We start from the raw sequence: 144,179 nt of genomic DNA, 5'->3' as shown, positions 1-144,179 counted from the left end.
TAGAAGGCGGATGGATAGGGAGGGTGAGAGGGCTTGGAATACGGAATGCTTTCTATTTGTACTTTAGATGACCTGAAATCGGTCCAGAGGTACCGAACTGCACTGTCGGCGTGCTAGGCACAGAAATGAAGGGCCCTAGGATGGGTGAGACGATGGCTAGTTTGTTTGTTTGTTTCCTAATGTGACTTTATGGAGATATTTTAAAGCGGCAAGAGGAGACTCTTGACCACTCAGAGGAACAGCACTTACTGTAATAGTGTCTAGCAAAGGATGCGCCTGCAGCCGGTGGTCCCCCTTCGGAGCTGGCACCCTTGGGAAAAGTGAGATGCGTGCCTCTGTCCCCACCCTATTCTCTCTACAGGGTGCAGAAATGTGGCCAGAGGTACCCAGGCTCGCCCCTCATCTGCCTCCCCATGACTCCGCCGCCCCCTTCTGAGCAGGTCCGGGAGAGGCTGTCCCCGAGGGCGAAGGGACAGCACGGGCTCCGGCTCTCCACCGCCTCTCTCTTTTGTTCCCCCAGACAGTGCCGGTGCTCCGGAGAGTAGCGCGAGAGGCGCCCGCTCCGCAGGCTCTGGCCGCACGCGCCGGCAGAGGGATGGGGCCCCCTTTCCCTCTGGCCCAGGCTGCCGCCCCGCCCCAGTACACTCCGGGGCCCCAGGCCCCAGGTCCCTCAGCCGGAGGCAGACGAGGTCAAGGCCATCAGTACACGTGTGGGGCTCCTGGCCTCCTTCCTCCCTGCCTGTCCTGGCCCCTCCGCCTTCCCCGCATCCTCGGCTGCAAGGGGCATCCCGAGGAGCCAGGTAGCCAGGGCGGGGGGCGATGGGAGTCGGGCGCCTCTCCCGGGGCTCCGGGGACAGGTGTCAGGGTGAGGGTGCTGGTCTTTGTGGGTTTTTTATTCTCCTAGAGAACAGAACCAAGCCCCGGGGCCGAAGGATGCGCTCACTCACCATGGCGGTGCCGACCGAGAAAGCGGCCGTCAGACAGGCCATGCCCCGGGGGCGGCGGCGGCGGGGACGAGGCTGCGGGTGGCGGGGACGGGCGGCGGGCAAGAGGCTGTGCTCGCCCTAGGCTCGGCGGCTGCGCCGGTCGCGGACTCTGGCTCCGGCTCGGGCCGCAGCTGGGGCCCCGGCCCCGCCCACGACCCGCCCGCGCCGGCCCCGCCCGCGACCCGCGATTGGCCGGCGCGCAGGGGCGGGGCGGAGCCGGCAGGTGCGCGTGCTCTTGTTTTGCTCCTGTGCGGCGCGGCTGGCCCAGTTCTAGGCAGTCCCGCTCCTCTCGGTGCCCACGCCGCAGGCCTGGCAGGTGCCGAGGGTCCGCCCTGGCCCCGGAGGCGCCGAGTTCGGAAACTCGCTGGGCCTGGGCCAGCGACCCCGGGCCCCCTGCGGTCAGGCAGCTCGGGTACCCCTCCAGGACTGCCACCTCAAAGCCTGCAGTGCTGGGCCAGAGGGGGCCAGGGGAGGCGTCTGGCGGGGGAGGGTGGAGGGGCACTTTTTTCCTTGTTGGGTATCTCTCTGCCACGTAGGAGCGTGAGAGCTAAAGGAGAGATGGCCGCTCCAACGCCCCCTTCCCCGCCACTGCAGCTCCATATCTGGGGTGGTATCCCCATACTGAGGCAGCACACTCACTCATTAATGCAGCATTGCTGTGTGCCAGACGCAGAGCCAAGTGCCGGGTAACAAAGGGGTGACTAGGTGAAGATGGCCAGGACTCTGCCCTCCCCTGGCTCCCACCCCCCGACCCCAACCAAAAAGAAAAGCCTTTTTTTTTTTTTTTCAGATACGGTGTTCCCAGCACGTGGCCCAGCACCTGGCCCAGAGCTGTGTTCATGTAACTTCATAAGGAGTGACACTTCAGACACCCTGTCTTTTGGCCCCAGATGGGAGCATCAGATGGCCTGGCCTCTGCTAAAGCCCTTATTATATATAAGTGGGACCATTTCCCAGTAACCATGGTGATAAGACATTCCTTACTCCCAGTCTCAGAGGCTAATGCTTTTATTCAGTGGTTTGCATGTGGGGACCACAGGTAGGAATGCATCTCTTCTCCCATCCAGCACACCTGGATCGCCCCTCCCCACTACCCCTCAGATGAACTAAGCCCCTGTCCTTCTCCTCACCTAGAAAGAGAGCATGGCTTTTCATGCCAGGCAGGAGGGCTTCACACCACAGCCTGATGGCCATAGGCAAATTCTCCCCTCAAATCAAAGGAGGACTAGGTGGTATAATGTATGATTTCAAGGGAGAGAGGGCCCTGCTTTTGTCTGCATAGTTCACTTGAAGAGTCCACACATTACCTCTATTCTATCGTTAGGAAATCTGACTGCTGCATTTCCAGGTGCCACCCTCTACATGCTGGGCCCACGGGGCTGTGTGGTGCCTTAAGCGTGCTGAACAGGGAGGCCAACAAACTCTGAATGTTCTAGAAAGAGGATTCAAACCCACAAACCTCCCTGGGAGAGTTTAGGCCAAAAGGCGGAGACAGAGGTGCCTCATCTCTGGAACCCAGGATTGGTGGCCGGCACTGAAGCCCACCACTTGCTCCAGGGGCAGATGGGACATAAAGCAGGGGAGAAAGACACAGAACGCGGCTGGAGAGAGATTCTCTATGAGAACCCGGCTGGTCACTGCCCAGCTGTGTGGCTGGGACAAGTGACAGCATGGTCCTGTTGCACTGGCATCTATTCTCTGCCCAATATCCATTCCCCATGCTGCTAGGAATGTGTTCAGAATTTCCTTCTGGAACTCCCCTTGCCCCCAGTTCTACACCATGCGATCTGGTCAGTGGTTGGTCAGGAACCAGAAGTGTAAGGCGATGCTCGCCGGGCTCCTGGGAATGGCCAGGGGGACAATACGTAGAGCCTAGGAGGAAGCCAGAGAGGGCAGACAGTGATAAAGTGGGTCCTTATTCCCATGGCTTGAGCTGCTGGCTTTCCACTTACAGGCATGGAAAGGGTCCCACTTATACATCTATACATTGGGGTAATAATCATCTCAGCCACATGGGAGATAGCGCCTGTCAAGTGCTCTCCACGGTGCGTGGCACATAGCTAGCACTCCAGTTCTAACCCTTACTAATGTATCCCCCTTGAGCCAAATCTGAGAATAAGCAAATGGTAAAGTAGGTCGGATCTGTGACATTGCTATTGGGACTTTGGGTTGTAAGTGACCAAAACTCCGCTCCAAATGGCTAAAGGGAAGGCTCAGGGTGCACTGCTTTCAGGCCTGCCAGGACCAAGCACCCATTCTGGGTTTTCAGCCCTTGATCTCTAGCTCTCTGCATGGCTCTGCCTTCCATCTGCTGGCTTTCTGCTCCGCGAGGCTGTCACCATGGCCCTCCTGGCAGCTCCAAGCCTGCATCCCATCAGTGTTACCAAACCAAATCCGGGTCCACTCGCCTCCACACAGCAAAGCCAATCTACTGACACTGGGTTGTGGTGAAGGAAAGTGCAGCATTAATTGCAGGGCATCAAGTGAGGGACAGGGAGACGAGCCTCAGAGCCGCTCCCACCTGGTCTTTGGGTTGGGGGATGTGTTTAAGGGGAAGAACAAAGAAGCTGGGGTGAATCTTTGTCTTGTGACATTTCTGAATCATGGCTTTGGGAGTCAGGGTGTCCCAGGTGGTCCCCGGCTCAGGGGTCTGTGAGCTCACCTTGCCCTGGCGAAATGACCCGAGTTTGTACGTTAATGATGAATCTATAACAGCAATTTCAGTACGTTAACGATGGACAACAGCAACCTTAAGCATCGGACTCTGGTGGTTAGTGTTGTTATAGCCCAGGCTTGAGGCCAGAGGGGACAGAAAGGGCATGAAGTTTTGGATGAGAGATGAATCGTAAACTTGGTAAAGGAACTTGGTTTTAGGGGACTGGGTTTCATCAGCTGGCAACCAGCCGTGATGCCCAGTGAGGGGGAACCAAACACTGACTGGCCTGGCTTGAATCCCAGGGAACCAAACAGCCCAAAGGGAATGTCGGCCCTAATGGAAACATGCAGAAAGATTGGGACATGGGTGCTTCCTCAAGGCCATTTTGGGGAACTCAGAGCCCAGTGTGGGTGCCAGGCAGGCAAACATAAGAGGAGCTCATCACAGGACTGCCCAGTCCAGACCCCAACCCCAGCAGGAATTTCGACAGGATATCACAGGCAGGTGGACCAGGCTGGGCTTGAGAATGTCCAGTGGGAAAACACTTTCTGCCTCAAAGGGCAGCCCGTACCAGTTTGAAGTAGTTGTCATTGCTGGGAGCGGTCCCTGTGCCTAATGGGACTCCCTGTCGCCCCGAGGGCTCCGTGTTCCACCGTGCCAGGGAGCCCCGCCCCCACACAACAGGACTTGAGCTCTTCAGTCATGGCGCCATATTTCTCTCCAGGCCTTAGCTTCCCTGGACAAATCATGCCTCGTCCCTCCGACATTGTTCTGTAGAAGATGCCGCTTCTTCCTGCTCACCTTTCTCTCTGTGAGTTCCGTTTTCTCAGTGTCCCCTGTGAAACTTGGGGTCCACACCCGAACACCTACTCCAGGTAACTCCTCCGCTCTCTAACGAGCCTTTGCTCCCTCAAATTGTTGGTAAGGACCTGCTACCATGCTGCAGAGCCAACTGCCTGATGTCCTGGGAGCAAGCAGGTCAGTGGACGCAATCAGCAGCCGACTCAATTCATTTTCCTTGTAATTGTGTAGTTTCAGTTGCCTGGTTTGCACTTTATCCCCCAAATCCCATGTTAAGGAGTGTCCAATTTATCTATGCCAGACGTACAGCCCCCGAGGCTGGGTAATGGAGGGGACGCCCTGAGGTCTTCGTCTCTGGTGCAAGGATTCCGCTCTTGGTGCCTGGGGAGGGGGGGGCGGGTACAGGTAAATCAGATGTCCAGGTGGCCTTGCGGCAGGCCTGGGCATTGACCCAGGTGTACTTCTGCAGGGAGCTGGCCACAGGGGGTGAGCATGGCTCGGCATCTTGAATGGCCCCAGTACTGGAGGTCCAGAACAAAAGGTCTCTGATGCCTCCAGAGGAACCTTTGGGCACATCCCATGGCTTCCCAGCCTCACCACTCTCAGCTGGCAAGGAAGAAATCTAATGAACACCGTCTTCTTCACATCTGGGTGATCTGGCTTTCGATAATTTGACCTTGAGCCTTCTCTGACTACAGGGTGGCCAGCTCTGAATTAACCTAAGTGATTAACCTACGTGGACCCTGCTCAGCCGACTTTCTTCTGTTCGACTGCAGAGCTCCACCAACCTGAGCTTTGTTTTCCTCCCAAGACCTACAATTTCAGCCATGCCTTTCAGCAGACAGAAATACCTGTTTCACTGGAATGCGGCCTCAACGCTGGGAACCCAGGGTGGATGAGATGGGGGAAACGAGGCCTCAGGTGTGGTCAGAGAGTAACGGGAGAGATTGGAAAGCTGACATTCTTATCTAAATTGGGTATGTTTTTAACTTGTTCCATGAGCTCAACTATTTTGTAAATAGTTAGAGGAACTCTCACTATGTAGTTTAAGGGAGACGCTGCCAGAGGCAAACTGGTGCCACAGGGGCCTCTTGGTCTACCGCAGTCCAGCCCTTTTGGAGTCAGTCTTTCAGGTGTCCCACCCTAGAGACTTGATATCTGCAGTTGCATCCCCCCAAGCTGCCTCATCCCCAATGCTATGCCCCCTTGTAATCTGGGCATCACATATCACATAATTAATCTACTATTGATTGTGCTTACTGCCCACCATACCCCTTGAGAATGTAAGCTCCATGCCGGAAGGAACGTCCATCCACTGATGGATCTCCAGCCCCAAGAACGGTGCCTGGTAAGGGATTTTGTCCCGGCTCATCAGCTATTTGGTCGATACCTCCCACCCCCATCCCTCTGGGTCCCCCGGCCCGGCTGTTTCCAGTGTGCATGAAGCCCCCAGTGTGGAAAGTGCCTGCCCTGCCATGTTCCACCAGGGGAACTTCTCTGGTACCCCACCATTTCCCAGAGGAAAATAAAACCCCACAGAAGCCTGGCCCCCCTGCCCCGTCCCCAGCTCCTCTCACCACGTCGACCCCTGCACTGCGGCAATATGTGGGTGTATGGGATTTCTTTCCCCAAAGCCTCACCAAACTTGATTCTGGAGGCGTGGTGTAGGGGAGTGTTTGTTTGCTTGCTTGCTTTTTACAACCGAAAGCTCTGACTCTGAAAGTAAATGTTTTCAGTCAAATGAAAGCAAAATCTGGTGCCGCCACAGCCAGTAATAAAGAGGGGCTAGTCCCTTCCCCAGGCTGGCAGTGGTGGGAGACAGGGTGGGGACTCCTGGGAGGGGGGGGTGAGGAGGAACCCTGCCCTATTATATCCCCAGGCTCACGACAACACAACAGGTACCGGAGGCGTCGCTGGGGGACACTTGCCTTTGTCTGGGCTGGAGACCTGCCTTCGGGTCATGGCCCCTGCCTTCTCGGCTTCTCTGACACTTCCACTTGTGTTAGCAGAGAATTAGTGACCATCAGGCCTTTTCTAGCTCTGTTCACAAAGAAGCCATTGCCTCCACTTTTAAAAAGGAAGAGAGAGAGAGAGAATGAGAAAGACAGAGAGAGGAGGTGGGAGGGAGGGAGGGAGGAACACAGGAAAGAAGGAAGAGGGGGGAGGGAAAGAAAAAAGACCCTTAAGTAGTAAGAACAGGTGTCTTAGCCCTTGACGGCGAAAGGGTAGAAAGGGGAGCACGTGGGCAGACAGACACAGAGACAGTCCGTCAGGGAGGGTGACAGCCTGAGGTCCAGTCACACACTAAATGGGGACTCTGTAAATTGGCGTATTTTAAAGCAACGTTATTCCCCTCTCTGTGGTTTGCTTGATCCCTAGTTTGCTGGCCCTCCTGACTCCTCCAGCTTCCATCACGTGTGGGCGCCAGCCCAGCTCCAGAGGGGGACCCCTCCCTCCCCAGCCTGCCCGGAGGTGGGAGCGGAGGAGGGGCCATCTGCTGAGAGTGCAGCGCAGAGTGGAAGGAGAGAGAGGGAAGAGCCCAGAGGGTAGGAAGGAAGGTTGAGATGAAGCAGGGAGAGGACAAGGCAAGTAAGTATTTCATAAGCTAGGTTAGCAAGAGGCAAGTTCACCGTTGCAAACAGATTATGTCTGCTTCCTTCTGTTAACCAGGAACACAGAGTGGTCGGAAAGATGCAGGAGACAAATGAAGAGGGAATAGCATCTGGCAATGAGATGACCTTCAAAGCTGAAGGTTAGGAGAGAAGTCTCAGAGGCGGACACTGGAAAATTACCAGAGGCCTCCTTCCCCCACAAAAGGTCCCAGCTGGGACATAGCTGGAACTCCCAGGCCACTGGGCACCCACTTGTCCTCTGGGAAGCTGCCCTCCCAGACTCCATGTGCTCCATCCTACAAAGCAACCCCTACCCGGATCCATTCGATGATGCCATCTAATGGTTTGAAAAATGCTGTAACATGCATTACCCTCTGTGATGCTCAGAACACCCCTGCGGGGTCGCAGGGCAGATGTCATCACTGAAACACGTGTGAATTTGATTCCCAAGCCACAGATGCAGGACAGGCCATGCCCCCGGGGACACAAAGAGACTCTCCACGCCTCCAAAGACCACAGCTCAAGTTCAGTGTGCTCAGCATCCTGGCCACGGGCAGAAGCCCTCTTGCCTCCACAAGACAACTGAGCTCTCCTGGCGTCTGCCCACCCACCTCTCCCCTCTCCAGGCCTGGAAAATGCTTCCTCTACCTCCTGCCTCTCCCCTCCAGAGCCCCAGCTCCATCCCATCCCCTCTCCTCCAGGAAGACCTGGCGGTCACTTTGCTGAGCCCTGGCTTTGGAAAGCAAAAGTCTGGTTACGGAGATTATCTTCTGCATGCTTAGAAACTTCTGGGCAGAGCCCTGCAACTCAAAAGTCCCCAGAGTGAGAGAGAATCAATTTAATAATAATAATAAAAAAAAGTCTTAGCTACTTTTTAAGGGAAAATAGCTTGAGCAGGGAAATCAGTGTCAGAGATTATTTTAGCAAATTATTTCCTGCCACAGAAAATAAGGAGATGGAGTATGAGGTTTGAAACCTGCCCAGGACCATGATGTCCAGGCAAGGACCCAGCTCTCCCGACTCCCGCTGAGCCCCTTTTTTACAGCTGCCAAATGTTTGTTGAGAATAACCCAAACCTACTTCAAATAGGGAGAGAGCTACAAGAAGTCCAAGTTCAATCTTTTAAAAGTCACAGGCAAGCTAGTAGGGAGATGGAGTAGACATGCTTTTCTCTCTTCTTCCCCCCAACACAACTAAAAACTCTGGACATTATGCCAAACAAACACAAGGAGACTCTGAAAGGTGGAGAGGAGAAGGCAGGGTGGTCAGGACCCTGGGACATAAGGAAGCACACTATGGTGAGGTCCCGGGTTTTCTTTTTGCCACATAGATAGTCTTCAGACTTTCCGCTGAAGAAAGCAATAACCTGGAAGTGCCAATGGACATGAACAACAAAAGCCCCCACAAAAGACTATCCTCTCTCACCACGGGAATAGAAAAGGAGCAGCCTAGCACTATAGAAAATTTGTAGACAATTACTGCTCTATTCCAGCCAAATACCACGCAATCAACTCCCCGCACCACCCACACCAGCAAAGATGAAAGGGGAGTCAAGATGTCCACCCTCCTCAAGCTGTAATGAGGCACCAAAACCTGCCCCATCTCCAGTTAAAATGGTGTGGGAGCAGGCCAAACAGGGAGTCTGGACCATACCCCTACTGGCAGGAATGAGGAGCCCCTCCCCTTTTCACGGGGGTGGTGGCTGAGGAGCCCCAGCAGAATCAGGACTCTCGCCACCATTCAGTGGTAACAAGAACACAATACCCCAAGCCATGATGCCAGTAGATAGCATGTGGGGAGCAGTAATGAGGTTCACCTCTCCCAGCCAGGGAGTTGTGGGTGGTGACCAGGTGGAGAGCCAGGACTCCAGCCCTTCCCAGCAGTAACGAGGAGTCCCTCCCTTGGATATCAAAAAAGGCTGAACAAACAGAAGGCTAAAACAGAAGGCTTAAATAAGATCTAGCATCTTGTAACATAATACCAAAAATATCTAGGTTTCCATCAAAAATCATTCATCAACTAAAACCCAAGGGAATCACAATTTAGATAGCAGAGATTTATAATTGGAGCATGACTCTTTGAATTTTTGCTCATTTTAATTCTAAAATTAACTGCTATATCAATATCAAAAAAACCCAATCCAAAAATGGACAGAAGACCTAAACAGACATTTCTCCAAAGAAGATATACAGATTGCCAACAAACACATGAAAGGATGCTCAATATCACTAATCATTAGGGAAATGTAAATCAAAACTACAATGAGGTATCACCTCACACCAGTCAGAATGGCCATCATAAAAAAATCTACAAACCATAAATGCTGGAGGGGGTGTGGAGAAGAGGGAACCCTCTTGCACTGTTGGTGGGACTGTAAATTGATACAGCCACTATGGAGAACAGTATGGAGGTTCCTTAAAAAACTAAAAATAGAACTACCATAAGACCCAGAAATCCCACTACTGGACATACACCCTGAGAAAACCATAATTCAAAAAGAGTCATATACCACAATGTTCATTGCAGCTCTATTTACAATAGCCAGAACATGGAAGCAACCTAAGTGTCCATTGACAGATGAATGGATAAAGAAGATGTGAGACATGTATACAATGGAATATTACTCAGCCATAAAAAGAAATGAAATTGACTTATTTGTAGTGAGGTGGATGGACCTAGAGTCTGTCACACCAAGTGAAGTAAGTCAGAAAGAGAAAAATAAATACCATATGCTAACACATATATATGGAATCTAAAAAAAAAAAGGTTCTGAAGAACATAGGGGCAGGACAGGAATAAAGACAGATGTAGAAAATGGACTTGAGGACACAGGGAGGGGGAAGGGTAAGCTGGGACGAAGTGAGAGAGTGGCATGGACATATATACACTACCAAATGTAAAATAGATAGCTAGTGGGAAGCAGCCACATAGCACAGGGAGATCAGCTTGGTGCTTTGTGACCTCCTAGAGGGGTGGGATTTGGAGGGTGGGAGGGAGACGCAAGAGGGAGGAGATATGGGGATATATGTATATGTGTAGCTGATTCACTTTGTTATAAAGCAGAAACTAACACACCATTGTAAAGCAGTTATACTCCAATAAAGATGTTAAAAAGAAATTAACTGCTATAAAGAGCCCTGTTGGAATAAAGATCTTTTCAGAAACATTAAAAAAAAGAGAGAGAGAGAGAGAGAATCACAATTTAAATGAAAAAAAAAAGCCAATCAATAGATGCCAACACCAAGATGAAAAAATGTCACAATTACCCAACAAATAAAAAAATAGAAAGTCTCAACAGAGAAATAGAAAATGTAAAGAAGAATAAAATGGAAATTTTAGAACTGAAAAATACAATAACCAAAATGAAAAACTCAGTGGATGGGCTCAACAGCAGAATGGAGGGGGGAAAGGAAAGAATCGATGAATTGGAAAGCAGAACAATATAAATTACCCAGTCTGAACAACATAGGGAAAATAGGCTGTACAAAAATTGAGCAGAGTCTGAGGGACCTGTGGGACCATAACAGAAGATCTAACAGAAGATCTGACAGTCCCAGAAGGGGGTTGGGAGGCTGAAAATGTACTCAAAGAAATAATGGCAAAAAACTTCCTAAATTTGGCAGAAGACAGAAACCTACAGATTCAAGAAGTTGGGTGAACTCCAAACATGATAACCCAAAGCAATCTACAAGACACACTATAGTCAAACTTCTGAGAACTAAAGACAAAGAAGAAGTCTTGAAGGCAGTGAGAGAGACATGGTATCTTACCTGGAGAGGAAAAGCCACTCCAATGACAGCAGATTTCTCATTAAAAATAATAGAGGTCAGAAGGAATTAGCGCAACACTTTTCACTTGTTGAAAGAAAAAAACCTGCCAACTCAGATTCCTATATCCAGGAAAAATATCCAGGAATGAAGGGGAAATCAAGACATTCTCAGAAGAAGGAAAACTAAGAGAATTTGTCACCAGTAGACATACCATAAAAGAAAAGTTAAAGGAAGTTCTTTAAACATAAATAAAATGGTAAAATAAGGAAACTTTGCACATCAAGGAGGAAGAGAGAACACTATAAATGAAAATGAGTAAGTAAGGTGGATTTTCCTTCTGCTATTGAATTTTCCAAATTTTGTTTGCTGGTTAAAGCAAAAATTGTAATACTCTCCGATGTGCTTCTAAATGTGTGTAAATAGTTAGGACAATTATATTATAAACAAAGGAGAGTAAATACATATAAAGGGAGGTAAGATTTCTACACAGCACTCAAACTTATAAAACTATAACCCCAGTAGACTGATAAGTCATGTATATGTAATAAAATACCAAGAAACCAGTAAAAGAGCTATACAGAGGTACACTCAAAAACACTATAGATAAATCAAAATGGAATTTTTAAAAATGTTCAAGTCCCAAGAAGGAGTTATATAGATAACAATAAACATGAGAGCAGAAAAAAGAAAGCAGGGCACTGAAAAAGAGAGAACACAGGGAAAACAAAAATTTAAATGCATACCTAAGTGTACCGTGTTAGTATTTACATTAAATGTAAATAGACTACACCAATCAAAAAAACAGAATGATTGGCAGAGTGGGTTAAAAACATGTCCCAACTACATACTATCTATAAGAAATTTGCTTCAAATATAGTGTTATAAGCAGCTTGAAAGTAAAAAGATGGAAATGGTGTATCGTGCAAATATTAATCAAAAGAAATCAAGGATGGCTATATTAATACCAGATAAAGTAGACTTCAGGCAAAGAAAATTCCAGACATAGAAAGGGACATTATATAATTATAAAATGACCAATCCACCGTGAAAATATAGCAATTCTAAATATGCATGAACCAAACAACTATAAAATATGTGAAGCAAAAACTGATAGAACTGAAAAGAGAAATAGATAAACCGACAATTACAGTTGGACATTTCAACACCCCTCTCTCAATAATTGCTAGAACAACTAGACAGAAAATCAGCAAGTATATAGAAGTACTTAACAACACCACTGGACAAGAGGATCCAATAACATTTATAGAACACTCCACCCAACAACAGGAGAATACACATTCTTTTCAAATGTTCCTAGAACATATGGCAAGACAGACTCTATCCTGGGCCATAAGACAAACCTCAACAAACATAAAAGAACTGAAATTATACAGAGTGTGTTTTCTGATCCAAATGAAACTTTTTCAAATCAATAATCTAAAAGTTTCAAATCAATAATCTAAACTCCCACCTCAGGAATGTAGAAAACAAAAGAGCTAAATAAGCCAAAAGAAAATAATCAAGATAAGAGCAGAAATCAATCAAATTAAAAATAGAAGAACATTAAAGAAAGTCAATGAAACACAAAGCTGGTTCTTAGAAATGATCAATATAATTGACAAAACTCTATCAAGATTGACAAAAAAAAAAAGAGAGAGAGAGAGGACACAAATTACCAATATTAAAGATGGAACAGGGGATATCATTACATATCCCACAGGCATCCAAAGGGTAATCAGAGAAGAGTATGAATAACTCTACACACATAGTTTTGACAACTTAGATGAAATGAACCAATTCCTCAAAAAACTACAATTCACTGAACATAAAATAGGTTATTTGAATAGCCCTATAACTATTAAGGAAATTAAATTAATAATTTTAAAACACCAAATAAAGAACTCTCCAGGCCCAGATGGCTTAGGAAGAAATATTTCCCAATTCATTTAATTTGGCTAGTATTACTCTGGCACCAGACAATGATAGTAAAAAAAAGAAAACTACAGACCAATATCCCTTATAAATATAGATGCAAAAATCCTTAACAAAATATTAGAAAGTAGAATTCAACAATATATTTTAAAACTTAAGTATATGCTCAAGTGGGGTTTATTCTAGGCATACCAGGCTGCTTCAATTTTTGAAAGTCACTTAATGTAGTACATTGTATTAACTGAGTAAAGAAGAAAAATCACATGATCTTGCCACTTGGCAGAATTCAACACCCATTTATTATTTTTTTAAAAATTCTATCAGGAAAAGAGGAATAGAGGGCTACTTCCTTAACTTGACAAAGAACATCTATAAGAAACCTACAGCTAACATTCTAATGAATGGTGAAAGACTGAATGCTTTCCCCTTAAGATAAAGAATAATGCAATCACCACTCTTATTCAACATAGCACTGGAATTTCTAGCCACTGTGCTAAGGAAAAATGAAGTAAAAGGCATACAGATTGGAAAGGAGAATATAAAACTGTCTCCATCTGCAAATGACATCCTTGTCTTCGTAGGAAATTCCAAGGAATCAACAAAAACACTCCTAGAACAATAAGTGAGACCAGCAAGGTTGCAGGATATAAGATAAATGTACAAAAATAAATTTTATTTCTATATCCTAGCAATGAACATATGGACACTGATATTAACAATAGTGTGTCATTTACAATTGTTCAAACAAAAGTAAATACTTAGGAATAAACTTAATGAAAACATGTAGAGGGCTTGTGTACTAAAAACTACAAAATGGTAATGGAAGAAATCAAAGAAAATCTTTGAAAATGGAGAGACAGATCATGTTCATGGGTTGGAAGACTTAACATAGTAAAGATGTAAATTATTCTCAGATTGATATATAGGTTTGGTACAATTCCTATCAAAATCCCAACATTTTTTTTGTAGACATAAACAAGAGCAGTCTAAAATTTTTGGAAAAGACTTTTCCTTAGAGTTAGAATAGTTAAAACATTTTTTATGGAAGAAGAATAAGGTAGGGGAAATTGTTCTACCTGATTTCAAGACTAATTATAGCTACCGGAATCAAGACTGTTTGGTATTGGCAAAGGGAGAGACACAAAGATCAATGGAGCAGAATAGGAACTCTGGAACTGTACCCACACAAACATGCCCAGCTGATTTTGACATAGGTTCAAAGCACTTCAGTGGGGGAAGGACAGCTTTTTCAATAAATAGTGCTGAAGCAACTGGACATCCATAGGCAGAAAGAAAAAGAAACTGGGTCTAAGTCTCATGCCTTATGTAAATATTAACTCAAGGGCTTCCCTGGTGGCGCAGTGGTTGAGAGTCCGCCTGCCGATGCAGAAGACGCGGGTTCGTGCCCCGGTCTGGGAAGATCCCACATGCCGCGGAGCGGCTGGGCCCGTGAGCCATGGCCGCTGAGCCTGCGCGTCCGGAGCCTGTGCTCCGCAGTGGGAGAGGCCACAACAGTGAGAGGCCCGCGTACCGCAAAAAAAAAAAAAAAAAACAACTCAAAATGGATCACATATTTAAATGTAAAACAATAAACCCTTTCAGAAAAAAGTAGGAGAAAATCTGGGATCTAGGGCCAGGCAAGGAGGTTTTAAATATCAAAAACATGATCCATGGAATAAAACATTAGTAAATTGAACTACATCAATATGAAAAACCTTGATTTGGACAAAGACCCTGTTAGAAAGATGAAAAAACAAGCTACAGACTGGGAGAAAAAAGGTCTAAACCTCATATCCAACAAAGAACTAGTATCTAGAATGTATAAAGCACTCTCAAAACTCAACAGTGAAAAAACCCAAACAATCCAATTAGAAAATGGGCAAAAGACATGAATAGATTTTTCACCCCAAAAGATATCCATAAAGCAAATAAGCACATGAACAGAAGCTCAGCATCATTAACCATTAAAGAAATGCAAGTTAAAATCACAATTAGAGGGCACTACATACCTGTAGGAATGGCTAAGATAAAAAATGTTGCACCACCACCAAATTGGAGTATGTAGATAAGCTGGACCACTAGTACCTTATGATAGTGGGAACATAAAATATACAGCCACTCTGGAAAGCAGTGTGGTAGTTTCTTCAAAAACTGAGCATGCAACTACCATTCGACCCAGCCATTGCACTACTGGACATTTATCCCAGAGACACAAAAACGTACACTCACACAAAAATCTGTACACAGATGTTTACAGCAGTTTTATGTGTAATAACCAAAACCTGCCAACAACCCAGATGTCCTTCAACAGGTGAAAGTTAAACCAAGTGTGGTCCATCCACACCATGGAACATTACTTAGCCATAAAAAGGAATCAACTATTGATACATGCAACAACCTGGATGCATCAGCAGAGAATTCTCATGGAAAAGCCAATCCCAAGAGGGTACATATTGTGTGGTTCCACTGATATAAGATTCTTGAAATGACAAAATTATACAAGTGGGGAAGCAGTTAGTGACTGTCAGAGGTTAAGGAGGGGATGGAGTGGAAGGACAGATGATGTGACTATAAGGGGGCCATAAGCGGCATCTCTGTGTGTATGGAATGTTCTGTATCTGGGCTGTATCAAGGTCAGCATCCCAGTTGTAATAAAACTGTGCTACAGTATTACAAGTGTTACCACGGGGGGAAACAAGGTAAAGGCTACATGGGATCTCTCTGTGTTCTTTCTTACAACTACAACTGCCTCAAAGTACAAACGTTAATTTTTTCAAGTCACAGGGCAGTCCTGAGTGAGGCCACTCTGGCAGCTGGGGGAGTTACATGTAGTATCAGGAGCAAGAAAGTGTGCGGAGGAGCTTTGGAGGTGGACAGGGGGAGGACCCGGACTGAGAGGGCTTCAGCTCACCTGGAACCAGACAACTGGGCTGCAGGGCAAGGGCCTGTTTGTGACCATTCTTTGTCACCTGTCAACTTGAGAAGGTGAAGACCAGGGATGATGCTATTCCCCCTCACTAGAGCTCTGAGCGTGTGTGTGTGTGCACGCGCACCCACGCCCAGGCATCTGCAGGCAGACAGACGTGGGTGGGATGGCAGCCCCATCACTGGCCGTCTGTGGTGCTGAGCTGGTCCCTAACCTCTCAAAGCCTTCATCTTCATTGGTAAAATGGGAATAAAAAGAGTACCACTGTGGTGGTTGACTAAGATAGGGTAGGTAAGGTGCCTGGGAGCCGAGAAGAGAGGGTGTTTCGTATGCGTCTAACATTTTCCGCATCTTGAGACCCTGACCCTCCATCTCCCCCACCACTCCCTCCTCCACTGCTTTCACTGCTCACCATCTGGCCAAGTGGCTTTATTCTTCTTTGCCTCCTAGGATGAACTGCTGTGTGGGATATCCTGCAAAGAAAAAATATGTGGATAACTGTACAAAGGAACATTGTCACCAACCTCAGAATGATGCATTTCAGTATTAAATATGAAGACATCAATATGGTGGCTAAAGGTAAAAACTTCCAGTTGTAAGATAAATAAGTCCTGGGGATCTAATGTACAGCATGGTGACTAGAGTTAATAATACTGTATTGTATATTTGAAAATTGATAAGAGAATAAATCTTAAAAGGTCTCATCACAAGAAAAAACATCTGTAACTATGTGAGGTGACGGATGTTAACTAAACTTATTGTGGTAATCATGTGGCAATCTATACCTATATCAAATCATTATCTTGTTCACCTTAAACTAATATAATATTATATATCGATGATTTCTCAATACAACTGGAAAAAAATATTTTTGCTGACTCTTAACTCATCTGAATTTACACATTTGTCCTGTCCCCCACTAGTCTCTGGATCCAGAAGATGGAGTCACTCTGACTGGTTCCCACTGGTCCCCAACATCTAGCAGGTACCTGCCTCCTAGGAGGCTCTCCACTATTTGTTGACTGGCTGACTTAAGTCACAGACACTTTACATCAAAGTTCAAATTCCACATTCCTGTTGGCTGCGTGTACTAGGAGACATGACATATTTTCCCTGATACACATCAAGTTAGTTACATTTACTCCATGAATTTATATTAAAATTTTTTTCGTAAAATGCCTTTTGTCAGTGACTTACCCACAGCTTAGATATAAACACTTCCCAAGGAGCCCTTCTGCTGCAAAACAGATCCCTCTGAGGTGAAGTATATTTATTTTGCAACTAATAAAGGGAAGAAGCCCCTGCCTTATGTAGGGCAGGTTTCAGCTGTCACCACTGTAGACATGTGAAAAACCCCAAACCCCAAACCATGATTCAGTTTCTGTTTCATACTACAAGGAGAATTATTATAAAATAGGCATGATGCAATATATGTGTAATAACATTGCCCAGTGTAACTGTTACTGTAGAAAACAGGAAGCGAGTGAGGTTACTAAAGGGCAGTTTTGCTCCCTCCCAGGTTACTGGCATAAAAAAGCACCCACTACCTGTCTGTCTACAGATTGACCAAGTGTAAAATCTAGGTATTTCCCACTTTTAGTCAGATGATAGATTTTGCATTTGTGAACATGGTGGAATTTTTTATAACACACATTGAACACAATTACAGCAAAAACTGTAATTCATCAAGGTCTACAGGATAATAATAAAAGTAAACGGAATAAAGACACCTGGAGTAGCAATTCTCATACCAGACAAAATAGACTTTAAAATAGAGACTATTACAAGAGACAAAGAAGGACACTACATAATGATCAAGGGATCGATCCAAGAAGAAGATATAACAATTGTAAATATTTATGCACCCAACATAGGAGCACCTCAATACATAAGGCAAATGCTAACAGCCATAAAAGGGGAAATTGACAGTAACACGATCATAGTGGGGGACTTTAACACCCCACTTTCACCAATGGACAGATCATCCAAAATGAAAATAAATAAGGAAACACCAGCTTTAAGTGACACATTAAACAAGATGGACTTAATTGATATTTATAGGACATTCCATCCAAAAACAACAGAAAACATTTTCTTCTCAAGTGCTCATGGAACATTCTCCAAGATAGATCATATCTGGGGTCACAAATCAAGCCTTGGTAAATTTAAGAAAATTGAAATCATATCAAATATCTTTTCCGACCACAATGCTATGAGACTACATATCAATTACAGGAAAAGATCTGTAAAAAATACAAACTGTCCATCGACAGATGAATGGATAAAGAAGATGTGGCACATGAATACAATGGAATATTACTCAGCCATAAAAAGAAATGAAATTGAGTTATTTGTAGTGAGGTGGATGGACCTAGAGTCTGTCATACAGAGTGAAGTAAATCAGAAAGAAAAAAACAAATACCATATGCTAACACGTATATATGGAATCTAAAAAAAAAATGGTTCTGATGAATCTAGGGGCAGGACAGGAATAAAGACACAGATGTAGAGAACAGACTTGAGGACACGGGGAGGGCGAAGGGTAAGCTGGGATGAAGTGAGAGAGTGGCATGGACATATATACACTACCAAATGTAAAATAGATAGCTAGTGGGAAGCAGCCGCATAGCACAGGGAGATCAGCTCGGTGGTTTGTGACCACCTAGAGGGGTGGGATAGGGAGGGTGGGAGGGAGATGCAAGAGGGAGGAGATATGGGGATATATGTATATATATAGTTGATTCACTTTGTTATAAAGCAGAAACTAACACACCATTGCAATTATACTCCAGTAAAGATGTTAAAAAAATGTAAACGGAGTATTTCCTAGTAGAAGGTCTAGAATAAGTTATATAGTATCATATCATGATAGTTCTAGCCAATGATTATCACTGCAAAGTGGAGAAAAAGTGAGCTGGGGAAGTATCTGAGACCTATGAGCTTGAAAAGAGCTTAGCCGTCACCTGGTAACAAGGACTGCCAGCCTTGGAGGCCGTACTAGGTGCCTAGCACCGTGTTTTGAAATTTAGAGCCATTAATTCACTTAATCCTCATCACGGCTTCATGAGCCAGACACTATTATTATTCACAATGGGGAAATAAGGCACAGAGAGCTTACGTAACTTGCCTGGGGTCACACAGCAAAAAAGTACCAATCTCAGATGCAAAATAGTCAGGTCTGGTTCCAGAAATTGCAAATTTTTTTTTCCTATAAGGGTTTTTTCTTTTCTTTTTTTAAACAAAGCACACAAATTTCAATGTAAACCTTGGTGAATTTTACATATCTATTCACTTGTATTCACATATCTATACACCTGTATACTCACCAACCACAAAACAGAACATTTCCAACCTACGAAAATGTTTCGTGTGCCCTTTCCCAATCAATTCCTGTCCTTGGAGGTAAACAGTATTCTGGCTTCGATCACCATAGATTAGCTTTGTTTATTCTTTTTTTTTTTTTTTTTTTTTTTTTTTTTTTTTTTTTTTTTTTTTTTTTTTTTTTTTTTGTGGTATGCGGGCCTCTCACTGTTGTGGCCTCTCCCGTTGCGGAGCACAGGCTCCGGATGCGCAGGCTCAGCAGCCATGGCTCACGGGCCCAGCCGCTCCGCGGCATATGGGATCCTCCCAGACCGGGGCACGAACCCGTATCCCCTGCATCGGCAGGCGGACTCTCAACCACTGCGCCACCAGGGAGGCCCAGCTTTGTTTATTCTTGATCTTCGTATAATTGGAATATAGTATGTACCACTAGGTGTACTCCTTCTTTCACTCAACATTATGTTTTGAAACTCACCTATGTTGTACGTACACATGGTTCATTCCTTCATGCCACGGTTTACTTTTCCATATTCCTATTGATGGACACTTGTGTTGTTTCCAGTTTGGGGCTATTATAAATAAAGATGCTATCAACATTTTTGTAAATGTATCTTGGTGGACATAAATATTCATTTCTCCGGAGAATATACGTAGCAGTGAAATGGATAGGTTAGGGGACAAGAACACGGTTAACTTGCGTAGATATTACCAACCAGTTTTCCAAATTTATACCAGTTTCTATTCCCACCAGCAATGTGAGAGCTCCAGCTGGTCCACATCCTTGCCATCACTTTGCATTTTCAGTTTTTTTTTTAAAATGTGGCTATTCTCATGGGTGTTTTTTCCTCTCTGTGATTCATTTTGTATATTTTCTCTTGATCTGTCTTCAAACATACTAACCTTGTGTCCAGCTGTATTCAGTCTGCTGTGAAAGCCATCTGAAATACCTTCATTTCAGACATTTATTTGCACTCCCAAAAAGTCCATTTGATGATTTTTGTAGATTCTAATTCTCCAATGAAATGCTCGCTCTTTGCATCCAACCTTGTCTATGTTTTACTCTATTTTTTAACATATTTGTCAGAGTTATTTTGAAGTCCTTGACTGCTACCTCTCTTCTCTGCTCACTCTCTGAAGTTTGGCCTGTAAACATACCAGCCGTTTCCACAGACAAGAAATGAAACACATCTCCTGACTTCTGTGCTCTGGCTGTTGCGTTCGTCACCTTTCACCTACCAGTTTGGATGTCTGGGTTGGTTTGCCTTAGAGTCTATGACCACACCCCAGGAACCAGGCCAGGAAGTGCACATTGCAGTAACAACACCAATGCAATAACCCAAATCGTGTTGAGTCACCCGACATCAGGAGGCATTTTTCCCTCCCCGAAACTATTGGGGAAGCTGTCTTGGGCAACACAGGGTCTAGAGATTAAAACCATTTTCACCATTTTCCTTGAAGTGGCCCATCCACATTGAGGATTGTCAATGCACCCAGTTACAACCCACTATTTGAATAAAATGTTCTTTATTTTTCAAAAAGTCCTAAAAATGACGCTCATGGCAATTTAGTTAAAACAGCGTGCTGTGCACGTTACAAACCCTGTTCTCTTAAAAACAAAGTTACCTCATGGTTCCCATAACTGGTTCACTGGGGTTTGGTCTGCTTCTGTTGATGGAGGATTTTGAGGGATTCTGTAAAGGTTTGTGATTAGTTAGAGACAAGCACCCACGTGGGCACTGAGATTTGTGTGATAAATATCTCACGTGGAAAACTTGAGGGTGTTTTGGTTTTTATGTCTCAGTTGCTGCACAGTTTAGAGTTTGACACAATGCAGATACTTTATTATTTCAGTTGTACCAAGTTTTCAACTCTTAACCACACAAGAGATTAGAAGCGCTATTCGGGCTGTCAGCCAGCAGTGCTTGGTAGGGAGTAAAGGGGGAAACCATGCCAGGCAAGGATTCAAACCTGGAACCGAGGCCATGAGCGCTGTGCTGAGGGCCCCGTGGACCCGGGCACTGCCTGACGTTTGCTCTGTGACATCCACTGTCCCTGGGGCCTTTCTGGCCCCATCTTACTCAGTCAACCTCATCCCCACCGTGCTGGACCCTCCTGGCCAGGCGCCAGCATCCCATCATCCTCACGTTGCCCTTCATGTCTCCAGCCTGAGCATCCTTCATCTGTCCCTCACCCGATATGGGCTCCAGATGTGCTTGGGTTCCGAGGCCTCTTGTAAGAAGCTGTGCCCACATCGTGCTCGATGAGAGTATAGTGTCGTCGTGAATTCTGCCCCGGAGGTGAGCGTGCAGACTCCTTTCCCTGTTGTGTCATTGGTACGTAAACCTCCAGCCTCTCCACTACTCATACCCAGAATGACCAGGCCTCCTGTCCCTTGCCCTGGTGACCACTCACAATGTAGTGAGTCGTGCCCCAAACAGGCTGCCCAGAAGAATCTCCTGGAGGAGGGGCTGTTAAAAAACAGTAATGCCTCCAGGTCACCCCAGTCTCATGAATCAGGACCTCTGGCTGGGATTCAGGAAAGGGAACTCTGATGGCCACACCTCAGAGCCCATCCTGAGCCATGGGAGCAGCCCAGGCAGACGGAGGGCTGGAGGCCCCCTGACACCCCATCTTTCTCACAGCCCTTCGCCGGTTCCCCACTCACACCCCTGCTAGCTTTGCACCCCTGCTGGGGGTGACTGTCCTCCTCCCCTAACCTGGCCTGTTGGTCTAAGTCTGTCCAGCTGCCTGTCCCACGTGGCCATGTGGTCTGAGGTCACTCACTCCAGGGCAGGACCGTGGTGTACGGGCTCAGGCCCATGAGGACATGAGGATGAGGGTAAGAAATGAGAAGTAAAGCCTGAGCCCCAGTCAACTGCCTTCTTTGCAATTCCAAAAAAAATGTCCGCAGTATGTTCTCTATCTGCCAAAGGTTAAATGGCTTAGAACACCTGGCACCAGAACGAGAAGACAAAGAAAGTTGGGGGCCGGGCTTTTTACTCCCAGCCTGGAAGGAGGGATCCTAAGATGCTCCCGGGGGTGAGCTGCAGGTTCTTATAGCCATTTCTATCCATGGAATCACTCTGAATGTGGAAACCGGAAAACCACATAAGAATATCTCACACAGTTGGGATTGAAAAATAGATAAATGATAGATAGCTAGATATATACAAACATACATACATACATACATACACACATGCATGCACAGGTTGAGGGCTGTGAGTTGATATAAATCACAAGCATGTTGCTCAAACCTCAAATCCGCTTACCAGGACAGCCTGGGTCCTGCCCACTTGGCCAGGACAATCCCAGTGGCCATGGGGAAGGCTGTCTGTGACCCCGGAGCCAAGAGGAAAGACAAAAGCAAAGCTAGCAAGTACCTCCCCCGGGCCAGAGGACTTTGAGGGCAGGAATGTCGGGTGGCTGGGGTCTGCACAGGTACTTTTCACCTAATGTGCTGCAAAGTCCCACCCGGTCACCATCAAATGTAGGTGGGGTTTGCCACAGTCAGGTCTCTGGGCGATGACAATGGGGTCTGGGTATGGAAAGCTGGGCCGGGTGGAGCAGGGTGTGCAAGGTGACCTAGAGCATGGGACAACGTGTGGACAGGGCCACAGAAGCATCACGCAATGTCTGCAACCCATGAGAACCAGCCTTGACCACTGAATAGATGAGAAAATTCTATCAAGCGGTAAGCAGTCTTCTCCCAACAGAGCTGAAAGGGCAGCCGAGGGGTAACAATGTGGTTCAATGTCAGCCTCCCTGTGCCCCAGGCGTGCTCTTTACGTCACCCTGGACCCAGAACGAAAATGTGCCCTCGTTATCAGGACATCAACTTCCAAAGGCTTTTTGCCTTTTGGAATCATAGAAATCCCCACTTAAAGGTTTTGAATCTTAGACTCTCTTTAAAAAGTCCTGCTGAAGCCCTGGAGAAAGGATTTCTAAGCCCAGCTCCCTCCTTCAGGTCCTCAGCGCTGAGCGCCAGTCCACAGGGGACGTGCTGCATCCGGAGTGTTGGCAGCCCCAGGCAGGGCGTGCCAGGGCTTTCTCCGGCTTATTGTTGAGTGTTGCAAATGCATTTTCCCATAGATGAAGGGGTTAGGTTCCCAGGCCCGTCCACAAAAGCCCGTGTTTGTTTCATTTGTATATAAATCGCATTACTGCAATTCTTCACGGTACTGAAATGTGGAACTCTCAGTATAGAGAGCTCTACAACACTGCGTTCGTCAGAAAGTGTCCCCAATTCAGCCTCAGCCTCCAGGAGGCGTGGTTCAGTGATGCAGGTCCTGGGGCACCCACCTGGTCCAGGTGGGGGTCAGTGCATGGGCACTGTGGCCAGCATTACCCAGAAGGTGGTCCAAGGCTATGGTGTCAACCCCAGGGCCAGGGAGGAGAACTGGGGAAGGAAAAGATGGGAAGAACTGAGCCCCAGACTGAGGCAGCCTTTCCTACGTTAAGGATATCAGCTGGTCCAGCAATTTCTGCAGGGGGAGCCTTACATGTCCTGCTGAATTTTCTGATACCCTGCACAAGCAAGGGCGGATGAAGTGAACCCAGCCAGACCTCCCCATCAGGACAAAGGGTTTAACCTGGAGAAGGGCAGTTAGGGCTCATCCCACAGGCTGAGTTGGATCAATCAGTAAAGTTATCATTACCTTAATCCGTGTCATACCGTGTCCAGGCTCAGCAAGCCTGGTGCCCTGATCCATTAGTGATGTCTGCCAAGGCAAGGGGCAGCGACAGTCTGCCGTGAGGGCTACCCCCACCCTGGGAAAGTCAGTACCTGCCATATTTCTAGAATTCCCCCTGGAAAGATTTGCTCTTACATACAAGCGGACACTTGGATCTTTTTCAGAAGTCCATAATAGAAGCATTACTTGTCAAAGATTATACAATTGGGCACAGAAGTCTAAAAATGTTCTACACCAAATGATATCTATGCAATGTAAAGAAAGTGGTCACGTTCTGGGGGAAAGGTGTTGCTTTTGGGTACACAGAATTAAGTGTAACCTGGATAACTGATATCAGTGCTGTTGAAAATTGTATGTTTCTTTTTTCAGTATCCAGAAAAACTTAGTTATGTAGTGCATTTGTGGCCACTGTGTATTGTACCCGAATTTTTACTGTAATTTTATTTTACATACTTTATGCACCTTCAAATGTGTATATTAATATATTGGGGGAAGTAAAATACTATTTTATTGATTGTTCTGCAACATAATATAAATGATGCTTTATCTCTAAAATGCTAAAATTCTATTATTGTGGCTTTAAAATGTTTTTCACCTGCAATTACCCCTCATACAGTAGGTTTCCGTGTAGGCTCAGGACCTTCTCTCGATGTAGTGTTTACACTATGTAGGTGATTGCAGGCCTCAAGGGGAGCATGGCATCAATCCTGGGATAGCAGAGGCTCCTTGGGAGATTTCAATGTTCATGATGCTCCACTGAGAGAGTTTGCTCCAGCGCAGCCCAGGGACTGTTGACCTATGGGCAATCATATGGTCCATGCCCAGGCCCTCCAGCAGAGTTGCGCATGCTGGGCCCAGAGCTTCTGGTGGGAAGTGCTGGCTAGTTCCCTGACCCTTGCAGAAGTCAGCTCTCCACTGAAATCCCCTGCAAATCTTTCATGCTTTTTAAATTAAAAAGATACCTTTTTATTAATGTGAGTGCAACCCATATGAAGTAATCGCACTCAGGACACCTTTCTGAATGAATGAATGAAAGACAGATAGATAGATGATAGATATAGATATGGATGGATGATAAAGGCAGAGATGATAGATAGATAGAGAGATAGACAGATACTTAGTTGCACAGAGGTAAATATGATAGCTGGAAGGTAAGACAAATTTTTAAATGAGTAAACACACAGCTCAGTCCCTTTTGCCAATCTTTATTTGACTTCTGCTCTGAGGTCTGAATTCTGGGCTGAAGACAAAGCTTTTCCTGGTCCCAGATTTGTTCTGCATATTCTGGAGCCAACTGATTAAGGACTGGCTGCCTTGCTCCTCCTCGCTGCCCAGTTGTTAGGGCCTCAGCTGAGAGTGTTGACCACAGTAAATACCTCGGTTTCTCTTTTTGGCCTTGTTGCTAAGGGTCCTGCAGTGCCTCTCTACCTGGTGGAGAAGGATGCAGGCAGTCAGGCCCCCGAGCCCTCCAGCAGCCCGGTGGTGTCACACTGCAGACGACTGGGCAGGTTGCCCTCCTGGAGTATTGTCACCAATGCACTGGTCCCCATTACAGCTGCTGCGTGTAAAACAGACTTGGCGGTACTCACCCCGAAGGCGGGGGAGGAGTGTGCCCTGGTCGCCAGCCTGACACTGGCCTGCAGAGTAAAGTAAAATATAAACATAGAAACATGCACTTCTGATCAGCTGGCTTGTTTGTAATCCCTAATCTGCTTGGTACACTAGATTTTAATATTTCACACTTTCTCTCAAGTAGAAGATGTTTGCAGTTTCCATTATTATGAAAATAATAATTTCTTTTTACCAAGTGTCTTACACATGCCTGGCCCTTCTTGGGCTAGTTCCATGTTTCCTGCACTTCACTCTTTAGGACAACCTAGAGGTGGGGTATTATTTAGGGTGAGCAGCTGTCAGGTTTTTCCATGACTGGGGGAGGACGGCAGAGGAATTCCTGGGACGTGGGACTGTCAGTGCTAAAACCAGCATGAATTGATCACCCTATATTAGCCCCATTTTATGGATGGGGCAACTGAGGCTCAGAGGAGTCCATGGCTTGTCCAGGGCACACAGCGTGTGGGGCAGCTGGATCCTCATCCTGTTGGTCCCAAGGCCACGGCCTGTGCTCCTGGCCACCCACCACTGGCATGTTCTTATTTATACAGAGCCATCAAAACATCTTTCCTAACGATTTAGACTCAGAGTGGGCTAAGAATGTCTGTTTCCAAGCCTTAAATTAATCCTGAAGACACAGGAGCAGAAAGTGGGATGGACTTGCACGGAGCGAAGCTGCACATGCAGCCTCCCGCCCCGAGGACACCCCCACACCTTGCTCTGACCCCCGCGCCCCACACCATGTCTCCCATCCCGGGGAATGGCCCTTGTCCTGCTCAAGCCCCAGCCCCTGCTTCTGAACCCTGGCACTGTCCCCACTCCAGGGGGCCTGCCCTGCTCAGCCCACCGGAGGACGTTAGGACAGAATTTTTCAGAAGGGGAAAGGCAGAGGAAGACCTGCTTTTAAAACTAAGACAAAGTATACGTACTTATTATAACAAAATAGAGATAGATGAACACTTATCCCCTCTTTACCTGCATCACACACACGAGACACCAGTGTAAAAAGGTTGGTGTATATCTGCTATGGGCTGAATTGTGTCCCCTCGACATTCATACGTTGAAGCCCTAACCCCCGTGTGATGGTTTTGGAGGTGAGGGCTTTGGGAGGGAATTAGGTCATGGGGGTGGGGTGCTCCTAGTGACATTAGTGCCCTTGTACTAAAATACTCCAGAGAGCTTTCTCCTTTCTCTCTGCTTCTCTCCCTCTCCCTTGGGCGGACACAGTGAGAAGATGCCATCTGCAAACCAGAAGAGGGCTCTCATCAGAACCTGACCATGCCAGCACCCTGGTCCTGGGCTTCCAGCCTCTAGAACTGTGAGAAATAAATTTCTATTCTTTATAAGCCACTCAGTCTATGGTATTTTGTTACAGCAGCCTGAGCAGACCAAGACAATATCCTTCCATAACTTTCTCTTTAGTCATAAAATAAGCAATTGTCTGTGTGCACCTGTGTATATGATTTATGTAAAGTATTTGTTTGCTTTTAAATAGATATGGAACTATACTAGACACATTACTTTTTTCCTCACATGAAAGTATTCCATGGCAATATATATAGATATCTCCTCAAAGCTTATGTTAGAAAAAAAAGGAGAGGCTAAAATAATAATAAAATGTTTCCAACATAAGAGATTAGAAAAAGAACAAGCAAGTAAACCCAAGGAACACAGAAGGAAGGAACTAATAAATGCAGAACAGACATTAATAAATCAGAAGACAAATTGCATCAGATGCCTTAGGCACAGCTCAGGTCAGCCTGGATTCTGTCTGATGCCAGCTGTGGCCTCAGCTTCCGGTTGACGGCCCTCACCTCATCGCTTCCCAGACCTACACCTCTTGTGTCTTCTCTGATGCCATCAGGATTCCGCCCAGCACTCGTCTTGGAAGTACAGGAGGCTACCACCCCATGGAGTAATTTCCCCCGTGGGAAGCAGGAGTCCCAGGCCTTCATTTCTTGGGCAGAAAATGATGGGACTGAAAACAAGTAACAGGTTCCCTCCTCCGCTCCATCCCTAAGGGGAGGTGGCTGGGTTGAGGGTATGGGTGTGTCCAGGGGGTCAGCCGGAGGGGTGGCTTAGGTGATTTGCCCACCCCTTTGGTGGTGTTGAGTGCAGGGGCCATGCCCAGTACCCTGTTTTTGCTCCTGGCTCTTCAGAAGTGGCAGTTGGGGTTTTTTGGTCTTTTTGTATCTTTTGGGGTTCTTTGGTCTTTTTGTATCTTTTATCCAGAATTTGCCCCCAACTGCACATTACGCAGTTATTTTTAGTCCCATAATGTTTCTTTGTATTTTGTTGCTGGAGGAGACATTTGTCCAGGTACGAGCATTACAACAAAGAGTCCCGGGTCCCAGCCTGTCTCAAAAAGTCTGGGAGAATTCTACACCCATCTCAATAGGTCCCAGATGGACCAAGCTCCAGTTGCCCACAGCAGTGGCCAGCAGAAAATGTTCAAGTGCACATGGAACTAGGTTAATTAACAACAAGTGAAGTGTTTTTTCTTTTAAGTTTCAACATGTTTTTAAAATTGCCATCATCCAGAGCACATTCTCAGACCTCAATGCAATTAAATTATAAATCAACAATACAAACACTTCAAAAATGTTTAGAAAATTTCAGTGTTCTCCTAAATGACGCTTGAGTTAGGAAATTATAATAGAAATTGTAAGACGCTGGCTCTACCGGAATGGATGGCTAGCAAGAACACATGATTTCATCATGTTATCCAGTCCAAGCTCATACTGCTAACCAATAAATCTAGAGACGAGGCGTTGGGGCAGGAAGAATGACTTTATTTGGAAAGCCAGCAGACCGAGAAGATGGTGGACTCGTGTCCCAAAGAGCCACCTTACCAGAGTGGAGTTAGAATTCAGGCCTCTTTTATACTAAAATAGGAGGGAGTGTGGTTAATTGTTGCAGACTTCTTGGCTATGGAATCCTCTGTTCTTGCAGCTGTTCAAGTAGGTCTGGTTGTGATGTTTCTATAAACCTCCAAGGAGACAAATGTTATTCTCTGTTCTGCAACTTTTTATCTCTATGTGAATAGAAAAGTGTTATACTCTTAAAGGTCAGATCCTTTAGAGCGGGCTACCCTGTACATTTCAGGCTCTAGGCAACATTCTTAACTTTAGCAAAAGCAATAGAATACAAAGGTTAAAGTGAAAGAAACAGATCCAGTATGGAGTCAGATTTGTTCTCGCCTACTACAATAACAGTCAAATAACCCTAGAAGCAACAACAAAAAATCAACAAACTTAAAAGTGAGTTCTTTGTAAAAACTAAGAAAACAGAGAAACCTATAGCCAGAATGCTACAGAAGAGGAGGCGAGGGAGGGAGGGGGGAGGAGGGAGAGTAGGGGGAGGAGAACCAATTATGACTCATAAGAATTAAAAGTGGGATTTAATTGCAGTGCAAATTAACAACACATTTAAGAGATACTATGAATAACTTTATCCAATGAATCTGAAAACAGCAATGAAATGGATAATCTTTAGAAAAGCAAAAATCACCAAAATTGAATCAAGAAGAAAACAAAAGCCTGAATAAACCTATAAACCCTTACGTAGATTGAGGCAGTAGTTAAATTTTCCCACCTTCCCAGGTGTCCCAGACAGATTTTCAGGTGAATTTTATAAAATATTCAAGAACTAGATCATCTTCACCTTATACAAATTGTTTCAAACAATAGAAAAAGAGGGAGTGCTATACAGTTCATTTTAAGATGCTGATACAAGTTTGATAAAATCAGACTAGGAAAATACATATGTGCAACTCAACCACACAGAGTACGTGGACTAGATAAAGAAATCCTACAAACTAATAGCAAAAAAAAAAAAAATCCAAACAATCTTAACATTTAAAATGTGCAAAGTAGATGAACAAGAAATTCACAGAAGAAACTCAAGCATCAGATAAACATATGAAAAGATGCTCAAATTTGTCAGCTGACATGCAACTAGAAAGTAAAACAATGAAATACCATTTCACACTCGTCAGACTGGGAAATGTTTTAAGTCTTTAGATAACAAGTGTCCCTAAGCATGTGGAGAAACAGGATTTCCAGCACATTTTCACGGGGGTATAAAATGGTACAACCACTTTGCAGGGTGAATTGGCAACACTTAGTGAATTTGAAGACGCCTGTCCTCTACAACATGGCTCTTTTAAAGCTAAAGGTCCAGGTACATGGTCAGCTCAGGGCAGGTCCAGGCTCTGTCCATCAGAGCATCTGCCTCTCAAATCAGGGGGTTCATCCTGTGTGGTGATCAGCGTCTAAAGGCACTTGGACATTTTAATAAGGTAAGGTTTTTGTTCACTCTGACCATGTCTCATAACTTAAAAAGAAAAAAACAAACAAAAAAACCCACTTCCAAAGTGTTTAATCCAAATAGAAGATCTAACCGTCAAATGCCACAGTGTGTCAATATAAAGGATGTCAAAATTGCAACTGGAGAAAAAAAAAACAGTGGGTGTAGTTTTAGCTTTAATGCTGACAGGAAGCATCCAGTGCCATCATGTGAAAATGTTTCCAAGAACATTTTAACCCCTTAAAACAAATGGCCTGTTTTCTAAGAGGAAACCAAGGCTGTTTTGCTGGAAGAGATCCATGTTTCTAAGAAGCCGAATTGGATTTTGGGAGAAGGGCATCCCATAAGGGACCGCTTTTAGGAATTATCTTCCCAGATCCTGCACCCACAGACTGTGTTCTTGAGAGTCAAGCTTTTTAGCTGGAAGGAGCGTGGGGAGCCTCTGGCCCGGGCTCTTTATCTTACAGAGAAGGAACATCACTGAGGCATTTCTCCTGCTTCACTGTGAGTTCCTGGGGAATCTTTGGAGAGTCTCCCCAGCTACCTGGTCATCTTTCTCTACTTTGGGGGAGCATAGTGTCCCTGGGAGGAAAGGCACCAGTAATCCTGAGCTCCTCCAGAGACGCATGGATACCTCACTGTCCTTGGGTTTTGTACGTTCCGATGTTGGACCTTAAAGTCAGCGCCACATCGAGGTTCCAGAAAGAATCATGAAAGCAGTTCCATCGTTGCCCCTCTGTGTCTGTGCGGCTCTGGGGGCTGAGAGGGCGTGAGAGCAACCTGATGGATGGGGACTGTGGGCTCTGATCTGTCATGGTGACATGCAGAGTGGGGAAACAGAACACGGGAAAGAAAAGACACATTAGTAAATGCTGAAATAGGTCTTGAGTTCATTTAAAAGCACTTCTCAAGTACCGGCTCTGATGTAAGCTGTCTTCCAAGGCCGGCACTGTGAGGATACCGAACTGGGGGATACTTGGTCCCCAGCCTGGAGTTCTACAAGCTCACTGACAGTTACACTCTCCAAACAGGTGACAGATATGAAAACACATGCACAGGTGTCCACATGCATCCAAAACATAACAAACCTTTAACCCGCCTTTGCTCACGCATCGATGTTTTGTAGAGGCCCAAAGAAGAAAGTACTTGCTGTGAGGTGGAGTAGCAGGATGGCTTCCAGAAAGAAGTGGGAGTGTGTCAGGTGTGTATCGGAGTTACATTCGCAGGAGTTAGACAGCCATCGTGTGCAGGGAAGCAGGCTCTGGGCGGAATCACTAAACGACACAGGGTAGGGTCCCTGGCTTTGAAGATCTAGAGCAGCTCATCCCTGCTTTACAAAACCAACTTCAAAAGTGCCACTGAGCTGTGCGGCTGCTTCCCACTAGCTTTCTCTTTTACACATAGCACAGGGAGATCAGCTCGGTGCTTTGTGACCACCTAGAGGAATGGGATAGGGAGGGTGGGAGGGAGGGAGACGCAAGAGGGAAGAGATATGGGAACATATGTATATGTACAGCTGATTCACTTTGTTATAAAGCAGAAACTAACACACCACTGTAAAGCAACTATACTCCAATAAAGATGTTAAAAAATAAAAACAAAAACAAAAAACTGCCACTGAGGTCATTGCTTATAAAAACACATCGGATTAAAATATCTAAATGGCAGCTAAGAGAAGGCACAAGGAGCTAAGAAGCTCTGAGAAGTTGTGATGGGGAGGTGATCACGAGGTCTCTGCAGCACGCAGACGGCCCAGGATGAAGGCGTGAGCACGCAAGGGCTTGACAGCTTTGAGAAAAACATAGACTTTTTAAGAACATTGCCACTGATGAAATAACATTTATATTTTAATGCAGGACGAGAAAAATTAAACATACAATTCTCTCTCTGTGTTTGTTTGGGCCTCCCTCCCTCCCGCCCTCCCTCCCTAATGTGTAGGATTCCTCTGCATTACACATTGACAGACCTCCTCAAAGGTGGGAAGGTCTACTCAACTGTAAAGATCCACTTTTTTCCTTTCTTCTGACACCAGCAATGTAACTTCTTGAAAGAATAGAGTTCTTTCTTAACTCCATAGGGGGTCATGGTGACCTGCTTTTTTCTTAGTACAAGTTTACCTAGGCTATGTATCCTTGGTAAACTTGATGTAAAATATCAATATGTCATTTTGATGGACGATCCTTTGACTCGAAAATGTTTATGACTGTGCCTTGACTTCTAACAGACAGAATGGTCCTCAGAGATTATACGTATAATCCTCAGTCTGGCTCGAATAAAATTCCCTTTTTTTTTCTTCTTAACTTGTTGGTTAATTGAAATTTCACCAACACCGGGAAGAACAGGAATACCCCTCCCGGCAGGATGCAGGTGGTGTGTCAGGGAATTCAGGTAGCCAAGGGTAGCAGGGGGAAAAGTATAAGTTGCGAAGACATTCCAGAGCTAAAGCTGCCTCCTTGGAGGTGTTGCTCAATCTCCCTGAATTCTCGAAATCAAGGTTGAGAGTATGTGGCCAGAACAAGTGGGCTCTACCTGCAACCAGACTGAAAGGGAAACAGGATTAAAGCACCGGCAGCAAAGACAGCAGGCAACAAGGTTCCTACCGGAAACACAATGTATATTTACACACACGTGGATGGGTTCCCAGACTTCCTCCAGAAAGTGAACGGTGCTATTTGTGGGCCTGTTGAGGTAATTTCAGAGACAAACCAGGGGCTGAAAACCAGGCTCTAACTCTGGCAGACGTTGTGTGTCCAGCTCCCTTCCTGCCTCCCTTCAGGTTACCAGCCCCCGTCCTGAAAGCAATCCCTCTGTCTGACTTCTCGCAAGCGTGTGGTCCAGCTCTGAGCAATCAGAGCCCCTACCTCTCGGCCACGGTGATTGGTTGGAACATGCTCATGTGACTCAGCCCAGCCAATCAGAGTCCCTCCTGGGCCTCTGCCACTGGAGCCAGTGGGAAAGCTGTCTGTGTGTTCCCTGATGATGAGCCCGGGCTCTGCCAGCCTTCGCCCCAGCCTGGCCTTGAGAGAGGACATCATTAGAGCCCTCCCGGGCCCTACGTGCACCTGGACTTGCCACTTACGGGAGCCAGGAAGTGCCCTGTTTTGCTTAGGCTAGTGTGAGGTGGCTGCAGCTCAGAGAGAGCCCTGAGTAACACAGCCTTTTATGATAATGGCTTTTAAAATGGCATGTTAAGGAAATTACAGCTAATAATTGCCCAAAATAGAATCAGAACTGGCTGTTAATTCAGACCATCGAGAGAGGAATGTTCTACATTTTAGACGTACAAATAAACCTTTGGGTTATACATTATTTCCCCAAACACTCTCTCCTTCTCTCTCTCTCTTTCTCTCTCTCTCTCACATTTAAAGAGTGTTATGAGATGAAATCAATTTTCCCAGGTGCTAGGATGTCATTAAGTACTAGAGAGTAGTAATTTACTAAATGGTACCGTCTTGCTTTGGAAGAGTTGATGGAACTTCTAGAACAACACCTGGCTCACTTTCTCGGAGCAGGGGGAAAGCTCTGAGAACAAGGCAAGAACGGCCCAGGAGTCACCAGACCCCACATCCAGACCAGCTCTGCCACAGGGGGCTGTGCAGCCTTGGACAAGTCGCTGAGCCTCTCTGGGCCACAACTTCCCCATGGAGAAGTGAAGGCATTGGACTAGGTCAGTGCTTTTCAAACAGTCACTGCCCAAGGCTGGGGCCAGGTGGCAGGGCTGGAGGGCAGGGGGCAGAGCCGCAAGTCTCCTCCCTGCTCTGCAGCCAGGCGGCTGCTCTTCCACCAGAATCGCTGGGCAGTGGGCTCCTGGGCTAAAAGCAGTTTGGAATCCCTCACAGTACATTATTCTCAAAGGCCTTTCCAGGCTGTGATGCAGTGAGTGGGGAAACTGACGGCTTAACTGTCAGTGCACCGGAAGATAGAATCAATCCAGAGAGAGTTGGTGATCAGTGGGGGGGCGTTGGCCCCTGCCTGTCTTTGGTCTAAAACACGACCGCCTGATTCCACAGTGACGTCATCCCCCATCCATGAGTGCTTCGTACATATGTGCTAAATAAAATACGAAACAGGAAGCCTGTTTTCTCTGGGGTTTTTTGTTTTGTTTTAGGAAGCTTGTTGAACTTAATTTCACATTTGAAAGAGAATTCTTTAACTTTATAAAAAATTTAGGTATGCATTAAAAATCCCTCTTGGGGATAAGTTTTTTTCCTATAATAGAAGGTTAAAACTAGCTGGAAGGGGGAAATATTATTTCAGGGGTTTTATTTATTTATGTGGAAATTTTCTTAAGCACAGTGTTAACATTTGTATAATTCTCCCAACATTTTAAGAATTAGAAAATTACAGAAAGGTCAGCAAACAGGGTAAAATCCATAATGCTCTGATTGTTCTAAATTCAAAATGTGAGCAGAGAAATATTTCTACACCCTCATTTTTGGAAGAACTCCCTGTAAGCCAGCTTTGTCTGTTCCTGGGTCACCCAGCCGCTTCGGCAAGTGCTCAGGATACAACTTCAAATCTGCAGGCATGATTCCACATCCCAGACCACTATACAATCCGCACTGTTAAGCAGCCTCTGCTCTAGCTCAGCTACAGAGAACTCTCTGCATTGATGAAGCTGCTCTGGGCCTCAGTTTCCCCAATGAAGTTGGGAGCATTCAGGACCACAGAGCCTTGAGCAGCAGGCATGGCCTCCAGGCCACTTCCCAGTCAGACTAGAGCTCATCACAAAGTGACCCGCTCTCCCTTCCCATACCCACCCACAGGCACCTTTGCTCACAACACAAACACATCTGAGGCCTCCAGACACAATGACGTATCCAAGGGGGTCCTGGAAGGCAGCCAAAGCCTGATTCCACCCTGAGTCCTGACCTGAGACCTGTTAAGGTCATGTCTCTTTGTTTTTTGCCGTTTTTGTTTTTTTTAACCAAGCCCAAATGGTTTTATTGGTGAATTCTACAAAATATTTAAGGAAGAAAGAATGCTGACTCTCCATAATCTCTTCCAAACAATAAAAGTGGAGGGAAGACTTTCTTTGTTGTTTTATTTTTTTTCCTGTTATACGTATGCATGTATCTATTCTTTTTCAAATTCTTTTCCCATTTAGGTTATTACAGAATATTGAGCATCGTTCCCTGTGCTATACAGTAGGTCCTTGCTGGTTACCTATCTAAAATATAGCAGTGTGTGCATGTCAATCACAAACTCCTAGACTGGGAGTTTGGAGGTCATGTCTTTTTGAAGCGAGCTTCAGAAATCCATGTTTTCCTCTTCCTGCCTGTCAAATTTTGAATGGGAGGCTGATGGTGAGACTGAGGATAGCGGGGAGAAGGTATCTGTATAAGTAGTTAGAAGGTGGTGTGCACACCTGTCTGCCTGCTAAAGTGTGCTCCATCTCTGTTCAGTATCTGTATGTCAGCCATCTTGTCGTTCCTTCATCCAGCAAGTCAGTTGGGAAATTAGCTAGTGGTAGAACATTTGTTGAACTCCGGAGCCGCAGGCACTGTGCTAAGGTTACCAGATGAATAGATGCTGTTTCGGCCCTCAAGGACTTTATTGCCTAAGTTGGGAGAAGGACAAATAAATAATAACAGTGTAAAAACCCTGAAATCACAGCACAAACTGTACATTCTGGAAGCAAGAAAAGAAGCAATGCACTTGTGTTATTTTGACATTTTGCATGAATGATATTTTTATTTAAAATGCATTTTTTTCTTTAAATTGTGATTTTAAAAGATCTGCTTTAAAAAACGATGACCACTTACTGTGGGATTCCTAATATATATACAAGTTAAAGGTATGAAACCAGTATTATTGCAGAGGAAGGGGCGTGGAAAGGAAAGCACACAGTTGTAGGTCCTCACACTCTGGGCAAAGTGGTGTAATGTTATCTGAAGGTTAGACAGTGACAGATTAGAGATACAAGAGAGTGTATCTCACTAAAAACAGTAGTGTGAACAAACAGGGGAGCACAACTAAAAAGCCAGTAGTGGAGAGCAAATGGAATTCTAAATAGTACTCAGTTTAAAATGTTATGTATAATTTACTACAATTTTAAAAAAATACCCAATGCTCAGCTGATCAAATAAGGTAGGAAAAAAAAAAGAAAAAGGAAAAAGATGATAGATTTAAACCCAACCATATCCTAAATTATCTCAGATGTAAGTGGGCAAAACATTCCCACTTAAAAAGGCAGATATTGTCAAAGTGAATCAAAAAGCAGAACCTGAATATATGTTTCTACAAGAAACCTGTTTTAAATATAATGACATAGATAGATTAAATGTAAAGGAATAGAAAAAGATATACCGTGCATATGCTATACATGAGATTAGCTGAACTAGCCATATTCATAGAAACAAACTAGACTTCAGAACTAGGACTATCACCAGACATGAAGGGTAAATTTCAGAACGATAATGGAATAAGTTCATCATGAGGATATAACAATTCTAAATGTGTACATACCTCATGACAGAGCTTCAAAAATACATAAAGGAAAAGCTGACAGACCTAAAAGGAAACACAGACAAACCAACAATTATAGCTGGACATTTAAATGTTTCTCTGTCAATAATTGATAGAACAAGTAGAGAGAAAATTAGCAACAATATCACCTTTGCTCTAGAACACAGTAACAATGCACTTCCCTAATTTACAGTTTCAGACACTCCACCCAACAATTGCAATATGCATTCTTTTCAAGTACGCATGGAACATTCATCCAGAGAGACCATGTGCCAGGCCATAAGTCATAATAAATGTAGTGGTTCAAATTAGGTAATGTCCATTCTTTGACCATAAAAGAATTAAACTAGAAATCGATAACAGAAAACTATGTAGAAAGTCTCCTAATAAAAAAAGAAACTCTCCTAGATACTTGGAAATTAATAATGCATTCCTAAACAGCCCATGGGCCAAAGAAAACCTCACAGAGAAAATTAGAAAATATTTTAAGTAGAATGAAAATAAAATTATAGCATATCAAAATTTGTGGGATGCAGCCTAATTAGTGCCTAAAAGGAAATTTATAGTTTTCAAGGCTTTTATAAGAAAAGAATAAAGGCCTCAAATAATTGATCTAAGTTTGCAAGTCAAGACACTAGAAAGACAACAGTGAATTAAACCCAAATTAAGAAGAAAGGAAATAATAGGTGGAAATCAATGAAACACAAATAGAAAAAGAATAGAAAGTTCAGTGAGAGCAAAAGTAAGTTTTTTGAAGACATCAGTGTAATTGATAAATCTCTAGCCAGAAAAATCAGAAATAAAAAAGGAGAAAAGACATAAATCACCAATATGAGGAATTATAAAGCGAACATCAGTATAAATACTACAAACACTAAAACAATAATATAGGAATGTTATGAACAACTTATGCCAACACAACTGATAAGTTACTTTAACAGATTTCTTGAAAAATAAAAATTATCAAAGTAAATAAATAACCTGAATATTCTCATATCTATTAAAGAACTTGAATTTGTAGTGAAAAAACTTTCCTTAAAGAAAACTCTAATTCCAGATGGCTTCATTAGTGAAATCTACTAAACATTTTAGGAAGAAATAATATTAATTATGTATAAACTCTTTCAAAAATTACTAGCGGTCTTTTTTGAAGAAATTGGCAAGCTGATTATAAAATGTCATAAGGAAATGCAAAGCACCTAGAACAGCCAAAAATTTTTTTTAAATGAATGAAAGCAGAGGACTTAGACTACTTGATTGTAAACCTCACTAAAAAGCCACTGTGACCAGGACACTGTAGTTGTGTTGATATGAGGACAGGCGTAGACTCATGGAGCAGAATGCAGAGCCTATAATGTACCCTCACATATTCAGTCAATTAATTTTCAACAAAGATGCCAAGGAAATTCAATGGGGGATGGGATAGTCTTTCCAGCAAGTGATGATGGGATAACAAGATATCCATATGAGGGAAAAAAATGAACCTCAAACCTTACCTTGAATCATGTTTATCAGGTGTACTGTTGGCTATGTACACTATACCTCAGTAAAGTTAAGTGTTTAAAGAGCTGTTTATTTGTAACTGATGGTGTCAGGATTAAAAAATATCCACCCTATTGAATCCTTAGTCTTATGAACTAAACAAATAAATGTTGATACGCAAATATTTACCTGGCAAAAAAATCCATCTTATTTTTTTAGTTGATATAGGAAGATATATGAAGGTCTAAAATGCACATGAAAAAATGTCATTAGTCATTAGCATGAGTCATTGGGAAAATCCAAATAAATCACAAGAGATCACTGCACGCTCACCAGAACGGCTACAATTTAAAAGGATGGCAACACCAGTTGTCGGTAAAGACGTGGGACCACTGGAGCTCTCATACATTGGGAGGTGAAACAGTATAACCGCTTTGGGAAGATGCTCAACAGTGTCTTATAAAATTAAAAGTACATCCACCCCGTGAGCCAAACTCCCATTCTTAGATATTTACCCATAAGAAGCAAAGGCATCAAAAGGATTATATAAGAAACAGTGGGTTTGTCCTAATGCTGGAATCAGCTTGGGAGCCCATCATCAGGCCCATGCACAAATGGTGGTACCTTCATACAATGGAATAATGCTCTTCAGGACAAAGGTCTGCATCACTAGTACATACAACAGAGTAGCTCTCAGAATATGATGTAGGAGGAAAGAACCCTTACACACAAGAGCACACACCATGCAGTTCCGTTTACATGACGGTCTAGAACTGGCAAAACTATCTATAGTGGAAAAAATCAGAACTGGGTTGCCTCGGTTGGGGGGATGGGCCTGGGAAAGACCATGAGGAAACATTCTCTATTTTTTTAGATATAGGGATTTTTAAAAATTTTATTTTATTCAAGTATTTTATTCAAGTTGATTTACAATGTTGTGTTCATTTCTACTGTAGAGCAAAGTGATTCAGTTATACATCTATATACATTATTTTTCATATTCTTTTCCATGATGGTTTATCACAGGATATTGAACAGAGTTCCCTGTGCTATACAGTAGGACCTAGCTGTTTATCCATCCTATATGTAATAGTTTACATCTATTAACCCCAAACTCCCAATCCATCCCTTCCCCACCCCCCTCGCCATTGGCAACCACAAGACTGGAACTTTATTTTGATAGAGGTTTGGATTAGGCTTAAATTTGATACATTTTGCTGTTTATAAATTTTACCTTAAAAAACCCATAAACTAATAATGAACTCTAATTAATGATATACATGCTGAAGCACTTAACGAGTGAAATGTACTGATATCTACCACTTTAAAATGATCCCAAAACAGTCTGGATTAATAGATGGATAGAGGGATGGACAGATGTGTGATAAAGCAATTATAGAAAAATGTTAATTTTAGAATCTAGGGCAAGGGTCGGTAAACTTTTTCTGTAAAGGGCCAGATAGTAAATATTTTAGACTTTATGGGCCATACAGTATCTGATCCATCCACTCAACTCGTTCATTGGTGCAAGAAACCCACCATAGACTATAGGTAAATGAATGCATGAGCTTGTGTTTCCATACAATTTTATTGAGATGCTGAAATTTGAATTTCACATAATTTTCATGTGTCACAAGATAATTGATATTTTTCTTCTTTTGATTGCTTTTCAGGCTTTTTTTTTTTTTTTTTTTTTTTTTTGCAGTACGCGGGCCTCTCACTGCTGTGGCCTCTCCCGTTGCAGAGCACAGGCTCCGGACGCGCAGGCTCAGTGGCCATGGGTCACGGGCCCAACCGCTCTGCAGCACATGGGATCTTCCTAGACCGGGGCACGAACCTGCGTCCCCTGCATCGGCAGGCGGACTCTCAACCACTGCACCACCAGGGAAGCCCCGCTTTTCAGGCTTTTAAAAACATAAAGCTACTCTTAGCTTGCAGGTCCCACAGAAACAGGCAGTGGTGAGGTTGGGCCCCCAGATGGTAGGTGGCTGACCCCTGATCTAAGGGGTGGGTATATGAGCGTTCATTGTATAATTCTTTCAACTTTTCTGTATATTTGGAACTTTTGCATAGTAAAATGTTGGGGAAAATACAAAAAAAAAAAGTAAAAAATAAACCACAACATGTATTTTCTTAAGAGTATTAGCGCTGAGATCCTGTATATATGTCACCGTTATCCTCTGTAATTCTTACTCTGTACATGTTGAAACCTGTCCTATGTTTTCTTGTCTGGGACATGTTGGTTGTGAACTGCATTCTTTATTATTCTAGAGCCCTTCTTGGTCTTACCTAATGCTTTTCTACCTAAACTCAGCCTGGCCTGGTGTAACCTACTTGTCCCTTCACACCCATCCTCTGGGTTTAGGAGAGTCTCCTGGATAAGGCACAGAATTGGGTCCTTAATGGTTAAGTTTATTCCATTTATATTTAACGACCCGACATGCGTTGGCTCCTAGTTCTCTCATATGTGTGTAGGTTATGCTTTCTACATAGCCTACACACAGGGACACCCACGCAGAGATTCCTCATAGTGTGGGTTGCCAGGTGATTCCTCACTCAGCCCTGCTCACTCTGCTTCTCGGAACCACAGTGGGTTTGGGGCAGCTCCCCTGCCAGCGCGTGGACCTCCTCTCCCTGCCCCCACGAGAGGCCTTGCCTCTGCCACGTGTGCTTCCCCAGCCTCTTCGAAGACTTGCAGCTACTGGAGCCCCTCTTGTTTCTCCTGCACCATTGCTTTCAACATCCCTTCCACCTGTCATGGCCTGAGGCCTCATGTGCAGCCTCGTCTCCTTAGAGATGGAGTTTGTACTTTTGCCCTCTTTTCTCTGGTCCTTTGTGGCTCTCCCTGGACAGCAAGGCGGGGCGTCGGGGGGTTGCTGACTTGGGCCACCTTTTTTTTTTTTGGAAATTTATTTATTTATTTATTTTTGGCTGCTTTGGGTCTTCATTGCTGTGCGTGGTCTCTAGTTGCGGTGAGAGGGGCTACTCTTGGTTGCCGTGCGCAGCCTTCTCATTGCGGTGGCTTCTCTTGTCACAGAGCACGGGCTCTAGGCGCGCAGGCTTCAGTCGTTGCCGCACGTGGGCTCAGTAGTTGCAGCACACAGGCTCTAGAGCGTGGGCTCAGTAGCTGTGGCACACGGGCTTAGTTGCTCCGAGGCATGTGGGATCTTCCCAGACCAGGGCTCGAACCCGTGTCCCCTGCATTGGCAGGCGGATTCTTAACCACTGCCCCACCAGGGAAGTCCCTCGGGCCACCTTTTTTAAGCCGGAAGTCTGGCGGTGCATTTCGAAAGTGTATGAGCTCTAATCACCATTTACATTTTCACCGCATTTAAAAATTTTTTTTAGCTAAGAAGAAAGACAGTGTTTCCTTATTCTGAGAAAATCTAAAATCACTTTTTCGTATTGCTGCTTGGGTTATTAAAACAGGATGGTCTGTAGGTTAAATATGATAAGGTGAGTGAGTCATCCAATTTTTGATAATGAACAAAATACGAGTAAATATAATTTCTCAGCACGAATAAGTAAAACAAACATCATAGTCTCCGAGTTACGAGTGAGATAAAATAAACCATCGTAGTTTAAACAGCATTTCACAAGGAAGCTTCTTGCTCATAGTGACTCAGTTTTACGACAGCAAGACACAGAAAGTAGATTTAGTTTTAAGTACGACCTCACAGAGCTACAGTTCGTTTTGTTCACAATTTGTACATGTTTCCTGCTTGTCTACCCAACACCACATAGTGTCCATCCAGGACATTCTCGAAAACACATATGTCCACCACCTCTTCTCCCAAGGTTCTCATCAGCGTTGTGACCTGTGGCCTCTGGTTTCCCCTGTAATTCTGCCCACACTAAACCAAGGTCTGGGGAGTCAAACTAGTCAGTTTCTTTCCCCTTCCTCTGGTCACAGCTCCTCGACTTTGGAGGGATGCCCTTGACCACTGACCGCTGTGGGCAGGAATAAGGGGCCATCCGTCAAAGAGCTCTGGCCCCTGGCCAGGGTGGGACTTGGACACAAGCTGGCCAGTGGAACTCTCAAGCCTGGGACCCTGACCAGGGTGATGGAGGGGTGGGCACAATTCCTCCCAGGGGCAGTGGCCTGGACCCCTGGGGCCGCCTGGAAACTGCCCCTTCTAAACTTTATTCTTTGGCTGTTCCACCAGTTCTGTGAGTCCCTGTGTCCTGACCAGCCTGGCTGATCGCTAGGTCCGTCCTTGTTCCCAGAGGCGCACAACAAACACCAGGGCCGGGCATTAGGTGTCCTCCTGGGCGAGTCTGCAGATGGTGGCTGGGTTTCCTGCTGGGTTAAAGATGGCTTAGACACCAAGGGCAGGAGGGTGGGGCGGGAAGGGGGCTGGCGGAGAGTACTAGATGCCAGCTTTAGGGGAGATGGGTGGGTGCGTGTGAGATCTTTCTGAGTTACTTCTCATAACTGCGAGTACATCTCCAGTTACCTCAAACGAAACATTTTTTAAATGACAGAAGGTCATCGCCCTCCATCACGAACTGCCCACCATGCTGCCCAGCCCCGCTCTGAGCTGTGGTCTCACCTTTACTGCGCTGGGCAGCGGGCCGGGGGCTCGGGCTGCAAGCCCAGCTTCCAGCCACACTCCCCTGAAGCCTCTTCCTCCCTCCCCCCTCCCCGCCCCCTTCTCAGTTCACAAGCTGGCAGCGCCCCCTTGTTCTTGCCCCCACTACCCCGTCAGCACCCCTCCCCTCTACCCCCTTCCCACCGGCAAGCCTGCTCCTTGCCCCGCAGGCTAAAACAAAACCTTCCTTTAAACTAAGAACATGTTGTGGCTTCCCTGGTGGCGCAGTGGTTGAGAGCCCGCCTGCCGATGCAGGGGATGCGGGTTCGTGCCCTGGTCCGGGACGATCCCACATGCCGCGGAGCGGCTGGGCCCGTGAGCCATGGCCGCTGAGCCCGCGCGTCCGGAGCCTGTGCTCCGCAACGGGAGAGGCCACAGCAGTGAGAGGCCCGCGTACCACACACACACACAAAAAGTAAGAACATTTCTAGCAGCTGGTTTTTCCTTTGTCTTTCAAGGCCAGACTCCCTAAGAAGCAATCCCCCTGCCTCGACCCTCCATCTAACCCAGCCACCTGAACCCGCCCCCTCAGCTCAAGGCCGCTTGCACAGTCCCAGCTGCCTCTCTGTTCCACCTGCAGGGCAGCCTCCCCCCCTCCCCTCCCTGCTCTCTCTCTCTCTCCCCCCCTCCCCTCCCCTCTCTCCCCCCCTCCCCTCCCCTCTCTCTCCCCTCCCCTCCCCCCTCCCCTCCCCCTTCTCTCTCCCCCCCTCCCCTCCCCTCTCTCCCCCCCTCCCCTCCCCTCTCTCTCCCCTCCCCCCTCTCTCTCCCCTCCCCCTCTCTCTCCCCTCCCCCCTCTCTCCCCTCCCCTCCCCCCTCTCTCTCCCCCCCTCCCCTCCCCTCTCTCCCCCCCTCCCCTCCCCCTCTCTCTCCCCTCCCCCTCTCTCTCCCCTCCCCCTCTCTCTCCCCTCCCCTCCCCCCTCTCTCTCCCCCCCTCCCCTCCCCTCTCTCCCCCCCTCCCCTCCCCCTCTCTCTCCCCTCCCCCTCTCTCTCCCCTCCCCCTCTCTCTCCCCTCCCCTCCCCTCCCCCCTCCCCTCCCCCTCTCTCCCCTCCCCCTCTCTCTCCCTCCCCTCCCCTCCCCCCTCCCCTCCCCCCCTCTCTCCCCCCCTCCCCTCCCCCCTCTCTCCCCTCCCCTCCCCCCTCCCCTCCCCCCTCTCTCTCCCCTCCCCCCTCTCTCCCCTCCCCTCCCCCCTCTCTCTCCCCCCCTCCCCTCCCCTCTCTCCCCCCTCCCCTCCCCTCTCTCCCCTCCCCTCCCCCCTCCCCTCCCCCCTCTCTCCCCTCCCCTCCCCCTCTCTCTCCCCCCCTCCCCTCCCCTCTCTCCCCCCCTCCCCTCCCCTCTCTCTCCCCTCCCCTCCCCCCTCCCCTCCCCCTCTCTCTCCCCTCCCCCCTCTCTCCCCTCCCCTCCCCCCTCTCTCTCCCCTCCCCCTCTCTCTCCCCTCCCCTCCCCCTCTCTCTCCCCTCCCCCCTCTCTCCCCTCCCCTCCCCCTCTCTCTCCCCTCCCCCCTCTCTCTCCCCTCCCCTCCCCTCCCTCTCCTCTCTGAACTCCTCCCTACCCCTCCCTCCATCTCTTCTTCCTACCCTGTCCCCTCCCCACAGGGGTGTCCTGAGTCTTCATTTTTTCATATGAAAAACAAATGGGAATAATAGAGGCTTCCTCCAGAGACCGTTGGAGTGAGGAGATTTTAACCGCAAGTATTTTGAAAACTCAAAGGGGTTATGTTTGGTAGTGTTTATGCAAATAGGAGCAGCCTTGTGAGCAGGGTGGCAGTTCAACTGTCATGGCCACTGGGGGTGGTGTGTGTGCCTGTGTGTGTCTGTGTGTGTGAGAGGTACCCTGCTGAATAAACAAACAACCAAACAACCGGGGTAACCTCTGCCCAGGAGCTGGTGCTACCTCAAGCCCATCACGTCTCTGATTGGAAGCAATTCGAATTACATCTGCAGTCATGGAAAAATCTGGCGCCGTTCCCAGCCAGAGCTGCTCCAAGAATACTTCTTGCCCCTACTGACTACCCTGAATTTCTTTGGATTGTAAGAAAATGTAGCTCTTGTGGCCACAGGAATCTGGTCACATCCCGGAGACGCGTGAGGGCGTCTGGGAGAATCCTGCAGCCACGCAGAGCGCTGGTGCTGAGGCTGCTGTGCCCACGACTGGCAGGCCTGTCCCCCTGCTGTCTCCCCATCTGTGTTTCTCCCCATGTCTCCTTCCTCACTGCCCTGGGACAGCAGGTTTTCCTGGCCTAAGGAGAACTGCTTGCCCGCCGCTTCCCAAGTCCAGGAAGAAGCCGAGAGACCTGCGCCTCGTCAGTTACCTGAATGACCACCTGCCTCGCCGCTGGGCCGGCATTTCATGGGTCCGTCCTGATGGGAGGATGGACAGATGGCAGGGAGGCCCGCAGCTGGGACGTGGGTCCTCAGGGACCCAGTGATCCTGCTCCCCGCCCCCCGCCCTTTCCAGGTGGGTGTCGGGCAGGGACAGTAGAGGAGCCCCAGTGAACGCCAAGGACAGAGGAGGTTCCAGGCGTCCCTTGGGAGCTCTGCAGCCTCAAGCCAGGCCAGTAACTTGCAAACGGCACCGTGGTCAGGAAGTATTTGGCGGCGGTCTCAGAGGCTGGGTCTACGAGGCTGTCCTGGTGCTGACATTCACCAGAGACAGACCTCAGGCTCCCATCTGTAAAATGAGTGATCCTGAGGGTCGCCCACGCGGACTTGTGTACAAGGAAAGGGCCCGGCCCAGCACCTGGCATGGCAGGGTGCCAGCCAGTGCAGCCGAGTCACCGCCACCTGACTTGGCGTCTCTCCTGGGTTCCCATCTGGTCCCTCCTTCACCTCCACCCATCACCGCGCCCACCAGGAACTACACAACCTCGTGAAGCAGGTGAGGCCCTGCTGCTTTCATCAGAGCTTCCCACCAGCTGCCCCGGTTGAGGAGGGGAGGGGACGGGAGGGGAAGGGGCCCACCCGGACCGGACGGATGACCTCCCCGTCTGCGCTGGGGGCTCCCAGGAGCTGTCTCCCCATTAACTGCCTCCCTTTGCTCCTGAGCACACCTGGCCCAGGATCTCAGCTCCCAGGATCCCCTGGGGAGGCCACTAATCTGCCCTAAGCCCTGGGATCCCCAACCCCTGTGGATTCGCATAAAGAAGCCCTTTGTGGGGGGGGCACGGGGGGGCAGGCATGGAAGCAGAAGGTGGGGCTCCCTCCAGACACAAGGGGACGGACGGGGTGGGGCTCCGTTCTCTCATTCCCCCCATTGTGCCCAGGAGACCCCATCCCCTAGGGACCGGCTCCCTCCACAACTGTGTCTACATCAAGGCTTCCTCCTGTGTCCCGGGAGAAACTCAAAGGCCTTACCACGTCAAGAGCAACCCCAGCTCCTTCCATGGATGTCTGTGGAGCACCTACTACGTAGGGCTGGTGCTGGGCTCTGCACAGCCAGGGCCAGGGGCAGAGAGAGAGAAGCGAGCCCGGTTCTGGGTGGGGGGATGGAGGGGCGATAGGAGCCCACAGGCCGGGCACTCCACCCAGGCCAGGGCCAGGACAGCCTCCTGGGCAAGGTGGCTCCTGCGTGGTGCCTGACGGGCCAGCAGGATCAGCCGGGCAATGGGGCGGGTGGAGCGGGCAGGGGCCATGCCACACTGTGCAAACAGCATGTGTACAGCAGGGAGGATTCTGGAAGATGTAAGAGGTTCAGAGGGCAGGGGCACAGAGCACAGGGGCTGGCGGGTGGGGCTCGGGGAGGGAGGGGTAGGTGGTGGTGTGCTGATACGTCATGAACAACCAGCTGCCTGCAAAGAGAAGCATGAGCACACATACGTATATCAGTTTATTCTCCATTTTATTGAGATAAAGGAAGTATAGTATGCAGTTTACAGATAATAATAAAACAGACAGTACTTTTTATTGTGAAGTCCCCATGGCCAATTGATTCACACGGAATGCTTTGGTTGATCTTTGCCAAACTCTTGCATTTGTAGCCAACCTATGGTTGCATTTCAATCCTGATGGGACAATTTTTTGTGCTATTCACGAGGTAACAGTGACAAACACCACAGCCTCTTAGGTCAGTCTGCATTACTGATATTTTCTCCACCACTTTCTAAAGACTAAACCATCAACAAAAATATCTCAAGCTCTGATTTGTAGCATTTGCTGAATCCCGTGGTGTAAACGGCTGATTTCAAGCTGCTGCCACGCAAAGTTGGGAAGAATTGTGTAGTGGAGATGTCGGCTAGGATTTCCGCCCCTCAGATGCAATAGAGGCAAATAACTGAAAAAGCAGAGATGATAGTAGCATACAGTAATAGAATTAGGAAGTGATGGCTTTTGAGCATTTGTTACCTCTGTTTTAATATATTCCATTGCACGTTTATCTACATTAGTAATAACAACTGTTTAACACTCAGTTCTCAAAAGCCAGTATAAGCCAGCCCAGCACCCCCTGCATGTAGAGATGGGACCTTGGAGGGACGGCCAGTCCAAGCACGGAGTGGAAGGTGGCCGCGGAGGGCACAGATCTGAATGTGCCACCCTCCCTCTGAAGCCTCTCCAGGTCCTGATCCTGGAACCTGTAAATGTATTATCTTACATGGCAAAAGGGATTAAAGGTAGCAGATGGAAATGAAGTCGGTAATCAGCTGGCCTTAAAATAAGGAGATTATTCTGGATTATCGGGGTGGGCCCAGAGTCATCGCCAGCATCCTTAAACCTGGCAGAGGAAGGTAGCAGAGGGGCTCAGAGCGATGTGATGTGAGGAAAACGTGACCTGCGCATCTGCCCTCGCAGACAGAGTAAGAGCCACGCCAAGCCAAGAACCGACGGCGCCCCTCCAGCTGGAATAAGCAGGAGACGGGGTCCCCCCCTGAAGCCTGCAGGAGGGACCAGCCCTGCCGACACCTTGATTTGAGCCCAGTGAGACTCGTATCAGACTTTTAATGCCCACACATGTAAGATGATCGATTGGTGTAGTGTTAAACCGCTAAGTTTGTGCTGATGTGTTATAGCCACAGGAAACCAGCGCACAACCTTCCGTATTTCTAGCTCCTGTTCTGTGACCTCTGTGAACGGCCTGGTGGGGCAACAGGTGGGGGTCTGGGCTGACCCACCAGGGCCTTGGGTGGGACTTAGCCTCTGAAAGAGGACTAAGGACAGCAGTCTTGATCTGGTTGGGCTGTTATGAGGATTAAGGAAGTTCATGCCGGGTGAAGCTCCGAGGGCCTGTGGTCCTTGATTATCTTCACGGTGCGGCTGCAGAAACCGGAGGCAGGAAGGGGCCGGTCTTTATTAAGCCAGCCCCTCTGGGCAAACTGTTCCTCTTCGTCCAGAAACAGCAGCGGTTGAAAGCCAGTCCTCCGGCTGTTCATTGTTTCCCAACAGATGTGACTGCTGAATCTGCCTAATTCTGACGGCGGCTTGGCCCCAGGCCAGCAAGGCCAGTGAAGTGTGTTTGCCTTTAGTCCTTTAATGACTTGGGAGAAAGCCATCTTCAGGCAACACGTCCTTCAGACAGATCCGCAGAGCAGAAAATGCTCCTTTTCTCGGCCACAGCTGGGTGACGCAGGGGTGGGGTGGCGGGTATCAGGCCTTCCCCCCAGCCTCCGAGCCCACATCTTGGGTGCCCAGTGCTCATGTGGAGATGCCCACCTCCAGCCCTGTGTGTGGCCTCACCTGAGAGCAGGCTGGGGAGGCAGGGCAGGTCTAAGGCTGGGACGTGAATGAGCACGTCACATGGCCACCAGAGCACCTGCTGAGGGAACGAGGGGTAAAGATCAGAAACCAGGACGGCTGCCTCAGGTTTCCGAGGTTCCCGCTACACCACGCCTCAACAGACTCTAGTCCCGGCCAAGTCAGAGGCCCTCCGGGTTCAAAGGTACAGGCCAAGGGGGAAGCGGGGGAGAGGGAGGGATGGAGTGGGAGTTTGGGGTTGGTAGATGCAAACGCTTAGATACAGGATGGCTACACAACGAGGTCCTGCTGTAGAGCGCAGGGAACTCTATCCAGTCTCCTGGGATAAACCCTAATGGAAAAGAATATTGACAAAAGAATGGATATATGTGTATAACGGAGCCGCTTGGCTTTACCGCAGAGACTGGCACACCGTTGTAAGTCGACTGCGCTTCAATTAAAAAAAAAAAAAAAGATACAGGCCTCCGAGTCTGGAAAAATCCACAGAATGGACCTGCTGCTGCAGGGCCAACTTAGGGCAAAGTAGGGAGGTGGGGGAGAGAGTTCTGGGGCGCGAGGCTCCTCCTCCCGCCTGCTCGGGCGTCTCCATCTGCTGCCTCTCCCTCTCCAGGCTGAGGAGCATCGCGACGGATGGGGGAGGGGAGGCAAGACCCTCGACCCTGAGCGTGGGGGGCTGGGGCCTGGGCTGCCTCCGCCCCCGCAGCCCCCACAACCGCTTTCCTCAGGGGACGCTTGCGCCTCGGGAGAAGACGAGGCTCCGCTTGGCAAGGCATCGGGACGGTCCCTGTGCTGAGGTCAGATCCCGGCAGCCGAGGGATCCTGGCAGTCAGATCCTGGCAGCGCCGCCAGGGCTTCGGGACCGTCTGACACTTGGACAGGGTCTGAGGTGTGCTCAGGGACCCCAGGCCCAGTGTCCGTGTCACCCACAACCACAGGGAACCCCTTGGCCTCCCATTTCTTCAGCCCTGCCGAGGGCGACATGCTGGCTGCCAGGAAGAGGGGAGACCCATGCCACCCCTCGGCCATGAGGAAGGCGGCCGCGCTGCCCTGGACCCTAGTCACAGGGCAGCCCGGGGAGGGCCCTCCTGTCCAGTCCTCACGGGGCCCTGCGCGCACATGGGGGTCCAGGGAGAGAGAACGTCCAGAGGCTCGCAGGACCTCAGGTGAGACTCGGGCAGGCGGGGCCGGGGCCGGGACATCGGCGCCCACCGGCTTAGGGGACGGGCCCTCGGCTGGGCAGGGAGCACACCCCCCCCACCGCACCCCCGCCCGCAGGCCCACCCGCCCTCTCTGCCCCCAGCCCCGCCCCTGGCAGTTTTCTGCTTCTGACCTGAGTTCTGGCTTCTCTTGCTCAGTGAGAAGACCTCAGGGGCGGGCCTGGGTCTCCGCGGTTTTTCCCTCCCCAAACGTCTGTCTTCGCTTCTGCATAGTAGGGGCTCAGCCAGGACTCACTTGATCAGCGGTTCCACGACTGACCCTACAGTGCCCTATAAAGTCTGTCTGAGCCTCAGGGCCTTGGGGAGGGGATGGATTCCAGGCCTCGGCAGCATCTCCAGCTCCACCTCACCGGAGCCCCCTGGAGCGCTGAGGATCCGCCTGGGGCTCAGAAATCTGCAGATTCCAGCTGTGCTTGGAGCACCTTGCAGGGAAGCGCCGAAGCTTCTGAGAAACCAGGATACAGATGTGGCCTCCTCCCATTTACCGAACCAGAAACCCTGCGGATGGGGCCCCGGGAACCTGTAATACAATCCCCACCCGGGGAGGGGCTGGTTCCAGTGCCTGTGAAAGTTTGGGAAGACCCTTCTCAGATGGATTCGCTTGCAGAGCGCTCCCGCGTTATGGCGCGTCCCAGGTCCCAGCCCGTTTACAGGTGAATCCTGGCCAGACCCCTCCGAAAGGAGCCCCGCTCAGGTGCTGCCTGCATGCCGCCACCCCCAGACCCACCCCCAGGAAAGGCTCCCTCCACCGAGGGCTGCCCGCCCTCACCTCCAGCCCAGCCAGGCTCCCTGCCCTGCGCTCTGGTTCAAGTTCACGCTCTCCCCAGTGCCTGTGAGAGGGCTTCACGGCGGGAGGGGCTGCCAGTGCCCCCTTGGGCCCCAGGGACCACCAAGGGTCGCTGATGCTGAGCAGCCAGCAGGCTGGCCCTCCCTCAGCTTGGCCTCTGTGGCTGTGCCCTCCTGACGCCCAGCCTTTTGCTCATTTGAGGCCACAGAACTTTCTACACTGCATTGGAAGGAGAGGGCAAAGCCAGAGGAAGGAGGCTGTGGGCCTTGCTGTCTGCATTTGCTAAGTATTCTGAGATAGTTTTCACAAAACATTTCTTCTAAGGCTGCCAGCTCCAGGTGAGCTCACGCCAACAGTGCGTGCGTGCCCGGCCCTGAACCCTCGGACCGGCCGCTGGCTGCGCCCTGGTCCCTCTCTCCTCCCTCCCCGGCCTCTGTCGTGTTCCCTGTCCCCTGGCTTCTCTGCCCCACCGTTGTTTAAGGCTCTCCTGCATCTGTCTCTCATTACAGGGTGCAGAGGATACACCACTGCATCTTAATACAGACACGGCGTCCAGACTCAGTCCCCCTGCAGGGGCATCGTCTCTCTTACCTCAGCCGGCGTGAATGTGATGAGCTGAGGGCTAGTTAGAACTTTTACAGACGGTTGTAATTAGAGCTCCACAATTTGTGGAGATGCGTGTTGTCGATGATTTGGGGGTCATTTACCAACGAAAATTCTGCATGCTCATTATATTTTTCTCTCCCTCTTGGTTCCTTGGGATTTTGTTGTTCTTTCTCTCATTCTCTCTTTTTTCTTTTATCACAAAATCCACAGAGAGAATACTGGAGTGAGCTGGTCAACTTTGCAATACTTGGGCTTCCCGGCAACAACTTTGTGAAAAAGAAACGCAAACAAATCATCGGTTTGGGCCACAGGGAAGGAAGCCTGGCTGTGCTGCGTGCAGGACTCTGGCCCCAGGTAGGCAAAGCTGGTGCCCAGAGAGCCGGGTGTGGCCTCGGGGGACCAGCGTGGGGCTTCAAAGGCTGTGAAACGGGACAGACACCCTGCAGGAAGATGAGAAATACTGTGAAAGCTTCAATCCCATCGATTCCACCGGGAATCAAACCCCAGGATAAACCTATTAAATCCTGGGTCCGCCTGAGGGGGTTTCTACCCTGCGCTGAAACACCCAAGTCCCCATGGTTACCGACATGTTTATTTTGCTGAGCTGATGGCAATTTCTGCTACGCTGAAAAGCGTATTTGTAAACACTTTGTGAGATGTGTAAAATACGATGCAGCCCCAAATGACGCAGAGAACTTCCCCTGCACACTCTTGCTGCCTTCACTGGTAGGTGCTGGCTGTGACACATGGCCGGGGTCAGGGGCCTCTTGAGCTGAGGCCCCTGACCCCCTTAGCCCAGAGCTGCCTGGGTCCTGCGGTGATTTCCCTGCTCTGTAAGAAAATCAGAGCTGGAAGCAGGGAGGGGCCGGCCTCCCAGTAGCCTGGGCACCTCTTTAGGAGGACTCAGCCCTCAGAGGGACCCACGGGTGCCCTCAGACATCTACGCCCTTTGGCACTCCTGGTCCCTGTGCAGTAGAGGGTTAGCTCAGCGGAGGTGGGGTGTTAAACCCTGCAGCTTCCCCAAAAGGGCCCGTTTCTGCTGGGTCCTGGGAATGTCCAGCCTGCTAAGAGAATGTCTGTGCACCTGGGGCCTGGGACCCTGCCTGGTATTTGTGCTAACGGTGCGATTGATTTGGTGTGTGTGTGGGGGGGGGGGCTGAGCACAACAGTTTTTTTCTTTTTTTAAATAAATTTATTTATTTATTTATTTTTGGCTGCATTGGGTCTTTGTTGTTGTGCGCGGGCTTTCTCTGGTGGCGGCGAGCGGGGGCTACTCTTCGTTGCGGTGCGCGGGCTTCTCATTGCAGTGGCTTCTCTTGTTGCGGAGCATGGGCTCTAGGTGTGCGGGATTCAGTAGTTGTGGCTCGGGGGCTCAGTAGTTGTGGCACACAGTCTCAGTAGTTGTGGCTCATGGGCTCTAGAGCGCAGGCTCAGTAGTTTTGGCGCACGGGCTTAGTTGCTCCGCGGCATGTGGGATCTTCCCGGACCAGGGCTCGAACCCATGTCCCCTGCATCGGCAGGTGGATTCTTAACCACTGCGCCACCAGGGAAGCCCCTGAGCACATAAGTTTGACCTGGTGGCAGGAGGAAGCTGCAGTCTGAGTAGATCAGGTCGCCCACGTGGGTGCCTCACACCTACGCAACTGACCTCCAGTAAAACCCTGGATGCCAAGGCCCACGAGCCTCCCTGGTTGGCCATGCCCTACACAGGTTGTCACACGCCGTTGCCAGAGAATTAGCAGCGTCCGCAAGGCTCCACTGGGAGAGACAGGGCGAGCTCAGCCTGCTGCCTCCTGGCCTCCTCCCCTCCTCCCCGCACTCCTCTCCCTTGTAGATTCTCATCTGCATCCTTTCACTATAATAAACTGTAACCTCTGTGTCCTGTGAGTCTTTCTAGAGGGTCATCAGACTTACAGGTGGTCTTGGGGACCCCGGCACATCCTTCTCCCCAGAAATGTCCCCCACTGGAGCCTCCATCAGAGCAAGATGAAGATGATCCCTGCCCTTTATGGGACAAAGGGATCTTCTAATATTCTCATAACAGGAGGATGGGTGGATAGCTGTGAAGGGGAGGAAAATGACATCACCTCCGTTTGCTGCCACTAAGACTTAAGGTCCAGCAGGTCCGGCCCAGCCCTAGTCCCCAGCGTGATCCCAAGGGAGGGTGTTTGGCCTCTTGCCCCGGGTTCTAGGACAGTCAGGGTAGTGCGGCGCCCGTCCTTTTAACAACCTCGGTCTTGCTCTCAAGCTGGGTTCCTACACTGAAGCCGCCCATGGTGGTCGGCCGTGCGGAAGCCTGACATCACCACCACCCATGGGCCTCTCTCTGGGCTCAGTTTCTCCACCTGAAGAATGAGCGGCAGGGTTCCTGCCTCAAAAGGTAGATGAAACCGTACGACCTATGTGAAGCACATGGTTCAGTGCCTGGCATGTCGGTGTTAGCATTGGAAATGGTGTCAGGGGTACAGTCTCAGCCCTGAACCCCAATCAGCAAGGCTAGCAGCTGTCACACCCTCCCAGATTACTCAGCTTCCACCGGCTTCTGTGCCACCTGCGAGATGGGGACGGTAACAGCTCCTGCACAGCGCTGCTGTTGGGGGCCATGAACCCTGACACACACCTGAAACGAAGTGCGTCCCCAATAAAAGCCAGCTGTCGTTATCCGAGTTCTAGGGGGGCACTAGTCAAGTGACTTTGATCAGCCCCCTATTGTGTCTTAGCATCAAGTTCCTCACCTAGGAAACCAGGAACACGCCCACTACTTACTTGGTCTTTGTGGGGCTGGGTGAAGCTTAGCCCACGCCTGCCCGGCTCCAGGACCCTCGTCCCCACGGTGGGCCTGGGGGAGGGGTTGCCACCTGGGATGATGCTCCAGGGGTGGGGACTATGGGGCGGAGCCCCCGACAGCAATACCAGGTCTCTGTCTGAGCGGGCCATTGGAAGCCATCCCACTGGGATTTTGTCCAGGACAGTGAAGGTCAAGGTTATAGCTTGGCCAGGCCTGGGTTGGAGGCCCAGTCCACCATGCAGTCAAGCAGTGGAGACGTCCCATCATAAAAACATCTGTGTGGGGCTTCCCTGGTGGCGCAGTGGTTGGGAGTCCGCCTGCTGATGCAGGGGACACGGATTCGTGCCCCGGTCTGGGAGGATCCCGCGTGCCGCGGAGTGGCCGGGCCCGTGAGCCATGGCCGCTGGGCCTGCGCGTCCGGAGCCTGTGCAAAAAAAAAAAAAAAAAAAAATCCACGTGGCCTTGCTGAGCCAGCCGTTCTCACATTTGTCTGAATACAAACCCTCTTCTCTGCATGGTCCACACTTTGGGAAGTGGAGTAATGGCCGTGGCCGAGGACAGCCCTGGGCTGACGTCCAGTGCCTGCACTTACTGCTTAATCAGAGGCACTTAGAATGTCTCAGGGCCTCTGTTTTCTTCCTATGGTCTGACACTTGCCTCCCAAGACCTCAGGGCTTGCGGTGAGTGTTCTGGAAGCATCGTCACCACCAGACACACTCAGAGGTTGAGTACCAGGGCCCTGACTCTAGAGGGTAAGTGGTTTCTCGGCATCTCCCTCAGCTGCCACAGGCAGACTCAAAAGAGAACTCACTCAGGCCCACCCAGGCTCCCCCAGGGCCCCTGGGCTCAACCCCCTCACCACTGTCGGGGCCCCCGCCTTCCTCCTTGGGAGGGAGCCTAAGTGGGAACCGGGCCCTTCTTGTGGGAACTATCCAGTCAGAAGCCTTTGCTTGCCCACAAAGAACATTCTGGAAGAACGATTTGACAAGGCTGGGTTATTCTTCCTTGGCTCCCAGAAAACATCCTGGGAGATGGAGTCCATGGAACCCAAGGGAGAGAGGCAGACGTCCACACAAACTGATCTCAACCGTCTCCAGTCCTCTCCTCTTCACTGGTGCCAGGCCTGGGCTGTGTGAATCAGGAATGCGTGTGTTGATTTCCTGTGGCCTCGGATTGGCTGAAACCGACCAGCATGATGTCACTCCTCCACCTCTCATGGAAATGGCTCCGAGGCCCAGGCCTCAGCGGTCAGCACAGGACGTCCTTCTGGCCAGAGCGATTGGCTCAGGGTTGGGACAGGACACAGGATGTTTAAATCAAGAGATAATCCCAGCCCCTTTGGTCAATAGTTGAGGAGACACTGTCTTTCTTTTGCTGGACACAAATGAGAATTTTGTTCTGGTTACTGCTTACAGGTATTTGGGAACTAAGAAGGAACTTCTGGTTGAAGCTGGAGCTGTGGAAGAAGAGCAAAAGGAGGAGCAAAGCCTGGTCCTTGATTGCTGCAGGAGGGAACCGTGCCTCGAGTCCACCCTGCCCTGAACTTTTCACTTGCAAGAGGTCGTAAATTATCGTTATCATTAAAGCCCGTTTGAGGCGATGCTTCCATTACTTGTAGCCCCAAACTCCCTGATTAATGCTAGTACCATCCCCATTTCACAGGTGAGAAAACTGAGGCTCAGAGAGATCAGGTGACAGGCCCTGCAAGGCAGAGCAGGTGCCTTCAGCCTCAACAGCACCCTGACTCCCACAGTCCCTGCTACCTTGTGAGGTGCAAATTCTATTACCTGGGCTGAGGAGCCCCAAGCCAAGTCCTTGCTGTCCATTTCTTTCCACCAGAATCGCTTTGGTGTCCAGGATTTCGACAAGCAAGAACCCACAGTCCCTGATGATGGAATGACCTTTCCCTACCCACAAAGGTGCAATGTCCAGGCCAGAAGCACTTCCACTTGTGATACAAACGCTTTCCTCCTCACGCCCGCTGGATCCCCAGCTTTGCTGGCGGCCCGAGAACCTGCTTTCCCTACCACACCCCAGTCCTGGTCCAAGGAAGCTCACTCACTCACCCCCGGATCCACGGCACAGAGACACCGTTTCCTGCTGTGGCTGCCCTTTTCATCCCAGAGACAAAGACGGATGAGAGAGAAGGCGTCCCCTCACTCAGGAAGTCCAGGCAGGAAAGCAGAGTCCACGCGGGCTCGGCCCCTACAATTGCCCAGACCAGCACCTCTAGTGCCCCTGCTCTGAAGGCACCGGGTCTGTCCACCCTGAAAGACCAGTGATGAAATAAAAAATTCTACTTTTGAGGCAAGACAAGTAAACTTTAAATATAAACATTTTTCTCTGCTGTTTGGCCTGGTCCCTCCCTTCCCTCCAATGTGCATGGTGTGTTAACCAGACCTCCGCAGAGCAGAAATACCTGCTCAACCATAAAGACCAAATTTTCTTCTCCTGACACCAGCCACATAACTCCTTAGAAGACAGCATTCCTTTCTTAATCCTGTAAGGGGTCATGATGACTCACCACTCACCTTGTACATGCAGACATCTTCGGTGACCTTTATGTAAAATGCCAATATATCATTTCTCTTAAAGATAGCGATTAGAATAGATGGCTCAGATGACCTGGGGAGATACTGGGCTGCACTTCATGGAAGTTCTGAGCTTAAATACTTACTCATGACCTTATTAATGTTACTAGCTGTATTACTTGTATTCTGTCTATTTTATAAGACTATTGTTTCTGGCATCACCAAATGTGTGACTGAGCCTCAGATAAAATTAATGATGACCAGGTGACCTAAAATGATTGACCAAACATATAGTCCTATAAGATCAATGATTGTAATAGTGTAGCTCTAGATGTGGGAAGAAGTGACAAGAGGGACCATTTCCTGGACCATAACAGACCAGTAAGACAGGTGGTCCAGAGGCTTTCAGCCCCAGTTAACAGGGCCTAGTACAGGGAGAGCACGTTGAGGGGCCGATCAACGAAGTCCTGGCCTGACCTGGGAATGAGCGTTCCTAGTGCTGTGGGATAAATGGGTCCGGAAATGCCTCCCACACTTTGGTTGAAATTAAGACCCAAAGGGAGGGGATTGTAAAATAAAGAACATTGCCAGCCACTGCAGTCGCTGACCTACAAGGAATTCAGGGTGAAGATCAGGGTGAGGCCCTCTGGGCTCTGGGAAAACTAGCAGAACCGGCCCTCAGATGATATCTTCAGGAGAAAATTTTTATGATGCTGGATTCTTGCCTCTTTCCATACTTAGAAAAGCACCCAAACCATTAACTGACATGTCTGTTCCTGGTGACCAGCGGCAGCCTTCTACCGACGTGTGTGCTTGGTTGCACGTACCCCTTCCCCCAAATCACACATATGCTGACCCCCCTGCCACCTCCTTGGAACAGTCCCCAGAGCTCCTGAAGGGCTGTCTCCTGGCTTATAATCCTCAGGTTGGCTGTAATAAAAGTTTTCATTTCTTTCATTTATTTCTTAGAATGACTGTTGATTACTTTTTCTTGTTACCACCAGCGTGGTTATCTGAGCCTTACGCCAGCATACACGTGCGCTGGGAAGCTCTGTGGAATGATTTCGGATTCCCTTCGTTTGCAGGCAAGAGGCTCAATTTGGGCGAAAAAGAACAAACCGGAGAAGCAGGGCTCTGGTTGCTGTGGAAACAACAGGACTCCCGCCCTGGTCTGCGGCGCCATCTCGTGGTGTCCTAGGGGTAGTGCAGCCTGGGCCGGAGAGTGAGTGGCGGGCGCCGGTGGGTCTCCATCGACCCTCCGTTTCCATCAGACCCTCCGCCACAGAGCAGATCACAGGGCTTTACAAGCAGGCAGGCCTGGTTTCAATTCCATCTCCTCCACTTCTAAGATCTTTGACTTTGGGAAAGTTGAATAACGTCCCCATTTACTCCATTTTAAAGTGAGAAGGCGCGTAATTAATATCTGCAAGGTAAGGGCACAGCGCGCACACAATCCCCGCCCCTCACTGGCGGGAGAGCCCACTCAGTCCGTGAAGGGCTCTTCTGGAGGGTCTCCACGGCTCCCAGGTCTGGCCTCACAGGTTGTGCCTTGCACAGCCCTGGAGGTGACCTCTGCACTGGAGAGCCGTGAACAACCTCTACAGACGTCCAGGGCCACCCTGGATCCCTCCCTTCCTTCTTCTGTTTCAATATGCTTTCAATCTAACTCTGGAGCCATGCCAGCAGAAAGAGTCTGAGATCAGAGGCATTAAACTACAAGCAATATGCAGACTGAGTCTATTCCTACACAGCAGCCTTGACACAGCAGCATCCCAGAGCCCTCCTGTAGAAGTCTGTCTCCCTCCCTCCCTCCCTTCTTGGCCTCCCTGACTTTACTGCATGTAGTATTCACAGGGGCTTTTCTTTAGCTGGATTTTGAGTTCCCCAGGGCAAGCACCCTACCTCATTCTTTTTGTCTTCCTAATGTCAGCCTAAGAAATGGAACTCAACAACGTTCCTTGGTTGGATGGATGAGTGGAAGGAAGGACAGATGGATGGGTGGGTGGGTGGGTGGATGGATGGATGGATGGGTGTGTGGATGGATGGATGGATGGATGGATGGATGGATGGATGGATGGATGGGTGGATGGATGGATGGGCAGATGAGTAGATGGATGAATGGATGGAAAGACAGATGAGTGGATGGATGGATGGATGAATGGATGGAAGGACAGATGGATGGATGGATGGATGGATGGGTGGGTGGATGGATGGATGGATGAGTGGATGGATGGATGGACAGATGAGTAGATGGATGGATGGATGGAAAGACAGATGAGTGGGTGGATGGATGGATGGGTGGGTGGGTGGGTGGATGGGTGGATGGATGGAGGATGGATGGATGAGTAGATGGATGGATGGGCAGATGGGGGGATGGGTAGAGAGGAGAATGGTGGATGCTTAGATGAGTGGAGGGGTGGACCAGTTCAGAGTACCTCACAGCACACATGCACTTGTCCCTCTCAGCACATGACCCCCATCACCTGTTGATCTGAGTAGCTCTCTCTCCCCCACAAGACCACGTGCTCCGTGAGGGCAGAACCAAGCCTGCCTCTCTCACAGTCCTCTGTAGCACTGAGCCCAGGGCCTGGTGCATGGTGTGTGCTCAGGAAATATTTGTTGAAAAAGAGACTGGGGCAGTGGAGGGAAAAGGGGGTGGGGGGAGACTAAATTTTCATAATTACAGGAAACACAAACGAATGGACACAGTAGTTACTGAGATTACATGAACACTGTAGATGGAGTTTTTAAATGCACATCAACTACTTTACCTGAGATCCAAAGAGCCACATGGTGATGGGGCTCAAGCCTGGGTTTACTGAATACTTATTGTCTCTTCCTCAAGAAAGGTAAGTGAGAGGTACCAAGCTGATGTCAGAACAAGTGGATGCAGCTCAGGAAGAGCCAGAGATGGGCTTTTGGTCTCCCTGAAACACACAGCACAGCGTCCACCCTCTTGGATGCTGGGTGAGCATGTGATGTGGATGGAGCCAGACAGAGCAGTCAGCACGGTCACTTGTCAGTGTCACAGCAATTTATTCCACTTGTTCAGAATTGGTATCCACGGTATTACATATTGTAATTCTGTACTGACTGTGAGACTATCCAGTAAATCAAAATAGTCACATTTCCCAAATGTTCTGTATTAATGGCAGTTAATTACATTTGACAAAATTAATCTCATCAATTAAAAACTAAGACCAGGTGGAGGCCGAGTCAAGAAGGCAGTGAGGAAAGATGCGGAGTTGGCGTCTCCCCACAACTAGGGCGCCTGCCAGCTGCTGGTGGTGGTATCTGATGCCCAAGGAGACGGGAGGAACCCCCAAGTGAACCCGTAGGATGTGGGGGGACAGAGGGGGAAGGAGAAGTGGAGGCCAGACAGGATTGGTGCCCCTGAGGCCCCGAGATCAGGAGAGGCAGGCGGGAGGGACCATCCAGCAAGAGCAGGAGAGGAGCGGAGGGCGATTGCCTGGCCCACTGGGGCGGGGAGCCTGCTGAGCTCCCAGGTGAGGCCCCCACCCTCTGAGACCAGGGGGCACGCCAGGGCCCCGTCTGTTCCTTGAGTCTAAGCCCCAGCCCCCCCAGCCCCCCAGAACCTTTTCCAGCCCTGTGGGTCCTGAGCATTGGCCTCGCCCACCACCCAAACCTCACCCTTGCTTAGGCCCCACCCCCACAGCCAAGACCTTTCTCCCCCCTTTTTTTCTTTTCCCTCCTTCTCTTTTTTACTATTGTGGTACTGATGTACCTTCTTGTTGTTGATTCATCTATATTTTTATTTTCATATTCTTTCTAACATATCTGTTAGTTTCCTAGTCTAATTTTATTTTTTACTTTGTTATTGTTCTTTTTTTTTTTTTGGCCACCCCATGTGGCTTGCGGGATCTTGGTTCATGAGCCCGGGGTTGGGCCAAAGCTCCAGTGGTGGGAGCTCCAAGTCCGAACCACTGGACTAACAGGGAAACTCAGACCCCAGGGAATATTCATTAGAGTGAGTTCTCATGGAGTTCCTCATCTCAGCACCAAAACCCAGCTCTACCCAATAGCCTACAAACTCCAGTGTTGGAAGCCTCAGGCCAAACAGCCAGTAAGACAGGAACACAATCCCACTCATAAAAAAAAAAAAAAAAAAAAAAGAGACTGCAAAAAATTATGTCACAGATGAAGCAGCAAGGTAAAAACCTCCAAGACCAAATAAATGAAGAGGAAATAGGCAATCTACCTGAAAAAAAATTCAGAGGAATGATAGTAAAGATGATCCAGAATCTCGGAAATAGAATGGAGGCATGGATTGAGAATATACAAGAAACGTTTAACAAAGATCTAGAAGAACTAAAGAACAAACAAACAGAGAGGAACAACACGATAACTGAAATGAAAAATACACTAGAAGGAATAAATAACAGAATAATGGAGGCAGAAGAACAAATAAGTGAGCTGGAAGGCAAAATGGTGGAAATAACTGCTGAGGAGCAGAATAAAGAAAAAAGAATGAAAAGAATTGAAGACAATCTCAGAGACCTCTGGGACAACACTAAATGTATCAGCATTCGAACTATAGGGGTCCCAGAAGAAGAAGAGAAAAAGAAAGGGTCTGAGAAAATATTTGAAGAGATTATAGTCGAAAACTTCCCTAACATGGAAAAGGAAATAGTCACCCAAGTCCAGGAAGCACAGAGAGTTCCATACAGGATAAACCCTAGGAAAAACACACCAAGACACATATTAATCAAACTAACAAAAATTAAATTCAAAGAAAAAATATTAAAAGCAGCAAGGGAAAAACAAAAAATAACATAAAAAGGAATCCACATAAGGTTATCAGCTGATTTTTCCACAGAAACTCTGCAGGCCAGAAGGGAGTGGCAGGATATACTTAAAGTGATGAAGGAGAAAAACCTATAACCAAGATTACTCTACCCAGCAAGGATCTCATTCAGATTTGATGGAGAAGTCAAAGGATTTTCAGACAAGCAAAAGCTAAGAGAATTCAGCACCACCAAACCAGCTTTACAACAAATGCTAAAGAAACTTCTCTTGGCAGGAAACACAAGAGAAGAAAGAGACCCACAAAAACAAACCCCAAACAATTAAGAAAATGGTAATAGGAACATACCTATCAATAATAACCTTGAATGTGAACGGATTAAGTGCCCCAACCAAAAGACTCAGACAGGCTGAATGGATACAAAAACAAGACCCATATATGTGCTGTCTACAAGAGACCCACTTCAGACCTAGGGACACATACAGACTGAAAGTGAAGGGATGGAAAAAGATATTCCATGCAGGTGGAAATCAAAAGAAAGCTGGAGTAGCAATACTCATATCAGATAAAAGAGACTTTAAAATAAAGGCTGTTACAAGAGGTAAGGAGGGACACTACATAATGATCAAAGGATCAATGCAAGAAGAAGATGTAACAATTATAAATGTTTATGCACTCAACATAGGAGCACCTCAATACATAAGGTAAATGCTAACAACCATGAAAGGAGAAATCGACAGTAACACAATAATAGTAGGGGACTTTAACACCCCACTTACACCAATGGACAGATCATCCAAACAGAAATTAAATGAGGAAACACAAGCTTTAAATGACACAGTAGACCAGAAAGATTTAATTGATATTTATAGAGCATTCCACTCGAAAGTGGCAGACTACACTTTCTTCTCAAGTGCACATGGAACATTCTCCAGGATAGATCACATCTTGGGTCACAAATCAAGCCTTGGAAAATTTAAGAAAATTGAAATCATATGAAGCATCTTTTCTGACCACAACGTTATGAGATTGGAAATCAGTTACAGGAACAAAACTGTAAAACACAAATACATGGAGGCTAAACAGTGTGCTACTAAATAACCAAGAGATCACTGAAGAAATCAAAGAAGAAATTAAAAAAATACATAGAAACAAATGACAACGAAAACATGACGACCCAAAATCTATGGGACACAGCAAAAGCAGTTTTAAGAGGGAAGTTTATAGCAATTCAATCTCACCTCAAGAAACAAGAAAAATCTCAAATAAACAATCTAACCCTACACTTAAAACAACTAGAGAAAGAAGAATAAAGAAAACCCAAAGTCAGTAGAAGGAAAGAAATCATAAAGATCAGATCAGAAATAAATGAAATAGAAATCAAGGAAACAGTAGCAAGGATCAATAAAACTAAAAGCTGGTTCTTTGAGAAGATAAACAAAATTGATAAACCCTTAGCCCGACTCATCAAGAAAAAAAGGGAGAGGATGCAAATCAATAAAATTAGAAATGAAAAAGGAGAAATCACAACTGACACTGCAGAAATACAAAGGATTATAAGAGACTACTACAAACAACTATATGCCAATAAAATGGACAACCACGAAGAAATGGACAAATTCTTGGAAAGGTACAATTTTCCAAGAATGAACCAGGAAGAATTAGACAATATAAACAGACCTATCACAAGTAATGAAACTGAAACTGTAATTAAAAATCTTCCAACAGACAAAAGTCTAGGACCAGGTGGCTTCACAGGCAAATTCTATCAAACATTTAGAGAAGAGCTAACACCGATCCTTCTCAGACTCTTCCAAAAAACTGCAGTGAGATATATTCCCAAATTCATTCTATGAAGCCAAAATCACCCTGATACCAAAACCAGCAAAAGATATCACAAAAAAAGAAAATTATAGACCAATATCACTGATGAACATAGATGTAAAAATCCTGAACAAAATACTAGCAAACAGAATCCAACAGCACATTAAAAGGATCATACACCGTGATCAAGTGAGATTTATCCCAGGGATTCAAGGGTTCTTCAATATACGCAAATCAATCAACATGATACACCACATTAACAAATTAAGGAATAAAAGCCATATAGATGCAGAAAAAGCTTTTGACAAAATTCAACACCCATTTATAATAAAAACTCTCCAGAAAATGAGCATAGAGGGAACCTACCTCAACATAATAAAGGACATATATGACAAACCCACAACAAGCATCATACTCAATGGTGAAAAACTGAAAACATTTCCACTAAGATAAGGAACAAGACAAGGATGTCCACTCTTGCCACTCTTTTTTTTTTTTTTTTTTTTTTTGCGGTACGCGGGCCTCTCACTGTTGTGGCCTCTCCCGTTGCGGAGCACAGGCTCCGGATGCGCAGGCTCAGCGGCCATGGCTCACGGGCCCAGCCGCTCCGCGGCATATGGGATCCTCCCAGACCGGGGCACGAACCCGTATCCCCTGCATCGGCAGGCGGACTCTCAACCACTGCGCCACCAGGGAGGCCCCTCTTGCCACTCTTATTCAACATAGTTTTGGAAGTCCTAGCCATAGCAGTCAGAGAAGAAAAAGAAATAAAAGGAATACAAATTGGAAAAGAATTAAAACTGTCACTGTTTGCCAATGACATGATATTATACGTAGAAAATCCTAAAGATGCCACCAGAAAACTACTAGAGCTAATCAATGAATTTGGTAAGGTTGCAGGATACAAAATTAATGCACAGAAATCTCTGGCATTCCTATACACCAACAATGAAAAATCAGAAGGAGAAATTAAGGAAACACTCCCATTTACCACTGCAATAAAAAGAATAATGTACCTAGGAATAAACCTGCCTAAGGAGGTGAAAGACTTCTACTCAGAAAACTATAAAACACTGATGAAAGAAATCAAAGATGACATAAACAGATGGAGAAATATACCATGTTGTTGGATTGGAAGAATCAATATTGTGACAATCACTATACTACCCAAAGCAATCTACTGATTCAATGCAATCCCTATCAAACTACCAATGGCATTTTTCACAGAACTAGAACAAAAAATTTCCCAATTTGTATGGAAACACAAAAGACCCCGAATAGCCAAAGCAATCTTGAGAAAGGAAAACAGAGTTAGAGGAATCAGGCTCCCCAACTTCAAACTATACCACAAAGCTACAGTAATCAAGACAGTATGGTACTGGCACAAAAACAGAAATATAGATCAATGGTACAGGATAGAAAGCCCAGAGATAAACCCACGCACATATGGGCACCTAATTTATGACAAAAGAGGCAAGAACATACAATGGAGAAAAGACAGCCTCTTCAATAAGTGGTGCTAGGAAAACTGGACAGCTACATGTAAAAGAATGAAATTAGAACATTACCTAACACCATACACAAAAATAAACTCCAAATAGATTAATGGCTTATATGTAAGACAAGACACTATAAAACTCTTAGAGGAAAACATAGAAAAAACACTCTTTGACATAAACCACAGCAAGATCTTTTTTGACCCACCTCCTAGAGTAACAGAAATAAAAACAAAAATAAACAAATGGGACTTAATTAAACTTAAAAGCTTTTGCACACCACAGGAAACCATAAACAAGACAAAAAGACAACCCTCAGAATGGGAGAAAATATTTGCAAATGAAATGACAAAGGATTAATCTCCAAAATATGCAAACAGCTTATGCAGCTCAATATCAATAAAACAACCAATCCAGTTAGAAAATGGGCAGAAGACCTAAATAGACATTTCACCAAGGAAGACATACAGATGGCCAAGAAGCACATGAAAAGATGCTCAACACCACAAATTATTAGAGAAATGCAAATCAAAACTACAATGAGGTATCACCTGACACTGGTCAGAATGGCCATTATCAAAATATCTAGAAACAGTAAATGCTGGAAAGAGTGTGGTGAAAAGGGAACCCTCCTGCACTGTTGGTGGGAATGTAAATAGATACAACCACTATGGAAAACAGTATGGAGGGTCTTTAAAAAACTAAAAATAGAACTACCATATGACCTAGCAATCTCACTACTGGGCATATACCCTGAGAAAACCATAATTCAAAAAGAGACATGTACCACAATGTTCATTGCAGCACTACTTACAATAGCCAGGACATGGAACCAACCTAAATGTCCATCGATAGATGAATGGATAAAGAAGATGTGGCACATGTATACAATGGAATATTACTCAGACATAAAAAGAAAAGAAACTGAGTTATTTGTAGTGAGGTGGATGGACCTAGAGTCTGTCATACAGAGTGAAGTAAGTCAGAAAGAGAAAAACAAATACCGTATGCTAACACATATATATGGAATTAAAAAAAAATAAAGTGCTGATGAACCTAGTTGCAGGGCAGGAATAAAGAGATAGACATAGAGAATGGACTTGAGGACATTGGATTGGAGGGGGAAGCTGGGGCGAAGTGAGAGTAGCATCGACATATATACACTATGGAATTTAAAATGGATAGCTAGTGGGAAGCAGCCACATAGCACAGGGAGATCAGCTCGGTGCTTTGCGACCACCTAGAGGGGTGGGATAGGGAGGGTGGGAGGGAGGCTCAAGTGGGAGGGGATATGGGGACATGTGTATGCATATGGCTGATTCTCTTTGTTGTGCAACAGAAACTAACACAGTATTGTGAAGCAATTATACTCCAACAAAGATCTACTAAAAAAATTCTTTTTAATAAAATAAAAGCTTGAGAAATGAAAAAAATACTAAAACCCTGTTATATATAATTCTGTCTAAGTTCATCACGGAAAAACACTATCCTCTCGTTAGGTATCAAATACAATTCCTTTTGCTTTAAATAAAGTGAAAAGCATTATCAGTTAGCATGGTGTAATGAAGAAAATTCTAGACTAAAATACTTACATTCTAGACCTATTTCCTCATGAACTCATTTTGTAAACTTAAGTAAATACCTCACCCATTACTTCTCTGGTTTCCCATTATGCAGTGGGTAAATAGTGCCTCACCCCTGGTAAAATTATTTATTTTAATATCTGTGAAAGTGCTTGGAACAATATAAAATAAGGATATATATAATGTTATTTCTACTTGCTATAAAAATTTTCATATTAATAGAGTGCCTTTTGAGTCACTGCTCTGTAAATAAAAACAACATCCTAGTAATGCAGGACAAAAGTTAAAGAGTATAAATGTCTACTAAAAATCACATTGGCAGTATTTTTATGACCACCTATTTTTATTTTTTTATCTAATTGTATTTTTTTATACAGCAGGTTCTTATTAGTTATCTATTTTATACACATCAGTGTATACATGTTCAATCCCAATCTCCCGGTTCATCCCACCACCACCGGCCCACCCCTGCTTTTCCCCCTTGGTGTCCATATGTTTGTTCACTACATCTGTGTCTCTATTTCTGTCTTGCAAACCGGTTCATCTGTACCATTTTTCTAGATTCCACATATATGCATTAATTTGCAATATTTGTTTTTCTCTTTCTGACTTACTCTGTATGACAGTCTCTAGGTCCATCCACGTCTCTACAAATGACCCAATTTCAATGACTCACCTATTTTTAAAAGAACTTCAACTGCACTATCAAATAGTTTCGAAAATGTGAAATGTTATGTATTTGACAGAGGGTCAAATGGATGGGTGGGTGGGTGGGTGGGTGGGTGGTAGGTGATAGATGTCAATGGTGAGCAAAGCCAGGAAGGGCCTCCTGGACCACTTAGGGTGGTAAGGGGCCTGGGAGCTCTGTGTGGTGGAGGCGATCGCGTGATGGCAGAGCTGCGTTCGAGCTTGGTTTGAAGATCCCTGTGTCTGAGGCTCTGGGCATCCAGCTCCTGGCCTGCCTCTCCACCAGCTCTGCTCGCCCACCTGGTGCTGCCTTGTCTGGGACCCAGGCAGAGGACAGGCCTCCTGGGGGCAGGCAGAGGCTGTGTTTTCACCACTTCTGGAGCTCATCCAGGCTCTGGATGAGGGATAGAGCAGGCTGCCATCAACGCTTGAGTGAAGACTGGAGCTTGATTCATGGCTACCTGTGTGGAGAAGGAGATCACCTGCGTCAGTCTGCAGCAAGAAAGGTGGGGTTGATGCTGGAAAGCCCAGAGTGGGTTGCGGAGGTTACCACCAACCCCCAGGACACACCATCTGTGCTTGCCAAATAGTGAGAGATTGAGCCCAAATAAAAGGGCAGCGAATCCCAGGAGGCACAGGAACCCCGGTCTCCGGTGAGTGCAGCTCCTGCAGGTCAGCCGTCAGGTGAGACAGATACACACACCTGAGCCAGAGGGCCACACCCTCGGGGCTCTGTGCCTTTGCACTATCGGTGGACCACCCACCCGGACACAGGCCTCATCACCGAGTAGGGCTGTACCCACTGCCAACCTTGGGGATGTTTATTTGCTTGAGATTTTCAAAAAGCAGATTTTTTCAGGAACTTGAGAACCAGATATAGATGTTTTTCACTTTGGAAGACAGAAGTCCCAGGAGAATAAGAAAAGAAAAGGGGCCAATTGTCCCTCTAGTGTTTTAATTTCGAGGAGGGGGCCATCCAGCATGGCTGAGGCACCAACACACAAGATTTCCTTAGAAATTCTCCAGGACAAGTGTTGGCCCCCTTGTTGGAATTCATTTTCTAAATATTAAGTAAAAGTTGCTGAAATTCCCTCGCGATTCTATGCGGGGAGGTGATTGGCCCTGGTCCAACCCTTCCCATCCAGGTTGTAAGGGCTCCGAGGCCCTGGAATCACGTGAGCTCTTGGGTCCTCGGAGCAAAGGGGGCTGAGACAGGGTGAAGACGTCACGTTTCCAGTGTCGGCAGGACCAGCCCCTGAAGGAGGTGACATTTTCTCTGACGACGCTGAAGTCACCCAGAAAGGGACGTTGCCTTGTGGGGAAGTGCACTGTAACCCCATCTCTGCTGTGTGATGGGGGTGATTCACTTGAGCTCTCTGAGCCCCCTTTCCTTATTTAAGGGATGAGGCCAGGAACTACCACACTTTGAGGAGTTGTATCAAAGGTCCGTTATCTCGAGAGAATGAAGAGCTGAACGTGGGGAAGGTGGCCCAGGTGGGGACGCTGCTGACCCAGGCAGGAAACAGGGACCTGGGCCGGCCACTGTGGGGGCATGTCCACGTGACGGGACCCCTGACGGGGGCAGGGTGGAATAGGATGGGGAAGTGGAAGTGTCTTCGTGACCAAACCTTGCGGGCCCCCAACCAGACTGGAAGGCACCTCGCCAAGGCAGCTGTTATCTTTATTATTGGAGGAACGTTGACCTGAAGTTACCGCTGTTCATCCCCTATCTGGAGCCTCAGCAGAGCACATCTAGCCCTCTAATCACGCGGCAGTCTCTCCCAGCAACCGGCCCCCATCCTAAGGCACAGGCCAAAGGTCACCTCCCTAACATAACAAAAACACCTTTACTGCCCTCAGCACTGAGGAAATTGCAAGGGTTTCAGGAGCTCTGTGCCAGGAGCAGTGGGTGAAGACCAAGTATATATTTCTGATTATAAATCACAGTATCACAGGCACGAGCCGCCGAAACCCACAAATCTACCCTCTGCCAACCCCCGCGGGACGCGCTGTGCAGGCACCCTCGGTGGCAAAGGCGGGACTGGTGCATCAGACGAGACGGGCCTCGCTCCTCACCCACCTGCGGGCAGCCGGGCTCCTTATTCGTGGAACACCTGATAGCTGAAGTTGTCGGACTGGGTTTTGAAGTTGTATTTTCCGGTCACTCTCTGGTAGCGCGTGATGAGGAGGGCGGCTGGCCCCGCCACCAGGGCAAAGGCGGCCACCAGGATGAGGATCAGGTAACTAACTCCCAGGCCCGGCTTTGCAGCTGCAGGTTCTTCTGCAGGGATGAAACAGGCACAGGTGGGTGGTCTGCCCAAAGCAGCTCGGCCTGGTCCCAGCGGGGCCCCAGCATCGCCCCTGGATGGAGGGCTCGGCACGGGACGGACCTGCGATGGCGCAAGCTCTCATGGGTCAGACGTTCAGCGCGCCCGTGTGCCCGTCCCAAGCCCAGGGGAGCACAGCAGTCAGGACAGGTCTGCCTGCCCACATTCTGGATAATCACTGGCCAAGAGGAGGAGGCCACACGGGAGCCACAGGCTCTCCAGGTCGGGGCAGAGCGCTCAGCGTGTCCCGCACAGAGACACACTCGCCCACACACCGCACAGCACCGGGAAGCCGGCCTTGCCCGGACTCGGGGGCAAGAAAGCACAGGAGAGCCTGGACCCCAAATTGTCGAAAACAGGGACTCAATAAATACTCATACATGTGGCCTCATAGCAGCATATCCAGGACAGCCGAAAGGGGGAAACAGCCCCCAAATCCATCAAAGGATGAATGAATAAACAACATGTGGTCCATCCACCCAGTGGAATAATATTCGGCTATAAAAGGAATGAGATTTGCCCACAGGTTACGACATGGATGAGTCTTGAAAACATCCATTGTGCTGAATGACAGGCAACAGTCTCCAAGGACCACATGTCGTCGTGTGACCCTGTTTCTAGGGAAACCAGAGACAGGAAGCCAACCTAGGTAGTTTCAGGGGCAGGGGAAGGGCTGAGGAGTCACTCCCTCCTGTGGGCACGGAGCTGCTTTGGGTGATGAAAATGTTTTGAAACTAGAGAAGGTGGTGAATGTGCTAAATTCTGCCCAATTATTTATTTTAAAACAGTTAACTTTATATAAGGTGAATTTTATCTCAATTTTACCACAGGAGCTTATCAGAAAGGTCTGGGTAGGAAAGCATTCCTGGACGATAAGGGACACTCGAGATCCCGTTTTCCATTTCTGGGGCTGCTTCCGGAAGTGGCCGCTGCTCCGGGTCTCCCAGTCATGGCTCAAACGAGTGCAGACACCAAAGTGATTCAACAATGGCCTAGAAGAGGCTCCCACCCGAATGCCTGGATGGTGGGCCAGCTGGAACCGGGCAACCCCCTCCTCCAGAGGGAGGACCACACTGGGATAGGGATACTGGGGACAGTTGCTGGAGTGGCTGCAACCTCCCAAGGAACCTGAGGCCTCCAGACTCTGGGGCACCAGCTTCCTGACAACTCCTTCATGGATGGATCTTAAATCCATCCTCCAGTGGGTGCTACAGTGGACCCTTCCCCCTCCTCCTGTGCCCCATGTAGGGGACCAACTTGTGAACACAAGGGGGCCTGTCTGCCCTGAGGATGCTGGAGCAGAAAAGTAGAAGAGGCCCCCTTGTTGGCACCGTGGAGCCCAGCCCCAGCCCCAGACTGGCAGCTACAGAGACAACTGAACCTGTTTGGTCGCTGCCTCTCCAGCTGGGTTTCTGTTCCCTGCAACCGAGCACTCTTAACTGGCCACTGACTCAGAGCTGCTCCGAGTGGGGTCCACAGGCCGGTGCCGTCCACTGGTTACCATGGTCCAGGAACGGTTACTGGTCCAGGAGAGATGCTTACAAATAGAGAGGGAGCCTGTGTCACAACGTGACCCACGCCCTCAGTGGGGGTATTTCCTTAAACATAGTAACCACCTGTCAGTCCATGATGGACGAGATGCTTAAATAAAAGACACCGGTCCTCCCCCAGGATAGCAAGTGCAGCTGGCACCACACACAGGGCTGTTGTGATATCACGGTGGTGATGCACAGGATCAATCTTTTTGCAAAGACACTAACCTATCGCTGCTTTTGTGAAGGGGACACATCTTGGTGAGGGAAAGTGATGGAGGACCTCCCGGCACGCAAAGAACCCAGGAGCAGGGTACATATAACCCCGGCCCCTTCCAGAGGGTCCAGGTCCTTCCAGAGGTCTGATGTCCAGCTCAGCTGTTCTCTGGGGACACCCAGGCCCCTCACTTCTGAGCTGCCTCAATAATTGTTCCAGACCCTTCCCATTGGGACATTTCAGGATTCCCATGGACATTAATCTCAAACATTCTCTACCTCTTCACACAAAAATCTCTAGTGAGTGAGAAATAATATTCTCTATAAAGCAAATGGCCATGGATGATTTCCAAAAATTAAGTGCAAAAATTACATTGCCGATATATGATCTGTTGGCAGCACAGATTCAGGAACGATTACCAGTTGGATGCTGCCTTAAAATTGCCAGCACACAGTGTTATGTGTTGAAGTGTATCCCTCCAAAACACGGATGTTGGGTCCTAACCCCAGTGCCTGAGAATGTGACCTTATCTGGAAATAGGGTCATTGCAGACACCTTTAGTTAAGTTATGCTGAAGCAGAAGAGGCCCCTAATTCAATGACTGGTGTCCTTGTAAGAAGACAGAGACCTTCAGGACAAGCCATGTGATACAGAGGCAGAGGCTGGAGGGATGCAGCCACAAGCCAAGGCTGCCAGAGCAGAGCCACCAGAAGCTGGGAGAGAGGCCTAGAACGGATTCTCCCTCAGGCACTTTGGAAGGAACCAGCCCTGCCCACGCCATGACCTTGGACTTGGGTCTCCAGACTGTGAGAGAGTAGTTTCTGTTATTTTAAGCCACCCAGTTTGTGGTTCTTAGCTTCCTGTGTCACTAGCCCCAGAAAACTAACACCCGTTGTATGAAGGCTGGGGTGGACTGACCCCTGGAAAGGAAGCCAGTGCAGCCCCTGGAGACCAAGGGTGGGTGGGTTAGGAAAAGCCTGGAACTGCTGGGAGAGGCCCAGCGTGTCCAGGTGACAGCGGTGTGAGCTTGGACATGTTCCCTGAGGTCTCCCAGTGTTCTCATTCATCCCCAGAGTGGAAGTGATGTGATAGCAGGGGACGGGTCATGGGTGCCCGGTGGGAGGGGCAGAGATAAAATCCCGGAGGTACTTGTCTGCCAGCCTCTTCTCACTCTGTGTCTCCAGCAGTATTTCTGTTACTACACACTATTAAAATGTAATCACCTGCCTACCAGCTGAGAGATTCCATGTTTCTAAATGATTTTTCTGTATATTTGTATGACACAGTTATGAAGCCAAAAAGCTAATAATACAATGAGAAAGAATGATGAACAAAATGAGTAATTATAATCCTTGTTATTGAGCTTGGCCGTCTATACCCTTATTGTGTTTAGTGTTCTCTGCAATGGTTGTGTTAGTAAAGTGCACTACTGGTTAGGAAGGATAATAAATAACACTTACCAGTAATTTCTATGGACAAGGCACTGTATGAATTAGGAATTACCATCATCATTATTGTTGTCCCCATTTTATAGATGAGGGAAATGAGGCAAGTGCAGCATATGCCCAAAGTCAGACCCAAGTTTTGTCTCCAGGCAACCTAGCTCCAGCATCACAAATTTTAGCCTCACAGAGGATTTTTATTTACTGTAATCTTATTGGCCAGGTATGTAGGACTGTTGTAATAACTCCTATGATGTAGAGAAAAAGCACAGTGCCTGACATACAGCAGTTAGAGGAGATAATGAATAAGTGGGTAGATGAGTGGATGGATGGAGGAATGATGGGTGGATGCATGGGACTCAGAAGACTCAGGAATATTCCTAAGCCCACACAGCTCAGAAGTAAGAGAGCCTATATTTAAACACAGCCCTCCTGACCCCAAACCCAGTGTTTTTTCCACTCTGGTTTTGACATTATCTGTAATATCTACCAATAAATAGAAGTTCTGTTTCTATAAATAAGAATGCAAGAATGCATACATTCTCTTTCATATTAGATCAATCAGTTCTCAGCCATTTAAGACAATGAAGAGGATAGGAAAAGCACATTGTCCCAGGACCCAGGCCAGTGATCGTCCGAGGACCTGTGCAAACACCAGGGCCTGGCATCCAGCTCCAGAGACATTGAGTTGGTTGGCCTGGGGCATGGCCTGGGACCTGTGACTTTTTTTTTTAATTTCAAAAATCCTTCGGGTGAGAACCAGCAGTTGAATATCACTGGCCAAGAAGACCTCCCTTCCCAAGCCCTGGTTAGCACACCCATCCCGGTTTACACCCTGCATCCAAAACCCAGAAGATCCTGTATGGGAAAATAGAGAGGTAAGGAAGGCCATCCAAATTAGGAAGAAAAACAGTAAAAAAGGAAAGTCAACTAGGATTAGCTTTAGCTGTAAGGAAGAGAAAAACCCAAAATAGCAGCGACAAAGAAAATGGAAGCTTATTTCTTTCTGGCATAAACATTGGAGGTCAGAGCCCAGGCCTGGCCCTGCAGCTTTGCTCCATGGTGTCCTGGGGCACCCGGCTCCCACCTCCATGGTGCTCATGGTACCAGATGGCGGCTGGCTGCAGCCGCCTCCCCTGAATGTCAGGCAGCTGGGTGGGTACCGGATGTTTATAAGGCAGGCACACGGTGCTTTGTGACCACCTAGAGGGTGGGATAGGGAGGGTGGGAGGGAGGGAGACGCAAGAGGGAAGAGATATGGGGACATATGTATATGTATAACTGATTCACTTTGTTATAAAGCAGAAACTAACACACCATTGTAAAGCAATTATACTCCAATAAAGATGTAAAAAAAAAAATTGTTACTTGACACTCTCTTTTGCATCTTATTAGCCAGAGCTCACTCATACGGCCACTCTTGCTGTGAGATCAGTTGGGAATTATAGTTTTTATTCCTGGCAGCCACCTGTCCCCTAAAAACTGGGGGTTCCATTACCATGGAAGGAGAAGAGGACAGATATCTGGGGACAGCTGGCAGTTTCTGAATCAAGACCCAAGTTTCGTTGTCTAAACCGAGTCACCAACGCACCTTCGGACCGAATCAGGGGTCCCCAGGACATCTGGTGCGTTGCAGGGGGCTCACCATTTCTCAGCGACCGGAAGTCATCGCAGTTCTGTAATTTTAAAAGGAGAACAAGTACAAATCAGTTGAACAATGTTTATGAGAAATGTACGCACCCTCAGGGTTGAGACTCTGACTCGTACATGTTCTTTCCTGCTGGAAACGTCGAGTCACGTGGATGAGCTCCGTCAGGGGAGAAGGAGGAAGGGGGAGGCTGGACCGCCTGGGCCTTGGGGCTGTGCAGGCGGGGTGCCCAACCAGATGGGGGAGGGCTGGGCAGCAGGAGGGTTGGGGGAAGCAAGATGTAGCCCCCTGTGCTGTCTCCAGTTTCTAGCTCTGGCCCCTTGGCCCCTGGGGGCATCGTCTCAGAGTCGCCCTTTGTTCTCCACAGCCTGCAGCAGACACCTGCTCCTTTTAACACCTGGGCCTGATGAAAAGTTTCAATGACATGATAGAATCTGTCTACCATACACCTGCTATGGGGTGCATTGTGTCCCCCAAAAGATGTTGCAGTCCTAACCTCAGCACCTGTGGACGTGATCTTATTTGGAAATAGGGTCTTTGCAGGTGATGACGTTATGATCAGATGGGGTCAGTAGGGTGGGCCCTGATCCAGTATGACTGTGTTCTTGCAAAAAGAGGACATTTGAACACAGACACAGATGTGCACAGAGGGAACACATGTGAAGACACAGGGAGGAGGTGACCTCGATCAGTCAGGGAGCTGGACCTGGAACAGATTCTCCCACAGCCTCACAAGGAACGGCCCAGCTGACGACACCTTGATCTCGGACTTCCAGCCTCCAGACTGTGCAAGGATAGATTTATGTTATTTAAGCTGCCCAGCCTGTGGTACATCGTTACAGCAGCCCCAGGAAACCAATACAGCACCCATCCTAGAGGAGCTTGGAAAGAAATACGTGAAGCTCGTAGTGTAGAGAATTTGAGAACCGGCAGCTCCTTGTCAAAGCTGTCATGGTCGTTAACACCCTAGGGTTTCTAAGGGGCTGCTACAGGCTCGGAGCCCCTCAGCGGGCAGGCACCAGGAGTCTGTGTTCCTTTCCTGCTGTTCCAGAAGACCTACTGTTTGAGAAAAAGTGACAGCAAAATCAGGGCTCACTGGATTTCTTCTGCTGTGCATTCTGACTGATGTTTGGCCTTGATCATCCAGGAAAATTGCCCAAGTTTTGTAAGGAACACAGGAACAAACGTGTCCGCAAAGGAGAAAAAAATATGCAGTTGCTGAACCAAAGGCCAACAGAGCCCTCCATGCCTTCCCCAGCCACAGGTGACACATGACAGTCACTTCACATACTTGTCTGTGGATGAAGAATAACTCTCCAACCCAGAACTGCAAAGCACATTTCAAATTCAAAGTTCTGAGGAAAGGAGACTGTAAAGTTATTCATAATCCCAGCATAAGTGCTGAACGGGAAGGAACAAAAACCTGATTAAATAACCTAGTGGCTAGGATTCAGCAGTGTGCCACCGACTTGCTAAAAGTAATTTCAAATTAAAATAACATTTGTACACCTAAATATGCATTCGATCACCTGGAAGGAGAAGCATTACAGCACCATGACAAGGAAGGTCTGATGTGATGGCCAGTGGAATGGTATGGTCTAAGAAGGACTCAAGTTAGCCACCCAGTGACACTGGTCCTCCACCCAGGACTGCCCACCATTAAAACCTCATTTCATATCTTTTAAGGGCCAAGTCTGCAGGGCCCAGCACCTCCTCCGCCGAAGTCTGGCCCCAGAAATGTCCAGGCCCTGGGCTTCTGATCACAGAGCAACCCTCCTCATAACAAAGAGGACGAGTCCAGAGGTTTAGAACAGCAAAACACCTACTATTTTGCACGTGGTTCCAGGGGATTCCATGCAGATGCGGAGTTTGCAGTGCAGATAGACTATGGAGTTGTTGATGAAGGAAAAGATTTTCAGCTTGAACTGGGCCTTGTTGGAGTTCCCATTCTCAATCACATTCGTGTGTGTATTGGGGATAGGGCAGCTGGGAAGAGAGAAAGTGACTCATTAGTTCTAAACTGGCCCTCCTGTCCTTGTTCCCAGGTGAGTTTCCTTACTGTGCACCTGAGTGCACACGGAGCATCCCCACTAGGCTCCAAGAAGGCAAGGATGGCTAGGTCTCCATTTCCCAAGGGGAGGGTCTCCTGAGGGCACCACCTAAAACCTGCGTCTGCAAGCATGCATGTCTGGAAATTCAGAGGGTCCAAAGAAGGCTACACAGAGGGGGTGGGTGCCCAGTGCCCCCTGAGCCCCTACCTGTTGTTAATGAAACCAAACATGACCGGGTCCCTGGCATTGCTGGATGGTGTTGCCCAGCACTCTGTCAGGACCACCTTGAGGTTGCTTTTCTGTTTATAGAGCCCTACTTCAATCTTGACGTCATCACTGGCAGACACGGTATAATTTTGAGGAATAGGAGAGTCTCCAATAAATAACTGCATTTCAGTGACAAAACTTCCAGCGCCATGGAGGTCCTCGATGATGGTGTAAACCCTGCAAGAGGGAGCATTTGTGTGTGGGGGGTCTGCTTCTGGGACCCTCCTGTTCCCATTTCTCCCCAAAATACTCCAAAGAAAGATGGAATTAAAAGAAGACCACCCAAATGAGAACAAGAAAAGAAAGGCTATTTTTTTTTTTTTTTTGATCTGGCTAGAGCTGGGGTCAGCCCCGGTCACTAGAGTTTGGTGGAGACTCAAAGGCAGGCAGAGGAGGGGTGAGCTTCACCAGGGAAAGGGGGAGAGAGGTGTGCCCTGAAGGGGGCGTCCTATGTGACTGGCCAGGGGAACAGATCTGGCTTTCCCTGGTTGGTTCTAAACTGGAAATGGGGACAAATCTAGGGAAGCTGGCAGTTATTAATCAAGTCTTGGCCACTGCCTTGTGTATGTTCAGTCTCTCAGAAGGGTCCTCAAGTGATTAAAACCCTAAAGAAACCCCCAAGTGATGGTGCTGGGAGGAACGTGAGCTGCAGGGAATTGGGGAGAGACCTCTGCACTTACCCCCACTCCGGGGTGTAGCCTGATGACGTCAGGAGGTCATTCTGGAAGGCACAGTGGATGGGGCTCAGGATCTTCAGGTGATGGATGATGCCCTCTGGGGACAGGTCATTCCTCAGTGTGGTCCTCACCACCGTAGTGGTCATGTTCTGAACACAGACAGGAAATGAGTGAGCTCCCGGGCCCCAGCAGGCCCCCAACATGTCTACGGACCACAGTTCTGGGTGCAGGGGTTGTTTAAAGCTTATCCCCCCAAATATGAAAACCTTGACAACTTTTTCCCAGTATAAATTGCAAAAGAGAACATAACGGCGTGACATCTGGTTTAGCCTATTTCCTGTACCCGCTTTCTTCATTAAAAGAGAACCAGAGACAAACTAGATCAGATGATACCCAAACAATAGATTAGATTCTTCCCCAAATAATCCCCAAGTACACTTCTGAAAATTAGAGAGCAAGCCCTCACCAAAGAAATGGAGTTAAAATAAATTGGTTAAAGTCTGCGACTAATCAAACTGCATTCTTTCTAATTCTAGGGAGACTAACACAGAACCAAGGGTCCAGAGGGCAACCTAAAGAAAATGAATGTGGTCTGGAAGAGGACTCATGGGTGTGAAATGATAACAGCTCATGCCTGTGGACACAAGTTTCCAGGGAGAATTGTGATGCCTGTTAGTGTTAATGAGGTCAAGGCCATTAAAAAAAAGTGCAGAGCTAATCAGTTTTATGCTAGAGAGATGGTGCCAAGGTCAGCTGGTATGAAGGACTGGTTACTCAGAACGTGAATGCTTATCAGGAAAAAGAGAAGATTTTCAGGCAGTTGTATGCCAGTACAAGAAGATGGGCTTGCCAGCATCAAAGAGAGCTCCAAAATGTCTCCAGAGCCAAAAATAGTGATGAAGACCCTGGGATGGGCAATTTCGTCATTTGATTCAGTGGAGACCATTGTAGGAAGAGATTAAAATGTCTGTGAAAATTGCCACCATTATACTGAAGCTAAACATTTTGTTTGACAAAATGCCTGAAGTTGTAACTATCCGGTTGAAGTGCTTTACTTGCTAGTGGCTTGGAGTTTGATTGTCATGGTGGTGGCCCCTCCAAGATCAACACCCCTTACTGACATCTCCAAAAGTGTCACTAGAAGAACAGGGCACAGGGCCCGTCAAGGACAGCCTAGAGGACCTGCGGTTGTAATGCTTACCATGCATAACGACTGGTAGTGGGCATCGCCCTGCTTCTGCTAAAGTCGCTGGCCTGAACAGTTTAGAACTAGACAAGGGGAATTTTGTGTGAAATAGGTAAATCAGAGCCATCGAACGAAGAGGAAACAAGAGGCGTGGTTGAAAATTATGCCAGTAAAGAAGTGTGGATTCGAGTTTGTAGAAATACACAGCCATGTGAAGTAGAAGTTACTGGACTTCTTGGAGGATGAAAGAACAAAGCAGAGTATGAGCTATATGACAAAGGGTCTAATCCTGATAAGGTTGCCAGTGGAGCATTTGCTGAAAATAGACACTTTGACACTAACAATGTTAATGGAACCTGTGCATCTGACAGATGAGAAATCTAATGGCCAAATAAGCCTTGACATGAGTGGGTCTGAGAACAAAACGTCGTCTGTAGGGCAAAGCTTGGAGGAGCAGGAAGGGAATTGTCTGCTCTCCAATGATCTGAAAGTCCCTGAACAGAAGGACTTTCTGATTCTCTTTCCTTCTACAGCTACTGCATCTACTCCTCACTTGCTGTTTTTTAAGAAATTATAGAACAAGTGCATTTTCCTTGTGTGCATATTAAACAGACCTGGACAAACTGATAAAGTTGTTTACATCAAAGAGTCTATGGCTCTTGAACATCATACTCAATGGTGAAAAGCTAAAAGCATTTCCTCTAAGGTCAGGAATAAGACAAGGATGCTCACTGTCACCACTCTTATTCAACATAGTATTAGAAGTCCCAGCCACGGCAATCAGAAAAGAAAAAGAAATAAAAGGAATCCAAATTGGAAAGAAAGAAGTAAAACTGTCACTGTTCGAGAGGTAGACTCTGGTAGACACAGAGATATCCCATTCAGATCCCTGTTCAAGGAAAGACTTGCTGCCCAGCTGTGAGCAATGCGGTCAGCAGATGGTCTCCAACTGTCAGCTTCTTCAGGGTCAGCCTCACCTGAGATCATGCCCTTCCCAGGGCAGCCTCTTCAGGGCTAAAAGGATGAGGACATATAAAGGAATGGCTGTTTTGTCCTGCGAGCTTCCTGCTGGGTTGACCCAATGTTTGTGTCCCCATAAAACCTGTCTGTTGAAACCTAATCCCCAGTGTGATAGTATTTGGAGGTAGGGCCTTTGGGGGTGATTAGTGCCCTTACAAAAGAGACCCCAGAGAACTCCCTTGTCCCTTCTGCCATGTGAGGTTATAGCAAGAAGACAGCTGTGTGACCCAGGGCTCTCATTAAAACAAAAAAACAAAAAAAACTGTCACTGTTTGAAGATGACATGATACCATACATAGAAAATCCTAAAGACACCACCAAAAAAACTCATCAATGAATTTGGTAAAGTTGCAGAAACAAAATTAATATATAGAAATCTGTTGCATTTCTGTACACTAACAACCAACTATCAGAAAGAGAAAAGAATCTCATTTACAATCATATCAAAAAAATAAAATACCTAGGAATAAATCTAACTAAAGAGGTAAAAAGACTTGTACTCAGAAAATTGTAAAACACTGATGAAAGAAACTGAAGACAACACAAATAGATGGACAGATATACTGTATTAATGGATTGGAAGAATTAATATAGTTAAAATGACCATGCTACCCAGGGCAATCTACAGATTCAGTGCAATCCTTATCAAAATACCAATGGCATTTTCCACAGAACTAGAACAAAAAAATTCTAAAATTGGTATGGAAACACAAAAGACCCCAAATAGCCAAAACAATCTTTAGAAAGAAGAACAAAGCTGGAAGTATCACACTTCCTGGCTTTGGACTATACTACAAAGCTACAGTAATCAAAATAGCATGGTACTGGCACAAAACAGACACACAGATCAATGGAACAGAACAGAGAGCCCAGGAATCAACCTACACTTATATGGACAATTAATCTACAAGAAAGGAGGCAAAAATATACAATAGGGAAAAGTCAGCTTCTCCAATTAATGGTGTTGGGAAAACTGGACAGCTACATGCAAAAGAATCAAACTGGACTTCTCTCTCACACCATGCACAAAAATAAATTCAAAATGGATTAAAGACTTAAATGTAAGACCTGAAACCATAAAACTTCTAGAAGAAAATATAGGCAGTATGCTCTTTGACATCAGTCTTAGTAATATTTTTTTGATATGTCTCCTCAGGCAAGGGAAACAAAAGCAAAAATAAACAAATGGTACTACATAAGCTAAAACTTGCACAATGAAGGAAACTATCAACAAAACAAAAAGGCCACCTACTGAATGGGAGAAGATATTTGCAAATAATATACCTGATAAGGGATTAATATCCAAAACATACAAAGAACACATATAACTCAAAATCAAAAAACAAACAACCCAATTAAAAAATGGGCAAAGCATCTGAAATATATACATATTTATACATATATATATACATATTTATACATATATATAATGGAATACTACTCAGCCATAAAGAAGAATGAAATCTTGCCATTTGTAGCAACATGGATGGACCTAGAGGGTATTATGCTAAGTGAAATAAGTCAGACAGAAAAAGACAAATACAGTATGTTACCCCTTATATGTGGAATCTAAAAAAACAAAACAAATGAACAAACATAACAAAACTGAAACAGTTATAGATACAGAGAACAGGTGGTTGCCAGAGGGAAGGGGGGGAGGATGAGAGAAATAGGTGAGGGAGATTAAGAGGTAAAAACTTCTAGTTACAAAATAAATGAGTCATGGGTATGAAATGTACAGTGTGGGGAATATAGTCAATAATTATGTAATATCTTTGTATGGTGATATATCGGAGCTAGACTTACCATGGTGATCATTTTGAAATGCATAGAAACATGAATCACTATGTTGTGTAACAGGAACTAACACAGTGTTGCAGGTCAATTATACTTCAGAAATAAACAAACCCACAGAAAAAGAGGTCAGATTTGTGGTCACCAGAGGAGGGAGTGAGGGAGGGGGAATTGGATGAAGGTGGTCAAAAGGTGCAAACTTCCAGTTATAAGATAAAGAAGTTCTAGGGATGTCATGTACAACATGATAAATATAATTAGCACTGCTGTACTTTATATATGAAAGTGGTGAAGAGGGTAAATCCTCAGAGTTCTAACCCGAAGGAAAATTTTTTTTTCTATTTCTTTAATTTTGTATCTATATGAGACAACAGATGTTCATTTAAACTGTAATAATCATTTCATGATGTATGTAAGTCAAATCATCATGCTGTACACCTGAAACTTACACAGTCTGTATGTCAATTACATCTCAATAAAACTGGAATAACAACTTTTTTAAAAAGAATCTTTAGCTCTTGGATATTATTAGTCTCTCAAGTTTTTATACAAATGCTGAAATTAGAATGATTGAAAGTCATAATAATTTTTAGAATTTATTTTCCTTGGTAGAGACTCCTGATGCATTAGCTTCTGGGAACAAAGGTGTATAGGTTCTTAATTGAACCATCCAAAATGGAAACCTCTAAACACTTTTGAATTGACACTATTTTTGTTTGCTTTTTAAAATAAAGTGCTTGTGTTCGTACCTCATATTTTAAATTATCTGCATGATGTTTACAGGTCCTGTGGTTTCTTCAGCTCAGAGCAGACCCTCATTCAGCACATTTAGTTTTATAATAGCCATGAAGCCACATCTCGGATGGGCTGCATCAGAGGCACCAAGTTTAGAGCATGTGCCCTCACAGTGGTGGACATTAGGTGCCTTGACTCACTTTGAAAAATGACTCAGAAAACCTGGACAGTCCCCTGCTAGCTTCACAAGAATTTTACACATATTTATGAAGATGATTCTGTACTTCGTGAATCTCTGGGGCACGGGCTAATTTCTCTCTTCCTAGTCATACTCTAAACCATCTGAATATGGTATATCAAACTGAGAGGTGAGACCTTAAATTTAACGTAAACATAGATAGTATGAAACATAGTTTGATGTATATGGTACATTAAACTGAGAGATGAGACTTTTTTTAAAAACAAGGAGGTCAATAAAATTTAACCCCCTTCCCCCCAAAAAGGAGGAAGAACCCGCTAACCGTACAGAATCTGTTGTATTTGTATAAGTAAGTCTCCAGGGGGAATCTTAGTTTTTGACAAATTTCAAAACACAGAAGAGCTCCTGTGGTTTCCAGGGCCTGGATGACTCATAAGAGATGAATTGCCCTCTGCTCTGAAAGGACCCTGAATTTTACTGAATTTAATTGCTAAACCAGGTGTTTGTCTAGCTCAGAAAAACAAGCAAGTGGGAGAGCCGACGCCTGCAGCCTTGTGTCTGTGCCTCCGTGTAGGAGGTGCTGACTCCCCAGAGGGCAGCCTGGCCAGCCCATCGCACCTCAGCACTGCGGGCAAGAGTGTCTTCTTTTCTAGCATCTTTCACTTGAGGTCTGTAGGTCCTGCACCAACGTGGACCTGAGAACCACAGCGGCAGCTCTGCCCACACCTGAGCCCGCCCCCCGCCAGCCTGTGTGCAGACTCTGGCTCAGAACTGAAGTCGCCCAGAAGCTGCGGCCCGCCCGCACTCCGCACCCCCCACCATGGCTGCTTGCCCCCTCTCCGTGCGCTCACCTCCAGGTGAGAGTCTTAGGAATCTTTAAGAAAGAGAAGTCAAACCCTGGTTATTTTTCAGCTGTGCTGGCTGGAGGGGTTGGAGGGGGACTGACGAAGGCTGTGGTCACTGGAACCGTCCCAGTTAGTCCATCAACCCAGCGGCCCTGTGTGTGGGTCGGAGGGCCACCCCACTCCCGTCAAGGGGAAGGTGGAATCACGCCTGAGGGCGGCCAGCCGGGCCCGCAGGTGCGCGTGGTCCTCCAGCTGCCTGGTCAGCCCTCGCCCTGGGTCTGGCCTCCAGGCAGGCTGGTACCTTGGAGCTGCCTTTGCCCCCGTGCCCTGTGTCCCCTGCCTCCCCTCCCCAGGGCCCTTCCTACTGAAGCCCACACCAACTCTGAGCCTTTCAGCCCGCGATGTCGCCTCCCTGTGCCCTTGACCTGGGGTCATCAGCAAGCCTAGCCCATCCAGTGCCTGGGCTCACCAGCCCCAAGAGGGAGCTCTCCCAGGGCTCCAACCAGAACCTCTAAAGGTGAGGGTCCCTGGCCCACCCCGTGCCCTCGAGGCCCCTGGAGAGGCAGAGTCGCAGAGGCCTCAGGGCTGGTCCTCGGAGGCCAGGAGACCTTGACCTTGACCTTGACCACCAACCCCATAGACCTTGGTGAGCCTCCAGGTCCCACTGGTTAAACGTGGGTGACAACACCTGGCCTGGGGGTGATGAGGGGGCTAGACACCCAGCCAGCAGGTCCTTGGGGTCCTCAAGGCCCGGTTCCCTCTCCACCCCTGTGCTAGGAAGCAAAGCCGAAGACCCTCAGCCCCACCCCCGCCCAGCCCAGCAGCACAGCAACCCTGAGGACCACCTTCCCCACAGTGCCATGGCCGGGCCCCTGCTGAGACCCTCCCCCAGCGCACCTCCCACAGGAGACCGTTCCCCTTCGGGCCGCCGTCCCACCCAGGGCCCAGCCGTCCCACTGGCCAGAGCCACTGAGACACCCTCCACCTTGTAAATCCTCCCCCATGTCTGGCCTCCCTCTTCCAGCTATCTGCACTTGCCCCCTGGGGTCGTGGTCCACCCCCCGTACACCCCTTGGGACCACTTCAGCCTCCTTCCAGAAGGCCCCTCCCCCCACCCCCGGGCCCAGGAAGCCCAGCCCCGCCCTGCTCTACTGGGTGATGGCACCTCCTGTGCCAGGACCTCGCGTCTCTCCAGGGATGACACCGCCCGATGCTGCTTCCTCTCCCCCCGTGCCCGGCGCTGGCTGAACCCATGGAAGGTGCTGCCCGTCTGCCTGGCGTGGCCTTGAAAGCAGTGGCCAAGGGTGGGGAGCGGGAAGGGTGGGGGGTGAGGGGTGCAGGAGCGTCACTGTGGCCTAGAGGCCGCATTTGAAGACGCAGGACCTGGAGCCATCAGCCCACCACGTGATGGACGCTGCAAACCAGAGATGCTGACATGGACCCAGGACCCCCAGCCCAGACTCACCCCAGCACTCGGGGGAGGCACCCCCACCAATGCACAGACACACACAACCATTCACACCTTCTGCACAAACACATACACACACACACACACACACGCTCGCCGACACACATGCACACGGACACGTTCTTCTACACGTGCACACGTGCATGCATGCACACACACATGCTCACTCACCTACGCACATGCACACGAACATGTTTTCATACGCGTGCACACGTGTACACAGGCACACACATTCACTCACAGGCTCCCGGCTTTCCTGCCCTTTCTCCTCCCCCACTGGCTCTCCATCCCGCCTGGGCATCAAAATCACTGGGAGGCTTTTGTCAACCCTGACTTTCCACCAGAATCCCTGCACCAGGGTGCAGCCTTGTCCCCGGTGAGAGCTCGGTCCTATTCTAACCCTTGGCTGGGTCCTTCTGCACTTAGAGTCGGAGGCCTTGGGGTGCAGGGTCTTCCCGGCCCCGCAGGCCACACGCGGACCCTCCCCGGATCGAGATCCAGACTCCCGGAGCCCCCTCCCCGCGCCTCATGGTGGGTCTGAGCCCGGCCTCACGCTCTGCACGACGGTTCCGCACTCGCCCCACGCGGCCACCAGGATCACGTGTGTGCTGTTGTGGTCGCTGACATTGCAGGACGGGTGTCCCAGGTACAGGGAGGATTCAGGGATGGACTCCTGCTGCAGGAAGCGCTTCTGGATGGCGATGGCCACCTTCTCGATCTCACAGAGCACCCTGACGGCCCCGGTCAGGTTCAGCCGAGGGGACAGGCCCTGGGGGGCTGGGGGGGCACCCTGCACAGAGGCAGCCCCAGGTCCTGCTGGGGTAGGGGGCTTCTCTGGGCCGGGGGCCTGGGGTGTGTTGCCAGGAGAGTCGCCTGCAAGACACGAGGAGACAAAGGCATAGGGTGGGTCTGTGCTTCGGGACAGCTATGTGAGCCTGGCCAGCGACGTGGTACAGGGCGGGGACGGGGCGGGGGCAGACAGACAGCAGATGGACCACTCCGCACCCTGCAGCAGCGCACCCCGGGGTCGCACATGCCAGCAGAGCCACACACACACACGTGTTGCCTGTTCCTGCCAGGCCAGGCAGCTGGGCCTGCCCTGGTTCACCGTGGCCCCCGTGGCTGGGGAACTGAGGGGACCCCGGCCCTCCCAGACTCTCCCAGGCTGACACTGGGCATGTGCTGAACCCATGGGCTTGGGATCAGCCATCCCCCTGGGGGCCCCTGAGTCTTATCTCTAACGTGGGTTAATGAAGTTTACTCTCTGGATCCTTGCATCCCTTGTTCCTACTCCAGCTTCCTGCTTCCCTAAAGCACGCTGGGTTTCGACCTCTAGAAGAACACGAGGCTCTGTACGAGCATCCACCATCCTCGGAGTTCGGACCCAGGACACGCCTCAGCCCTCCCGGAGCCTCCTCTACGGCCCGGCTCTGCCGCCTGCCGCCCCGGCACCTGCCCTCTCATCTCAAGGTGCTGCTCACCTGGCTCCCCGGCCCCAGGATGCAGTCCAAAGCCCTGCTCATGGCGTTCACAGCCTTCTCAGCTGGCCTCACCCGGCCTCGCTGGGCGGGGTGCTCCCCCTCCCCACCCGTCTCCTGTAGGCACCACGCTGCAGCCAGCCCACGCTGCGTGCCTGGACCACGCCCGCCTTCAACAGCTCTGTTCTTACTGTTGCACCCACCCGCCACACCCTGCCCCGCCGCAGCCCCCTCTGCTGGTGCCGTCTGAGCCATCCTTTAAGACTAGCTCGAAGACTCCTCTTCCAGGAAGCCTTCCCTGACCACACTCACGGGACTGAAACAACTTAGTCTCCTCGGGGCCTCCTGCTTCTGCCTCAAGTAGAGCATGTTCCATATTCCTTCAGACACTGTGTTCACTCCTATAAACATGTCTCCTCTACTTGACCGCAGATCTCTGGATGGCAGGGGCCATCTCAGGGTCAACAGTGAATCCACAAAGGCCCCATTTAATGGGAAAAGTGCTGCGTGGACAGTGGGTCTGAGTAGAAACGCTTCCATGTCATGTGTCATTTGTCACACAGGCTGTATGTTTTGCAAGATCATCTTTTAGCATCTGAGATGATGCACCTGAGTTGATGTGTATATTTTCTCATCAAGGGCATCAGAAGAAGCACTCGGAGATGAGGCACCACCCAGAAGGCTGGAGGGATGTGGAGGCACAGGCACGTGCACACGTGTACACACACACACGTGTGCACACATGCACGGTGCACTCGTGTGTGCACACATGCATTGTGCACATAGGCATTGCACCCGTGCGCACACATGCACGTGGGTACATATGCATTGCGCGTGTGTGTACACACATGTATTGCACACACGTGTACACGCATGCATGTGTGCACATATGCATGCTTGCACATGTGCACACACACGGAAGCTTGCCCAAGACATAAAATTATGCCAATCTCGTTTAGAAAAGACGCACTTTGGAGATGAATGTCCTTCAAAGAACAGACTATCTGAGCATATTCCAGACAAGGGATCCTGAGACTATTACCTTCGCAGGGTCTTCCAGAATATTCCACGGGGAGGTCGGGGGTGCCTCCCTCGCAGCTGCAGGTGAAGGACCCCAGGCTGTTGCGGCAGGAGGAGCCCGGGGCGCAGTCGTCCTCCCCGCTGTCACACTCATCGTAATCTGCAGCGTTTAGGAAACAAGACAGGAAACCTCACAGGAGGCTTGAGCATCGCGGCTCTGCCCACTGTTTACAGGCAGCCTGCATCTCGGGAACCAAGGTTAAAATTATCAAATGATAGCAAAGATGGCCAGTTCTGCAGGATTCGGGAGACAGGGCGGTACCCCGATTTTCTGCCGGGGATGGGGGTGGGAAGCGGGTGGCAGGAAGTCTGCAGGGGCTGTTCTGGAAGGAGGATGATGGGGGCGGATGGGGGGGAGGAGGGTGCAGGCAGCTCAGCAACCCCTCAGCTCCCTGGAGACCAGGAGACCAATGGGCCCCACCTGGACCCTGGTATCAGGCAGAGGGACCCCGGCACACACTTGCTTTCATCTCTAAGCTCAATTACTTACCTTATGAACCATAATGCGGCTTTACTGCAGAAAATGGATAAAAACCAGGACAGCTTAGCAAAGAACATAAAATCCCCCCGTGAGGCCACCTCCCAGATGTAAGTGTTTGCATGTTGGTGTATTCCTTTCCAGCCTTTTGAAAGGCAGACTGCAATGCAGCTAAGATCACGTTTTATACACAAATGTGAGTCCAGCTTCCATCCCACTTCTTTGGGTCAGGAATATTTTCTATCTCAGCAAACCTCATTTTTAATAATTGCCTGACAGTCCATGGCATGGATTACCAAAACTGACTTACTATCTTCCCTATTACGGGACTCTGGGTTATTTCCAATCTTCTGCTTTTAAAGTAACACTGAGATGAATGTCTTTGCATGTAAACAATAGGCCACACTGAGTTCTGTTTCCTTAGGATGGAGTCCTATAAGTGCTATGATACATGTGTTACATGCAATAAGCAGGATAAAACATTAAGGAAGAAAGACAAATATCATATGATATAGCTTATTGGTGGAATCTAAAAAATTGGTACAAGTGAACTAATTTACAAAACAGAAATAGAGTCACAGATATAAAAAACAAACTTATGGTTTCCCAGGGGGTGAGGAAGGGATAAATTGGGAGACTGGGATTGACATATACACACTACTAAATATAAAATAGGTAACTAATAAGGACCTGCTGTATAGCACAGGGAACTCTATTCAATACTCTGTAATGACCTATATGGGAAAAGAATCTAAAAAAGAGTGGATAGGTATATATGTATAACTGATTCACTTTGCTGTACAGCAGAAACTAACGCAACATTGTACATCAACTATACTCCACTAAAAATTAAAAAAACAAAAACAAAAACACAAAGTAAAAAAACCCCAAAAAAACAAAGTGGATGAAACATTTTTAAAGCTCTTGACAAATGCCAGGAAGTGTGAGCAAATCCTATTCTCCCAGTGCTGTGTGCAGGGGCTGCTTCACTACCAGGATTATCCTTAAAAAAAAAAAAATTCCTTGTAGATGGGCAAAAAGAGTAACTCATTTTAATGGGAATTCCTTTGATTCTTCCATCTTTCTTAGTCGCGTGGGAGTCATCTTTCACATATGGTCTATTTGGGTCTTTTGTGCCTGTGTCTATTGGGTTCTTAGTATTTTATTACCAGTGTGTGTGATCGCTCTTTATTTAGGATATAATTCTTCATCAGATTGTTGAAATTACTTTTTGGTTCACTGCTTGCTTTACAATGGTGACTGTTTTGTTTGACATGAGAGCTTTAACTTTTTATAGAGTCAAATAGTCCAGGCTTTTCCTCTGCAGACTTAGCTCTTCTCATTCCAAAGATCAGAAAAATATTCATCTGTATTGTCTTTGATTTTATCCATACATATAATTATAAGCCTTTTATCGTTTATTCTCAGGCATGCTATGTGCTAGGGTCTGAACTGTGTGTCCTCAAAATCTGTGTGTTGAGGCCTTGACCCCAAGTGTGACTGCATTTGCAGGTGGGCCCTTTAGGAGATAATTAAGGTTAACTGAGGTCGTTAGGGAGGGGCCCTGATCTGACAGGACTGATGTCCTTATAAAAAGAGACAGCAGGGCTTCCCTGGTGGCGCAGTGGTTGAGAGTCTGCCTGCTAATGCAGGGGACACGGGTTCGTGCCCCGGTCTGGGAAGATCCCACATGCTGCGGAGCAACTGGGCCCGTGAGCCACAACTACTGAGCCTGCGCGTCTGGAGCCTGTGCTCCGCAACGGGAGAGGCCGTGACAGTGAGAGGCCCGCGCACCGCGATGAAGAGTGGCCCCCGCTTGCCAAAACTAGAGAAAGCTGTTGCACAGAAACGAAGACCCAACACAGCAAAAATAAATAAATTAATTAATAAACTCCTACCCCCAACATCTTCTTAAAAAAAAAGAGACAGCAGAGCGCTCCTCCTCTACACACACAGAGGAAAGGCCATGTGAGGACACAGCAGGAGGGTGGCCGCCTACACGTCAGGAGCGGGCCCTCACCACAGTCAGCCGGCACCTTGACCTTTGGACTCCCAGCCTCTAGAACTGTGAGAAAATAAATGTCTGTTGTTTCCATCCGTGGTATTTTGTTATAACTCCAGCTGACTAATACAATATGAGAAGAGACTCTAAATTGCCTTTTCTCCCTGCTTTTCTTTTCAATTATTTTTCCTACGATTTTCCACAGTTTCCTTGGAAACTGTGCTTGGGAGGAAGTCTGACAGCAGAGAGGGACCTGTCTGCCCTCAGCCCATGGAAGAGCAGCAAAGGAGGGAGGGGCAGGATGCAGCCTGCAGAAAGGATGCAGCATCCCCGGGAAACTTTGCAGGTTCACCCGAAGATTTTTCAACCCTTAAACCTTTAAAAAAAAAAAAACACATAGGAGCAATAAGAGAGATGAGGGTCCTATCTGTTTCACATTTTCATCTAATGCAGGGAAGCCCTCAAGAGGAGGCGCATCTTTCAGAAACAAAGCCAGTGGCTAGGATTTCACTGCCTCCCCTTGCAGAGCGAGCCTCCATCGGGGTCCAGCCTCTGCTTACCCACTATGAAGGGGTCACCTCCGACCACCTCCAGCAGAGAGGCATTCTGAAAGGCGGCCAGGAACGTGGCAGACACCTCCCGGACATCCATGTCTGCGATGACCAGCAAGTTGAACTCCACCACGACGCTGCCGCTGGAGATGCGGGTCACTTCCACCTGCACCCCACCTGTGTCCAGGTGCTGAAGCATGGAGGCTGGCAAGGAATTCCGCACCTTTAGAGAAACAGGTCTGGTGAGAAGAACCGCATGCCGAGAGAGGAAACGGGGTCCTCGTCCTAAGGTGGCTCCTCTGGGGATTGCAGCCAGCAGCAGCGCTGGCCTCGGGAAAGATATCAAGGCCACAGGTCAGTTCTGCTGAGTCCCCAGGCCCAGCACGAATGCCGGTGGGGTCTGAGACACGGAGTCCTGTCCCCCAACCAGAGCCAGCCGGTCAACATGGGGCTACGTGCCAAAGCCCCACCCTACGGGGCTTGTGACTTGGTAGGGGGCTCACAGCGGCATTTAGGATCTGCTGCTCTTAGCTCAGAGCCCCGGAAGGCAGGGCTGAGCAAGTGGTCCTAGGGAGGGACACCACCTCTCCGACTCCACTTTTTCCAGGACAGTCCTCGTGACCCGCATACGGCAGAACATTTCCCCTTCCTTTCTTCCTGCTGCCTTTCCGAAAACTGCTTCCCCGTGGGCATCCTAGTGAGACAGATAGCTCCTGCCTCTAAAAGCCTTGTTCTTTATTCCATCAATTTGGACAGAATCCTACATCACACACCATATTATTCCATTCTAGCCCATCATGGCCAAAATGCCCAGAAAGCTACCCAACCTCGTAATGAGCTTTAAGTGGTGCATATAATGCAAATGTGCTGTGGAAGAGCCCACCTCCACAGTTTGCCCTCACAGAGAAAACCTGGTCTGCATCTGAACTGCATGAGGTTCAAGGCACAGGCTTGTGGATTCCCAGCCTTGGGACAGCCAGTGTGAACAAGTCTGTCGTCACCCATCAGGGGGTGCAGATGCCCAGGAAACCCCAGAGCCACCTGCAGTCATGTGGCTGCCACCTTTATCATTGGAAGAGTTGGTCTTCTCTCTCTCTGTCTCTCCTTCTCTCTGGGATTTCCAGAGAGGGATCTGCCAGAGTCTTGGGTTAAAATCGCTTTTATCTGCATCTCAAGCCAGTCTCAAAGCGAAGTTCCAGGCCCCTTCTAGGAACTGACAAAAAGTGACACATTAACCCACAACCTCCCAAAATGTGTCCTAATGTCCTACATAGGTGTTAAGTTGCATAATTATTTGCTATCCTGAAACTCTAGACAGACAAAAACTGCCCCCCTAAATAGGCCAAAAATGAAAAGTTTTTAAAAGGAGAGATTAATCAAGGAACTTGGGGTAGCAGTGAAGCTGCCTCGTGGGACCACCAGAGCTATGTGACCTGATTTCAGAATCACCAAACAGCGCGGCCACCAGCATTGCTAAGGCGCCACCGTGTTATGACTCCACCAATAGGTGGCGCTGCCGAGCTCTCTCTAGCCTGTGTCTTAAACCCCCAGAACAAGGAAAAGCTAAAGTGTATGAGACGTCCTCTATGCAAACAAGATCATGACAAGTGCATTCTCTGTTCATCAGAGGGTAATCTAACCACTAGCAAAAAGAATATTGAGATTGCTCCTCTAACTAAATTGTAACAATATACCATCCCAAAGAATGCCAGTGGGTTGGCGGAGGGCACTGCAAGGAAGAATAGGAAAAAGAATTTTTTTAAGGTCGGATCATAGTGGCATTATTCACAATAGCCAAAAACGGAAGTAACCCAAATGTTCATCAATGGATCATGGATAAAGAGAACGTGGTCTGTCCATACAGTGGAATACTATCCGGCCATAAACAGGAATGAAGTTCTGATGTTGGTACAACATGGATGAACCTTGAAGACATTATACTGCGAAATAAGCCAGACACAAAAGTCACATATTGTATGATGCCATTTCTATGAAATACCCAGAACAGGCAAATCCACAGAGACAGAAAGCACATATCTGGTTCCAGGGGCAGAGACAAGGGCAGATGATGAGCTAATGGCTTTCTCTCTGAGAGGATGAAAACCTTCTGGAATTCGCTGGTGGTGATGGTGGCACAATTCTGCAAATACAGTCTAAACCACTGAATCATGCACTTTAAAAGCGTGAGTTTTACGGTATGTGAAATAGATCTCAATTTTTCATTTTTTTTTCTTTTTAAGGCTGGGGGAGGCTTTCTGCTCTACGGGGTCCCGCATCAATAAAGAAGTTTCACTGAACAGGAGACAATGTGAAGTAAGGATGCAGCAGAGGAAAAGGTGTGTCTCCCACCTGCTGATGTGTCTGTTTAATGGCAGATCCAGGACACAAAGGCACCGCACCAGAGCTGGAAGTCCCAGCTTCCTTCAGAAACGAGAAGTCTATGGCACCTTCAGGTCTGGGTCCCGTTTGGCTGCCACTAGGATGCTACCACCTCCCTCCTTCACATCCCAAGAGGAAATAAGGACCAACTCCACCAACTTACCATCCTAAAGAATAGCTCCAGGAAGGCCTGGTACTCCTCGCTGCTTGCGTTGCGGAAGGATTCTAAATACTTGACGTTTGCTATTCTGACTTTTCCACTGAGCTTCTGGGCCGCTGCAGGATGGAGAATAAACACGTTTGGAGTGGTATCAGGTAGCAGAGTATCATCTCTATCTTAATAATAGTATTTTTACATTGGCCAGGAAGAACATCAAACTGAGGCTGATTTGCACTCTGTAAAGAAGGAACAGCGCCTGGTATGCACAGACACAGCCCCCAGATCCAGAGGACGCCGGACAGAGGCTGGGCGCAGAGGGAGACCCTTCTGGGGGCCGCAGGACCAGCTCAGCCCCTGCGTCTCTCTCCTGCCTGCCTGCAGAGAGGATGGCAACAACTGGAGAGTGTGGCCTGACCTAAAAGCCATCAGGAGCAGGAAGGTGCACAGGGGAGAGCAGAGGTGGACCCATCTCAGGCCGGGGTCACACAGACGCGCGGGCCACTCCTCCCTCCAAGCACGGGTGAGACCTTCAGATGGCAGATGTACACGAAAGCCCAGCACCAGCTCTCCTCCGGGGCTGCCCTGCCTGACCGTCCGGCCAGCAGCGACCTCCACTTCTCCAGCTTGCCATGAACTTGCACTTGCCTTCGTCACCCACATCTCCTCTCTAATTTCCCAGTTCACAGCTAATTCGTATTTTCAAGCACATAAAAAGAAGTTCTAAACGTTTATGACTTAGGCATCCCCGAATGGGGCATCTAAGGCATCTCCCAAGGGATGTGCACCCCATCTCGAAGAACCCTGTTATCAACTCTTAGACGGTTGCCCAAGATTTGAGGACTAATCTGCAACATCAGGTCTGCCCTTGGCTGTTCAAGTAAGCTGGACATTCAAGAAGATATGTGGATGACAAATGCTAATGAGGAGAAAAGAAGAATTTTTTTTTTTTTTTTTTTTTTGTGGTACGCGGGCCTCTCACTGTTGTGGCCTCTCCCGTTGCGGAGCACAGGCTGCGGACGCGCAGGCTCAGCGGCCATGGCTCACGGGCCCAGCCGCTCCGTGGCATGTGGGATCTTCCCGGACTGGGGCACGAACCCGCGTCCCCTGCATCGGCAGGCGGACTCTCAACCACTGCGCCACCAGGCAAGCCCGAGAAAAGAGGAATTTTATCTGAATATAGAACTATCGACAAGGACCAGCTCCACCTTACGTTTGACTTGCTCAATTCTACTCCCCTCCCTTGTACTCTGCGGCCCCAGGCTCAGTGCGCGGGGAGGGGGGCACTCACAGATCTGTCCATCATCATCCTTCCTGAAAGCCAAGTCCAGGTCTTTTAGGAGTGAGGATGGTCACAGGAAATGGATAGACCTGCACTGCACCCATTTCCCTGCCACGTACCCACGAGGACAAAGATGAGCGAGCGTCTGCAACCTCTGCAGTGTCTGGAGCGCTTTGCAAAGCAGCCTCTTTGTCCACCACCTGTCCCTGAAATAAGCCCCGACCTGTGTGGCCTTTGAACACCAGCTGAGTATGAAGTGAGCCAGACATTCCTACACTGAGAGGAAAATGGAATCCGAACATCCACAAGTACATGCAGCTATTTTAAACCTTAACCCACCAAAAATCTTTTTCATGCCTTTTCTTCTCCCTTTAAGAACCAATGGCAAAAGCGTTTCTGAAGCCTCTTACCTGTCCTCACTTTCAGGTGGGCTCTGGCACTTTCTTTTCCACATGCTTTGGCCACAATCTCCACCAGGTACAAAACGCCAGGCTCTAGGCCAGACAGTGTCAGGCTTGCATTCCGGCTCTCCAGGTGCACAGTGGGGGTCCGCGCAGAAATCAGGGTGAGCTGGAAAGTGGGGCGCAGGGTGAGATCCGCCACCCATGCCACGTGAAAGCCCGTGCTGGTCACATTGGAGACGGTGACCCTTCCGATGGGCATGGGAGCTGAGAAGTGGAATATAAGTGCCCTGATTAAAATCAGTCCAACGTTCCCAGGAGACAGGAAGGAGAACCGCGCCCCCCCCGCCAACAGGGACATGAGAGTCCTCAGGGGAGGCCAGCCCAGGGGAGTCAATTCCCCCAGCTGCCAGCTGCACATGTGGATGCAGAGTCCCTGGACAGCCCCTGAGCCCTGGGCTCCCAGGGATGGCACCCCTGCCCCTTAGGTTTGCTCTGTGTCCACCCCTGAGGTCCCGGGACTTTTGGAAACAAAGTTTTCTTGAGCAGGTTCTGGGCGGCTCCTCCAGAGCGGCTGGCCCCCTCAACCCCTGGGCAGACTTCCCAAGGAATCAGCATGGTGGGCTTTGCTGGCTACAGACCATTCCTACAGGGGATTTGGGCGATTTATGTGGGCTTAAGAGTTTAGTGTTGGATCTAGTCCTGTGCAGCAGAGGAAATGCATCAACGGAGCTGCATTTAACAGTTGGATGCAATCCAGGGCCAGGCGAGCTCAGTGAGCTCACACAAGGATGCCAAGGCCACCTCCCTCTGTGGGAGTCGCAGGGCCAGGCCCATTCCCTGCACAGAGTGGCTGCCTGTCTCCTGGGGTATCACCCAGGGGTCTTGGTGATGGCTCAAGCCTCTACAAGTAATGGGTAATGTGGAGCTGCCGGGGGTCAGTACGGCTGGGAGGGTACAGAGCTGCTAGGGGAGCTGCAGCAGGCTTGGGGATGCAGAACTTCTGGGGAGGTACAGAAAGGTTGGGGGCCCAACCCTGCTGGGGGGATGCGCCCTGTGCTCAGGGCACTTAATGCAACACATGCCCAGCTTCCTGCTCTAGCTGTTGGCAACCGGGAGGCTTAGGAAGGGGGAGGACCGGGCTGGAGAAAAAGTGGGGAGACAAAGTTCTCACCATTACTAGACCAGAAGCCGACCGCCAGGGGACAGAGCTGCACGGCACTGGGTTGGCCTCACCCAGTGCTGCTGGACTGCCCTGGACTGGACGACTGCGTGAGCCTTTGCCAAAGGGAGCTCACACACCAGCAGCTCCACATGGCCCCTGGGACGCACCCTTCCTGCCACTCACCGCAGGCTGGGGTCTTCAGAGATGCCGGCGTGGTGGCCGAGGGCAGGTCTGGGGAGCCGGAGGGTCCAAGGTCTGAGTTTTGTGTCCATGCGGGGTCCAGAGGTACTGGCGGTGTGTCCCTCGTGGAGAGGCTGGCGTGCCACTCAACGTGGTCCGTGGGGCCCTGGGTAGGAGCGGGCCGGAAGAGTGGCTCCGTGGTGGAGTTTGGGGGCGACCATCCAGGGGAGTCTGGTAGGCTGTCCATGGCCCCAAGAGGGGGGCTGTGGGTTGGCCCGGGAGCCCGGGAGGAGAAGGTGGTGCCAACCACCCTGCTGGCTGTCCACTGGCTGGTCGCCAGGCCTGGGGCCACGCTGGCCTCCTCCTCCACAGCTTGCCCAGTGCTGTTCCTGCCATGACCGAGCACGCCACTGACCCCTCTCCCGGGTGGGAGCCCTGGGGTCCAGGCCTGGCCTGCTACAGTGGTGCGCCACGGGTATCCAGGGCTGGGGGACAAGGCGGGGGTCTCCAGGCCGAGGGCTGTTGTTTCTGTGCTGGGACCTGGGGCTGTTTTGCCTGTCACCGGAGATGGCGTACCACCCGTGGGGCTCACCACATCACCTGCCGAGACACATCCTCTCTCAGATGGGGCATCTGGTCTACCCTGGTCAAGAGCCCCCCAGGTGACCTTAAGAGGGGGCACCGGCTATCCCCACGGGTGGTTAAGAATGTTTGACATGGCCCATGTTTGTGGTCTCCCAAGGGCTCTCTCGGAAGGCCATGGAGCCTCTCCATTTGATCAGTGAGGATGCCGTGACCCCGAGATTAGGGGCTCCACCTGGGAGGCTGCAGAACCAGGACATAAATGCAAGGCTTGGTTCTTGCAGGCCTCAGATGGATCATGGATCCACGGGCCTTTGGGAAATTGGGATAATTTCCCCCAAATGTGTGCTCAGTGTGGGGCTAGGTTCTGGTCACTCTTATCAGCTTGCTGGGAGACACAGGTATAAGAAAAAGGATGGGAGAAGAGAAGCTGTGTAGGTCTTAGGAAGCGGGACAATATACACAGTAGTTAAGGACTAGAGGCTTTCTCCCAGGGAACCATTCTCTGCTGCTTCTTCCAGCCAGAAAGCCTTTGCAGGGATGGCAAACAGGTAGCTGAGCACCTCTGCTGCCCACCCTGTGTCCAGAGCAGACATTGCTAGTCGATCACAGCATTTTAAGTCTGTATATGACCTCCTCCGGCTTCTGAACTCAGCACGCCAGGTGGCCCCAACAAGCTGATCAGAACTGGCCCCCAGAAACATTGGGGCAGAGACATGCCAAGAATGGGGCTCAGAGACCCCACATCAAGGCCTTCTCCATGCTCACCGGGGCTCCTACACCATCTTGGGCTCCAGTCCACCCAGGGAGGGACCCCTGCCCCCAGGGGTTTCACCATGACTTTCTCTGACCCTTTCATTCATAAAAATAATTTAAAATCATACTTTAAAACTGCACTGGTATAAAGACTAGATTCCTAATTGATATTTACTGTTATTAGATTATTTTTTTCTTTTGATTTTAAAAGCAATTAAATCATTCTCATGGTCCCTAACAGTATGGTGGGCCCCGGGCACTGTGCCCACCCTGCTTGAGGAAAGCCAACCCTGCTCCAACCCAGGTCCTCAGGGAGGGGGCTCAGCCCAGAACTGGGGGGTTGGGGACGGGGCGCACCGTCACAGGCCCGGCCCGGTCTGGAGGGGTGGGCATCCCTGGTCGTCCGGCACCGGCAGGTGTACGAGCCCTCGAGGTTGATGCACTGGGCGGCCGGCGAGCAGTCGTGCTGCAGGCTGTCCGCGCACTCGTCCCAGTCTGTGGGCGGGGAAGAGACAGGACATGAGCGGGTGAGAAAACAGCCAGAGGCTGCTCAAGCAGAGCGTGATGGTGGCAACTTCTTGCTGACCAGAGTCTTTGCAGCCAACGACCAGAGGGATGGAGCAGGGTGTCAGTGAAGCCCTTGGCATCCAGCACCCGGGGCTGGCGGTGGGATTCCCTGCACAGAGCCCTCCCTGAAGCTCCTATTTGGGCCAAGGTGACAAACCAAAAGCCCACCCTTGCCCACCTCCACCGCTGGCTGGCTGACCTGGGGGCAGAGGTTAGGGAACTCTGGAATTCCTGTGGAGGTATTAGCACCCACAGGTGTGAGTATATTCCCCTCTTGTTTATTCTTTGTTCATAAGGTGCTTTCTCTTCCCTCTGATGAGCCAACATCCCCTCATATTTAGTGTCTCAAGAAAGAAACAGAAAAGTAACTGAGCCAGGAGGTGTCCAGTTAATATAACATGAACTTTCCAGGACACAGATAGGACGGCTGTAAACACCTCCTCCCCGAGTCTGGGAAATGACTGTGAGAGACCCCAAAGCCCCGTGCCCCTGGGAAGCCCTGACCCTTCTGACCTGGGCAAGGAAGGCTCAGTGAGCCCCCCAACCCTATACGTCCCCCCAAACCCTCCCCTGCCACAGTCCTTTCTCGGCCTCTGAACTTGAACTTCTTTACAAAACAGAAATAGAGTCACAGATGTAGAAAACAATCTTATGGTTACTGGGGGGAAAGTGGGGGGAGGGATAAATTGGGAGATTAGGACTGATATATACACGTGACTACATATACAATAGATAACCAGTGAGGACCTGCTGTAGAGCACAGGGAACTCTACTCAGTTCTCTGCAATGACCTGTATGGGAAAAGAATCTAATAAAAGAGTGGGTATATGTATATGTATAACTGACTCACTTTCCTGTACACCTGACACGAACACAGCATTGTACATCAACTGTACTCAAACAAATAAAAATAAACCCTTAAGGAATCGGTACTCGAGCTGTATTTCAGGCTGGGAGGAGCCAGGGGCCGGGAAGCAGTCTTCCCACAGCTCTAGGAATCCATCCTTCAGCCCAGGTCTGGCTCTACGGGTCGCTGCCTGTCCCATCCCCACCCAGGAGAGCAGGTGGCTCTTAACAGAGTTGCACCTGCCAGCTGGGGAGGCTGGGTGCCTCGACGGGGTGAGGTTTACCCTTGAGCGGTGGCTACCAGGCTTCCCTAGAACTGCAGGCGGGGTCCCCGAGCCAGGCTCAGGGCACCAGCAAAGCCCAGACTTGGCTGGGCTTCAAGTCAAGGTAAGGCATGAGTCCAGTTTTGTGCAGAGAAAACTCTGCCACTGAGTGCTCAGAGACCCGTTTTGTGGCTTTCAGTTTTGCTTCATGTGATCTTCACCGAAGCAGCTCCCCCGAGCCCAGCAGACTCATCAGCTGATGCAACAGTTACACCCCGACCCAGATCCCCCTGGACTGTAGCCTGACCTCCAGGTGGCTCGAAAGTGCTGGGGGCTTAAGGCCGGGGCTGGAGCCAGGCCCGCCAGGCAGCAGGGCCACGAGGAGAGCGGAAGCCCTTGTGGAGACCTGAGCTCAAACCGCAGAGCCCTGGAAGTTATCTTGGGGAGGTGATTCCCCACCCGCTTCGCTCTGCCAGCACGTGGCTCAGGGGTAAGTCTGAGTGAGATGCAGACAACTCTGCTTTGTCTTGTATAAAAGCCCGAGGCCTGGCTGTTCTTGGGTTCAGAGCGGGAGGCGGGTCTGCGAGCCGTGAGAGCTGCCAGGCGGCCAGACGAGGATGTGGGCAAAAGCTCCTGGTGCAGGGCCTGCCCTCTGCGCCTGGCGGCCCTGCAGCTGGGCTGAGGAGGTAGCCCACCTCCCGGAGGAGGGGGCGGCTGTGACAGAGCCGGGACTCCTGGCACAAGTAAACCCCCAGAATGAGGCAGGGAGGCCCAAGGATAAGCCGCCCCATCCCTGCAAAGGCAGGCTCCTCGGGAGGCCCCAAACTGTCTTTGGGGCCCAGGTGGCCTTCAGAAGTGAAGCCTGGCCAGAGCCCTCAGCCCTTCCTGGGGGCCACGGTCAGATTCTCACTCAAGGAGGAAGGTGGTCACAGAGACCTGGGTTCTAACAGCGGCAGGAACAGAGCTGGATCAAAGGCGGTGCCACCGAGCCTGGAGGAAGCAAGCCCACCCCGGCAGGCCAGGTGGACAGTGACAGTCCTGGGGCCAGGCTCCCCCGCTCGTCCTCCGTCTCCCACCACCCACAGAGGCCACAGGAAGGTCCAATGTGCTTAGGACACTGTCAGGGGCGTGAGGCCGACTGGAAGCTTCGGGGAGCGTGGCTAGGCCAGTCCTGAGATCACAAGAGAGGGCGCTGCCCCCCGGTACTGCGGTGACCCCAGGGGAAGCCCTCACACAGGACAGCGCCGCCACCAGGCCTCGTTTGGCTGGCGTCTGCACAGAGCATTAAGGCACAAGGGGCCACGTAGATGCACGTGGAGGCCCAGTGGGTTGTCTGCACGTGGCGCAAATGAGCAGGACGGCCCCTCCTGAGCAGATTTTAAGGAAGGGGAGGGGCGAGGGTGGGAGATCCAAGGGGAGCGAAGGGAAGGGGGGCGGGACGGAGGACGGGTGGGGGCTCGGGGACCCTGCAGGGCCTTCCGGGCCTGAGAACTCACCCGAGACACGAAAGGGCATCCTAGAGAAGAGTTAAACCGAAATGCCGGCGGCGCTGTCAGACGTGCGCCGGGCACCCCGCTAACCCCACACCTGCAGGACCCCTCGCGGGGGGATGGGTCAACCTTCCTGTCTCTCAGCCGAGCACACTGAGGCCCAGGAGGCGACATGCCTTGTACAGGGACCCACAGCGAGGGAGTGTCAGAGCTGGGATTCCAGCCTGGCCCGTGAGGCCCCCTTGCGCTGGGCGGTGTGAGCAGGGCCGGGGGACCAGGTTGCAACTCAGCCCTGAGCCTCCCCGCATGGGGCACGGACCCCCTGGAGGAAGACCAGGACACGTGGCCACCCAGTGACCCGGGTGGGGGTGGTATGGGCTTCGGGGAGAAGATGAGGTTGTGACAACATGACTGCCACACTGTTGGGACTTGTTGATTCACAGAAGTGAGAGCTCCCAGATAACCCGGGAAAACTCAGCAGGGCCGACACCACCATTTCTGTGGGCGTCGCTGAGGAAAGGAGCTTTCTGTGCTGCGGTTTGTTGAATTTTTGCAGAATGACAATGAATGTGCTTCTCCAGTTCCCCGGCTGTGCCTGCGGGGCTGGGGGATCTGGGCCGGTGGGGAAGGCGGGGGACTTCGGTTCGGGCTTCCCCGGGTGAGGGTTGCGGCCCGGAGGCTGCCCCTCGGGCTCTGGATCAGGGGACTCTGTGCAGGGCAGAGCCGTCTCATCCACCAGTAAACAGCCGAGGCCTCCGCATGGCCCTGGGAGACCCTCCCACCGTGGCCCTCAGCTCCGAAATGTTAAGCAAATAGCCTACTGTTTTTCAGGGATGCTGCAAGGTGAGAGCCTGCTCGGGGCTCCCAACTTCCAAGGATACTTCCAGAACTTCGTGGTGGGAGAGGGGTCTTCAGAATGATGAACCCTGGGATATTAGCAATGCAGGGCATCTCTTCTTCCTTTGTATGAATTTGCTGAGGCTGCCATCACTGCCGTCACAAACCGTCACGAGCGTTCAAGCTGGCTTAAAACAGAATCTATTCTCTCACAGTTCTAGACGCCAAAGTCTAAAATCAAGGTGCTGGCAGGGCTGAGCGCCCTCTGGGGCTTTCGGGGAGGGTCCTTCTTGCCTCTTCCGGCTTCTGGTGGCCCTTTGGGCTCCTCGGCCTGTGGCTGCATCACTCCCGCCTCTGCCTGCATCTTCACGTGGTCTCCTCCACGGTCCCTGGGTCATCTCCTTTTCTGTCTCTTCTAAGGGCACTGTCATTGGACTTTGGGCCCACCCTGATCCAGGATGATGTCAGATCCTTCATTTCATCTGCAAAGACCCTTCTTCCAAATACGGTCACGTCTGAAGTTAAGTGTGTATTTGTCTTTTGGGGCCATCATTCAACCCACAGCATCACTTGACAAAGCTCTGGAATAACCTAAGCCCTGGTGCCAGGGGATGAGGCTGGGAAGCATCTCGAGGCTGGGCTGGATCTCCAGAAGACGGCTCAGATCTGTCTCAGGTGGGCCCTGGGGGTGCAGACCGAGGATCCACCCACAGGCTGCCCGGCGTCTGCCCAGCACTTATCTCCTGAACCCAGGCAGGCAGGCCCACCAGGTGTAGAGGGCTGCTGTCATCTCCATCCCCGAGGAGGTGAAGGACAGAGGGACCCCAGGCTCAGCAGGCAGGTGTTTCCCAGGCGTGACTTCCGGTGTGACACTCCCGCGGCCCCTTCTCTGCATTCCTGCGTTGGGGGAGCTTGGGACAGCAAGCTGGCAGGCGACGGCGCTCAAAGGAGTCGACAGCGCTCGCTCTGGGACCTGCTCCACGGGGGGGGGGTCGTGCATTCCAGAGATTGAGCCCCCAACAGGCTCTTTGATGTAGAGACTGCGGAGCCCTCACCGACGAGGGAACGTCATCCCTGCTCTGACAGCAAAACCTTCCTGACGTGACAGCTCGCCGTCTCTGTCTCTGTCTGTCTCTCTCTGTCTCTCACTGCCCCCTCTGCATCCCCTGCATCTCTCCCTCTCTCTGTCTCTTGATGTCTCTGTCTCTGTCTGATCTCTGACTCTGTCTTATCTCTGACGCTGTCTCTCCCTCTCTCCCCATCTCTCTCTCTCTCTCTCTCACTGCCCCCCTGACCCCAGCCCCCTCTCACCGCCTCTCTCTGTTTCTCCATCTCTCCCCACTCTTCCCTAATCTGTGACTTCCTGTATCACCAAGTAAAATTACAAGCCTTTGGGCTAATGAAATAGGTCTCCATGTTACCAAGGCGCACGGCAGCCAGGCTGTACTGGGCCCCGATGCAGACACAGTAAGCTCCCGTCCTGTGCCCTTCGTGGACCCTCCAGCCCGGTTCCACCCTGGGTTCTGGTGGCAGCTGAGAAACACCATCCAAGGGAATAAGCGTCCCTGAGCTCCGAGGGGTGCTTCTCCCATCAGGAATAGGAGGTGTGGGACACAGGTGGCCTCACTGTTGCAGGGCGGCAGCCCTAGGCCCCAGTTCCCATGGAAGAACACAGAATAAGGACTCAAATTCCATTTGCTTTATCTTTTGGAACAAAGTGAATGTTGATCAGAACTAACGCAGCCTGGACTTTGGAGGGCATCGGGGCGGCACACCCTGGGCACGGGGAGGAGGACCCACCTTGCACAAGCGTCTCCCTCTGGTCCACCTGGAACACGGTGCTCGCCCACAGAGGCGGGAGCATGGGGGACAGCATGGACACGTCCACCGGGAACTCGGGGTCCTGCACCGTCAGCCTGAGCCTCGCCACCACGCTTCCGGCCCGGAGAGACACGACCTGCATCCTCAGCTTCCCTCTTCGGTACAAGTCAGAAAGCGCCGGCGGGAAGGAGGTTGCAACCTGGCCCAGAAGAGGCAACAGATGCTCAGAGGCAGCAGACTTTTCCATCAAAATCTTCAAAACCAGTCAGTGGGGCCCCGGGTGTGACACACGGATGGTGCACAGAATCCACGTGTCCTCTTCATGACCAAGAGGAGGTGCCCAGCCACCCTCCTTGGGGGACAGCAGAGTTACCCCCCAGCTCACTGAAGCCCTGGGACAGTGGGCCGGGCCTGCTCGGTCTTGGTAAGGACTCAGAGACCATGACAGTCGGGTCTCCATCCTGCAGCCCTAGATGCACGGCCCACTCTGGGTGCCCTGGAAACCGGTGCGAAGATAATGTGTGTGTGAGAGAGACAGCTGGATGGACGGATGGACCGAGAGCAGCGATCCTGTGGCTCTTCGGAGCTGCCCCCCTCCCACTGGGCTGTGTCCCCAGGAAACATAGGCACAGCCAGGTGATCGGGGCCACCTGTGCCCGAGCAAGGAGACCCAAGCCTTGCCCACATTCCTCCTACACCATTCCTGCACCCACAGGCGAATTACTGCTAGAAACAAGGGAGAATTCTCCAGGAAAGTTCAAAAACCAACTCCTCTCTGCAGGTGGACATTGAGAGGCGACCCTCCTTTGCTCCCTCCCATGTCCACACCCCCTGCAAGTAGAAGCCTGAACTGCCCTCTTGTTCCAGGATATCTTTCCAAGACTTTTCTATGATGAACAGCCTTGGGAGAGAGAGAGGATGGCCCCGTCCAGAGCACAGAGCAGATCTGTTCACCGTCTGATGTGGTAAAGATAACGTCTCTCTCTGGAGCAAGGTTTAGGCAGGTTTGCATGGGGGTCCTCAGCTGTGATGCAGATGCACTGCATGTACGTCACCCGCCGGGTTCCCTCTGCATCACCCCCGTGGGACTTGGGGGACAGCAGGGGACCTGGCACAACGTGATGCTGGTGCCGCCTGCTGTGCTGTGAGTGAGGGAGTCCTTTGCCTCTGACCCAGGCATCTTGTGTCCTCTGCCAGCATCCATGCAACAGTCTAACTTACTAGCTTTCAGGAAGGGCCAAATCCTAGACCTTTCCCAGTTACTGACAGTTTGGCAAGTTGCTTTTTTCTCCAACTCGGCATCCCAGGATAGATGACAGCTGCTACTGGCCTGGTTCTCCCAAGCCTCATGCTGGTGCCTGCCTTCAGCCCCAGGGAGGAGTGGATGCTTTGATCACTGGTAAATGCTTAGTCAATGAAGCTGCCCCGAAGAAGGAGGGCAGAGGCCCCAGGTCCCCCAAACAGAAAGTTCGACAAAAAACCCAGCCGAGCCATCAAGTGGTCCAGCCCATGTGAATCAAAGTTGGTTTGTCCCCAAACCTATTTTAAGTCATGCATAAAAGGGGGCATTTCGAGCAGTGACCATGGGATTTGAGTCTGGTCCCTCCCTAGCCCTGGTGAGGGGCACTTGTCTCACACCCACACAGGGCGGGTTTCTGGCTCCGACTCTCGGAAAGCTCCTCTGCCAGGCTTTACCTCGTGCAGCAGCTGCTGGGAGAAGTTCTGGAACTCGGGGCTCCCACGGTCCAGCAGCCCCTCTGTCACGTTGCGGTTTAGGATCCTGACTATGACTTCGAACACCCGGGCATCTGAGACAGACGGTAACACAAATTAGCTGAAATCCGGTGAGCACGAGTCACACGCTTTTCTGTCAATGTTTTCCAATTTCCCCTACTCTTTGGAGGGGAATTTTTTAGAAAACAGATTGAGGCATGAGTCTTAGGCTTGGTAGCCAAATTGGGGGAAATCAGCATAAGGAATATATGCCTCTACGTTGGAGTGAAGGAAACTCAGACATAAACACACACTTTTAGAGCCAAAGCAGGGGAACAAGGTACAAATGTCACATGGCTCACACCAGCGGGAACTGGGGTTCCACCAGCCATGTAGGGTACAAAGGCCTCTCCAGCAATTCCTCACCCAGTGTGGCCGCTGCTTTCCTTGGCCTCAATCACAAGCACACGCCCCAGCCAGGCCCCTGACACTCAGGTGACAAGTTTATCCTGATTTCTCTGGCACTTTCCAATTTTCCCACCAGAAGTCCCACCTCTCAAGAGCCTACTCTGTCCCGGACAAAATGATAGGGTTGGTCAGCCTGTAAGGGAAGTGTCCTTTGCTTTGGACATAAGTGAAGCTGGAAAAGATTCAAGATGGGACATGGGAGCATGTCTCTTTCGTTACCAAGAATGAAACCCACCTCCACAGCAGACCCTGAAGCAATGATCTAAATTCTGATGATCTAAAGGCACTCACAGTTTCCACCAGCCAGTGAGCTTCGGGCCGGTGGGCAGAGTTTATCACCGCTGCACGCACACAGCCCCAGAAATGACACCAACGTTGTATAGCGTACATTTCTAGACGGGGCCTCCTCTGAACTTTTTCCCACCATAGCAAGAGGAACAAGTATCCCTTAGGGCCCGGGATTCCCAGGTGCCGGTCCTGCCCGCATCACAGAGCCTCTTGGGAGGTCAGTATCCACCAGTGCTTCGGGAATCCAGACTTACCGTGAGGCCCTGGGTCTCCACTGCTACAATAATCTCTATGGCCTCCAACATAGGAAGCATTTAATAATGTCAAATTAATTAGCTAAGACCTTTAAAGTGAATCGGGCTTTTTTTTAAAAAAAAAAAATAGGGCTCTGCAAACATAAGGCATTTTTACAATACAGAGAAGGAATGAGAATCCAGCTGGGGAAGGAATAAGCTGGTAATCAGGAGTCTTACGGAATCTTCCAAATTATCTCCTCTGCATTGGAATGTAGGTATTTTTTCCTGAGGGCACAGAGTCCATGGGGTTGGGGCGGAGCTGCACGTCCCAACTGAGATGAATTCTCGCTGGGATATCGGTCCCACCAATTTCCACACCTGAGATGAGTTGGGAGGGGACACAGGGAGGAAGTGACCTGTGGGGATGGAGCCCCTCACGGTCCCGGTTTCCTCAAAGGGAAAAGAGTGTTTCCCCCACTTTCTCCGTGGAGCAACTTGAAAAGAAAACAAGAAGGTGAGATGGCACCAGTTTGGAAATTCGAGGCTTGTGCAAAGTCAAGGGCTCGAGTTTTTGCATGGCTGGGGTTCTGGGGGCCCTCTGGAGGCCTGTTCTGTGTGTTTGCAATTTAGCATGGGTGAGCCCCCAGTCAGTGTATAAAGGGTGTAGGCCTGATCCTCCCAGCACTCACTCATTCACTGCCGCCATCACTGTCACTGGCGTTATCCCTACCCGTGAGACAGACCCCCCAGAGGGTCCTTTATTTATTTATTTATTTATTTATTTAATTTTATTTTTTGCGGTACGCGGGCCTCTCACTGCTGTGGCCTCTCCCGTTGCAGAGCACAGGCTCCGGACGCGCAGGCTCAGCGGCCATGGCTCACGGGCCCAGCTGCTCCACGGCACGTGGGATCTTCCCGGACCGGGGCACGAACCCGTGTCCCCTGCATTGGCAGGCAGACTCTCAACCACTGCACCACCAGGGAAGCCCAGGGTCCTTTTTAAAAATTTTTTATTTTATATTGGAGTATAGTTGACTAACAATGTTGTGTTAGTTTCAGGTGTACAGCAAAGTGAATCAGTTATACATATACATGTATCTATTCTTTTTCAGATTCTTTTCCCATTTAGGTTATTACAGAGTATTGAGCAGAGTTCCCTACGCTGTACAGTAGGTCCTTGTTGGTTATCTATCTTAAATATAGTAGTGTGGTTATGTCAATCCCAGACTCCCAATCTATCCCTCCCCCCAAGCCTTCCCCCCCACCATAGCATCTTTCATACAGTGATTTCTGCCCTCTGCCTGCTCTGAACCCCCAGGCTGGGTCTACCCTCTGCTCTGGTCCCCAGACCAGAATGTCTCAGAGCCACAATGTCCCTACGCACACTTCCACGTCCCGCTGCCAGAGGCCAGCCTAGGAGGGAACTCCCCGGGCCGAACCTGACCAAGGTCTACACCACCAGGGTAGCACCATGACCAGGCAGAGGGGGAGGTGGCATCACGGGGCAGGGCCAGTGTCGGCCACCTGGCAGAGCCATGTGGGTCATGCCAGCTGCCTCCTGGACACTGGAATCCCCAATTCATGCCTATGCTGTGTTTGTTTGGGGCAAAAATTTCTTCAGGGCTCCGATGCAGTGGGCATCGTGTTAGCTTTGCAAGTGCACGGCGTGGGAAATGAGACGTACTTCGTGAAGATCTTACAGATGCTCAGCTCTTGGGTTTGGGGAAGTTATACAGACTCAGCCGTGTGGAATTAAGTGTGGCCAAATGTCCTTCGATGCGTGCGAATCGCTACCCTCTTCTGCTTTACTATACTTTGGGCTTCACTCTATGTGACTGCATTATGTGTCCTTCAAACCACAGCAAGATGGGATCTTCACAGAGCTCTCATCACCCCAGGTGTCAGAAGAGCCCCCGGGCTTCTCTGGTGGCGCAGTGGTTGACAGTCTGCCTGCCGATGCAGGGGACACGGGTTCGTGCCCCGGTCCGGGAAGATCCCACATGCCGCAGAGCGGCTGGGCCCGTGAGCCATGGCCGCTGAGCCTGCGTGTCTGGAGCCTGTGCTCCGCAACGGGAGAGGCCACAACAGTGAGAGGCCCACGTACCGCAAAAAAAAAAGAAGAGCCCCCAGTCAGGATGAGACGCAGGGGAGTGAGGGGAGCCTGTGCTGACCACGAGCGCCGTGGCACTGCTCCAGGACACAGAGCGCGCTCACTGCCCCCCAGGAGAGTTGGGGCCAGGTCAGTGACGGCCCCTGCCCTGCTCGTAGGAAGCACAGGATTGGAATCACCAGGGCCAGCAGACTAGGCTAGAGAGACAGACTCACAGGTAATGTGGATTTCAGACATGGGGCCTTACCGGTCCTGACATTGACCGTGGTGGTGGCGTTGGCCCGGCATGCCTGGTAGCTGGTCCTCAGCCCATACAGCACTCCGGCCTCCAGCCCCGCCACCTCCAGGCTCGTCCCCCGGGTGCTGGCGTTCCTGAGCAGCTTCTCACCCTGGTAAACCTGCACCTGGAAAGTGCAGTTCTGGGTGGAATTTGAACTCCAAGACACTTGAAAGCTGCTGCTGGTGACGTTGAGGACCACGAGGTCTCTGATGGGAGGGCAGTCTACAAAAGGGCAAAATGAGGAAGACGCAGAGAACTTCAGAGAGAAGCAACGGAAGCAAAACTCAACAAGTGGGCCGACATCAAAGGGAAAAGCTTCTGTCCAGCTTGAAGCCATCCACAAAATGAAAAGGCAACCTACAAACCGGCAGAAAAATCTGCGAATCATATATCTGATAAGGGGTTAATATCCAAAATATATGAAAATCATACAACTCATTAGCAAAAATAATAACAATAATCATAATCCCATTTTAAAATGGACAGTGGATCTAAATAGACATTTTTCCAGAGAAGACATACAGATGGCCAACAGGCACGTGAAAAGAGGCTCAACATCACTCATCATCTGGGAAATGCAAATCAAAACCACAGTGAGATATCATCTCACACCTGCTAGAATGGCTATTATCAAAAAGACAAGAGATAAGAAATGCTGGAGAGGGTGTGGAGAAAAGGGAACCCTCGTGCAAGGCTGGTGGGAGTGTAAATTGGTGCAGCCACTATGGAGAATAGTACGGAGGTTCCTCAAGAAATGAAAAATAAAACTACCATATGATCCAGCAATTCCTTTCCTATTTATATGAAGGAAACAAAATCACTAACTCAAAGAGATACCTGCACCCCATGTTCATTACAGCATTATTTACTATAGCCAAGCCATGAAAACCACCAAACTGTTTCTGTAGCTTTGGTCATTACGGTGTGTGATGGGCTGAACTGTGTTCCCCTAAAACTCGTGTGTGGGGTCCTAATCCCCAATGCCTCAAAATGTGGCCGTATTTGGAGACAAAGTCATTAGAGAACTTGTTAAGTTAAAGTAAGGTCATCAGGGTGGCCCTAATCCAACCTGACTCGTGTCCTTATAGAAGAGATGAGGACACGACCAGGCAGAGGGGTGACCATGTGAGGACACGGGGACGAGACGGCCGTCTGCACGCCAAGGGGCCTCTGAAGGCACCAGCCTGCCAGCACCTTGCCCTTGGACTCCAGCCTCTGGACTGTGGGAGAGTAACTGCCTGTTGTTTAAGCCCCCAGTCTGTGGTGTGTGTCATGGCAGCCTGAGCAGATTAACGCGTGGTCTGATGTTTCTGGGCTACGTTTATAAATACCATCTCAACACAGATTCAAAGGGCCTGCTCTTCTGAGTCACAAGTACTTGAACATTTGCCCGAGGTCTTCTGCTCGGCTAATCCATCACCAAAACAGTGGCCCATGGGGAAGCAGGGGTCCGGAGTCAGGCTGAGGTGTCCTGTGTTTTCACATCGACATTCATGCTTTAGGGAGTAATACTCAAATATAACAACCAATATGTATTTTAATGCTCAGATGGAATTAAATGTCTTTTTGGGGGAGAAAAATTCTGGCTTCTCAGCAGGCACCTGGCCAATATGAATTATACAAAGCCTAGGGTGGCCCTCAGTCTAGACACCATCATTTTTACAGCAGAATTTGATTTCTATAAGAAACAAGTGATGAGGAGATTTTTAAAAAATCTTTTGCAAAACCACAGTAAAGAAAAAAGAATTAAAATATATGTGAAGTTTCCAAAGCTCTTCCTGTAAGGATTCATAGGATATATGCTTTCTAATATTACGAAAAAATTGTCTTTCTGACAAATGTGTACGCTTCCCTTCAGTAAAAATTAAAATTGGCACAATTCAACCCATTTCCCTTTTTGCCTTGGCTGCCAGGAGGCTCAGGATCAAGATTGGTGACCCACCCTCATCCTGCAACTCAGCCCTGCTGGGTCCTCCCCAAGCTGCTCTTTAGAAATGGCAGTGCCCTGTGGCTGTGCTCCCCTACCGTGAGCCCCTACAGGTCCCCGCAAAGCACAGGTATAAACTGGTGGATGCTGGAGAGACAGGTGAGCCCAACCCTGCCTCCATCTAAATTCTTGCAGCTTCCTGAAAACTCTCCTTCCGTGCAGAGGTAGCGTGTACTTTGAAGAAGACGCGTTTGTCCTTTTCACTGAATTGTCCAGTATTTTTCTGTGCCTTTGTCTCACAAGTGGTTTTCATTCTTCACGACACTGTCCTTTGTTTCAGCTGAGGACTGGCCAGCAGCTCAGGCCCTGAGACCGTGGGTCTCATCCCCACCTCCCGGCCACTGGGACCATGAAATCAAGACAATCACCTTCTGGGGGTCTAATAACCACATCACTTTTCGGTCTGTCCCCAGGAACGTGTCACTGAGAAAGTAAGGAAAAGCTACAACTTTTCTAAAAATCTGCTAAAAGCACTGAATGTTCTGATTCACGCAAACCACACAACACGCAACATTCTTTCAATCCCGCAGGTGACCACATGACGCCTGGCTAATAGGACAGTGGGGCTGAGAACGAGGCCTGAGGCCTGGGCGGCAGCATCCAGCTCACAGCGGGGCTGCAACCCCACGTCCTGGTCGCCATTCAGACATCGCTCGATGTGGAACGGCAAACGAATCCATATTATGGGCCTGTGTGTGGCCCTTTACAAGCACGTGCTCTAGCGAGTGCCTCCAGGCTGAGGGGAATTAAAACAGAAAGGGTCCCCTAGGTGTTGGGAAGAACCCCGGGACTGGCGTTTAGGAAGTCTGAGAGGGTGTCAGGCTGGCTGGAGACATAATCACTGTTTAAATTAAGATGCCAGAGGGTCCCTAGGACACTGGGCTGAGAAGCCACCAACAGGGTCGTTTCGATGGCTATGAAATCCTCAGAAGCATCTGCAGAAGCTGCCGTCCGCCCATGTTTCCTGCAGCTAAGGCACTGCGGGCGTGTGGCCCTCTCATCCATAGAAATAAATCCTCCCTGCAGAGAATGCTACAGCCGAACATTTGTGTAGCTCTTTCTCCAATTTATTACCTTGAGACGTTTACAATTGTCCGGATGCAACCATGTTTGACCAACCACAGTGGCAATTTCATATGGTTTGACATTTATTGAGCACCTACTATGTACCCAGCACAGTGACGGAAGCAAGGATGGATTAAGGTCCACAGCGATGCCAGACACACACATGGGACGTCCAAGCCAGCGTGGCCAGTGTCGCAGCAGCGGTGGGGACATGGGGCTGTGGGGACACCCACAGCGCTATGGGCACCCCCTCCCACTACATGCATCACGCTGCCAGCCAGGCTATCAGGGACACACTTAGAGCTGCCGTCGTCTGAGTGCTGTGGCAGCGGGCATGTCATTCCACACAGCCCTTCTAACAATACCAGGTAATAGGTTCTATTGTACTATGATCCCATTTTACAGAGGACGAAACTGAGGCCTAGAAAGGTCAAGTAGAGAGTAAATGGCAAAGCCGTCCAATCACTAATGACAAAGTTCCCACGCTGTACTCCTAAACTATCCCACCACCAGCAATAGACTGGGTAATAACCTCCAAAGATAGCAGCTCCTAATCCCTGGAACCTGGAAATGTGACCTTATTTGGAAAAAGGGTCTTTGCAGGTGTGATGAAGTTAAGGATCTCAAGAAGAGATTGTCCTGGATTATCCAGGTGGGCCCTAAATGCGATCACAAGAGAGAGTCGGGAGAGTGGACACACACACACACAGAAGAGAGGACTGAAGATGTTGGCCTTGAAGGTGGGAGCGATGTGGCCACAAGCCAAGGGATTCGTGCAGCCCTCAGAAGAAGGGTGAGGCAAAGAAGCGGTCTCCCCTAGAGCCTCCGCAGGGACCCTGGCCCTGCCGACACCTGGACCTGAACCCAGTGATAACGATGGTGGGCTTCTGCCCTCCAGAACTGTGAGAGAAGAAACTTCTGTTGTTTTAAACCCCCAAGTTTGTGCTGTTTTGTTACACAGGCCCAGGAAATGAATCCACCTACCCACGCTTCTTTAAGTAGTTTTCAAGGCAGCTATGGGTGAGACGGTGCAACTTGTTGGAAAGTTCTTTGTGTTGCTGCAAAATCAGCCAACTTCTGACATACTAAGGCTAAGCCCTCTTCTGGAGGACAGAATTGAGATACTCTATACTGGAAATAATACTTCTTTCCTGACCCTTCCTTCTTCCCTCTGACTTGGACTTCAGTTCATTGGCCAGGACACTTTCTGTCACTGCCCTTTGGCTTTGCAGCATCCCTCCCTCTGAAAATGTGGCCCCAGAAGGTAAACCCAATTCTTGACTGTGCGTGATCCCAGGGTACCACTGCCCTGTGACCCTCCCCGGGCTATGGTTGTGAACCTGAATTCAGGAGTCGACCCTGATCTGAGAGAAGCACATGAGATTCTCTGTGTCCACAGGTCTGGGGCTTTGTTCCTTCCAGGCAGCCCTGACCTGTGTCTGGTGGGGCAGGAAAGGTGCTGCTGGGGCAGTGGCCTTTCCCGTGATCTCCCGTGTCAGTCTCTACTCTTCTTTAAGCCCTGGACCCGTCAGCTGGACACCTGAACCTTGTAAAGGTAGAAACACTGGGCATTTGAGCCAAGATGCTGAGCGTTCAGTTGTTGAAAACCTGATTATAGATCAGGTTTGTGAACTTGAGCGGCAATCCTTGGCAGCCTAGTGGACTCTCCAGCGCAGCCCTGCCCTCACCAAGCAGCCGCCTCAGAAGATGGTTCTTTATGGAGCTGAATAGCTATCAGGCTTCAGCTGGGTAGGGGACCATGTCGGAGGGAGTCAGGATGACCCTTGAAGACAATTCCACTCCATCCTAGAAGCAGAACGTGTTCCTGGAACATGAAGTGCAAACCGGGCAATATTTCTTATGGGGTTTTTCTGTGCAAGAATCCAGCTGCCCTGTGTGTCATTAACTGGGTGACTAATTTCACAAGAAAAGCATCTGAAATTTGTGCTGTATTTTCCACGGGTCTGTACCTCTAACCCGTTCCAGCAGATAGCTCATTTATTATATTAGCTTCTAAATTTAAAACATGTGCTGTTTCCCTTAGCCATATGCGATTGGAATTCACTCTAACTTTCTGATCGGGAGACACCGGCTTTGTCTTTTCTGCCCTATTGGAAATGAGGTCGGGGTGGTGCGCTTTCCCTGTTTATGTTCAGCTGTCAGCGTGGCAGTTTGGCAACAGTCTTCCCTGTGAACAGAGTCTGGTGTCTTTTCAGATAACTGAGCAGGGTATTGTCAATAACTCTATTCCAAACTTCTGTTCCCATTGCGGGTCAGGATGCTCCCCCCTGAGGCCACAGCGCAGGAGATCTGGGATGGTCTGCTAGGATTCTGGGCAAAGCTTTGTGGGCACATCATGCACAGAGGAGATGCACAGTTCTAATCAGACAAAGCCCCCAAGGCACAGGACAGGCGAGTCTGGTTGCAGAGGTGGGACTGGTAGGGGCATTTTAAAAAATCCAGAGACCTTAGGGATAGCCACCACTCAATCACCCCTCTCCCCTTAAAGGGAAAAGAACATGAGGATTAAATCACTAATTTATTCAAACTCAGTTATAACAATATTTTCCCCAACCACTTCATGATGCTAGCGAAAGTTGTAGCTTTCAGAGAGGAATGTTGGAGGTGACATAAAAGTCCCCCACGAGGGAAATAGCTAAGAGCATTGCATCACTGCTATAGCATACCACTGTCACTCAAGCATTGAAAATCGTAATTATGGAGACGAGGTTGCTTCTTGGAAACCTTTACATGACATAATGGGAAGTGAAGAAAGCAAAATACAAAATTGCATATGTGGCAGGATTTAAATGAGGTTAAAAAAACAAACAAACTAGAAGGAAACAGGAGAAAATAAAAACAATTTGCCAGGGTGCTGAGACTGGGGGCGACTTATCCTTGCACTCCTGTAACAATGTTGTTAAAGTCATAAATCAGGTTCCAGAAAGAAGAGAGAATTCTAGAGGCCAAAGGGGATAAGGTGTGTCTGCATCTCAACGGAGGCTTCCTTAAGGCCTTCCTTCCCCACCTGGAGAGCCCGGTCGCTCACCTTCACAGCTGCCATCCAGCTTCTGGGGGGACGAGGTGGGCGACTCCGAGTGACCCAGGCACTGGTACGAGCCCTCCATGTTCAGACACCGTCCCCTCCCAGGGCAGGTGTTGAGTTCGTCATAGAAACATTCATCTACGTCTGTGGGAAACGGGAGGATGCTCGTCAGGGCCGTCATCGGTCCTTCCCACTAACCTCCAAATGTGTACCACACGAGCTGAGGAAGTGGTTCAGGCCGCGGTCCCCAGGGGCCTCTTGATGCCCTGCCTTAGAGGCCCCGTCGGTCACAGCCCTCTTCACCGGAGCAGCTGGCCCACGGCTCAAGGCACAGCTCCATGTGCTTGGGTGGGCGCTGTGGCCCGAGCAGATCACTTTGGGGCTGTGTTGAGTCTGAAATCATGAGGTCCAGACATCCTCCCCAAGCATCTATCCGGTGGAGAAACAGGACAGAGAAGCCCCTGACCTGCAGAAGGGGCCTGGCCCTCTCCTATCGACCGGGAGTACCTGCCCAGAACAGGCAGCCAGGCTTCTCCGCCGCCAGGACAGAGGAAGACAAGGCAAGGCCATATCACCGTTTTATCTAAGCCAGACGGAAAAAAAAGGCCACCGTCACCCACCAAGTACCAACTCCTCTCTTGGCCGCAATGAGGGGCTATTCATTGTTTACGAATCCTAGCTCACCTTCATGCTGGTTACCGCTCCCTGTGGATGAGATTGACTGAAATACCCAATCACAGAACTGCCTCTGCTTTCTGACAGCATCCAACCTAGAACAAGCCCCACTCCCTTACCCCTCCCTCTCCTAAGCCACCCAATCAGAGCTGCACCCCGTAACGGATTCTCTCTGACACCCTCCCGCGGACACGCCCGCGGTCCCTGCCGCATGCCTTCTCTCTCGCTACCTCCTGAGATAACCCCTCCTTGTTCACCTGCTGGGGAGTTCCTAGGGTCTCCGGACGGAAACCTGTCAGAACAGACGGCACAAGCACTGGGCTTATGGGCGCTGCTTGGTTTGGTTTTCAAGAACATTTGTAGAGTTGAAGGGAATTAAATGCCATCATCAGAGCTTTCCCTGGGCTCCAGACCCTGGCATCTTTACGTGTGACCTTCAGCATCATAGAAAGAGCTGTCTCACAAGAGTGGCCATCCTCCTAAGGGTGCAACAAACTTCAGCTGCCTTCTGTAGCGGGAAGGAAAGTGCTATTGGAGCCCAGCCGTCTGCTCACGGACTGTCCACGGTTACTTTCATGCCACTTGGCAAAGCTGAGCTGTTGAAACAGGCCATGTGGCCCACAGCCAAAAATATTTACTATCTGACCTTTTTCAGAAAGTTTGCCGAACCCTGACATGGATAGAAAGAAAAAAAAAAAAAAAAGCCAGGTAATTTCTTCCAGAAACACGTCTACCTGCTGTACCAAACTCAGATTTGTGCAAACTCTGCTTTAAGAGCCTTCGAGATGTAAGGATGTCCTTAGCGAGGGTGGGAAAGAGGCCAGAGGGAAATTTGGGAACCCAAGAACTGAGGAAATGGGTTATTTGTGTGCTGTTCTGGGATTTGTTCTCCAGCCCCACCTGGATGCAAGGAGAAACTGGGTGTGAGAGGCTTAGGAGGAGGCCGGGAGGAGGGAAGGGGAAAGGGATGCTAGCACAGGACGAGTTCTCAAAATCTCGGCTTCGGAACTTGGAGCTTAAACTCCGGGCTGGGATGAGCCAAAGGTGGGTCTGACCGCCCCTCGCTCACTGGATGATTCTCCCACTCCGGCGGCCCCCGCCCCCAAGGGGACAACAAAGGGAAGCCGCACCTTGCACCCGGATGTCAATCACTTCATAGACGCGTTTCACCATGCCGTCCAGCACCGCGGAGATGCGGGCCACAGGCTCCGGCTGCGGCAGACCCAGCAGCAGCTGGGACACCGTGATCGAGGTGTCCCCCCCGGCTGAGTGCAAGTGGTGGACAGTGGTGTCCAGTGGCTGCAGGGCACTGGTGACCTGTGAAACCAGAGTCAGAGCATCAGGCGGTGGAAAGACGCGCCCGTCGGACAGACAGGGAGACGGAGGCCTAGGGGCGTTAAAATTAACTTCACACACACACACACACAACACACACACACACCATTCTCCTGTGCAGCAAAAAACTCTCTCCAATATTTTTATGTCTGTTGTCATTCCAATAAAGTCTCGCAAACCAGATTATAAATATTTTGGGGTTGAATTGTGTCCCCCCCCAAAAATAAATCCCCACGTTGGAGTCCTAATCCCCCAGAACCTCAGAAGGTGACCTTATTTGGAGATAGGGCCGTTGCAGATGTAGTTAGTTAAGATGAGCTCATTAGGGTGGGCCTTGGTCCAAGATGACTGGTGTCCTTCCACAAAGAAGACGTTTGGACACAGACACTGGCAGAGGAGACAATGTGAGGACACAAGGAGAAGCTAAGGAGACGCCTGGAGCGGACCTCTGCTGTGTGGTCTGCTACCGCAGCCCCAGGAAGAGACACCGGTCAACCAGGGTCCCCCCACTGGTCCCCGCCCTTGCACCTGACAACAGAGAATCAGGTCTGGAATTAGGGAACTGGACGTCAAACCACATCCGATATTTTCTGAAGTTTAATGATCCCTTTTCTCATTTCATATGAATTCTTTTTGTTCCAGTCTAATATCCCGAAATCTCAAGGTAGCATTGATGTTTGCCTTAGGAAGCCAGGCAAACAGCGTGACTACCAGGCACAAGGGCATCACCGAAGCAAGCTTTGCCAACAAACCCACAAGTCTCCCCTGGGAACCAGAAAGGTGTTTTGGGGGCCCTGGAGCCCGCGCCCTCCTCAGCAGACTTGAAACCCTTCACGGGGGAGGCAGATCAGGAAGTCAACACTGGCCTCTTGCAAACCCCTTCGTTAGGGCGCCCAGCACCTGCTGCAGTCGGGAGCCCATGTGGACAGGCTCTCCTGAGGGGAGGAACAAAACCTACACACATGAAGAGGCAAAGGGTGACGGGAACAATAGCATTCAAAAACCAGCAATCACAGCAGCTCAGAACCTACGTAGATCAGCATCGTTTTAAGCTTTTTAATGTACTGTCTAAACCTCACAGCCACTGTCTCAGGTAGGATTATGATTATTCCTGTTTAACAAAATAGGTATCTAAGGCACAGAGAGGTTAAGTAACTTGCGCAAGGTCACACAGCTGATGAGTGACAGTGTTGGGATTCGAATCCATGCAGTCTGGCTCCAGAGCCATGTTCTTACTGGCCAACTGGGCATCCCTAACCCCCCAACAAGCTAAGAAAAGACAAAAATCTCTTCTAGCTGGGGCAGTTAAAGAGGCTTCTGGGTCAAGGGGACATATGGGAGTCCCTCTCAAGCCATTTTACTGGACAGCCCAGAGCAAGGTGAGGGTATGTGCCATCTGTCGGGCTCACCCCGGCCCATTCTGGGTCTGATATCATATGACCCAGGGGCCACATCTACGGGACCTGATGGTCAGGAAGGACCAGACACAGTGTGAGGGGTCCAGTGCGGAAGGAAATATGCAACCCCTTGTTCAAAAATTATTAAGCATTTCAAGAGGCAACAGCAGAGCATTATACAAATGCAGGGCCCTTCCCAGCGTGGGGTGACCGCAGGTCACTCACTTGGGAAGTGGGTCCTGAGGTCAGACCACCACCCTGGGCAGGCACCGTCGGGTGGTGCTGAGCAGTGCCTGCCCCCCAGCTGGGCTCCCAGGACCTGGGCGGGGCGGGGCGACTTCCAGGGCGTGAAAACGTCCTGCTGGTTGGAAGGCGCTGCCAAGGCGTCAGCAAGCGTGAGCTGTGTCTAGGCTGGGGCTCCCTCCGGGGGGTGGGGTGCGGGCGTTGCCCCTCAGATGGCCTGTGGCCACATCTAGAGACAGTTTTGGTTGTCACAGATGGGCACGTTTCTGGCCTCTTTTGTGTAGAGCCAGGCCTGCTGCGAAATCCTCTGGGGACAAGCAGCCCCATGACAGAGCCATCCAGCCCCAAACATCGACAGTGCCAAGGCAGATGAGCCCAGTCTAGAGGTCCCCATCTCAGCACCTTCCAGAACTCCTGGGACTTCCCTAAAGCAGGAAACAGAACTCGGGGATCCGTGAGGGAGGTGCTCAAGGGCACAGCTCTGGGGCCTGGGAAGGCTGCACCCGGGCTTTAAGCAACAGACCCTGAAAAGAGGAAGAGTTGCCTGCTTCACGTCGTGATAGGGTAGGGCTTGCACACCATGTACCTCAAAACACACCAAACTGCACCCTTCCGAGAGTGCATTTTATTGCACAGAAATCATATCTCTTTCAAGCTGTTTTGAAGTAAGAACCACATTTGGCTCAGAGTCAGTCAGTTGGGGTCTCCTGTGGAACCCCTCCTGACACCCCGACACCTACCATGGAGTGCAGGAGCCTCATGTGATCCAGCAGCCTGGGGTCCACCTGCTGGAGCTCCATGAAGTCCATCTTCACCAGGACGGTCACGTTGTACCAGAAACGCGCCAGCTTCCTCTCTGGAGCTGCCCGAGCACACAGGGATGAGCCACAGACCCAGGACAGGCTGGGGCCACAGGAGGCCCCTGGGGAATGGGGTGGCACGCTCCCGACCCCCTGCCCCGCTTCTCTTATATTGCATATGATCCTATTTATACCGTAGAATGTACTATTGTACACAGGGTATACTAGATAACATGACGTATATTACTTATAACATATATACTATAATGTATACAGTATAATAGTATCATTATATATTACATGTAACATAATATTTACATTATGTATACTATTACTTTATACTAGGCTAATAAGATATATAGTATACTAACATTTCATGTTTTATAATATATTGTATATTGCACGTTATATATATATATATATATGTGTGTATATATATATATATATATATATATATACACAGTTTATATATGTTTCCCTGGCTCTGAACCTTGACCACCTCTTTTCCTGGGGGCCTGCGCTGACTTGCCAGACAGGGGCCTGGGAAGGATTTCGGGTCCCCGTGGGGCTGCACAAGCAGACAGCCCTAAACCTCCCAGCTCTGACACAGCGCAGCTCCCAGCAAGCTCACCGGGAGCTCTGAGGGCCTCCCCAGGCAATCTTGGGAAACTGGGGCCCCTGCTTTTCCAGGAACGTCTAACCCCCTCAGGGCAGCTGTGAGTACACTTCTCCCCTGAGGGGTCAGTGGCCGGATTTTATGAGTGAAATGGGCCCGCGCACAGGCTGCAGGCTCCCCATAAAACCCGGGCTGCTCCTCCCCCCAGCTTCTCCCAGATCAGGCCTCAGCCCTACCTCGGGGAGCGGGGGCCGAGCAGCGGGGGCCCCCCGACGAGGGGCAGCACTTCTGAAGACCAGGACAGTCCGCATCCAGGGCGCACGGCGAGGTAGACGCTTCTGGCCTCACCGCCGGGCAGATCCCGGGTCTGGAGGTGAACTCCTCAGACCGATTCAGGGCTGGGGGACAAGCGAGCAGCGATTAGTGTTATTGGCTGTAGAATCCCGGATGGCCTGCGTGGCGCCGTGTCTGGATGCTTCCTGGCGCTGGAATCTGTCTGCGGTTCCGAGGCGCACAGAGCAGCCCACTCAAGGGCCACCGCCAGGCCTGGGCAGGGCCTCGCCCTGTCCTGCAGAGCAGCCATCGAGGCCGTTTGCTCTGACTCTAATGTAGCCTGACCATCTTTCCTGGGAGGAGGGCAGCTTCTCCCGGGAAGCTGGGGGCCCGAGTGACCTGTTCCTCTAGGCCTCAGGAGTCCATGTACAGGGCTCTCTACCACCCCCGTAGAGGCCCCCTTGCTGCTCTGTGTCCTGACAGCTCACTCACTCACTCATTCAATATTTATTGAGCACCTACTATGTGCCAGACACAAAGCAAGGTGCCCGGGACCCAGCAGTGGGCCCGAGGCAAAGTCCCTGCCTCAGGATACTTAGATGGTGGACAGAGACCAATATGCCAATAGGCCTGCAAAAGCTCAGATGGATGAGAGCTGAGGGGAAGAAGGCAGGGCCCAGGGGCAGGTAGGCAGGGAAGGCCACCCTGAACAGGGGTCTCTGCAGGGTCCGGGGAACTCGGGGGACAGCCTGTAGCTTGAGGCCCGGGAAGTGGGAATACGCTGGGGCCCCCAAAGGTAAGAAGGAGGCCCCCAGGGCTGGTGAGGGCGCAGTGGGTGAGCAGGTGGGCTGGGCCACGGAAAGACCCCCGCGGTGTTGAGTTGGGTGCCCTGGGGGTTTGGAACAGGTCCGTGGTGAAGGGGACACCGTGGTGCCCTGCCCAGACTCGCACACTGCTCTGCCAAGCTCTGCGTCCCCACCTCCTAGGACCCTCAGGTGGCCCTTGGGGGCTGGAGCTGCCGCACCCCGTATGCAAAGCCCCAGGTACCTGGGGTTTTACAAACCACCTTCCGACCCCGTGGCCAATGCCGTGAAATTGTCCCCTTCCGCTGCCTCTTCCCTTCCCTGTCCTGCGTCCACAGCTTCCCTGAGGGCGGCCTGACTTGCTCATCCCTGCTGTGCTCTGGCAGATGGTCCAGGCGAGAGCTGGTGGAGACTGGACCAGGGTGATGGGTAGAAACAAGCGGGAAGCCTCAGATCCTGAGTGTCTGTAGCTGGAAATGCCCGCAGGACGTGCTGACAGACAGGACAGGGTGTAAAAGAAAGAGAAGCTTCAAGATGGTTCCAAGGCTTCAGGCCTGGGCATCCACTTGGCACCATTTCCGGGAGAAGCTGCAGGAAGAACGGCCTCGGGTGGAGCCAGGATTTGGCTGTGCAGATGTGAAGTTTGGCACGCTTTCTAGAGGCGCACATGGAGATGGGGGCAGCGAGGCCCTGTCCCCTCCCCTGGTCAACGCCCGGGAGGTCCGCTGAGGTCAGTCAGTGGGGCTGTGGGCTGCACACCTCCAGGGTCAGCACTCACAGCGTGCTCGGTGGGACGCAGCTCCGGGCAGACGATGCAGACGTGCAGACAGGAGCCTGCAGGAGGCAAAGACGATGGGGGATGTCCAGCCAGATGTGGTGAGGGCTGGCGAAAGCATGGGCTTCTAAAGCAAAGAGCTTTCAGAGATCTGAGAAAGGCAGGAACTATCTGAGAATCCGGGGGCTCCAAGGGGGACCAGCTGGGAGCCAGGGTGCTGATCTTCAGGGGACAGGAAAACACAGAAGAGGGAGAGAAGAACGGGAACCCGGGGGAAGCGGCTGTGCTGCTCTCTGCAGGGAGGTGGCCAGGGCGCCAGCTGATGCTGCCGGACACTCCCTCGGTGGCTGGGCATTGGGGGCGGCAGGGCTGACCCCCCTGCCGGGTCTGTGCAGGCCCAGCAGTGGATGGAGCTCAGGGCAGCATGGGATGCAGGAAGCTGGGCAGCCGTGAGCATCCGGGGGCTGAGGGCAGCAGGGAGGGAGCACAAGGAAGGCAAGACCCCAACATCAGCGTCCGAGGAAGGGCGTGAGCTCCGGCCACCCACCCGGGGAGGAGGGCTCCAGGCCCGACTGGGTGTCACGCAAACCCATCTGCCTCCTGCCCAGATCCATGTAAAGCTCTGTGTCCTACATGACATTTAGAAGTGCCGCTCTGGGCTCCCCAGACTCCAGGAAAGTCAGCGAAGGCGTGACAGCCATGCTCTGGAAACACACCCTCAGAGCGGGGGAGGGCCAGCCCCTTGGGAGGATGCGTGGGGTCGCCAGGTGGAAAGGAAGAGCCGAGGGGCCGGTGCCCTGAGGGTGGCCCTCTGGGGCTCTCCAGACTCTCTGCAGGATGCTCCACAGCCAGAAGGAAGGTAGCGGCCCCTCCTGCTGGGAACACATCACCAAGGCAGCTGCATTGGCCAAGGAGGAGAAGAGAAAAGACAAAGCTGCTGAAATGCACGCAGGGTCCCCGTCAGCTCTCTCCCCGCGGAAGCTGAGCCTGGGCTTGGCGGTCACTGTCAAGAGCGTTCTCCTCTCCATGCTGTCCTTGGCCCCCTCCTCACTTCCTAGTTGTCCCGGTAGCTATTCCGATGTCTGACATCCTGGAGAAGCGGCCATGCAGGGACAGCTTTGGGGTCATGAAGAACAGGCACGTGGTGCAGCCCGAGAGAGGCTGCGCTGGGATGGAAATGCCGAGACCCCTGGAGGGCCACCCGCCAAGGGTCGGGAGCACGTTGCTTTCTCTCCCATCGTGAAAACCAACCGCCTCGGTGCTTAAGAAACATAAGACTAAATGTATCATGGGCTCCTGGGACTGAAAAATGACATTAGGGGATAACCAGGGAAATCCAAATAAAGTGTGGAGTAGAATTAAACAGTAATGCACCCACGTTGGTCCTTATTGGGGAAAATGCTCCCTGGTAATTTAAGAGCTAAAATTAGGGACCCTGGGCGAGGGGTGAAGCGGGACTCCCTCGACTGTCTTTGCAAACCTTTGTCTGGAAATCGAAAACCATTCTAAACCAAGAGGTTTCTCTAAATGAAAGGAAAATAGCCACCAGGAGAAACGGGCTTCCAAAAAACAGTGACCTGATCACAACAGAAGTGCTTTCGAGTTAAAGATCGTCTTACTGTGGAGGCAGCTGGGAGTCCCCCTCCACCCCTCAGGGCTGGCGGCTTACGGAGAGCCAGAGAGAACAATAAACGGTTCCAACTTGGTAGAAAGTCAAATATCCTCTTCTCCTGCCCTAACTCAACACAAACAATGACCCAGGACTGCCCAGCGCCTGGCAACCCCAGGTGAGTCACGGTTCATGAGATAAGGCGGAGATTTCTGCCTGAGCCACAGCCCAGGACTCTCTAGGGCTGGGGAATCTGATCCGCTCTGGAATAATCAGACAATAATCCTTCCTCGGAATTCTCTTTCCTCAAAGGGGCCCTGGCCAGCAGCCTGGGAGAAGGGAAGTTTGGGGTAGGCTCCGGGTCCAGCGGGGTCCTGGGCTTGCCGTGCAGATGAGTGTGCGGAGGAGATGGGCCGTGCGGGAACCGGGGCGTCGCGGCAGGTGGTGAGTGTCCACTGAGATGCTCAGCTCTGCTCTGAGGAATCCATCCTGACTAAATGTTCCAACTTTTGTGCAGCAGTGTTTGCACCAGATGATACTCATCGCAGCGTTATTTATAAGAACCAAACATTGGAAACCTGGGCTTCCCTGGTGGCGCAGTGGTTGAGAGTCTGCCTGCTGATGCAGGGGACACGGGTTCGTGCCCCGGTCCGGGAGGATCCCACGTGCCGCGGAGCGGCTGGGCCCGTGAGCCATGGCCGCTGAGCCTGCGCGTCCAGAGCCTGTGCTCCGCAGCGGGAGAGGCCACAACAGTGAGAGGCCCATGTACCGCAAAAAAAAAATTGGAAACCACTAGATGCTAAGTGGTAGCAGATTGCTTAGAGCTGATGCATCCGTGGGAAGTAGTGCCTTGTGGCTGTTAAATCACGCTGGAGAACACGATTTATTGACTCGGAAGATGTTCCAGATAAATTGCCAAGGGGTACAAGTGTGCTACAAAACATCTCCAACAGGGTGACCACGCTTCTGTAAAAGGTCTGCCCTGAATGAAACTAGAAGAAAATGTTAACAGAGGTTATTGTTGCGGGAGGGGGGTTGTTTGTGGGGGGAGGGCAGGGGGAGGTCAGACTTATGGGCAATTTCCCTTTTCTTTGTTTCCAAATTTTCTACGTTGCTTGTGTATCCGTTGTTTTATTGTAAAAATACACTTAACTAAAATCATATATGACTTATCGTGGCCTTCCAAATGTGGGACTTAAAAAAATTGAAAAAGTCATCGAGACTGAAAAAAAAAAATCACGTGTTCTCGTAATGCTCTTCCCTTTTTTGGGTTCTTGACTGTTGAGTGGGAGGAGAGAGAAGAAAGGAAAGCTGAGGTTTCACTGCTGCCGGGGATGAGACCGCTGAGCTGAGGTTGCTGAGACATAAGAAACCCCACCCCCGGGCGGCCCGGAGGCGCGTGCCTTCTGCCTGCCTCTCCTCCCCAGGTGCCCGGGCTGCCACACCCAGGCTGTGGCCCCAGGCTCCTCTGTGCCAATCAACCAGTGGGTCTCAGCGCATCACTTACAGGGACCTCTCACTTCTGGTTCCAAAGAGCCAGGCCGTCATGAGGCACCTCTGCACCAGCTTTGATCCGAGGAGCCACGCTGGTGTGGAGAAAGCTGAGATGCTGTTGCCCGTGGTGTAAATACTTCCCACCAGGCACTTTCTAGCTGCCCACGTGGTGTCCCTGAGCTCGGAGGTGGGGGGACACCGAGGCTCACTGGGGGCCTCCCAAGCCGCAGGAACAAGCGCTGCAGCCCCCCATGCCCTCCCCTCGGTCACAGGGCAGCCCCACAGCAACTGCAGTGCCAAGCGGGGCCCAGGCAGCAAGCCAGGACCTCCCCAAGCAGGAGTCCAGTGGGCCGTGGGCCTCGACGTTCCTCACCACTGTGCCCCTCCCATGCGTGCCAGAGCCCCTTTCTCAAACGTCACTAACTGAATCCGACGGGGGTCCAAGTCTGTGCCATCCTGGTCAAGTCACACGCCTCCCCAGGTCTGTGTCCCCGTCTGCTCCCGTCCGGAAGCGACCAGGGATCTCCCGCTGGCCTTTACAGGCCCCTTTTCCTCTCTCTTCTCCTTCCTTCTGGGATCCTGCCTGCATCCTCTCCACGCTGCTTCCAGAGTGACCCTTCCAAGGCCCGGGGTGGGGGGACTGTGGACCCCACCCCACCCCAATTCAGCCCCCTCTGCCGGGCCTGGGGGCCTTCAGGGTGAGTCCTCCTCCCTTCGCGCCCAGTGCCTCCCACCCCATCCCCCCGCCCAACAACGGCCGCCCCATGACCTGCGCTTCCCCAGAGCAGGTCTGCCCACGGGACTCTAGCTAGAATGTTCTGGGCCTCTCCTGCCTGGCGAGCCCCTATTCAAAGGCGCTAACACTTTAAAAGTGGGGCTGAGTCCCACAGGAGGCTGGCTCGCTGGGAAGCAAGATGAGCTTTTGCGTCCCTGCGTCCCTGCTTCCCAGAAGGCAGGTGCCTCCCACCTTCTCTCCTGGGGGGAGGGCAGCTGGCCGCACAGAAAGGTGGCCGCTCGGGCTGGGCGGGGCTGGGGGCTCAGCCTCTCCTGGGGGCCCCTCCGGCCCTCTGGACCTGTGACCTCCCAGCCCCACGACAGACCGACAGCAGGTGGGGAGGGTGTGGCCTCTGCGGGGGAAGGCGGGTGGGCTAGGCCGGCCCCCTCCTTCTACCAGGACCTGATGCTCCAAACCAAGTGCCGTGCGCCCCGCCTGAGACCTCCCCGACCCAGGACCCCCAGCCCCAGAAGAGCGTGCTCCCAGGGCAGGGGCAGCTCCCGCTGTGCATGGGGCCCTTGGAGACAGGGACGGCAGACAGGGAGCCGTGGTCACCATGGGAAGGGACTCCTCAGACCCAGCACCGCCCCTGCAAGTATCCCTTCAGAGAACCAGCGGGAATACACAACAGGCACCCGGCCGCGGACCTGAGGCCACCTGGCCCTTCCTGGTTTTTATTGGTGGTGGCGGCATTGGTGGCCGTGGTGTCGTTTTAACACTCCCAGAAGAGGTGTGTTCCTGTGACCTGCTCAACCCTGAGCTGTCAGGTCATCTCTGGGCCTGGCCCTCTGAGCTGCATGAGTGCACATGTCAGCCATCCCATCCTCTGCGGGCTTTGAAGGCTGAGGGAGGGTGCGCTCAGGATAACTGCAGGCCCAGCCCGTCTGCAGGGTCTGAGGGACCCAGGACTCTACATCTGATATTCCCTAGGGCTGGGGGGCTGGCACCCCCGGTGTGCAGTGTCCACGCCCCAGCCTGTGGCTGTCCTGCTGCCTGGGACCCTGGGGATGGACGGGTCACGGGAGCCGCTCCCACACCCCGCAAGCTGGTGCTTTGCATTTCGGAGGCGGCAGCCTCGTGTCTCAGGGTGCCCTACTGCCACCCTTCCGACTTCCCCTCCACCACGGGGGTGGGTGTAGGCGGGCCTCCGGCCTGTTCAGAAACTCATCTCAGCTCTGAAACTGATTCAGACGATCACCACCGCCCCCCACGTATTCACACATGCACACGCCTGCACCCCTGCCCCCGGAAGAGGCCTTCTGGAAAGTTCCCTCCGTGTCGACAGGCTGAGCCCTGAACGCCACACAGCCCCGTCCGCCCAGCCTCAGACGAGTCTGGGGCAGCCTCAGCAGTGCTGATCACCGCCCCAAGCGTCTTTTGAACCACACAGAGGAAGTAAGAGGCCTTGGGGGCCTCTGGACAGTTAGGGGGGCCCCAGGGGACCCTTTCCATCTCTTTCACAGATTGGGGTTCAGACTAGGGTTTCACAGCCTTTAGAATGGAAAGGCTGGCTGCCATTACAGAAGAGATTGCAGTGCTGGTTCTCAAACTCAGCTGCCTGTTAGAATTGCTGGGGGAGCTTTAAGAAATATCCCAGGGCCCAAGCTATGCCCCAGACTGAATCCATCAGAGTGCCTGAAGGGGGACCCAGGCGTCATCATTTTTAAAGCTGCCCCAGGGACTTCGGTGTGCAGCCAGGTCTGAGAGCCACCACCCGAAACAGAGGTTCCCAGAGTGGGGCTCGGGCCAGTAGCATCACCATCACCTGGGAACTGCCCCACTGGACCTGAAATCCGGGGTGAGGCCAGCGACCGGTGCTTAGACTGGCCCTCTGGATGACCCTGGTGCACACTTGAGGCTGAGAACCAGTGTTCTAGTCAGTTCAGGGCCAGGGGGCGTGAACAGTGTCTATCCCAAGACAGGGCAGGACTCACGCAGGACGCAGTAGAGGCCCAGCTGCTCGTAGCCCTCGCAGCAGTCGGTCACGTTCCTCCACTCAGGAACCTCCACCACCAGGTACTGGGTCCGGTAGATGGTCTTGGGGCAGCGCCGCCAGGGGACCCACCAGCCGCAGGGAACATAGGTCAGGCGGGATGTGCGCACTGCCTCCACGCTCTGGACATTGTGGCTCACACTGTAGTTGCACAGCTGGTAGCTCAGCAGGGAGAGGCCTTTTTCTACGAGAGAGGGAGGTGGATGGAGAAACACGAGGGGAAAATGCCAGAATCAAACCAATGTGAGGGGCTCTCTGCAAGTCCTCCGCCCACACACGGTGGACCCCCTGGGATCCGCCCACCGGCCCGTATCCGAGAAGGCGATACAGCAGCATAGACTCAAGGGATGCAGCATGACACCTGCTCGCCGAGCAATCCTCCTCCACAGAGCAGGAGATGCTACCCCAGCCCCACCCCGGCTCCCCGCACCCAGGGGTCTGACGGTACACTGAAGGGGACACAGAGAAACCAAGCTTCCGGGGCTCGTGTCCTGGGCTCTGCTGCGTGTCCTCTGACTCTGCGGGAGAGCCCTGCGCACACCTCGTATCTCCACAATAAGGGGCTGTCACGTGCGATGTGAATACACAGCGGTTCCCTCAGTGAATACATAGTGAAGGCCCACTAAGTGCTGGGCACGCTGGCAGTGACACCCTCTTTTGGAATGAGATGAAAGATAAACACACAAGTCAAATACACGTGAGAAGTGCACAGATGGTAAAGTTCGGTCCAACCGTTGCTGTGTCAGCGGGAGATGAGGGCCCAGGGCCCGAGATGGGACAGCCAGCTGGTCTTTTCGGGCCCTAGGTGTCTCTCACCTGGAGCCTGGTTCCTGGGCACAGATGTCCATGGCCTTTATCCTCATTATCACTTCGTTCTCGAGACCCCATATCACCTACTGCCTTCATCAGCCTCAGACCCCTATGTCGTGGACCACCTGCCACGGGGTCCTGGGGTGTCCCATCTGCCCGGGGAGCCTCTATTGCCTCATAGAGCAGGGACCGTGTGAGGGCTGAAATAAGTCCCCAACCCAAATTCATAAGTTGAAGCTCTAAACCCCAGTACCACAGAATGTGACTGTCCTTGGGAAAAGGGTTTTTGCAGACATAATTAGTTAAGATGAGGGGATATTGGTGTAGGGTGGCCCCTGATCCAGTATGACTGGCATCCTTATAAGAGGGAAAATTTGGACACAGAGACAGGAATGCACACAGGGAGATGCAATAGGAGACGAAAGCAGAGATCAAGGTGATGCATCTACAAGCCAGGGGTCACTAAAATCGGCAGCAGCCCAAACCATCAGAAGCTGGAGAGAGGTGTGTCGGGGACAGATTCTCCCTCCCAGCCTCAGGAGGAACCAACCCTGCCAACACCTTGACCTTGCACCTCTGCCCTCCAGACTGTGAAGAAATAAATCTCTACCACTAAGCCCCCCAGTCTGTGGGGCTTTGCCGAGGCAGCCCCAGGGAACTGACAGGAGGGCCGTGGGGTGCCTCCCACGTCTGAGGCCAGCGTGGGACTTGCTGCGTTTCTGGGCTGTCAGTGAAAGAAGAATGAATGCTTTGAATGTAATTCACGTTTTCAGATACTTAAGCTCTGAGCTCTAAGCTTTAGGAGACTGTACAGCCGCTGGGTAAGGGCTCCATGTTGCAGTGTAAACCCTTCAGTGAGAAGGTGGATTTCTGGGGCGAAGCTCAGAGTGGGCAGGAGAAATCATCTTCATCCCCACCCCCAGGACAGCACCCCTGAAGATTTCCACCTTTGGCCTCAGGGTCGCCCACAAGCATGCAGAAAGCGAGACTTGAGGACCGGTGACCCCCAGGAAGAAATGGGGCCAAGCCAGCCCTCACACCCAGACTGCTGGGAGAGCCTGCAGCCTTATTCTGGGCAGAATAGGGTGCTGAAGCCCACTGCCCCAGAGCAAGCCCACTCCCAAGCCACGTGGTGGCCTCCCCTGGGGTGGCAGGGCCTCTGGGAGTAGACCTGACCTGTATTCACCAAAGGGCGGGTCCCAGGCAGCTTTGGGAGGGAAAAAGAGGCCCTTGGCTGGGTGGGGTAGGGCAGAGAAGGCGGCTTCCGAGGCCAGAGCTTAGAGGTGACTGGGATGAGGGGCTGGAGAAGATGCCACAGTGAAACGTGGTCACTAGTTGAGCCATGGCGCCGTGCACGTGTTCACGAGAACATGCACACGTGTGCGTGCACGCATGCGCACACACTCCTCCTTCCAAGTGAAACTGCACTTGGATCTCCATGTTTTGTTTTTCACATTCTATGAGAGGCCACCAAATCCTCCCCAGGCCTGGCTTCTTGGCAGAGCTCACAATAGAAACCTCTTAGCAGATCCTGCTGTTCAACAAATCCTTTCAGGAGCACAGGAGGCAGGGGTCCTGGGTTCTAATCCCAGAGGTAGAAAATCTTAATGCTCTGCTGGGTTCTGGGGTCAGAATTGCATTCACACTAGCTTCACTAATACCAGCCGTGTGATTCTGAGCACGTTTCATGCCCTCTCAGTGCCCCAGCCTTGTCATTTGTAGAATCATAGCTGTGCCTGAGGTTGTAGGAGAATTAAATAAAATCACGCCTGTACCGGAGCATGTGGTACCTGGGAGCAAACAGACGTGCAGCCCTGACGGACCACCTAGTGCTCCTGCCGGGGTCCTCCCACCATGAAATGCCTCCTAAGACCTCCTCTGGCTTCCAGACATTCCCATTTGTTCTGCCACTGAGCTGTATGGTTTGCATATACTCATTCCAAAGGAAATATCACGGTTTTTTTAAAAAATCACAATTCATTAAAAAAAAAAAAAATCACAGAATCCTGCCCATGGGTGAAAAATGTTTAAACTAGTACAAAACTGAAGTCGATGGTAGAAACAGAATGGCTCTGTTTGAATTCCCAACGGAATAAGATGGATTTCTAGAGGAAAATGATGTAAAAGGTTTGCGATCTCAATTCTCTGAAATCTGGGGCTTCAGAAATCCAGCGTGTTTTTAGCAGCTGACATGTGTCTCTCAAGGGCCTTAGACATGTGCTTGGTCCCTCATGTCCCCAAGGGCCACTCGCATCCTCACTTGCTGAGGAAACGGGGCTGGCAGAGCCCAAGATGAGCGGGAAGCCCCACTTCGTGATGCCCCCTCTCTGGCGGGCAAAGGAGGTCTGAGCCAGGGTCAAAGTCAGGGGTAGCCCTGGTGGAAACCTTGCCCTCGGCCGGCTGTGTGGCCCTGGCCACTATGGGTCTCCCTCTCCTGATCTGTAAGTTGAAGACTAACGGGCCGTGGTTCCAGAGGGTTCGATTCTGACTCTCCAGGAATGTGTTACTCTCAGCGTGGCCAGCAGGCCTGTAACATCTGTACCCCCGGCAGAAATGCAGAGTTCCGGGCCCCTCCCAGACCCACTGACTCGGAATCCACACTTGAACCCCACCAAGCCCCAGGTGATTCGGAAGCATTCCCACCACCTCTTTTGTGGTTATGAAAAAGTATGGCCAAGAAGAGACAGACCCTGCCTGTCAAAGCAGGTGCATCTTTGCCTGCCCAGCTCTCGGCAGGGCTGCCGTCATCAAGGGGCCCACTCCCAGGGAGCCCATCGCCCCTCCGGCATCCCCGCACAGAGCCCGGACCCCTCACCTGTGAAGCCACTGGCCTGGCTCGGGCCCACGGTGGTGACCAGAGCCAGCAGCGCCAGCACAAGGGTCCTGAGCATGGTCGGGCGGTGGCAGGGGCTCTGGCCTCTCCCGAGCGGCAGCACAAAGGGGCCTGGGCCACCTGGACCCAGAGAAAGGGCCCTTCCCTTCCCTGCGCCACCGACAGTGGCAGTGGCTTCAGAGGGTGCGCTCACCGGGAGCGTTCCCTTATGCTTGCTGGTAAACAGCCGCCACTGCCGCAGCCGTGTCCCTCGGGGCACCTGCGTGTCACAGCCCATTCTCCCTCCAGGCAGATGGCATCTTTCAGGAAAGGTGAGTACCCAACTGCCAGGCTGCATCTCTGGGTCCCATCTCGTTGTTACGCAGAAAACACATTTCAGACCCGAATCTGACTCCCTCCATCAAGTCCAAAGTATTCTCTTACCTTATCGTTCCAAACTGGCAGGAGAAAACAGCAGCAAATCAAAGTGGTACATCAGATTCAGAAAAGCATCCTTCACACAATTGGACGAAACAGATCAAAAGCCATGAAAATGTTCCTATGACCCAGTGATCCCTTCCCGAGGCTTGGTCTGAGGGCCATGAAGCTGCAGTCTCAGAGATGTTCATTACTTGCCAGAATTTAAACCGGCAAAGCGTGGAAGTGAGCCTTCGGGGGAGGAGGGGAGAGTAAGTTGTTACAGAGCATCTGGATGTAGCATCACCCAGATGTGCTCCCCATGAAGACGTTCAGCGGCGTGGAAACGGCACCTCATCTTGTGAAGTCAAAACAGCACCTCATACAGTTCTGTCCGCAAAAAGACACCAACTCTACGAGTCTATAAAATTGGGCCCAACCCAGAAAGGACCACAGCACTAAAACACGGTGAGGGATGACAGCTGATGTATGTTTTATTTCCATAACCATCGTGTGTTGTGTGAACTGCATTTTTAGATTTCGTATCAAATACTTCCTAGTTGCTGACACGTCCTTATTCCTCCGTTGGGCTGTCTTTCATTGTTTGGTACAATTTTGAACATTAGACTAGGCACAATTATTAACATTAGATGAAGGTCTCATTAGTTCTACTGAGAAAATGTTCAAGTTGGGTAACAAAGATCCGTCTTGGCTACATGTTTCAGAAGGATAATTCCCTTGTGTTCAAAATACAAAACAGTTCTGCCAGAAGGGCCCTTCTAGCCTAACTCCCAAAGGACAGCAGTACGTCTTTTATTCTCAGGAGATTAATTTCTGAGATGATTAACTGCTGCGTTTGCCTGGTTAATGACTAGATCACAGATTCCAGGACAAGAAGACAAAAAAAAAGGAGCTGGAAATAATCATGCAGCTAAGGGGCTTAGTGCAAGTCTCCTGGGAGACAGTACCCTTTATAGAAAAACAGTACTACAGGATTGACTCATATACTCTGCTGCTGTAAAGGAGGTTAAAAAAAAAGTGTTAATAAGAAAAGAAAGCATGTGAAATCTATAATATAATTTTCAAAAAAATAAAATTTAACTAGCTCTCACAGAATAAATCGGAAAAGTATTATAATTAAGGGAAATATGAACATTTAAAATGTGAGATGAATCTGTATTACAGTATGCTATCATCTCTTAGAGCTTTTGCTACTATAACATATGAGCACTTCTATCAAATATGAAGGTGGAATCAAAGATACTGTTATATTTTAAAGCTCAAAATTCGCCCTGTGCATGCACCATTTTTTCTTATCTTCAGAAACACCCTACGAAGTAGGTCCCTTATCCCCGTTGTACAGATAAAGAAACGGAGGGTCTGAGGGGCCACACAGCCAATGAGTGGGATTCAGCCCCGAAGCCCACATTCTTCACGGTCCACTCCACTCCCTGTCTGGCCACAGCTCCAAGAGAGGCGAGCAACGTCAAGACATTTTACCAGCTGGGGGCTTCCTGCTATTTGGAAAGTGTCCATAAAATGTTGTCACATCATGCTTTCTCTTTATATCGAAACTCATATGATTAAAAAAAATAAACCCTCGAAATTGGCAGCCGATTCCTAGCTCTGTCTTCTCTCCCCCTCCCGTTCACATCCTGCGGGCATAGAAAGGGTAAGCGTGCAGGTTGTTTCTACTTCATCCACAGCGAGGTGTTTCCCTCCAGCGTATTTTTTGTGCATGACGGCCACAGGGATTTTCCACATTTGACTTTTCCATGCAAATGCTTTGAGGAGAAATAACCGTTCACTCTAACCAGCGGGGAGAAGGATGTCCCTTCAGGACGTCATGTCTGCGTGTGACTGGTCACGGGTCCATCCAGCAAAGAGCCCATGGGTCCCTCTTTCGGGGCAGAAAATCCAGCATCTTGCCTATACCGTGTCCAAGAACTGGGGGACTGGGGGAAGCCAGCAGGGTGCCGGGCTAGACCTAAAGACACACACACACTCATTCACACTCACAAACTCACGCTGATGTGTGCAGACACATTCACACTCACACTTATGTGTATACACACATACAGGCACATTCACACACTCACACACTCACTCACCTATGCACAATCTCTCACACACATCTACACTCTCACACGCACACGTGAATGTATCTGTGAACTCACACATGTGTGTGTAGACAGACTCACAACACTTGCAGGCTTGCACAATCAGATGCTCACATGTGCCTGTGTATGTACAGACACACACCTTTGCACGCTCACACACACGCACAAACACGCAGGATGAGGTTGAGCTCCCCGACCCTGGAACCGGTGTCTCTGCGGACCCGACCTATGCTCTCTGCCGTTGGTGACAGAGTCTGGGCCAGTCTCTGCCCACTTCCTCCTCTGGAAGAGGACGAGATTGAATTAGGTGACCTCCAAAGGACCTTTCTCATCTCTGGTTCTGAGTTCTGTGGTCCTATGAACAGTGGTTCAACAGACTCCACTACAAAATCACATCTGTTGTTACCCGGCAGGCCAAGATGTATATGTGCCCACCGCCATCCTGGGATGTGGCATTGTGTCCCAAGGGACAGACGTGCAGGGCCATTGCAGGGCTCCAGATATTGTCTGGCCAGGGACGGCATGGGCAGCTTTGCTCACAGCCTGCTGCCTGGAATCCTGTTCCATGCGCAGCCCTGGTGACCACCATCCAAGAGGGGCGGGCCGGAGGGGCCGTGTGGGGCCTGCCTTACCTGGCCCGGGGTGGGGGGCAGAGGAGGCTGCACAAAAGAGACTTGGGTGACAGAGGTGTGGGGATGGAGGTGAGAACTGCCGTGGGGCACAGGGGAACTGGGGGGCTCTGGACGGGGACAGCGTGGAGTCTGGAGACTGCTCTGCTCGTTGCCAGTTGGTGAGGCCATGCTGGAGGTGGGGAGGCGCCCACGTCTCTAAGGGGTTATTTCCAGGGACACTAGCCATGAGGGATGGCCATGATGAAGTTGTAAAAATGTTATATTTGGAAGACACCCTAAGCAATCAGGCCCAGCTTCTGACCCAGTCCAGGCTGCACTCTGTCACACCGATGACCTAAAGCCATGTTTCCCGGGGCGCAGTGAGGACCACCCACATCCGAATCCTGTGGACGGGCTTAATGGAAGTGCAGGCACCTGCTAGCCTCGCCCCAAACTTCTCAGGCTGTTCGGGGTGGGTCCCCAGGGGCTCACAAAAGCTTGAGCACGTTCTGCTCCCGCCGGCTGCCCCTAAATGGACATCCAGCTTTAACTGCAGCACCTGGAGGCAGGTGTGCTACACCCTCTGCTTTGGGCAAAGCCACCACTGAGGCGGAGGGAAGGAGCAAGCAAGTGGCAGGTGGGGTGACGTCCCCGGTGGCTGCCTCAGTGCCCCTCCTCAGAGGGGTCAATTCCGATGGCTTTCACCCCTGCCTGCCCTAGGGATGGAGTAACCAACCGTCCTGGTTTGCCGGGGTTGAGGTACTTCTCAGGATGTGGGACTTTCACTGAGAACCCCAGGAAAGTCCCATGAAAACCAGGATGAGTTTGTCAACGACTGGGAATCTCATTAAGAAATACCAGTCCCCACCCTAGCTGAGGAAAGAGCTTAGGACCTCTGGGGGAGGGGCAGGACCCTCTTTCTTTAAGGCACCTGGTGCGGGGCGGGTCGGGGGGGCGTTCAAGAGGCAGCAAGGTGGACAACCTCTTGTCCAGTCCAGACCCAGCGTGGTTTGCCAATGAGCAAACGGAAGTGAGATGTCCTTGGACAGGGTGACCACGTGTAATGGGCTGAATGGTATGTCAAAAGATATGTCCAAGTCCTACACCCCGGTCCCTCTGAATCTGACTTCAGTTGGAAATAGAGTCTTTGCAGATGTAACCAAGACAGAGACTGGAGTGATGCGTCCACAAGCTGAGGGACGCCAAGCGTTGGCGGCTACACCAGAGACTGGAAGAGACAAGGAAGGAGTCTCCGTCAGAGCCTTCAGAAGGAACCATGCAGCTGACACCTTGGTTTCAGACTTCTGGCCTCCAGGACTGTGAGAAAATAATGTTCGGTTGTTTTAGGGTGCCCCAATCCCCCCAGGACACTCACACACCAGCGGCGTAGCCTCACCCACCTTTCCTTTGAACCCTCAGCTGGCACTCTTCCCTCCACCCCCTGCCCTCTGCCCACCTCCCCTCTTCCTCACCCCCATGAGGCCCACCCCTCTTCCAGCAGAGTTTATTTGGGGTGAACAATGAGAGACATTTGATACACGTGGGATCTGTGAGCAACAGGTACATTCATTCTTTGAGGAAGTGTAGGCATCAACCTAAAATAACACAGCCAGGTTCTGTGCCTTCCAGGCATGGGGGCTTTCTGCAGCTTCGGGAAATGTCTCCAGAGGTGACTGATAAGTCTCATTCCTGGGCATTTCCCACTGACAGCCCAGCCCACAGTCTTGCTCTGCCAGCTGTGATCAAATGGGTCTATAACGCCTTCATCCCACTAGGAAAGCACCTTTTCCATCCTCTGGTGCAAGGGAGCTGTGCACGGGCTTGGGCTGTATTGTCTCAGCCACATCTGGTGATTCCCCTGCAGGGACGACTCACTAGCGGCCCACACTTTCTTGTCCACACTCAGCACTGGCCCTGCCTGGTTTCTTTGCAAACCTTCCCTCACTTTCACTTGGAAATTCTCTCACATTGTCTGTTTCTCGTACTGCCTACAGTGAGTGGTTTTCAGAGAGTGCTGTTTTCGTCCTGAGGCCGTTATCCTGCTGGATAGTCCTGGGGTTCAGCACTAGGGCCTTAGTAGAGCTGTGTCAGAACACCCAGCACCCAGCATCAGGGCATCCAGGGCCCCAGCCCAGATCTAGCCCTCTCTGCCCTTCTGCCTGTCATGGCCTCAGCCAGTAGTACGCGACAGCATTTCTCTTTGCGCTTCACAAGGAAAAGGGAGATTCGTCCTGAAAAAACTGGCATGCATGTTGTGGACTGAATGTTTGTCTCCTCAAAATTCACAGGTTGAAGCCCACTGTGGTTCTACCTGAAGGAAGGAAGTATATAATTAAGGTTAAATGAGGTCAAAAGAATGGGGCCCTGATCTGATAGGGTTAGTGCCGTTATCAGAGGAGACCCCAGAGCCCTCTCCCTCTCTCTCTCTCTGCCACGTGAGGACACAGTGAGAATGGAGCGGTCTCCAACCTAAGAAGAGCCCTCACCAAACACCTACCCTGCTGGACCCTGCTGGTGGACTTCTGGCCTCCAGAACTGTGAGAAAGTAAACGTCTGTTGTTTAAGTCACGCCGTCTGTGGTCCTAGCTGACTACGTGCATCAAGAAGCTAGCAACAGGGCTTCCCTGGTGGCGCAGTGGTTGAGAGTCCGCCTGCCGATGCAGGGGACACAGGTTCGTGCCCCGGTCCGGGAAGATCCCACATGCCGCGGAGCAGCTGGGCCCGTGAGCCATGGCCGCTGAGCCTGCGCGTCCGGAGCCTGTGCTCCACAGTGGGAGAGGCCACAGCGATGAGAGGCCCGCGTACCACGAAAAAAAAAAAAAAAAAAAAGAAGCTAGCAACAGTGTTGTTGACAGTAGCCGCCCAGCACTATGGGTCTTGCTGGTTTTCTGAGATGAGGTCAGAGATGAGCTCAGAGCCTCTTCGGGGAAGAGAAAGCCCCCAAGATCACAGCCTGAGGGGCCTCACGAGGCACCCTGGGTGGGATTTTGCCTGCAGACAAGTGGAAACAAGAGAACACTAGAAGGGGTGGCCTGGCCTCCGAGGGAGCAAGGCGGGTCCACGTCACCACCAAGAGCCAGCCGTTTCCAAGGTGACACAGGACGCTGCTGGGGACAAGTGCGGGGCCAGAGCCCAGGAGAAAGCGCCGTTGGAGATCTTGCTCCCATGGGCATGTCCAGACCTGACGGTTTGATTCTGAAACAGCTCCAAGGAGGAGCAGGAAAGAGGAAGTGAGGAAGGGGGAGGGGAGGCTTGGATACTGAGGATTCACATTTGAGAAGAATCAAACACACAAGAAAGGAGAGGAAGAGAGAGAGAGCTTGCCTGCACAAATCAGACTCCGCTGGGATGTCCGTCCTTTTCATCCGCAAGCTGTTTACAATGAGCTCTCTGCCTGTCCATCCATTCATGCCACACACATCTCAGTGGTGCCTTCTAGGGTCCCCTGGGGACTCAGCAGTGGACAGGACTGACCCGGACCCAGAAAGCCCTCAAGTCTGCTGAGGGTTAAATCGTGTCCCCATAAAAGATATGTTCCAGCCCTACCCCAAGTACGTGGGAAAAGAGGTCTTTGCAGTTGTAATTTAGTTATGATGAGGTTATCCTGGCTTAGGGTGGACCCTAAATCCAATATGCTCGGTGTCTTCCGAAGAGGGAAATTTGGATACAGACTCACAGAGGCCGTGTGATGACGGAAACCGAGGTTGGGGGCAGCTGCAGGTCAAGGGACACTGGGGACCGCCGGCCACCACAGAAGGGGACACAGCCCTGCCCAACTCCTTGATTCTGGACTTCTGGCTCCTGGGCTGTGAGAGAACAAATTTCTGTTGCTTTAAGCCCCCCAGTTTGTGGTGCTTTGTTACGGTGGCCCTAGATAACACACAAAATACAATGGAGGAGTCTGACATTAAATATAGTTTCACAACTAATTATGTCCTGACAACGGGGCCCGTGGAGAAAGCTGAGACCTGGAGGCTGAGGCACTGCCTGCAGACGCTCTGGGTCCAGGAGCTCGGTTCCTCCAAGGAACTGGTGGAGGGGAGGGCCCCGGGGCTCAGGGAGGCCAGATGCGGCCCCAGCCCATCACATCATGCCATCTTTCAGGCCACAGCCCAGGACAGCGTGGCATCCAAGGGCCATGCCTCTCTTGAAGTGGGTATTGAGGCAGAGTGCCAGGGAAAGCATCCCGGTGTCACCTCCACCTGGGAGCAAGGTGCTGACCTCCACGGGGTATGTGACAGGGCCTCGGTGTCACTCTGGGCCAAGTCACAGGAGGTCGACGTCGGTTTCAGTAGGAGGTATGTGGGTCAGATAATGAGGACTGTTAAGCCCTGGAATGCCAAATCTAGAGCACTGTGACAAGGAAACGCTGGCGCTGGTGAACCTGCAGAGGCAGCTGGGGCTCCAGCACCACACCCTGTCCACCCCACTAGGGTCACACCCAGGAGCACCACCTGCACGCCTCTAGCCTCTGTGTCTGAGATTACAGCCGCAGGGCAAGGCTCCCTTCACAAGGACGTGGCTTCACAGGGTGAACAGGCACTCAGGTCTGAGGAGCTTGATACAGAGCGAGAGGGACCCACTGGCCACCAGGGAGGAAGAGGAGGAAGAGCTTGCCCTGGGCTTTCAGGCCCCATGGATCTGGCTCCATCTCTCTGTCACCACTACTTTCTGAGCAGCCTTGGAAGGCACAGGGACAAAGCACCTCCTCACGGGTGGCCCTGTGAGCTAGAGACCCTAGTTTGTGACCAATGTTTCATCAAGGCTCTTGTCCCTGCTAGCCCCTCGTGAAGGTGGAGAACAAAGGTGACCTTGGGCAGGAAAGGGCAGTGCAATGTCAGCTGCAGTCACATCCATGCATGAGACCCACTGGACACATAGACTCCTTGCCACTGGTGGTCTGGGGACAGACAGGCAGGCAGTGAAGGCCTGGCCTGGAGGTGGACCCGATGGGAGCTGGCTGTGCTGGGGAAGCTGTCCCCACTAGTGGCACAGGTGTGGGTGCTCAGCCTGGCCACGTCAGTAGCCGGTCAGGATTAGGGCCAGCAGGTGACACTGTGGCAGCCAGGACAGCATGGATCATGGGCACACGGGTGTCACAGACAGGGAGCCAGGGCAGGGGTCAGCTGGCCAGCCTCAGGAAGGTCCACCAGTGGTAGCAGGGCTGGCCCTGGGCCACAAACTCCTGATCCCCAAAGGACAATGCCCAGGGCCATCTTGGGATGGGGAGGGACCCTGAACAGACCACAGGACCAAGGCACAAACAGAGGCTGAGCCAGCAGGAACTGGGTCCAGGGTCCAAGCCAGCCTGGGGCTGGAGGTCAAGGTCAGACATCACAGTTGGGGCCCGGCCTGAGGGGCTGATGCTGGGGAAGGACACCAGGGCCATCAGGTCAGGGTTGGACCAACAAGGAAACAAAGATTGGTCCAATCAGCACCAGCTCAAACACTAATTCCTCCTTGTAACCTCCTGCCCTCCCCGTCTCCCATCTCTCTTCCTTCTGAAGTTGTTGGCCCTTTTGTCCCTTATATCCCTGTGAATAAAGGTCTCCTCTCCTGATGGACGGTGGGCAAACTAACGGAAGGGATCATGGCTAAGACCACCTCCTCCTGGTACCCAGCCCAGTGCCTGGCATACAGTAGGTGCTCAATAGTTCTTATTAAGTGAATGGCCTTGAGTTAGTCCACATGCACATTAGTGGATCACCAAGGCAAGCACACGGAACAGCAGTCCCCATGGCCAGCTTACCCCACCCTCTGCCTTGAGGGCACCTTATTTTCGGGTCAACAGACTCTAACAGAACCACAGCCTTGCCCCCCAGAGTAACCCAGACCACTCTGGTGTTCAGACCTTCAGGAAAACGCTGCGGTCTGGTGATCGGGCTCGGGCTGCTTGGGTCCTCTTTCCCACGGAGATTACAAATGGGGAAAGATCATTTTGGGCAGCTTTCTTCACTTATTTCCTGGAGAAGGAGTCCAAGAGTGAGAGGAGGACCTTCCCAGATGAGAAACTGATGCCCAATCGTGCGTGTGGCCTTCGAAATATATCTAAATTTAATATTATTACGTGTTTAAAATTCTCATAGCGGGGAGGCTCCCTTTAAATCAGACCACTTCACAAATCACTGACCAAGAAAAGACTCTGAGTATTGCACCATAGGACAAAGAAGACCCCCTGGAAAATCTTGGCCGGTATTTGAACCTGGAAGAGACACACAGCGTAACGCAGAAATCTCTGCTGGACACTCAGCCCTGAGGCTGGATGATGCCTTCCTAAGGGCTGGACAGCCAGGCCAGCACAATTACCCTGAGGGTTTGGTAATAGTTTCTTAAACTGGAACCCATTACCAAACTGGAACTGGAATGGAAGTTCTGGAACTTCCTTCCAGATGAGTAACTTCTTTTCTATTTTCCAAAAGTTAGGAGGTTTTCTTGTTGTTGTTAAGAGATACACTGGAAGTGATGTTAAGAAAAACATACCCTTTCTGAAAACCTCAAAGTATGTGAAGAAAGTCCACCAGTGTCCCAGTGCTTTGCTGAGGCTTTTCTGGGGGAGGGAGGGCCTGGAATTCCAAGCCCAGCATTTGCAGAGTAAATGAATGAGTGTTTGCCCCACAGCGTTCGGTGGTTTGGGGCTTATATAAATAAGAGACAGACAGATGAGAAAGCCCAAATGGAAAGACCGGCCTGGAATGTCTCGCTGACTGGTGGGGCCGTGAAGAGCAGTTTTCCATCCCAGAAGGAAACAGACAACGCAGCGTTTCCAGCACGACACCCAGGGAATCTGCTGAACAAATCAGGGAGAAATGATACGTGCAATGTCAGGGGGGCAACCGTCTCTTGGATCTCAACAGTGTTGGAAGGGAAAAGAACAAGTGGGGGGCACCTGAGAAGGCAAAGATGACAACCAAGGGTGGTAGATGTAGTGGGTAGAACAGTGGCCCCCCCAAAAAAAGTTCGTGTCCACTCAGAACCTCAGAATGTGACTCTTTTGGAAATAGGGTCTTTGCAGATGGAATTAAGGTAAAGACAGAGAACGAGGTCATGCTGGATCAGGGTGGGCCCTGAATCCAATGAGCCTGTCCTTCTAAGAGACAGAAGAGGACACTCAAAGGAGACAGAGATTGGAGCGAAACGTCTCCAGGCCCAGGAACACCAAGGACGGTAGCAACGCGGGGACTGGAAGAGGCAGGTGGATTCTCCCCGCGAGCCTGCCGAGGGAGCGCAGCCCTGCTGACACCTTGATTTCAGACTTTTGGCCTCCACGCTGCAAGACAATACATTTCTGTTGTTTTAAGCCACAAACTTTGTGCTAATTTGTTGCAGCAGCCCAGGACACTATTACAAATGAAAGGGATTAAAGGCTCCCACAGGACTTGGGCAGGTCCCACCCTGCGTCTTTGCTTGCTGGTGTGTTAGTTTCTGCTTTATAACGAAGTGAATCAGCTATACATATACATATATCCCCATATCCCCTCCCTCTTGCGTCTCCCTCCCTCCCACCCTCCCTATCCCACCCCTCTAGGTGGTCACAAAACACTGAGCTGATCTCCCTGTGCTGCGCGGCTGCTTCCCACCAGCTATTGGTTTTACATTTGGTAGCGTATATATGTCCATGTAGATGCCTGTTTTAATGCTTGCTCAGAGGCAAACCACGAGGAAGGGAATGATTTTCCTGCTGAGATACCTTTGCTCACAATAGATGATGCCTCTGGACACAGAACTGGTGCAGAATTTTTAAGTGATTTGCCCTCAAGGTTTCACAAACTATTCTGAGAAAATTAGACAAAGAAACCTTTGGTCAGGCAGTGGTTGGAGCGGAGGAAGGAGGGAAGGATTCCGAAATCAAGCTCTGGCTCTGCTTCCAGGCTGAGGTATCTCCTCTCCCCTGGCCTACGAGCCAAGAGAAGAACGGCGTTGTGTCACTAAGCGCCCGAGAAAGGCAGAGTGGCCAGGTAGGGGGTGCAGCACCCCCCGGGATAGGTCTGGCCGTGCACAGGCAAAGGGGTTTAAACCAGACTGAAAACCATGCAGGACCTCACATCCATCTGTCTACTGAGGGGCCCTGCCACACGCCCCTGGGCCCTGCAGAGCTGAAACCCAGCAATGCACAATAATTTCGAATTCTCCTTTTCCCAATTTTTATAAACTAGAAACAAAATGGCCTTTTGATCATCTGATTTATCCTCTTGGAAATACTCTTTTTTAGAAGAATGGAAGGAAAGAAGGAAAAGAGGAAGGGAGGGAGGAGGGAAAAAAGTCCCAGAGGGACAGCTGCGGCGTCGGGGTCAGGGCCACCTTCCTCCATGCTCGCTCTGTTCCCCGCGGTGCTGCCCCTACTGCCCTGGGTTAGTGAGTTCCAGCCCTGGCCTTGGACTTACAGTCATGCGCTTGGAGCTCCAGCAGGGACACCTGTGACTTTGCCCTTGGGCCTTATCTCTGTCGGTGGGGAGGAACCCGAGTGAGACCCCCCCACAGTCCAGTGACCCGAAACCCCAGAGGCCAAGGAGAGGTGGTGGTGTGGAAAGAGGCCCCTTCCACACTGTGTCAGCCCCCTCGGCCCTGCTGCCTGCGTTCCCCAGACAGAAGGTCCCGAGCGGGGAGACGTCCTGCCCCAGCTGCATTCTGGGTTGTTCCATCCTGTTCCAGGACGGCTCTGGGATGCCCAGGGCAGGGCTGTGAGGCAGGCACTAAAGTCTCACTCTACCCTTTCCTGGGGGTCCTCCCCCCATTCTGAGCTCTCAGGCATCCTCCGGCCGGCCCAGGCTCACAACGCCAGCCCCCCGCCAATCATTCCACCCACGTGTTGCGGGGCAAGGGCACGGCCAGGCCGGGCCCACTTCACCCTGGACACCCAGTCCCGGCCTGTCTCCCCTCTAGCCAGCACCAGCTGGAATCCAGATCTTCCTGGATGCATAGGGCCCACCACTAATTAACTGACATCTCTGCAGGAGAAGAAAAGACTGATGGAATACGGACTCGCGAGGGAGGGGGTCAGCTGTGGGCAGAACAGGTGTGGTGCCCACGTGTGGAGCTAGTTCCCCAGTAAAGGCCGAAGGCAGGTGTGATGGCTAATGTCAGATGTTTGGAATCTGTCATGGGGAAGCAGCACGTATTTGTTTGGTAGAAAGCCAAGTATTAAGACAAGGGACAATAGCTGAAGGTTATCTCCAGGTGGGTTCCGGCTCAGTTCAGGCAGAGATTTCTCATGGTTAGAGCTGGGCAGGTGGCTGCCTGGAATGGGAATGAGCTCCCCGACACTGGGAGTATTCAAGCAGACTGCAGGCCATGTGAGGTCCTCCGAGCTGGAGCATTGCAGGCAGGCCCCGTGCTGCTGGGACGGGCCGAGCCCTTGCCCCGGGGCAGCAGTGTTAGACATTGATCCACAGGAAAGTCCCTGAAAGGAGAAGTGGGTTTGTCACCGAGTAGGAGGGAGATTTGGGGAGAGAGAACAGCAACAGGATGACAATATGAACTTGGGTCCCCTAAGAACATCCAGAGGCCAAAGACACCCTCGGGGCCACTCTGGCTTTCGGGAAGGAGAGCTCCACCCTGGGCCTGGGAAAGGGACCATGTCTGCTGGGCATCCCGGCCTGCACTGCTGCCTGGGTGAGCCCTGGGGGCTGAGATGTTCCTAGACTCTGTCCCCATAGCACCATCGCATTCACGCCAGAACCACAAAGAATGCAACAAGGACCGCGGGTCCAGCTGGGGCCAAAGTCAACACAGCACGTGTTCTTCCCCTGAACCCAAGTCACCAGCCTACACACCAGCCACGGGGGTCTTCTGCCTGGACTTCGCTCACCAAGGTCAAGAGTAGCCCTGCGGGACTTCCCTGGTGGCGCAGTGTGAGAGTCCGCCTGCCGATGCAGGGAACACGGGTTCGTGCCCCGGTCCGGGAAGATCCCACATGCCGCGGAGCGGCTGGGCCCGTGAGCCATGGCCGCTGAGCCTGCGCGTCCAGAGCCTGTGCTCCGCAACGGGAGAGGCCACAGCAGTGAGAGGCCCGTGTACCCCCCCCCAAAAAAAAAGTAGCCCTGGGCACCTCTCCAACATCTTCTGCAGGATGTTACAACTCTGCCTGGAGGCGTGTTGAGGGCTGAGTGATAGTGGGAGGTGGAGTTCTCTGTAAAGACCCCAACCCAGGGGGCTTCAAGGCCAGAGGACGTACAAGAATAGCTGGTGGAGGCTGCACTGTCCTGCGGGAGAAGCTGGGATCTGAAATCAGCTAAGCTGGAGCCTTGGTGGGGCTGCCCAGCAGCTCTGCCACCTGGGCCTCAGTTTCCTTCTGTGTCAAACGGAGAATTAACAAAGCACTGGCCGCTCTCCTCCTGAGAGAGGTAAGCTGATGACAAACTCATTCACGTGGCCATGTGACCCCCTGGGCCCTGCCCCTTTCCTGGACACTGTGGGAGAGGTGACAAGCCCAATTCCCTGTGCCCAGCAGCAGAGCAGGGCCAGCTGGGGGTCTCGGAGGCAGAAAAGACAAGTTTTAGGCTCTACACAGTTTTGGAGAACCGGCTCCGGATCTAATGATCTGGATAAAATTGAACAGGCCTTCAAAGATGGATGGAAACAAAATAGACTATGACGTTGGGGGCTTTGAAAGGTCACTGAAGTTGCCCTCCAGAGCGGCTAAACGTTTAAAAACACAACACAAAATGCTGACAAGGCTCTGGAGTGACCGGGCCTCACAAACATGGTTGGTAGAAGCCCCAAATGGTGAGACCACTTAGGAAAAGGTCTGGAAGTTTCCTATAAAACTAAACACCCTTACCCTAGACCCAGCAATTTCACACTAGACATTTACCCAAGATACATGAAAAACCAAGATATCCACACAGAGGTGTGTTCTTGCATGTTCCTAGCAGCTGAATTCAAAATAGCCAAAATAGCCAACCCAAGGGTCCATTAACAAGAAGATGGATAGTGTATTTGTATAACGGGACACTACTCAGTAATAAAAAGAAATGAAATTTAAAAAAAATTTTTTTGATGTGGACCATTTTTAAAGTCTTTATTGAGTTTGTTACAATATTGCTTCTGTATTATGTTTTGGTTTTTTGGCCATGAGGCACGTGGGATCTTAGCTCCCTGACCAGGGATCGAACCTGCAACCCCTGTGTTGGGAGGCAAATTCTTAATCACTGGACTGCCAGGGAAGTCCCCAGAAGTGAACTTTTGAGGTATCACAAACAACATGGAAGCATCACAAACAAACCTGATGCTGAACGGAAGGGACCAGAAACAACTGAGCACACAGTGCATGATTCCGTTTATGTGAAGTTCTAGACCAGGCTAAACAAAGCTCTGGTGGAAAATGTCAGAGCAGTGGTTGCTTCTGAAGGGTGAGCATGGGGACCACTTGGGAAGGAGTGTTAGGGAACTTCCTGGAGTTCTGGTAATGTTCTATACCTTGATGACGTTCTATGCCTTGATGGAGGTTTATACATTCATCAAAATTCAGTGGATGTACATGTAACGTTTGTACATATCAATTTATCTAAATTTTATTTCAAAAAAAATACACACTACTATATATAAAATAGATAACTAATAAGAACCCACTGTATAGCACAG

The 144,179-nt window shown here is 50.3% G+C and overlaps 2 protein-coding genes across 2 annotated transcripts in view; both read right to left on the bottom strand.

Annotated features, from left to right (window-relative positions):
* Positions 1-1,072, bottom strand: part of ABCG1 (ATP binding cassette subfamily G member 1) — a gene marked incomplete at its 3' end in the record, with an annotated part of 51,457 nt that extends 50,385 nt beyond the window's left edge. Inside the window, exon 1 of the mRNA XM_079705301.1 lies at positions 948-1,072. Within this exon, the coding sequence (XP_079561427.1) occupies positions 948-989 (42 nt within the window). The 5' untranslated portion in view covers positions 990-1,072. The remainder of the gene's footprint in view (positions 1-947) is intronic.
* Positions 1,073-68,224: 67,152 nt separating this feature from the next.
* On the bottom strand, positions 68,225-129,530 carry UMODL1 (uromodulin like 1; the record flags this gene model as incomplete). The annotated part of the gene is made up of 26 exons (XM_079705300.1): positions 68,225-68,406; positions 73,235-73,319; positions 75,118-75,277; positions 75,550-75,786; positions 76,290-76,435; positions 84,087-84,406; positions 86,054-86,191; positions 89,132-89,345; positions 91,665-91,777; positions 93,351-93,608; positions 94,690-95,241; positions 96,382-96,519; positions 96,760-96,822; positions 98,907-99,067; positions 100,795-101,077; positions 101,828-102,047; positions 103,544-103,656; positions 106,911-107,165; positions 113,045-113,185; positions 113,254-113,434; positions 114,617-114,744; positions 114,847-115,033; positions 117,432-117,553; positions 118,344-118,505; positions 125,771-126,013; positions 129,455-129,530. The coding sequence occupies 26 exons, from the start codon at positions 129,528-129,530 to the stop codon at positions 68,225-68,227; spliced, it is 4,878 nt and encodes a 1,625-aa protein (XP_079561426.1).
* Between the last annotated feature and the right edge of the window lie 14,649 nt (positions 129,531-144,179).

Source organism: Hyperoodon ampullatus, assembly GCF_949752795.1.
Source record: "Hyperoodon ampullatus genome assembly, chromosome: 5".
Classification (NCBI taxonomy): Eukaryota; Metazoa; Chordata; class Mammalia; order Artiodactyla; family Ziphiidae; genus Hyperoodon; species Hyperoodon ampullatus.
Note: the sequence above shows the minus strand (reverse complement) of the source record. Positions and strands in the feature narration are given on the sequence as shown.